This window comes from Drosophila sechellia, chromosome X (assembly GCF_004382195.2).
Source record: "Drosophila sechellia strain sech25 chromosome X, ASM438219v1, whole genome shotgun sequence".
Classification (NCBI taxonomy): domain Eukaryota; kingdom Metazoa; phylum Arthropoda; class Insecta; order Diptera; family Drosophilidae; genus Drosophila; species Drosophila sechellia.
The window spans coordinates 18,749,846-18,869,655 of record NC_045954.1 but is presented as its reverse complement, the minus strand read 5'-3'; the positions used below and the strand labels follow the sequence as shown (position 1 = coordinate 18,869,655).

The window sequence follows — 119,810 nt, the reverse complement described above, 5'->3', positions numbered from 1 at the left end:
AAAGAGGGTGGAATCGACAAACATATTCTACAAAAACCAGGCTCTTATATCCAGAAAAGCGTAATTATTTTAAGTTGCTTACCAATATTGCTCAACTATTGAAAAACGAGCATAAGCACTTTTTCGAATACGTTTTCATTTGAAAACAAATAACTTTATATATTTTTCCCATACATTTCTTGCAATCAGTTTTCCAAGTTTCTCGCTTTGTAATTATGATTACCTAATGATAAATTCGAACGCTTTCGAGCATTCACAAACAATTAAAACCACAAATTGATTATTATTTTACTTATTTTTGAAAATTTCCGCGGTTGTTTGCAACTGTGTTTAAATTTCATTTGTATTATTTGGGGAACGTAATAAATTAGTCACAACGCTGACATGGTCTATCCCCAATTTGTTCCGCTTAATTCCATTTCGAAAAGGTCAGATCTGCCGGAAAAAAGGACCAACTGGCTGCACAGCTCGTCGGAGGAGGATTGCCGCATTCGATGCCGGCTGTTGAAGGCATGCCGGCTGAAATTGGAATCTGAATTAGAATGGCTCCCTCCTGATTTGGAGGGGCGTGCACAAATATTAATCATTCCACCGCAAAAAGCTGGCAAAACAGTAAACACCAAGCGGCGATGGGAAAAACAGAGTGAGGGAGCCGAGTCCGGGACCATGAAATAATAGGATGGACTGAGATGGGCACTGAACTAACATTTACCTTGGCTTGCCAAAAATAAATCCTGAGAAAAAGAAAACGGTTTACAAATAGCGGCCATAGCGCAGGTATTAATACATTTTGCCAACAGGCTGTCCTTATTTTTAGAAAGGAAAGCGTATTTTTTTTGTTTCGATTATTTGTTGCTTTTTTGGGTTCCGTGGACATGGGACCACCGCTGAGCTGGGCACGAGCTCTGATTGACAGTCCGGCTAAGCGATTGGGAATCCTGGACTCCTGGCCTCCTGGACTCCTACATCCCGGATCCTTGGGGCATCCTGATTGCTCAATTAATATCTATCTATGCTCGATTCCATTCGATTTTCCTGGCAGTGCTTGTTTACCAGATGTTTTGAATTATTAAACGGAGGCCGGAAGCCACAGAAGCCAGGAGAAACCTATTCATTGATTGGGTTGTGTGCGGTGCTTACTCCTTTCCGAATGTCCTTTTGGCTCTTTTTGAAGCTGGTATTTGCATAGGAATTTCAGGAAGTTGCACCCCCGTCGGTCGACTGGACGTTGGGTTTCATATTTTGTGGGTTTTATTTTTCGAATCAATCGCCGAGAGACTCAGCTAATTAACTGGCTAAGTGAGTGGATTTTCCTCGGGCGGATTGCAGACAGCCGTTCCCTTTGTTTTCCCTGGAAAAGCTCCACTCGATTTATGTATTTAGCGCCATCGCCCGCAAGAGCAAAGTACAAAAAACGAAATAAAAGAAGCAAAGGCGAGGGCGAAGCTGCGAATAAGCCCCGAGATTGCTCATTTCAACGTAATTCGAGTTTAAAACAACAAAAGGATCGTAAAATATTGCAGCCAGAACAACGGCAGCCAACTTAAATAAAAGTTTTCGGCGTTAAGAAGGAATTTCGAGTCGAGTGAAAGCCAAAAAGGATTTTGGGCCAAGTCAATAAACCAAAGGTCCTGGCAGGCGGGTCGCGGCTGTTCTGTCTGTCGAAGTCCATCCTGGTGGCTGGGACGACTCCCAAGTCCCATTGGACGCTTCTCTCCCTGGAGATCCCTAATTACTTGGCTGCGTAAATATATAAAATTAACTGCCTAATGATATTTATTCGGTGGGGCAAATGAAAATGCCATATCATTAACGTGCAACTCAACCAGTCGGACGACACCTTTAAACCTTCTCCAGTAAACAGTATCCAGTACGCAGTAACCAGTGCACAAAGCCAGATGTGCGCCCCATTAGGCCAGCTTTTAGCCGGCTTTCGTTCGGCCGGCAGCAAAAATTTAATATCCATTTGTGTGCTGTGGAAAATCCAAAGCATTTGCCATAATTATCTCGCTCTTCCCGTCCGATTGCGTGTCCCTAAGCCGCCTGCCAGGACCTGTGTGTGTCCGGCTCCTAATGCTGATTGTGATGCTGAGCATACGCAGAAGTGGGCGTAGCTGTCATGCTCCCGCAGCTGGGACACAACAGAAGACAGCGGCGCAGCACCACGCAGCAATTGAATCCCGTGATGCTCATCCCATGCCCTTCACAGCGCTGAGGACGAGGATGAGGGCCAGTGGTTATGGTGATCCCGCTCCTCGGGCGTGGGATATTCCGACCGACCTGCTGCCTGCTGCCTGCTGGGTCATCTTTAATGCGGCAGGGGTCTAATTATGGTCACGTGCTTGGGCAAGTCCATTTCCACGTTACTGCAACACGACTGAAAACACTTTTCACTTTTCAAAACGCGCGTTGAATTGCCATTGTGGTTCTTGATTTTATTTAATTGAATTCTTTTCCATGCAAACTTTTTAAGCTTACTTATTTGTGGAACAATGATTTTGGATTTTCGGGATTTATTAACGCTCCCTATAAAACGCGAATTCTTTAGCACCTTTCGCAATCAGTCTATTTAAGTAAGCACTTTTGTATCGTTACTACTGAAATTTCTTCTTTATCACTTTACTATTTTTGATTTGGCCAACTAAAACACATTTTAATTTTAGCCTTTTTATGCAATAACGCAAGTTCTTTAGCCAGCGGGCATTACTTTTCTGTTCAAGACTTATCTTTGCAATTGCAATTGCTGTATAATGGACCTCGGAGCGTCCATTTCCACGTAACTGGAATTCGATTAAGGCTCCTTTTCTTTGCCATTTTCTCCCCTCAGTGACCTCTGAACTTTAACCGTTTGTGGATGTGGATGCATTGTCAATCGGACAGAAAATTCAGGTTGGACATGACTCATGAGCAGAACTTTGTGCCAGCGTAGAATCAATTTACAATTGGCAAACTCCGGGTAGCTTGTTTATTACAGTTCTGTCCTCGGACTATCAGAAAGGAATTGAAGGCAGGACAGTATGGCGTTGTGTCCTTGAGTGGGTGGTTGTGGGTGGGTGGTTGGTGAAATGTCTTTGGTAATAAATGGCTTTGGATCGCGGGAACTAGCAGCTGAAATGGACTATTAATTCATTATTCAGGGGCATTCCCCGACCTGCTCATTATGCATTCACAGTGTATCTGTTGCTTCAGCTCTGTTCTTATGGGAATCACTGGCATTACCCATACTATATCTGTATTCGTATCTGTATCTGTATCTGTATCTGTAGCTGTATCTGTGTTCGTAGCTGGCCATTAGCGACGGCAACTGTAATTTTCGGCTGCCTGATTGCATTAACGGCCGGCAATCACTACTCCATAGAGTTTAAAAACAACAACTGAGCCATTGCGAATGCAAATACAATAATTAAAATTAATTAAAGCCCAAAGTAAATAAATAAAATGAAGGCTGGATTGCTGAAGTGCCAACGCAACACGACCGACCGCCAGACAAAAAACAACCGAAACACCCAAAGCCCAAACTCCCCATTTCGATCCGCCCAACGCTTCTGGCCACTTTAATTAATGTTGCAGTATTATTTATGCGCCCGACAAAGTTTGTCTCTCGCGGGAACTTCGCCCAAAGAGTCAAATTGAATTAATCAATTTAGGCAAACGTTAACCCACATTTTTTGGTGGAACACTCGGCAGCGCGGGTGCGAAACTTGCAGATAAAGTGAATCCGTTGGAAAGTTTTCGGGCGCTTGGACGGCCAAAGAATCCGTCTGCAGTTAATTTGGTCCACCAAAGTCGATTACTCGCCTGAACTGGAGCCCAAATAAAGTTTGCAAATTGCAACACAACCTGTTGAGGCCACCAAAGGCGTGGAAGCGGCAAATAAACCACTCGGGTTTCACTTTATGGCTCCTCCAGTGGGGCGAAGTGATTTATAAACTCGGGTCGCAAAGCAAACAAACGGCGACAAAATCTTTAAATAATGAGGCAAAGGTGTAAGCTGGAAGATGGCAGCTGGAGGGCCACGGAATCACCGGAGGTCCGCTAATTAAGTTGACAAATGTGGCCTTTCGTTGCCTCTTCCGCTCTGGCAGGAGCAGCCACTGATTCCGCAGTTCCTCGGGGAGACATGCAAATTACTCACCCAGCCACTCCAGCCACTTCAACCGATTGCCAAACATCGTGCGGACTCAAACATCTCGTTTGCCCCCGAATGTATGCTATGCTATCCGGTGAAAGCGATTTGTCCTGCTCTCAGGCACTTCCGTAGGATTCTAAACGGGTTTGGCTATACCGGGCAGAACTTTAAACAGGGATGTAATGTAATATGATGTACTGAAGTAATGAAGCTATTGGTAATCTTAAGTTCAGATTATGTGCACCGTCTTTTTCGCCAATTCTACTTCTATCACTAAGATTTCAGCCATTGCAATATATTCATTTTCTTTTTTTTTTATTAATCGAAATTATTTTGTTTAATTGACTAGCGTACTATTACCCTTCTTGGGCAACTTAATCTAATCGGCATCACTTTGCACTATAGGCTGAATGCTACCTTTTTGTGGCCAAAATTAATATAATCAAAACGGAGAGAGATATTTCCTTTCCGGTTTTTTGTAGTGGGTTACACTGGGCCATATCTTATAAGATACCAAAAATTGTGTGCGTGGCACCGCCCGTAATATATATTTTATGGTTTGTAACTCCAGAACGGATAAAGATATTCAATCTTCCACTCTATAATTTATCAGACATTGACTGCCAGCCTGTAGATCTTCGATCGTCGATCGATTTAATGCTATAAACGGTCTCCATTTTAAGCCAATCTGTGTAATTTCTTTCATATAGCTTCAGATATCTTTTGCAAGCAGTCCACTTTTGCGACAATCTATAGCACAAGTTTTTGCAATGTTTTTTTAATCTGTCCTGATTATCATCACATACTGAATCAGCTATTGAGATTTTATATTCATTATTATTCTTGCACGTTTACTCGCAGCAGAGCACCAAATTTTAAACATTTCCGCATTTGAGAACCTGAAGTTGCGACCTAAAAACGTTAATTAAAAAAAAGTGCGCAAAAGTGCACTTTAAGATTACATTCATTATAGTTTCAGCTAATGCACCTAAAAGCGCAATTTACAACACTCAACTACAGGGACAGCCACAAGAAATTCAACAATTCAAAATCACAAACACATAGTACAAGCCAGTCCCATTCGATCCCATTATCACTTGTTAAATAAAAACGTTTCTTTGTGTATTTTTTATTAATTTATAAGTGATTGTGTTGTTTGTAAGCAAGGCTCTTAGAATTGCGGTTTTAAACAGCTGATATCTTAACCGTGCGGGATTATTTTTAAATTTCTGGTACGCAACACTAAAGTCTAATCTTATATTAACATAATGGCTTAATCAAAACTTAGTAGTATGTATTGTACAAAAAACCCATCCTGCCAATGAACTGAATTGAGTCGTCAAAACATATATTCCAAATTAATGTCCTTGTAACAACGCTCACTCGATGCCACCACCATCCACCATCACTGAATCGTGGATGACAGCAAATCATCGTAATTGGGTGATTTAGCGACTTTTTTCATATGGTTTTCTCTTAGCAGATTTGTGGGTTGTAATAAATGAAGTTCCTTAAACGTGATCGAAAGGATAACTAGAGCTACTACTAGCCCTTAGGCAGTGAGCACAGCGTGCATATATCAACAAGTTCAGCTGGCAACATGTTGCCGCGCCTGTGGTGAGTTGGGCCTCTGTGTCCTTTGGCAGCATGTTGCGGTCGCTTGGCGCTGGCTGGTGGTCACAAAAAGCGCCGACGTTTGCCGTCAGTGCTTCGCGAAGATTGCGAGGCGCGACACACATCGCGGAACCCGAACTCCATACGGCTGTGCCGACACTCAATCCCGACCTAAGCCCAATTTTTGTTGCGTAAAGTTGACGAAGTGTGTCCACAGTGCAAGTGCAAGTCCCCGATTGCGAGTGCTGTTCCGGGATCACAAACGAGCATCCTTCTTCGGCCTCACGATTGACGCCTTCTACCGCTTCCTGCGCCAGGCGCTGCCGCTGGCCAGGGAGGCCGCGATCCACCTGAATGGCAGCAACGAGATCTCCGCAGTCGGCGCCGGGGTCACCATCACTGGGACACCCGGCGATCTACTCAACTACAGCGGGCTGGAATTGGATCTCGGATTGGATCTGAATCTGGACATGGACCTAGCCACCACTCCCAGCAGCAGCACCTTGGCGCCGGCCGTAACCGGCAGGACAGAGGGAAACAGGAGCGTGGTGCGGGTCAGTGCCGATGTGCCCATCTGGGTGGTGCCCTGCTATTCGGCCATCCTGCTGTGCGCCGTGGTCGGGAACCTGCTGGTGGTGCTAACGCTCGTCCAGAATCGTCGCATGCGCACCATCACCAACGTTTTCCTGCTCAACCTGGCCATCTCGGACATCCTGCTCGGCGTATTCTGCATGCCGGTGACCCTGGTCGGCACTCTGCTGAGGCACTTCATCTTCGGCGAGCTGCTCTGCAAGCTCATCCAGTTTGCTCAGGGTGAGTGGTCCAGGCCAGTAGGCCAGTTCATTTATGTCTTGTCCGTGTCCAAATTTAAAGGTTATCCCAAGCTCCCAACTGTAAATTCCGCAATTATTAGTCCCTATCCCCGTGACCGAGGCCCAGAATCGCTTGTCGAATGGCCACGAACCAGCACGACCTCGAGCGGATTCGGCAGCAGATCGTGTTGGCCAACATCCAGGAGCTGATCCAGAAGATGACGCGTCGCTGCTTCGACGTATGTATCGCTTTGCCGGAAACGGAGTTGCGCTCCACGGAGCACGACTGCCTGGCCAACTGTATGGATCGGTTCATGGACTCGGTTCAAGTGGTGTCGAGCCAGTACTTCCGTCGCCGACGTCGCCATCAGCAAGTTCGTTTGGCCCGCTCGACCACCTCCTCCGCATCACCAACCGCAGCCGCATCCACATCCATGCCCATATCCGCAGCAGCAACCGAATCTGAGTCCGCATCTAGTGCCTCCAATGACGAAAAGGTCAAATAATGGTTAAGTCTAGACAGATAGCCACGTGTGGAGTTTATTCCAAGTCCAAAACGAAGTCTGCTCCGTCGTAGCCCCAGATCCCCAGTGTACCTGGGTGATGGCCACTTGTCTCATTGGTGGTCACACTTTCAGATCTTTGGGAAGGCAAGAAAGTGGATTTTCTGCAGGCGTGGCCATCGATGATTTCTTGCTATTGGTCCCTAACAAAATCCTAGTAGAGGCTTCAGTAAATAACGATTGGCAGAAAATAAAGATCTAGTTTGCTGTACACTCACTGTGCTGTTAGGTTCTCTTTAAAAATCACCCTTTTGAAATCACTTAGCTAAGCTAAATATTATACACAAAGTAGTGTAGTGGGATGAATATTAGTTTTAGATGTCCATACTGTATATTTTAGATTGTGCGCTTGTGCACATCACTTTTCCACTTAGGAAAACTGAGTCTGCCATCGATTTCACGCACAATTTCCGTGCTTATTTATGGCCTAAATCATATTTTGTTGGCAAGAACGCACTATATCTCGTCTCCCAATCTGCATCCGCCTGAGAATGGCCGTATTTTATGATGGCCCGCATCTGCGTAACGACAGTCGGGGTTTCCCCGAGCAGCGAGCACCGGGCTTTGGGTTCCTCAAGGGTTCAAAAGATTAAATAGGCCCACGCACACAACACACACACGCACTCATACACACGCACACTGTAAACATGCGGGGGATGCTCTTTAAAACCATTTTGAACTCAATGAGTGAGCCCAAAACTCAAGTTGGGTCCTTGAAAAGTCCAGTCAGATGGGTAAACATTCTCACCAGACATTAATTTGTGTCTCCAGCTCAGATAAGGGTGATGTGGGTGGTGATACTCATCAGATGAGCCCGGTTCAGCCATCTGTGATATGGTTCGCCTTCGGCGTGATTCCATGTCCTGTCGGCAGTGGCACAGAATGGAGCAGAGAAATGGCCCTGACACCTGTCACAAATGCTCATCAGCATTTCGGTTGAGGCCGTTTTAAGGAGCCGAACGGCATTAATTTGCTTATTTAACCAAAGTGCATGCCATCGGACATTCTAATTATTTGCTCAGCGTTTAGGAGAGGTCCTCAACCTGTTTCACCTCCTCGGACTCCTTGGAGGCGCATCCAAACGGAAGATGAAGCTCAGTCCAGGCCAGCCATCCTCCATTCCCGCAAGATTAATCCAGGCTGATCCGCATTTCCAATGCAAATTGCTCGCCCGCCGGGAGCTCTGCTCCTGCTCAGCATTCTGGTCAATTTCCATGTGTACGCGGAGTCGATCCGGAGCCTTCTGCTCTTTACCCGGCTCCTGTTACCCTCCCCCCTTGTTCCCTTGTTCCCTTGTTCCCTTGCTCCTTTGGCATTGAGGCACTCAAGAATTGCTTTTAACCGTGGCAATATTGCGAAAATCACTCTGCTATGCAGCGTCACGTCGCGATTTTCTTGTAGTGTTCCGTTCCGAAGCCCCTTTCCCCCACCAGCTCCATCCGCTCCGCTAGCTGCTCCACATCCTTAACGTCCCCTCGCTGATCCTTCTGACACCCTGCCTTGCATTTTCATGACTTGTTTCCTGTTTCCTGCGTTTCCGTTTCAGACGTGCTGGTAATGTTGTTTGTCTTGCTGCAAGTTTGTTTTCGGTACTGCCGGAACCGCTGCTCCATCCTGTCCCCCCGTCCACTGCCCCGGCATCCTCACGTATCCTGGCGTACCCTGGCATATCCATCTTGGCCGCCCCCGCACTAACTTATTAACAACATAATAACAATGGCTGGCGAACAAGTTGAGCGCTCAGGCACACACATGCCAATTTGTTCAGCAAGCACTCGGCGCTGTCTCGAGCCCCAGAAAGGCCCAGAAAGAGAGCTGGCATTCAGTTTCCAAGGACTCCTCGCCCTCATCCTCATCCGCATCCGCATCCTTGTTCGCATTCCCATTCCTTTCCATCTGTTGCACGGGGCGTAAATCTGAAAATGTCATCGCTGGCCGGGCTGAGGCACCAATTTATGGCCATCATCACGTCAAGGTGCAGCGATGTCCTGCCACGTCGCCTTCCTGGCTCCCTACTATCCCACCTGCCTCCTTCCGAAGTGGTCGTGACCGCGCCCCTGGATTTATGATCGTAATTATGCAGTAATGTTGTAATGTTAGTAATGTTGGCATTGTCCATTACTTATGCAAATCGAAACCGAAGGATAAACTCCTGTAAGTCCATATTGGTTATAGCTTCTACATATTCGATCTACCAAGAATTTCAACAAATTCACAAGCGAGCCAGCAATAACAAGCTCAAAGTTAGTCGGAATATGGGGAGCTACTAAAAATACATAGTTGTTGACTTTTGGCTCAGCATTAGAGGTAATAAAACTCAAAACGATGGTCTATTCATGGTCCTTTTCTTTTTTGCAAGAAATTCCTCCTTGAAAGCGCACATCTTAGCAACTAATATTAGCAACTAGTATTAGCAACTTTGTACCAAAAAGAGTGTTAGAGGAAAGTGTTCCGTTTGATGAACACTTTAAGGCTAGAACATAATCTCAGATAAAATGTTATCGAATTAACTCCATTTGATATCCAATTAAGATACCTATGTGCTGGTAAGGCAAAGAAAAGGCTTCTCTGTGGCTCTTAAAAAAGGACATTTGTGTGCGGACATGACATCCTTAGACCAAAGTTTATGGCTTCGGGCCTTAGAATTTTCTCTATTCCACTGCTCGACCTGGTTGCACTTTTTGTCCCCAGGCGGCGGGACGTCCTTGACGGCCTTGAACCCTGACCTGTGGATGGGCCACCCATTGGTGGCGCGTCCAACTCGTCCAAGTCGCTGACAGCTCGGCAAATTAATGATTAATTGAATTTTCCTTGCTTCTGTTTTGGGTGCCTTTTTTTTGTTGTTGTCCGTTCTATTATTTCTTGTTTTCTTGGCAACACAAATACAAATCAGCGCCACGCAGACGTAATCATTAATTAGGCGAGCAGGGAGCAAAGTGTCTCAAAAAATGTGGGCGCAGTGCAATTCCAGCTAGTTCTTCAAGGGCCAAAAGCACTCGTAATGAGCAAATTTATGCACAAACACACAGTTTCTACAGTTTCTGGTGGAGCTTGGCAAACATTAAGGGGCCAAATGGCATAAGTAGTAAAACGAATTGAAATAAGAACTAACCACGATGCTCTTCACTGGCAACTCGTTTTTCTTTTTTTCTATCCCCCGCCCCCCCATGTGGGCGGTACATGTTATTGACGCCCAGAGTGCCGCCCCATGCCACATGCCACCCCGTCACGCGCCCACTCAGTTTTTGTTTGGCTCCAAAGTTTGAACGGCATCTGCAGAGAAACGGGCTTATTTGACTGAGGAGGAGGAGGAGGTTGGCGAAGGACGCAATTATTTGAACTTATGTACACAAGTGCACATACATATATATGTATATATATGTATACATACATACTGCGCTGTGTATGCCCGCCATTTTCATGTTCATGTTGTTTTTGCCTTTTAATGAGAGTTAACTGGGCGGGAACTGGAAACTCCACGGCCAGCGATGAATATGAATGCGCCACTCAACTTAATCCCACTCAATCATTATGGGCCAATCGCGTCCAGTTCTTTTTGTCCATGGTTCTGCAATTGTCCTCTCGGCTCGTACACAACCCCAACTTTATTTGCACCGAACCTATCTGTACCGATCTGAATTCGTATTGCATGTCGAACTCGACACTTTATGGCGCACAGAAATTGTTTTGTAAGCGAAATAATAGCAAGTTATGACACCCAGAGTTGCACACAATTGACATGGTTATTGATTTTCAATTATATAAATATTTGCAACTAAGGTTAAAAAGCCTCTGCTACCACTGATGTCCTGTGCAAAAAGCATTTAAATACCGTGTTCATCGGCAATCTGTGTGCTTCTGTGCATTTTCAATTTGCATACACCTGCCCATATAGAGGCGAAAGTGATGTGTTAAATTAAAATATGCTCCTAATAAACGTTTTTCATCGGTTTCCCGTATAATTGTTTCCTGGCTTTCAACAGTACACTGCACGAAATTTGAAGCTAACGCGCGAGTGGAGCGTGTGGCACGAAACCAATTGATTTCGTCGGTTTTAAAGCACCTGCCCCATTGATTTCGAGGCAAAAGCTTATATTTGTCAAGATCATAATCAAAGCTGTCGGCCATTAAATAAAATGCTCGACGAGAGAAAAGAAACCCATTAAAAACTGAGCGAATTAAAGCGATATTAAGCGCCGTTTTTTGCGTGTGAGTATTATTTGCGTGGCGAAATGAAATATACTCCTGAGCTGAATTAATGAGACCCGGGAGGCGGGGAGAAGTGGGTGGGCTTTGCGGACAAGCATCTTAAGGCCGCAAGGACATCGGGCACACGGAGCATGGAGCATGGCACACGGGCACAAAGGGAATACAAATGAATGGTGATTTTTCAGCTCCTTTTGGCCTTTTGTGGATTTCCATGGGGAAACCATAAAGTGCGGTTGACAGGGTCTAATGTGAAATTAAAATGGCTTATATGCAACGCATACTGTTGCATTCATGTCAGCCACACACACCCACACACAAACATCCATGCACCCAAGCATCCACAGCTCAACTGTCCATCTTTTGTAGCGGGTCAAGTTGCCATCAAGAACACGGTTGTGCCACTGCCTCTGCTCATCCTGTTTTCCAGCCAGGTATTGGATCCCGAACACCAGCCACCCGGCCATCCCTACAACTTGCCGCAAATTTCCTTGGACCCAATTTATTTTGCAATTTATCGCTGGATAAAAAGTGACTGCGAAAGGCATTTCAAAGCGGAGGCGCAGGACATTGAAAAAACAGTGCCATGGCAACAATTACGGCGTGTTTAAGTAGCCCGTCGGGTGAAAGTCACGCCGTGAACTGTCACTTTCTCCCCTTCGTTGGATGGCATAAAAGATAGGTTGTTTATAGTTGGCATCAAACGGAAAAAGGCCGGGCAAATGTCGCAGATTGAATGGAGTGCTCTGAAGGGAATCGGGGTCACCAAAAGCTGGCTTTAGAGCCCAGAAAGTCAGCTCAAAGACTACTAGGTATTTTGTGATCAAATGAAAGCGGGAACAACATAAATAAGAAGAAAAGTTAATTGCTATTAGCACATTAAAATGTCCAGGGACACCGAACTACAACTTAAAAGCATCCTGAACTTGTCTCAAATGAATGTTAGTGGAGATCGGGGTCACCAGATATTATATTCCACCTTGTTTTGATAGACAGTTTAGTAGATTGCATCAAAATTAGAAAAGAAGCCAGTCCGCAGGCTGAAAAAGCCCAATTAATAACTTAAATTCTTGGCTGAACGATTAGCATGCATTATTAACTCACAAATATATGGCTTAATATGTACTTTTATGCAGAGCACTCACAAATTGTGTCACATTCAGCACATTTTCAATTCGTCTAATTAAAGTGACCAATAAATTAACGCTCGACAAGAAGGACAAACTTAAATGCACTTCAAATGGCGCCGAACCCATCAAGATTTTCCATCAATTTGCAAAAGTGTTGGCCAAAAGTGAGGCTCCCCCACCTGGGAACTTTGTTTCCGTGAACTTTGCACCGGCACGCGGTGAATGCGAAATGCATTATTCACTTTTATGTCTCTTTCCTGAACTGCTGCCCCGGGCAACAAAAAAAGAAAATAAATCAGTTTGCAACTGTAGAATCTTACCTCGACTTCCTGCAGCTACTCGAACTCCAGTTGCAATGTCCTAGTTGCCCACCTCCCTTGGTGATGCAGTGCAGCGGCAGTTGGGCTGTCCGTAAATCGAGCGACATAAAGCGGTCACCCAACAATGGCCATTCGATGGGAGTGCGACAAAGCTTTCACCTAAACCTCCCCGGCCATGTCATGCATGCGAAATGGAGTTCTCGAGGAGCAGCTAGTGAATCTTTAATGGCTTCATCGATTGCGGGGCGACGGAAGCTGCAAAAACTTTCGGTTTTTAAGCTACACTCGGTTTGGTAGTTGGACACTCGATAAATTTGCCCAATCACCCGAAAAATATGCAACAGCTTTTGGGGTTCAGTCCGCTCTAGTTTTCCAATTAAAATGCAAAGTTCTAGAGTTTCTAAAACTCAATACTCAATGCAGCACGTCCTCTCCGCCGTCGTCATCCTTGGCCAAGGAGATCTCACTCGATTTGGCCATAGAGTGTGTAGGACATTTTAATTTGTTGTGTTTTACAATTTGCCCCCATACAAATTCATGTCGATTGAGGCTTTTTCGCCTGAGTCCGCTCAGTTTATGGCACTTTTATAACTCACATGTATGTATGTAAATACAAACATATGTTTATACAGACAGGCGAGGACCCCCGGGGCGGTAAAAAAGTTGCTCTCTTTTCCGATGGCCTTAACTTGGCGTATCAATATGTGGGGGGAAAACAATGGGAAGCAATTTTTTCAAATAATTTTACGGGCGAAATCAAAAGGAAGTTGCCCGGGATGAACAACAACACGCGGCGCATCGACCATCTGATACCTCTTGTCTATCCTGGTGCAGAATCCTTTGTGGGCGCCACAAGTGGAGGGTAGTGATCTGTTTATACCATCGACATTCATCCGGAAAAAAAAGCATATCCTTGTGCCTTTTCAATCTGGCCATCTTGCCACCCAGCCATCCTGCCATCGAGCGTCGAAAAGGCCAAACTTTTGCACAACCGTTTTTTATTGTTGACTCAAATTTGGAATTATTTTTATTTGAGCACCGTGGAGGGACACACGCACTGAGTCCATAAAAATCCACTTTCAGTTATGTGGCAGTGGGTGTAACTGGAAATGCCGAAAGATGGACTTATTGTCATAGAGTATCGCATCGAATGGGGCGCTAAATCAAAAACAACGACCAGAGGGCAATCCGGAATTGGATTGGTTTCGAAATCTGGAATTCGCGGTGGGGGAAATTGAAAATGGGCCATGTTTTGGCAATCGATTTGCATGCGCCGCTTAAAGTCATTTCCAGTTTGATAATCATAATTCATGAAGCTATTTTGTATTGCAATTTTCGCATATAAATTACATTAAATATTTACGTCAGCCGTGAAAAATACATAAATAGTGCGTCTGCTGAGTGCGCCGAGTCCTTTGTATCCGCATATCCTGTTCAAACAATACTGCGCTATAGTCGAAATACAAATATTTGCGCAGCAAATGAAAAGCATTCAAATCCGGTCGCAGAGGTTAACCGTAGTAGTTTTTAAGCCGCCTGGCCGCCGCACCCGGCAAACTTTTCGATCCACTCTCGCAACTAGCAGCAATTAGCTGCGGTCGCATTTCATTGTGCTCCCCACTATTTGCACTAAACTTTACACTCATTAAACAGGCGAGAAATTATTGCAGCGAAGTGTCCGGGATTAAAGTGTTGCATCTGATCCCTCCGCCAGCCGGATGATGAGGCGATGGCGCGGTGGGTTCCTGGCAGTCGGCCGCACTTTTAATTGGTATTCAACTTTCTCCTTTGACCTCACAACTCACAACTGGCTCGTAATTTACCAACCAAGTAAGCGACTTTCCCAGCTCCGTTCCGACCTGCTTGGTCACCTCAAAAGCTGAAGCCGGGAAGACTGTTCGCTAAGCCGCACTCAAAGGTTGCCTCTGTGTTTGCCTCTGTGTTTGCCTTGCCTTTGCTGATTTGAGATGAAGATAAACAGAAATAAATGAAATGTTACATTTGTGTACCTGGAAAATATTCACAAGCCAAGTTTTGTAAATTAAATTATACATTTATATTTTAGTGCAGTGCTGGGAAAATCCCCAAGACGTTGGTGTTGCATTAAAAATAAAGTGCTTAAAAGTATGCAATACAGAATTGATAATCCTGCATTAGCATGTTGATTCATCTGAATATTGAGTTACATACCACATTGAAGCCTAAAAGTATCTTCATTTTGCACTTATCAGATAAATATTTGATTTACTTGTATATGCTTAAATCATAGCATCTTAATCTATCAATCTTTACCTTCCCTAGCTTCTTTAGATTTATTCAACCCTCAACTATTTCTATCACAAGATATTCTCTCAGTGTACATGCGGTGGGTATTCCCAAAAGTTTAGGCAAATTGCCCGTGGCATTTGGCTTGCCAGAAACGGATGCCTGTCGAAGTGCAGCTAGTTCTTTTGGGCAAAGGCCAGTTATACTTTTGCGGTTGTTAGCTTAATTTAATGTAACTTTCGACATGGCCAGATGGAGTCGAAAGGTGAGAGCGGTGTATCTGGAGAAGATCGAAAATCAAATAACCAGCCGGAAAATGTTTGGCCACAACCCTCTGAGGAGAATCCACTTGGCCTTTCGAGTGGATGGGTGGATAGATGGATGGTTGATGGATGGAAACCGGAGCGGCTGCCCACCTCCAGAGCACACGCACAGCACAATTAGCAGTTATGAAAAGTTGAAAGTTCATTTTGTGCAGCACCAAAACGAAAATGTGATGAAAAGTTCGCACTGACCTTTTGGAATTTTTCATTGTGAACGAAGAGCTGGCCGAAAATGATTTTGACAAAAAGCCGTGGGCGACAATAAACAGATGAAGTCTGAGGCATGTTTGCGGTCCACTTAATTGCAGGCCAAGAAGCTCATGAAATACTCTGGTAGCCACAAACTGGATGCTCCATCCGTAGACCAAGCGAAATGATGGGATTCACTCGCAGAGGGAATGTGCAACAAAGCAACTAAAATGTAGGATTTTCCATTTGAAAGCCCACACTTTCGTTTGATTTGTCACAGTTTGCAGCATGTATGTATAAAGTTATATCCGCACTGCCCGGATATTTCTGCATGGCAGAACCATTTCAAATTTTGTCACTCGAACACGCACCCAAGTGCAGAACGCCAGCATGTGAGAATGCGAAATGCCAGGACACGCGGAGGTGACTGGTGGCTTTTCGATGGCGGAGGATGGTCAAGCCACGAGGGGCACCGAAACGGGAACCCGGCTCATTGTCATTTTCCGACCCGAGTTGGCTTTGAGCACCTGAGAACCAGTCGACCAGTCGGCCAGTCTACCTGTCGACCAAATGTGGACACAGGCTCCATTCGAGATGACTGCTTGTCAACAGAGCCATCAAATTGACATTTTCCGAACAAACGCGTTGGCTTCCACTCGAAATTGGCCGAAAAATAAATGTCCTTATAAATCACTCGTCTTTTATCTTTAAAATATAATTTAAATTCAGTGAATAAAATACGCAATAACCAATTCATTCGCTAACAAAAACTATGTTGGCTTATAATTTATGCCCAATTTATTATGAACTCGAAAAAAAGATATGAAGATTTGATATTTATATGAATAAAAATACCTATATATTACCAGTTTTTATTGATAATTTGCGATTTTGCCACTTGCCATTTGCCACTTTTCACTACCGGCTGCCACGCCCCCGGAACGCCAGGAAAATGGGCGTGCGAGTATTTTGCCTTTCGTTGAATTCATTGTTAGCCCACGTCGCGGTCCGGTTTCTATTTTCAGTATATCCATAAAATTAACATTTTTTTTGCGGACTCTCAAAATCACTGAGCCATGGTCCTCGTGGTCCTCCAGTTTGCATTTCCCAGCCAAAAGGAAGGTGGCAAGGGGTAAAGGGGCAAAGGGGTAGAGGGTGCGTATATGGCGGCGCCACGCGACGGAGCTAAATTTAATTTTGTTAATGAGCTCGGCTCGTTCCGTTTCATCATCCCGCCAGCGAGCCAGGCACACTCTGCCGTCCTACTATTTTGCATTCGCAATTCTAAAAGCCTCAACCCGTTTTTGAGGTGGTCCATGGTTCCAGAATCCACTTGCCAACTGGAGCGAGTGTGTGTGCGTGTGTTTTGGCCTTTATTGCGCTCTTGGTGCCCACCAGGATTAGGCTGTGGATAGGCATTGGGAATGGGGTTGGGGAATGGGAATGGGACTGGGGGATTGCCATTGGGATGGCGATTAGAACGACAATGGACCATTGCCGGAAACACTTGAAAACTGTTCGTGTGTTGGCTGGGGACTTTGATTAAAAGCGGCACCATTGCTATCAAGCGGCAAGCCGAAAAGCAGAAAACAAAAAAAAAAAAAAATTAGGGAAAATAAACAAGTTGGATCTGACAAAGACATTAACATTTTAATTGTTCCGGCAACGCAATGGAGTCGTGGACCAAGCGGAACAATTGCCAATGAGTGAGTTCGAATAAAAGTTTATGGGGTGAAGCGAAGGGCAGTCGGGAAAATGGCCATTAATATTGGAGCCATAAAAGTTAAAACTTTTCGACGGGTGGCAAATGGCAGGCGTGGATTAGCAATATATCCCATGCCGCCGGGAAATTGACCCCAGCCATTATTTGCCACAGAGATGATTATGTTAGGCAATAAACAAATTTAAATTTTGAATCTATCTAATTAAGCTGCTCGATTTGTGAATGAAAATGGCAAAGTTACACTTATACATAGTATAAATATATAATCTAATGTAAATATTGTAGTTACTCTTAGATTTTTGTATCGGTTGGTAACTTCTCTGATTTTCCAATTCATTGCAGCCGCCTCCGTGGCCGTTTCCTCCTGGACACTGGTGGCCATCTCCTGCGAGCGCTACTACGCCATCTGCCATCCGCTGAGGTCGCGCACCTGGCAGACGATCAACCACGCCAACAAGATCATCGCCATCATCTGGCTGGGGAGTCTGGTGTGCATGACGCCCATCGCCGCCTTTAGCCAGCTGATGCCGACCAGTCGACCAGGTGAGTGTGCGTCAGTCTGCGCCAGGACACTAATCCAGGAACTAACCCCCTGTCTGGCCAGGACTTCGCAAGTGCCGCGAGCAGTGGCCTGCGGACAGCCTCAACTACGAGCGGGCCTACAACCTGTTCCTGGACTTGGCCCTGCTGGTCCTCCCGCTGCTGGCTCTGAGCTTCACCTATCTGTTCATCACCCGCACCCTGTACGTAAGCATGCGCAACGAGCGAGCCATGAACTTTGGCAGCAGTGGGCCGGAGGTCACCTCCTCCTCCGCCGCTGTCGCAGGAGCCGGCAGCCAGAGACGCGCCAACGGAAGCCACTGTCAGTCCCTCGACACGATTGTGCCACACCAGCACAATCCCCACCAGCAGCACCACCACCATTCCCAGTACTACTATGGTAAGGGGTTTATGCTTATTTTTTGAGATATTCGTAGATTTTTTGTCAGCCAGCGGGGTCATTCTGGGAATTCTGGGTTCAGAGGGTTCAGTGGCGTAGCATTAATAGTTGCGACTGTTGCCGGGACAGGGGGCGTCATTCGGGATTAGCTCAACTACTGAGCTTATCCGAGGAGCCAAAGCCCCCGAACTGCGTCACACACAATTTGCACGGCAAAGTTTCCCACGCACGAAAAGATTCGAGTGTCGACGACTCCTGCCTAAATCGCGGAAGTGAATTGAATGGCTGGCTGTGGGATGGGGTATGGGGAAAGGGGGCTAAAGCCTGGAGGAGCACTCTGTCCAAGTTTTCCAAGAGTGTGTACAAAGTGACAATAGCAAGCGAAAGCTCCCGGCGTTTTTACTTTCATTTGCATTCCCATCGCCGGCTTTAAGAGCATTCCCCATGGCTAGATGGCCCCTTCCCCCATCCACGGCGCATCCACGGCCCATCCTCTCCAGCTGCGGACGCTGTGAATAATCCCCAGATTATGGGCACAAAAATTCTAGGCAGCCCAAGGCAAAGCCGGCGCAAATCAATTCTGCTAATTCGCCTTTAATGCCGCCTTAAAGCGTGCTCCCAATAAATATATACATATATATATACATATCTATGTAAATTCAGAATATAGTATATGCTCGGCTGGCTGTAAATATAAAACAGTCCCTGTGGAGAGGCCTCCTGAAGAGGAACCTCCGCGGTGCTCCTCGGTGGATGCGAGTTGGTAACGTGACGTGTATGATAAATGCACACCCACAAGGCGAAGTCAACCGTAGAGTCCCCGTGGAAATCACAGTGAGCCTACCGAGCAACGGACTTACTTTAATCTTCAATTAATGTTGGTTCAATTAATGTTGGTTAGAGGAGCTCCTGCCACGAAGCAGGCATGAGGCAGTGAAGCAATAGAGCAGCGGAGCAGTGGGTCCCCGGGCGACTAATTTGCATGAAAGGGTTGGCGCCTCCAGGTGGTAAGTCCTTTATGCGAAATGGAAAGTGTGCATTAGCATAGACCTTCACTTGCCGCACTGAATTATCGCAGCACTCGAGGATTCATCGAGCGATTCATTTCCCTTCCTAGGCAACTGACCCCGCATGACCCATGGACCAGCACGGACATGCCAGTCTGCCCGCTGTTAAAAAGGTCAATTTAAATGCCGTAAATTATGCACGAGACGAGCATTTAAGCGCTCGTTAAAGGCCGTTATCCCATTGCCAGGATTCACCACTGGAGCCCGTGGGACGCGTGGCACTCATTTTCACACATACTCGCACTCCGTCCGCCTTTCTGTGTGACAATAAATTTGATTAAATTTTTAACTTTCTCGTTCCGTTTAAGGCCATAACGTTTGACATTACCCCGTCATAAATTTCCAAGCCAAAGAGCATTTATGTGTGTCGGCCGGGTCGCAAATGTCCCATCGCCGAACAAGCTGAACAATTTCATGGAAATTGCCATATTATTAGCAGCTCCACACGGCCTCCACTATGCGTGCCAAGAATCCGCCTCCTATCATCCGCAAACTGCGCTTTTGATGGCAATTTAAATTATGCTCAGCTGAACTACTCGCCCAACCGCAAACGGGAATAAAATTGCGAGGTTGTATATGGTCTCATTCCGCACTTGAGTATCCATTTCCTTCTTACATGCATCCCAAATGATTACCTTCACAAGCTGATAACTACGAATATAGTATCCTTTCTATGTAACATCTACAATGTAGGTACAACTTTAGCACAGAGTTCGTGATATAGGGATATAATCCCTTAAGTGCATCATTAATATCTACGTGTCCTTCTCTTGAAACGCAGCCAAATGCCTTTTCTGCTGGCGGTGAGGAAGGTGAGCGGAGACACCTCCACCCTGCACTGATCCTCATCCGCCAGCAGGACGCAGTGGTCCTGCAGGAGTGTGGCCAGTGCAGCCTTCGTCTGGAGCAGGCCAAGTCGCATTCCCGGACACATTCGTGGTCCAGCTCCGAAGCCCAGAAACCGACAGCCCACTGGTGGCTGAATCAGAAAGCGTTCTGGACGAAACTGGTTGGGTGCCGGATACACTGCGGGATCTCTGAAAAGGAAAAGTATTGTAGTTCGACAATCTGAGGCTTAGGGGGTGTCACCCACAGATGAATGGCCTGAACGGGCAGCACCAGCACTGTGCCCAATTGCACCTTAAGTGCGCTGCTCGCTGCTGGTTTCTGGTCTGGAAGGGTGAATGACTTGGTGCAGCGCTTCTGCAGAGCCTGCATGGCCGGATGAAGACGCAGTGCCTCCAAGAGTGCAGCTTCGCTATAGCGAAGTTCACCCAGAGCCACTGGGTCAATCAGATTGCCTGCGTGGCGCTGAGCCACTTCATCCAATTCGATGTGTAGCCGTCGCTGTGCATCCTCATTGAGGGCCAATTCGTAGAGGGCAAATGCCAGGAGCATCGCCGAGGTTTCGTAGCCCTCCAGTAGGAGAGTGGTGGCATGTCCTGCAAGCTCCTCCGTTCCCAAGCCCCTTTTGCTCTCCGCCAGCCATTGCAGGAGGTTGTCGCCACCACTTCTAGCCTCCACCAAATCCCTGAACCAGTGCTGCAGCGGCAGGGGTACGTATCTGTAAGGGGATAATGGATCAAAGGTTACACATTAGGGGGTTCTACATTACCAACCGGTGGCCAATGAGTCTACCCAATCGAGGAGAGTGGAGCAGTGACATGGTCTCCAGCAAACTCCAAACACTTGGCTGAAAGAGCGGAGCGAGCCATTCCAGCCAACGACTTGGTGGAGCCATCCTCTTGTGACTCCCCAAGCAATGGGCATCCAGACCGAAGATCGCGGAGGCAACCACTTGCAGCGTATAACGAGTGGCCAAATCCTTGGCCTCGAAGCGTCCAAGGGGCACCTGATCCCGGAGCAACTGACATGCTCTGGCCACATGTGGCAAGGTCTGACGCACTCGACTGGGTGTGAAGAGCGGCACCAGGTCGGCCCGCAAGACTCGCCAGCGGTCCCCGTTGGCGATAAAGGGATTGTGGCTAGCCAGGACATCGCGCTGGTTGTCCACATAAACGGCGTTGTCCGCACAGTCGGCAAAGTTACGGCCCACCAGGATCTGGCGCAGCAACTCCTGGTCACGCACCAAAATGGCGGGTTCGTTAAACAGGCGATAGAAACCCACATATTTCAGGCCCGGATTCCGACTGTCAAAAAAGGTTCATTACACGTGGCCTTAAAGGACTCTTTACGCTAATCTTACGTATAGATTTCCTGGTAAATCTCGCCATATGAGCGGCGGCCCAGGGCAAAGTCCAACATATTCCCAACCAGTGGCCAGCCAAAGGGTGCCACCAGTCCCAGGCGACGCCAGTGATTGCCCTGCCATTTCCAAAACAGAAGCGTGGCGGCCAAAAGGATAAATAGCACCAGTGGCAGCATTATCGATGAGCTTCTGCAAAGCTTGAAAGGCAAAATCCCACTCAACTTGCATTCCCAGTTGAGCTGAATACCTCAAAGCAGCTGAGAGTGAACCACGTTGCGTGATTCCATGATTGCGCTTCATTAGCCTCGTATTGCTGTATATCAATCAACTGACTGGTATGTTTCAATCACGCAAGATTCGAGACAGCTAACATTGGGCATGGCATTAAAAATGTATATTGAATTAATTTATATACCTACTATGCATAGCTATGGTTCAATATGTTTTCGGATAATAATCCTAGTATTTCAACTCTTAAATGCAATGTGCATATCTATTAAGCTGCGAATTCAAGTCGTGCAGTTTCAAATCATTGAGTGCATTTCTTCTGCTCAAAGTTTTTCTTTCTGTGCTTAACATTCAATTTGACAAATCTATCTATTTGCGAGACAAGTCAGATGTGTTTTGTGGATACCCTGTAACTTCCCATTTTGCAGATTACGGCCACTGTGGCAGCAAACGTCGATTGATCGGCGGAGGAGGTCCCTGCGAAGGAAGGAGGCATCTGTACTGCATGCGGAGCGCATCCGTGAAGTCCCTGCGCCATCAGCAGATCAACGGAGGAGGAGGAACCCTAAGCGGAACGGGAGCTGGAAATGGTGAGTGCTGCAGCCGGGTGCACAGAATGCGCCACCAGATGCAGCTTCAGCAGCAGGGATACGTGAGCGACAATGAGTCCCGGCGCAAGTCCTTGTCGCAGCCCAGTCTGCGGATCACGGAGGCGGGACTGCGGAGGTGAGTGCTCCATGGGATTCTTAGCCGCATGACCTACCGATTCGTGTGTCAATTTTCGCTTGCACGGTACCTTGCAGATCCAATGAAACCAAGAGTCTGGAGAGCAAGAAGCGTGTGGTCAAGATGCTGTTCGTCCTGGTCCTGGAGTTCTTCATCTGCTGGACCCCGCTGTACGTGATCAACACAATGACCATGCTGCTGGGGCCGACGGTGTACGAGTACGTAGGCTACACCTCCATCAGTTTCCTCCAGCTGCTGGCCTACTCCTCCAGCTGCTGCAATCCGATCACCTACTGCTTCATGAACGCCAGCTTCCGGCGCGCCTTCGTGGACACCTTCAAGGGGATGCGGGTGTGCGAGCGGCTGTGCGCTCCCTGCTGCTTCTGGCGGCGACGCTCCAAGAACGAGACGAACCTGTCGGTGGCCGGCAACTCGATTGCGCTGGCCAACTCGGTCATGTCCAGCCACACGATCCTGGAGAGTCCGCGACTCTGAGCCAGCCGCCTCCGACGGCAGATGGCCGAGTCGGAGTCACTTTAGGTTACCAATGGGTACGGATCGGGAGCGCCAATATGTGATGATGCAATGTAACTGCAATAGAAACTGTGGTTGTAAACGACATTCCGCCGCGTTCTGAATGTGTGTGGAAGTGGCCAGATGGATAGGTGGGTGGATGGAGGAGGTGCCGTGGCAATTGCCCCTCCAAATTGCTCTTCATCTTACCGATAAGTATTTTAATATATGCGTATGTGTGTTTGCTTAGAGTTGCGCTAAAGCGCTGTATTCCGTGTGAGTTATTCGACTTTGACCTCGCGTTCCATGTGTTTACACCTTAAGGTGGGTGCAACCAGTCATGCCAATCTAAATTGAGATCGCCACACGCTATGGGGAATGGAAAATGCTCAGCTGGATTAAGATTTTTAAACTAACAATAGGCTAAGAAATCAGCGCAATGGTTTCATGACATGGTCGCAGTATTCAAGCCAACAAAATGACTTCCAAGTGAAAGAGCTCCATAAAGTGTTTTAATTTATGGAAAATGTTATATGTATTGTAAGGATTTGTTGGTTCGAAACTGGAGTTACGTCAAAAGTTGGTAAATACTCATTCGTCCCACATGTCGTATGAGTGATATTAACGCAAGTTATCCGACCATTGTGCTGCACTTTATAAATTTATTTCCACACTTTTAACTTCCACAGATCAATCCCAAAAGCAAAAAGGTATTCTGATCACGGTGCAGTGAAATTTTTCAATGAATCAAGAAGCATTTGACAGCAGGCTGATTTTACAGGGTACACAAGGAAGTCCACTCTCAAAAGGATTCCTATCATTCAAAAATGGTTGTCAGACGGAGCTTATGGAGCGGCAGACACTCTGAGGTCCAAAACTAAATTAAGAAGCCCGATCGGGTGCCAAAATCCAATTTTAAGTAGATGAAAGTAGCTGGAAATGCCAATTGGATGGATATATTTGGGCGGGACTAGCATTGTGGACTTTAGGCACACTAAATACGTAAATGGCATATAGTATACAAACAAGCGTTTCATTTTAGCTCTCACCCACTTCAACGAAAACTGGCAATTGCAATTATTAATCTGATATTTGTATATGTTTAGATCTCGGTGTTTTTATGTAAATACGATGAAATCAAATCGAATAAAACGACAACTTACTTCGGGTTCATTCAGCAATGTGTTGTATACTTTCGGGCCGCTGTCTCTCCATTTGGGCAGCTTCAGCTGGCTTATTTGGCCAAGGCGTCCATGTAATCCAGAAAGTAGTCCATGCCGGAGGCTAATTGATTGCCTGCCAGTTCGGCCTCACCTCGCCATTAACTCCGTAGCCCTGCCATTTGGGCCAACAGGGCAACTGGATATTTTGGGGGTCAAAGTGCAGGAGGATGGATGCAAATCGCACACATTGTTGACCAATTCCTGCTAATGACTTGGGCATTAATTTCGCTGCTGCATGCGATGGTAAGTGGAGTGGCATCCAGTTATTGAGCTGTCAGCCACACTGTGTGGCAATCTGTGAATGGGAACGAGGATGAGTTCTATTCCTCGGCCATCATCATCCCAAGTCAAGCCAATTCTAGTAAAGGCGGCACCGCAAATAGCCGTATCCGCACAAAGTTGGAATGAGTCTCAGAATGAATCGATAGACGCACTGGCCATGGGATAAATCAATTGCCACTTTGAGGACAGCAAATGAATTGGTCTGTGGCCAGGCCGAACGCTGATTGATGAACTACAACTACGAGCTCGTCGGGAAAATCCGTAGCAAATTCCAGCACTGTTTCAATCGCAGGTACCCCGAGTCCTTTGGTCCTTTGCGGTCTGCCTGGCAATCACTCATGATTGCCGAATGCCTAATTGCCGCTGCCATTGAAATTCGCCCAACTGCCGTCCGCCGTCCCATCGACTGCAACTGCATGCGTAATCGGCTTGGGTGTAGTCCTCCGGGGTTCCTCCGCTCATTCACTCCGCATCGCACATATCATTCCGTACGGCACATGGGCGAAACGACCTCAACCGACGACCAAGTGTCCTTTGTTGCCCCGCCGTGTGCTACGTGACAATTACCGCAGCTATTACACGTAATAAACGGAGCAGGGAATCTTCTTTGTCCCGGCATCTCTGCCAGCTCCATTCCCCTGCGAGTTTTAACCATATCATGGTCAACTGGGCCATGGGCCATGGGCCGTGAGCTATGGCATCTGGTCCCTCATCATGAGCTATGCCTTTCGGGTCACGTATACCTCGCCACCGGTTGTCCGGACGACCGCCGGTTGGAGGAACTAGTGCAAAGTAGTTGGGAATAGTCTTGCAGGCAATTCCTAATAAACAAGCAGTCCACCGGAATGGCAGGAAATTTATAAAGTATTTATTATGGCGCCAAGTGGCGGAAGGAAGGGGAAACGGGCCAAGGGATTGGGCCCACTGATGGGGAGCTGTAAATCGCAGATGACTACGCCGCTCCTTCCTCCCGCCGACCAGAAATGCCACTGTGGACTATTTTATTGATGTACTCAACTCGGCTGGCAGTTTGCGAAATAAATGCCTTTCGTTGCCGCTGCGTTTCCTAAGCCCTTGTAACAGATTGCCCAACATAATCCGATTTATTAAACGAATAAAAATATTGACAGCAGACACATCCACCGTCCCGTTGCGAAATCAGTTGGGATAATGCGGTAACGCTGTGCGAACGCTTGTGCACATTTCAACCGGATTGATTTATATTTTAAACAGATATTTCGTCTATTTTGATCAGCTAAATATTTACCCAAAGCGAAAATGATAGGCAATTGAAGCAGGCTTTAAATGTATAGGTACCATGATGAAATAGTTTTTGGCCTTAATATACTCGTGGTTATATACATAAATATATGCATATGACTTGATATCAAGTGAGAATTCTAATGTAGTTAATCCTGGCGCAGATCTAATGACTAAATTTACAAGCCAAATGAAACAAAGATAGAAACAAACAAAGATAGCTCGTAATCCTTCACTTAGCAATCAAAGGTATTTAAATTGACAAGTGATTAGCACGTGACATGGTGGCATCCTGGGGGCAAAAGAACACCACATCGTACATAATTAAGTCCCGCAAAACCTTTTACACTCTCATTTCTTTTAATTATGACGGATAAGTTGGTCCTTTTTTGGCCGAACTCTGGCACACCTCCGCACACACAGGCCATGCCACTTGGCCAACTTACCATATCCCATTTTGGCCAACTCCGGAGCCGCGCCACAAGTGTCTGGCCGAAAAATATACATGGAGCCCCAAAAATAAAATGAAATTACGATCACGAAGCCCACGGGCTCGGCGTGGATGTGATTATGCAACCGCATCGCAAAACCCAACGATGGTGGGCAAGCAGATTCAATTTCGAAATTTTTGGAAATTCACGCAGTGCCAGGTCATCGCATGCGATGGCCACCATTACCCTCGCCCAGTCGGCTTATCGGGTGTTATTGATTTGGCTACCAAAGCCATACCAGTTAAGTGGGTCCAGGACATGGGCTGTTCGGCCTTCGTCCTCCGCATTTCGGATGCTCCATGGCGGCTGCTCCATGCAGACACAGAGCGCCAAAGACGACCACAATCGAATTGAAGCTCATTGAGCCGCCTTAGCTTAGAGCTTAGGTGTCTGGCATTTGGAATTTGCCATTTGCTGTATGGCTACCTTTAATACCTGTAATTGGGTGTCTGGTGGTCACATAGGGCTGCTTGAAGGCAGTGCGACCTTGACCAGATTTCGATTGTGTTGCCGACTTTTTTTCGACATTATTTAATTGTATTTTATTTTCTTTAACGGTGAAGGCAACTGCAAAGACCGCACGGAGTCGGGGATTTGCGCAATGCACGCACCACACACACGCCCTTTTTGCCCGAAATTATACAATTGTCGGCGGACGGACCGTTTACTTAACGGACTCCAGTTGAAACGGGTTTCGAATTGTATATTAATTATGCTGTTTATCTGGCTAAATTTCGAAACGTTATCGTATCGTGCCTCTTTTTTTTTTTTTGGCTTACAGGGAGAAGTTTCGCGAGCAGACCAATCGCGTACACCTGACCTTCGAGCGAGTGAAATTATCGACGACGCACTGTACAGTGTACAGGCATATGTACATATGAACAGGTATATTTGCCTTTATTTTTAGTTACTTCGGTACTACACATTATTTGTCGTCTTTGATCCATGAATTCCGAGTGTGCTTGTCACTTGAAAAATTCGGTGAAAGTTTTTAAAGCCTACATGAAGTCGGCCTACAAGTATTCGGGCAGATAAGCAGGCAGGTAGCTGCCAGGTGTGGCATTGCATAAAGGTCCGACAAAAAGTGTTCAGAAGAGTGACGATCGGTTGGGGAAAACATCGGATTTCAGTCCAAGAATCACAGCTATGTCGCCCCCTGGCGGTCGGATGAGGCAACCGCGGGCAATGGCGATCGTGTGCAGCCGAGATCAGAACCGATCTTTACGATTCATCCTATCAAATACCTATACACCTACTATATCTCAGCAATATAATGATTTTGACCATGATTATAGGGTTTTGAGTTCTACTTATATACTACAATAGCTTCAATTTTGCTTATAGTCACTTTTTTAACATTTAACATAGAGCAAGCACTAAAGAGGAATGCTTAAAGCTAAGACTTCTTATAATTTATAGAATAATATTTTATATTACCACGGAAGTCTAAATAAACATAATATAGTCGTATGCTATTTTTGTATTGCCATGATTTTTTTTTAATGAAACATAACATAATAAACACAATACGATATACTCATATACCCATAAACCATAGATTTAAAGGGTGTGCAAAATTCGTAATTACACTTTGAAAACCATTTAAAGCTATGCGATAAAATACCTTGTGCATTTTTAAAGCAACAACATTGTTTTAAGCCCTAGAAAATGTTTTACAGGCTTTAGCTGCTAAAGTTATTACCTCAATGCAAAATATTTACGACGCAAAAAAAAAAAAAAAAAAAAAAAACAGGAGCTTCAGAGCAAGTTTCTGCGAAACCAGAAGCCCCGCAAATCCATTATCGAATCGAATATTTTCTTTCATCTCGCAACGAATTGTTTGTTTTAGTAACAATAGTTGGCCAGAAAATGTACATGAAATTTAAATGCAAGATAAATATGAGATAAAAGTTATTTCAGCTCCAGTCTGCATGATTTACACATGTACAATGCCCCTTTTGCGTTCACAAAAGCCGCCGGAGTGCAGGGATTTGATAAATGTAAGGTCGAATCTGGCAATTCATTTTTCCACCAGCACCAGCACACTTCTGTGTTTTCAGCTGCGCTCTGCTCACCGTTGCGTATGAGTGATGTTGATGGAGAAACCTTTTAGTCCCTTTCTTAACGTATCAGCATCTCGGCCACATTTGGCCAACGAGTAATGCCGGACAGGAAGTGCAGCACTTGAATGGCAATTAAAAGCACACTTCATTTCCATCAGGATCACAAATTATTCGAGCAGTTGCGAGTCCTTGTGTGTCAACTTGGTGGTGGTCCTTCGCCGGTGGTAAAAATGTCTGCAATAGAAATTTAATTTAATTGCCGTCCGCAGACCACTGTGTGCATTGTGTGCAGCCAGGGACGAGTGCACATGTCGATTTAATCTGATTAGTACAACAATATAGGAATGGGATTGTCTGGTCTTAGCCCGCAACTTGGAGCAACTTTCGATGTGAGTCGCTGATAACTTACTTATCTATGCTGGAACTCCAGGGCATGCCGCTTCATTAAAGCTAAAACTGTGGGCATCTTGGAATTTACAACACTCGGTCCAACATATGCACATATGACGCACTTGCCCAGTTGTTTTAGCACTAAACAGATAGTGGCAGCACCCAGATTGCATGTGGGTGCCTCGGATTACCGAGTCCAAGTTCAAAGCTAAAAATACTTGGTCTGCCCACGAACACAACGAGTGCAATCAGACACAAAGTGCTGTGTCCAGCACTTTTTCCCCCAGTGACTAAGGGCCTAGTTTCCAGAAGCAGCAGGCGTGTATGCAACTGCGTCATCCTAGGGCTATGATTCACGTGACTCATCAGCGACTTCCCATTTAATTGGGCTCAGGGCACAAGGTGCTCCTTTCCTACCATTCAAAATTCTAGATCCCCCGATTCCCAGGGCCTCGGCAACCGGGAGATTGAGGCAAATAACAAAACAGGCGGCCAAGGCTAATTTGCATGCCTGTAAAACCAAATAGGTCAATGGACATGAAAACAAGAGTAACCTTGAATGCCGAAAAATTCGACGATCCGAAAACTATCAGAACCAAAACGTAAACAGTAAACACTCCATATAAACGTAAACGTATGCACACCATCATCATCAACGGCGATCGTCGTCCACGCGGTTTCTGTTTTGGTCTCCTCGCAGATTGTTTTTTTTTCTATATTTTTTTTTACAACCCAATACGAGAGGTTTCAATGGAGCACGCACGTCGCCAGCAGATCTAGTTCCATGCCATGGGAGATTTGGGGGTAGACGAGGGGCAGTGCGAGTGCCATTCAAAGAACAGGGCGAAAAAACCCATCGGCCGTTTCAGTCATCTTGGGCATTTTGGCGGGCTCGGCAGATGGCCATTCTAGTAGAATGCTAGACCAGAATGATAGATACCGGTGATAGTGACACCACCTGCCAGGCGACCAGGTCGTAATCCGGAAATCTACGAACAGGCTATCGGAGCTCATTCACAGGTGCTCTTTCAGCCGAAAAGCTTGTTTACTAATGCCGCGATTAATGGGAAACAGGAATGCGCGATGAAATTGGATTGTCATTTGTTTTGGCAACAAAAAAAAAATAAAAAGTTGAATAAACGAAAAGAATTTGCATTATATATTCTCGATTGACCATACAACCCCCGTCATTATCCGATCGCTGCCTTTGATGATATCGGGGTGTTATTCGCATCCATTTACGCAAATCGATCGGATCGGATTGGATCGGCCTACAGTTTCTGCGGAATAACTAAATTTATGCGCGAGGAGGCTGCGTGCTGTCAGGGGGAGGGTTGTTGGCCACCCCAGAGGTGCTTGAACCCCGCCTAGCCAGGGTTCGTAGTCCCAGGCACCACTACCACCTATCCAAAGAGCCACCGAGCCGCCGAGCTACAGAGCCACCACGCGGACCCCCAGATACCCACTCCACCCAGGCCCAGCCCGTTATGGCGCAATAGCGATAGCAATAGCAATGGCAATAGCCAGAACCACGGCAAGAATGCTAAACAAACCGCTTGAGATCGAGATTGAGTCTGAGATTGGGCATTGACGTGTTGCCAACTCTGGCCACCGTAGCACCGCTCAAGCTCATGCTCATGCTCATGCCCATGCTCATGATCGAGCTATAGCTCTGGTGGGGCTATAGCTCAACCACAACCACCACCACCACCGTGGTGATGCCTGCCTGGTCCGGCTCCGTCTGGAGGTGTCAGCGTCCGCGCTCAAGGCCGCGCGTCTATGGAGTCGAGTGGCGCATCGCTCGTCATTATATAATCGGCAGCAGTTCATTTGGTAATTATAATGAGTCTTTCGGGTCGAAAAAGCGCGGGAATGCGCTACGAACCCGTTTGAATAATTGCGCGAACGGCTAGGCGGTTGAGGGGGTGGGACGATCTGTTGATAGGGCCTCCCCCTAACCAGAGTTCATTGCCACCCAGACACGCGCCCCTAGAACCTCAAAGTCATCCGTAGTGGGTCGTTACTACAGAAAATAACCGAGAGCACATGGATTCTGCATGCAGTTGTGGGGGATTCCTTCGCCAGGATATCTCTGGTATATCATATATACATACATACATATATCATTTCATTTCTGAACAGATATTACTATTCTCAACATTTGCAGAAGTGCATGTTCTTTCTTTCATCGAGATATGCACCTATGAATCCAACTTGAAGAAAACCTGATTCTTCCGATAGGAAGAAGAATAGTGTCCTTACTCTTCACATTTTTTACAACCTTGCTGGTTAGGTAATATTTCTTTTTCCCTTTCATTCCATTCCTGATAAGCAGATACATAGATACGCAGAATTTAGAACATAGGTGGAAGATGGGCACAACAACTCTCTCCCAGTAGCACCTTTCACTTTCTTCGCGGGCCTCGCATTCTGTTTCTGAGCCAGGGCGCGCATCTAACAGATACGTAGATACACAGATACCGAGATGCTCAGATACGTGGATATTCAAGGCCATTCGAGGGCTGTGAACGGACGGCTGCCCCGTGACTCATGAGTCAGCCTCGCGGGAGCAACAACAGGTTGGGTGACGTCTAGAGCCATCCAAATACCAAAAATCGCACAGCCTCCAAAAGAGGGGGGTGGTGGGGGGTTTGGTGGGGCCCTTCTACCAATTCTACCAATTCTACCGAACCTACCGATCGATATGTCGCAGTTTTGTTTACGGTCTCGGCCGGGCCCTTAAAGCATATCAACAAGCTACTTAGTTGGCGCTGGCAGTTTAATGAACCGCATATTCTGTGCATATTTACGAGCGGAGCGCTCTGTTTGCTTGCTATTTGTTTGTCGCTTTTTTCCATTTTATTTTCATTTATTTTCGGACCGAGCGAATTGTGGACGACGCAGTGGATCCCACCCCCACCACCAGAAGTTTTGGTTGCATAATGCAGCGCACACAGTTTTTGCTTTTTTTTACCTTCACCATATACGTTTATTTTCCTGCCCCAGACGGGTTCAATGAATTGTGGGCATTTTCACACGTATTCCTAGCTTGTTTTAAAAATAAAAATAAAAATACATATAAAATGCAAAAGGAAAAGGAAAAGGGCAACCATAAAACCAGACCTCTGAAAAAGTGCAAGGGAGCAGCAGGAGCGGATTCCGATGATCGTGCGCTTTTTTTCCGCTTCGGATTCGGATTCAGGTTGGGTTTGGGTTTGGGCTTTGACTTGGGTTCTTTCACGCCGGGCATGAATGACTGGGCTTACGTAAAACAACAACTCTAGTTGGGGCTACTACGAGCAGGCTGCGTTTTGTTTTGGCCATCGAAGGGGGCAGAGTGTCCGATTTCGCTTGGCTTTTTGTCTTGGGTGACAGCTTGGGAAGTGGTAATACAAGACACGGTTTATACATTTTCCAATAATCATTTCCTATTCTGGAAATGCTCCAACTTACAGGCCTAGCAACAGGGGGTTTAGTTAAATGGAATATACCTATGAGAATTCGATCGATAAGTAGCATCATATTCTGAGATGGCATATGTGTAAGTATAGGTAGACTTATAGAAGTATACAATTTGAGTCTATGGATACATCTGAGTAGCCATGGGTAGCATAGAATTCTTAGAGATCAGACCTTATCTAGTAACTCGGATTCTGGCACTCCATTCTTGGAAGGATAAAAGTATCTATTGGCCAAGACATCAATACTATGAAAGGATAATGGATATCTTGTGGCATTGCTATCATCTACCATGCCACAGTGATAACCCTTCGTTTAGCAAACTATCCTGAGGGATACCCATCTTTGAATAATAACAAACCGCTTATCGTGCCATAATTGATAGTATTCTACGCGAGTTGTGGCGATTGCGATTGTATAATCGCCGTTTCGCACCTGACGACATGCCAGCACGAAGCTCTTCACATTTCTTGGCCGCTCAATTGCCGTGAAATTCTCAAGACGTCTCGAGTGGCGGCGATTTTAGAATTCTGCTTCTGGTGCTGATGGTGATGGTGGTGGTGGTAGTGATGGTGATGGTGAATGGGAACTAATAAATGCTCAAGGCCGCAAGGATGAACTGGGCGGTCCGGGGGTGGCAGTCATAGCAAGGGGTGCGATGGGGAATATGTAGATGAGACACCCAAGCCATGGCATACCATACCATTCCATTCGATTCGATTCGATTGGACTGGAGTTTCGATGCGAGCGGACTGCGGACTGATTTATTTTTGTTATTGTCGCGGATTTCATAATATTCCACTCGATTCCCGTTCCGCCGTGTCCAGATCCAGATCAGAAGCGACCGACCTGCGACATCTACATCTTCTGCGTTGTCATGAGGCTCTGGCATTTATTTTTGTATTTATTTGTATTTTTCTCTTCAACGCTGCGTTGTTTATGATTTTGTTGCTTACCGCCTGCCGCTTACCGCTTACCGCATACCGCTTACCAGGAATTCCAGTCGCTTTTCAAGTTCAAGAGCACCGCGATAACGAGGTGCTGCTTAGCATATTTGGTATTAGTATGTGCTGCCAATGGGCCGCCATTAGGACCAACATACATATCTTTCTTCGTCTGCGCAGAACTTTCGGGAAGCACGTAATCATGTCTGTCTGTCTGGGTAATCATGAGCAACAGGCCACTGTGCCAATTAAACATTACCAGTCCTTTGTTATTTTTAAGCACTTTTTTCCTTTCTTCAGTGATAGTTTTATTTTGCCTTTTACTGATACATCTGATTTTAATTACAGATCCATTCTTTGCCATTTTATTGATGCCTAAAGGTGCGTAAATGTAAATTATTCAGATCTGCGCATAAAAAACTACTGCGGAATATTTAGGAGCTTGTGATTAAATTTCCAATTACACGCTATCAGCGTTTTGTTTTTTGCATTTGAAAACACTTCTGTCATACAAATCGAAGAGTACAATAATCACACAATTCAACTAAATTAAATTGAAAGGGCTCTTTTGACTGCATTTTACTGAGACCCAAGCCCTTGAGGTATTTACAATGCGAATGCCCTAAAAGCGTGAAACGGACTGTAAGTGCAAATAGCGCACATGGAAAAAGTTGGTCAACAGCACAACTATCAATCGATGATTGTTTTTTGGCCTTTGTTTATGTTTCCTTGCGGGACTGCACGTATTCGTATTTTTTTGGGAACGTTAAAGGCGTGCAAAACATGAGTTCATTCAATTCAGATCCCCCTCCCCAATTTCATTCCATTCCATGCCATTTCGCTTGGCTCCACGCCAATCGAGTCCATTTGAGAGCATCCCATGCCCATTTCCCATTCCCCATTCTCAACCCCAAACTGCGCTTGTGGTAGTTAATTCCGAGTGTGCTTCAGTCTTACCCATTTGTTTGCTGTTTTTTTTTGGCGGTGGCAAATTTGTTATTTATTGCGATTTGTGCTTAAGTATAGAATGGTGCTTTGTTCGGTTTGCCCAAGGTCGCGCCGCGCATTAAAGCAGCGCCGTCAGCATTAGAAATCAATTCTAAATATTGCATCACGAGCCAAGGAGATGGACAACACCGAAGATGGCATACCCTGCAGGCCAAAGTAGCCAATAATGCCACACTCTGTATTACTGGGTACTGGGAAGATAATACGCATTGGAATAAATTGCTAGAATTGCGTTCGCAATCGTCGGCTGACTTTACTTGCGCATTAATTCAATGTTTCCACATCCACATATGCGAAGTGCGACATCGAAATCACGTTACTTGCAATACTACCTACATATATAGAATACTCAACTATACCACATATGTATACTATATGCCCTATGGTGTGCATACATCGCACCGAGAGATATGCGAGTGGCGAAAACACGTTATCAAATCGGATGTCGCAGTCGCGACGATCGATCGATGGATCGGTCCACAATTGGTGATCTAACACACACACATGGACTTGGCCGAGTGGGGAGTCACCAGAGATTCCTGGAAGCGATCCCGAGCGGAAGCAGCATGCAAAGTGCACTAGCCCACGAGCAGCTAGCACATTCCTGTGATGCCTTCGGTCGTCTGGAGATTTCCTCATCTGATATCCGATGCATGCCTTCCATGTGAGTCATCCAGACGGCGGCATCCTTGAAGGCCCTTCGTGACTGTACGCCCAGAGTAGGGCTCATTCATTGGGAGTAGCGTGCTCAGTGGCCAGTGGTCAGTGGCCAGTGATCAGTGGCCAGTGGCCGGTTCTGGCTCGCATCGCGACTAGCAGTCATTAGCCTTTTGGCAGCAGTTCCTGGAAACTTCTGCGCACACTGACCGCACTCAAGGCCACCCAAGGAAAGGTACAAAAGGAAAAGGGAATGGAAAAGGGGGAGAGAGATGAGTGAAACAGTTTTCCTGTTCACGTTTTTCATTTCCCTGCTTCGTTGATCCTGACTAACTGACAGTGGACGAGACGGAGCGACAGGTCCTGATCTCCGCGAGTCATTGACCCGCAGTCTCTCGCTGTATCTTTTGTGTCGTTTCGTAGGAAACCTGAGTGTCCTGAGCCAGCTGCAGCTGGTGGCTCGATCTCGGGGTTAATGACCACTTACTGTATCTGTATCCCAATAATCCCAAATCGATCTGTACCTGCCTTGCGGGACAACAAGGGCTCTACTGTACAGTAAGATGCAATGCTATGATGACGCCTGGCTCATTCGGTTGGCCTTGGTATTTGCATCTTAACATTTGGCATTTTGCATGCGGAATCGGGATGTCTACCCCAAATCAGCACTTTGGCGCGTGCCATCTTGGATCGGATGAGCAGATCCCAAAGTCCCAGGGACATCCGCACTCGCGGTGCAAATTGGTTCATTGGCCGCTGGACACTGTATAAATTGCTCCAGCCAATTCTCCAATTTGCATAAATATCTGTTAATTGTTTCTGAAAAGCAACCGGATCGTAGCTCCAACTTGGGCGATTCCCAGATTGGCGAAAAACTGGGCCAAAGGCAACGAAATTTCTAGGGTTTTCTATAGGGACGACCTTCGACAAGTCGATGGAAATGCCGCTCCATTTGGTCGGCGATGGGTCTGCTTTTCGATTCCAATGACAATGTTCATGAAATACAAGTCAAAATCACAACATTTTCATATGAATATGAATATTTCGAAATTTCTTGACTGTGCGTATTTTCCGTGTTCGACGTCAGCCAATCCGAGGGTCGAACCTTGTCCTTAAGCCAAAAGAACCGGCACAACAGATAAATATTAAAAGCCAAATCAGCCGAAAAACAAACAAATGACCGACAAAGATACCAAAGATACCGAAGATACAGATACAAAACGAGGCAGAAACTTCTGCAGAATTGATTACAGATGCATCCATTTGAATTTGAATTTGGAATCGAATGCCGAAAATGAGCTCGGATGGGTCGCCGTTGTTATTTGATGGCTCATATTATTGTCGTTATGTTGATTGTTAATATCGATACTGAACTTGAACGCGAGCTGCAGGCCGCTGACGTCACACGCGCCAGTTTGTTGAAATCCAGCAAACCCGTCGAGCGGCCCACTGGAGTAGGAGGATCGGATCGGATCGGACCCGCCCTCCTCGCCACTCCAGCTGGGGGGAAACATGCGATCGCTGCTCTCGAGCCCCCACTCTAGATCGGCGATAACTGGCTGAAGGCTTCGCTATTGACCCAAAATGCAAATTTGCATCGGATTTCGGTCTTTCGATTCCGCTTGGCTCGCGCTGCAGATACAGATACATTTGCCATTTGCGGACGGATGAGGTCTCCAGTGCAGCAGCTTCCGCTTCGCAGCTCTGGGTTGATCTTTATAAAGCCGCCGCTCCTCAACGCGCCATTATCTATTGATACGAATCAATTTCCATATCCTATCACAGTCGATCTCGGTTCCCGCACCTAAAAGGTTTCAAAATTGTTTACAAGAGTTCATGAAATACAAGTGAGAATAAACAAATTAATTGGAATTTATATATTACTATAAGATTATGTTGGGGTTCTTAAGATGGTTTTTGGTTGTTTTTCTTTTTTTAAATATATATTCATACTTTTAAGGTACCTGAAGGAGAAACATTGCAAAAAGATACACACATATTTCGTTAGGTACACAAGAGTTTAAATGTTTTTAAAGAAGTGCATGGTTTACCAGTATAATTAAGCTAAAGAATTAACGGAGATGACAACAGCGGGTATTTATAAATACTATAGCTAGGATAACAATGCAAAAAATTTGATCAAGATTTTATTAATTTTAATTACTGTTTTTATCACACATTTAAGAATATTTCCAAAGAAAACATTAAATTTCCAGTAGAAAAGGAAAGCTGAGGGAAAGAGAGAGAGTGCATAATTATATAAACAATTAAGAACAACAGTTTATAAGTATTAATTAAGAAATTCAGGATTCCAGGACCAATTTTAATGACAAATGTTCTAGTCTAATTCCAATACCAATTTCAGTTAGCCAAATTTAACCGAGCTCGAGAAATTCTACTAAGAATCTTAAAACCCAAATTTGAAGAGCAATCTTTTTCATTCTCTTTCTTTTTTCCGTCTGGTTCGAGTTTGAGCGCTTTCTCGAGTTCCACTCAAACTCAAGCGGCGAACATGTTGCGTGCGATCGCTTCGATGTTGGCTGCCCGCTCGATCGAACCGAGTGATAGTGATCGTCGACGGGGGGGAAGGAGACTTGGCGCTGCTTCGTCTAGAGAGCTGGTGGCCAGGGGAACAGGGAAGGGGGAGTGGGGGGCGCTTACCTCGCCCCTTTAGATTTCATTTGGAAGAGGTTGGAGGAGGGCGCTGGCCGAGGGCAGCAGGTGGGGGAGCGGACCTCTGCCGGCGTCGCGTTGGAGCCAAAAGCCAGCGACCAGAGGCCCCCAAACAGACGGCGTCGGGCGCTTGGAGCAGCTGAAGAGCTAGCTGCAGAGCTGCAGAGCTGAAGAGCTGAGGTTGAAGCTAAAGCTAAAGCTAAAGCTGAGCCACTGGAAGCACTGAGCCACTGAAGCAGTGAAGCTGAAGCTAAAGCCGCCGCCGAGAAGCCGAATCCGAACGATACCGATACCGAAACCGAGACCGAGGCACAGACAGACAGACCAGCACCAGCACAACGACAACGAGACCGAGCGCCCCATCGCCGTCGATCATTCGTTTGGCGCTCTGCTCACTCGCGCGCTCGAAGCGGGCTCGAGTTGTTATAAAAGTGGCAAGGACATACGGTCGAGCCATTAGTCGAAAACTATAAACGCTCGACGCGAAATCGTCTCCGGGTCTCCGTCTCCGTAACCAAAAACCGCCAACTGTGTTTCACACGTTACGTTGCGAGCCGAAACGCACAACAGTTTATTTATTATCAAAAAGTATATGTTGATAAATTTTTTTTTTTGGTTTTTGGTTCAATTTCGGCATCCTAAAGCCTCACAGTTAAAAAAAAAAAAACTGAACACTATTCCTAAGGAATTGCATTTTTTTTCAAGTGCCAGTCGAAAGCGAGTAAAAGCAAAAGTGACCACCAATGGCCGCCAAGCAGTGCAGTAAATAAGCGACCACCGAGCAGCAAAGGGAAATCCGCCCAAGAAAGGCGATATCCACCTAAAACAAGCGCAGAGAAGCGCCAGAGAACCAAGAGCACCAGCAGGAGGAGGATCCACTACCACCTGGGCACAAACAGCGCAGCTACAGCTACACCGCCATGCTAGCCGATTCGTACCTGATCAAGTTTGTGCTGCGCCAGCTGCAGGTGCAGCAGGATGGCGATGCCCAGCACCTGCTGATGGTCTTCCTGGGCCTGCTGGCCCTGGTCAGCCTGCTCCAGTGGCTGGTGAGGAACTACCGGGAGCTGCGCAAGCTGCCGCCGGGTCCCTGGGGCCTGCCCGTCATCGGTTACCTGCTGTTCATGGGCAACGAGAAGCACACGCGCTTCATGGAGCTGGCCAAGCAGTACGGATCGCTCTTCTCCACGCGACTGGGCAGCCAGCTGACCGTCGTGATGAGTGACTACAAGATGATCCGCGAGTGCTTCCGGCGCGAGGAGTTCACCGGACGCCCAGACACTCCCTTCATGCAGACGCTGAACGGATATGGTGAGTTACCAGTTATCTGTTACTAGTTACCAATGCTGTGGTGCAGGAGGAGGAAGCTGGGTGAGATGGGTCCAGCCGATAGGCTGATAAGCCACCTGTTTACGTGAAATTAGTGTTTACTACTCTGTTTACTACGTACTTGTAGTACATATAGTACGTACGATGCATAGGTAAATTAGCTCGGAAATATTTCCCGCAAATCCGCTGCGAAAGCTAAAACTTATCAAGCCATCTGATCGAGCCAAGTACAGATTTATATATAGTATATGAACGCATTTATTTAGTACCTGCGATGTGGGATGTAGTGAGATTGTCGGGAGAAGCAAGGGCGCCTATTAAGTGAAGAAATTCCACTGGGATTTCTTTGTCGGCTCATTTTCATTCCGCTCTCTTTGATTTTCGTTTTTCGAATTAATTTGTATTTTTATTTGCATTTTTTATTTTATTTTGATTTCGATCGCTTCAGCTGCACTCATTTATACATATATGTATGTATGTACGCATTTAACGCAATGATAAGGCATTGCGGCACTTTTTTCATGCCGCAAAATCACGTTTTTGGCTTTTGTTTCGTTTTTGTGGCTTGTGCATTTTTCGCTGGGATTTCTTTTCTGGTATTTCATTTTGACGAAGTAGGGCAAGAGCCTACCTCAATTAAGTGTAAAGATTGCGGTATAAAAAATTAAAAATAAAGATAAGAGCACCAGCACTCCCAATCTCCAACCCGAATCATTCCGAACCATTCCCTACCGTTCCGTTCCGCATCTCAATCGCCTCCATTTCCTTTGCAGGCATTATCAACAGCACTGGCAAACTGTGGAAGGATCAGCGCCGCTTTCTGCACGACAAGCTCCGCCAGTTCGGGATGACCTACATGGGCAACGGCAAGCAGCAGATGCAGAAGCGCATCATGGTGAGTCCCGCTAATCCCGACCAGCTTGCAGGGAGCAGCCACTAACGATCGTATCCTTTTTCGTCCTGCTCCTTCAGACGGAAGTGCACGAGTTCATCGGCCACCTGCATGCCAGCGATGGCCAGCCCGTGGACATGTCACCCGTCATCTCGGTGGCCGTCAGCAATGTCATCTGCAGCCTGATGATGAGCACCCGGTTCAGCATCGACGATCCCAAGTTCCGGCGCTTCAACTTCCTCATCGAGGAGGGCATGCGGCTGTTCGGCGAGATCCACACGGTCGACTACATACCCACCATGCAGTGCTTCCCCAGCATCTCGACGGCCAAGAACAAGATCGCCCAGAATCGCGCCGAGATGCAGCGGTTCTACCAGGACGTGATCGATGACCACAAGCGCAGCTTCGATCCCAACAACATCCGCGACCTGGTCGACTTCTATATCTGCGAGATCGAGAAGGCCAAGTCCGAGGGCACGGATGCCGAGCTCTTCGATGGCAAGAATCACGGTAAGTTGAAGTCCACTCCATCACATCTCCACTAGCTGCACCATAACCCCCCACCAGGAACTTCACTGACCATGAATTCCTTTCGTTCTCCTTGTCATTGCAGAGGAGCAACTGGTACAGGTGATCATCGATCTGTTCTCCGCCGGCATGGAAACCATCAAGACTACACTGCTGTGGATCAACGTGTTTATGCTGCGCAATCCCAAGGAGATGCGCCGCGTCCAGGACGAACTGGACCAGGTTGTCGGTCGCCATCGCCTGCCCACCATTGAGGATCTGCAGTACCTGCCCATCACCGAGTCCACCATTCTGGAGTCGATGCGCCGTTCCAGCATCGTTCCCTTGGCCACCACTCACTCGCCCACAAGGTAAGCTTCCAACGAGATTAGAGATTAGAGATTGGGGATAGTACGAGGTGTGGGGTGTGCGGGGGGATCTCGAGCTGGAGCTGCAACTGGCAGAGCAATCAGCAGATGGAGTGCTTACGCACTGGCGTTTAGAGATCTACGCAAATGCCGCGAGGTCCGTTCATTCACACCAGATCTCGGTGATTGCCATTCATTGTCGTGGCTCTCCATTCAGCTGGCTCGTGCCCCGGATCCCCCGGTGCCCCCCTGCTCCGCCGCAGCCCAAGTGCGTGGCCCACTTTCTGTGTGCATAGGCATCCACAGATGCCAGTTACCAGATTAGTGGCAGTGCGCAGTGGGCCCAGCCCCTGCCGCTTGCTGATAATCGCCGATGCACCGATCACAAACTAATCACAATTTCCTCCGCTCTTGCCTCTCCCCTCTCGTCCGTTGCAGGGATGTGGAACTCAATGGGTACACCATACCGGCCGGCTCGCATGTCATCCCGCTGATCAATAGCGTCCACATGGACCCCAATCTGTGGGAGAAGCCCGAGGAATTCCGCCCCTCGCGATTCATCGACACCGAGGGCAAGGTGCGCAAGCCGGAATACTTCATACCCTTCGGAGTGGGCAGGCGGATGTGTCTGGGCGACGTGCTGGCGCGGATGGAGCTCTTCCTGTTCTTCGCCTCCTTCATGCACTGCTTCGACATCGCCCTGCCCGAGGGTCAGCCGCTGCCCAGTCTCAAGGGCAACGTGGGCGCCACCATCACGCCGGAGTCGTTCAAGGTCTGCCTCAAGCGCCGCCCCCTGGCGCCCACCGCCGCCGATCCGCACCACATGCGCAACGTTGGCGCCAACTGATGTGGACCTGGTCCGCTCTAGAGCACGGTTTTGTTCCTACACAAATGCTAGAAAGCAAAAAAAAAAAACAGAAGAGAAAATCGAATGGTGGTAATGGGAGGTCATTTCAATTTTGGCCTCCCATCGCGAGCTATCCATTTAGCGATAAGTTAATAGTTATCCGCCCGTGGGAGGAGCACATCCGGATCCCGGCTAGAGCCGGGCTGGACAAGGAGCAGAGCAGCCGCAAGCTGTGACCAACACACAGAGGACTGCAACCAATTCTATTCTTTCACCCCCAAGAAGCTGTGTTCAACTAATTGTAATTAAATCCTAGTTAATACGCCCTAGTTAGGTTCGATTATACTGCTAATGTCAATGTTTTTATAGTTATTAAGTAATATTATTACTACCGCTAATGCTAGGATACCGCTATGTCTACAGCCAGCAGGCCGATTAAGTTTAGTTAGCTAACGTTCTTGTTTATCCGTAGTATTAGTGCTAGCTTAATGTCCAAACAACAAAACAAACTGTGGTTTAGTCTTACAAGCACACATCAAAATAGGCAACGATTCGAAAATAAAGAAAAATTTATGAAAAAACCTTGAAAATGAAATGGTCTATATTTTAATTCATAACTTTTTAATACAGGTCGTAAATTGATATTTTCGTCTTTGAAATTTTACTAAGGTATTTTAGCCAAACCACTCACTAAAAACATGTTTAGTCAATTAAAATGATTGAATTATTATTATAATTCGTTATTATAATTAAACTTCACATTTAGAATATATTTGAATTATTTATTAAATATGCAAATGGAAAATCCTTCAAAAGATGCTATGCCCATTAAAAAAACGCATTTACTAAAAAGTAGAATGTGATTGTTAGGGATACAAAAAAAATCGGATACAATAAGATGCACTCAGGCAACCTAGTCCTGCACCACAGCTCCGTCGGGTGCATGACGCATCTCCACCGCCGGCAGCTTGGTGAATCGCAGCCTGTGCGGAGTGGGGGTCAGGGTGATGCCGCTCTCGCCCGCCATGTCCACCTCAGTGCCCGGAGGCAGTTCCACGTGGAAGCGCCTGAGGATGCGACCCGTGAAGAGCGTGAGAATCATGCGAGCCATCTCTTCGCCGGGACACATTCGGTAGCCGGACGAGAATGGGATGAACTGTGGCGGCGCCTGGTAGACTCCATCGGGGGTCAGGAAGCGCTCCGGACGGAACTCCTCCGGTTCCGGGAAGGCCACTGGGTCCATGTGGATGGCCCACTCCGAGCAAACGATCATCGAACCGCCCTTGATGAAATAATCGCCCACGACGAAGTTCTCTTTGCATCCGTGCGGAATGCCCAGCGGGACAACGCTGCGTATGCGCATCGTCTCGGAAATGCAAGCCCTTAGGTAGGCCAGCGGCTCCAGTTCCTCCAAAGTGGGAGACGGACCCAGCGGCAGGAGGAGCTCATGCAGGCGCCGCTGGCAGCGTTGTTCGCGGGCCAAGTAGAGCAGGAACCAGCGCAGGGTGGCCAGAGAGGTGTCCACCCCGGCTCCAAAGAGATCGGCCAGCAGATGGCGCAGCTGGTCGTCGCAGTAGAGCTGCGAGTCCGTGTCGCGAACGGTGAGGAAGTGCTCCAGGATGCACTCTGGCTCGTACGTGTCCTCCTCATCGCTCTCCTCGTCATCCTCGTCCGCTTCACTCTGCTCCTGGTCTGGATCCGCTTCCTTCGATTGCCTGCGCTGCTCCTTCTCCAGCTGTCTTTGCAGCCGCTTCTGCTCCTGGAGCTCCTTAAACACCTTCTGCTTCTCCTTCAGCCGCTGGCCACATGCCTCCACTATACGGTCGTAGATGGCGTGCGTCTTGGCCTTGCCCTCCAGCAGGAAGCGGATGTTGCGCACGTTGGCGGGCAGGTGACGCAGCCAGGGCAGAAAGTTGACCACCCCGGACACGCCAATCAGCTTGACGCCCTCCTCCTGCAGCCGCTGCAGGTACAGCCAGTCGGGGTCGTCCCGCTTGTAGGTGATCCCGAAGACCAGGTCGTTGATTATGTTGCCCAGAGAGTGGTGGAGCGCCGGCAGCGGATTCACTTCCGACGCACAGCTCTTCTTCGCCTCAGTATCGAAAAACTGCAGGGGGAAATGATGAAAGTTGTTACAATTTAATGCAAATATATATAATATTATACTAAGTTTGCGTTTTGTGAATGTGTGCTCTATATATCTCCGTCTATTAATGTAAAACCCATCTAGAACCTGACAATCTAATTTGTCTTAAAATGTTATATACCATACGAAACTAAGCTTATGTAGATTACTGAAATATTAAATTTGAGTGCTTCCAATGAAAAAAAACGTAGATCCTGACACCATACATATTATTCCATGTGCGCATTCAAACGTTCAGTGTAAACTCGCGCCAAAGAAATCTCCAAGGCAAATGCAAAATGTACGCAATGTCGTGCTAATTTTGGCTGCCGACCCACGCGAAGGGTTGGTGGAAGTGGAACACTTACCCGGACGCACTCGTCGACTCCGCGGGCTATGCGCCGCTCCAGCCGGGCGCGCAGTTCCCCCGGCCGACGGGTCATGCCCAACGCCTTCAGCCAATCGATAGTCTCGCGACGCGCATGTCGCCAAATGTCATCCTGGGCGCAAATGATTCCTGTCGTGAAGCAAAGAATATAAAGGCGGTGCATGAAACCACCAGTGAGCCGGAAAAGCCCGGAAGCTTAAGGTATCGCTTACCGAATCCACCCATGATGCCGTGGGTGAGGAAGAGTGGAGCACGGCCAGTCATCACATCGCGGCGAAAGAAATCCCGCACCACGGCGGCATCCGAGAGGACTACGGTCGGCACCCTGCCCATTTTCAGTTCGAAGATGCCGCCATACCGCTTGGCCAGCTTTTGGAGTGACTTGTGCGGCGCACGGGCGTCCAAGAAAGGCAAGTAACCCAGAAAGGGCAGGCCCCAGGGACCCGGCGGTGGGGCACCCATGATGTCATTGCACTGGCGCTCGCACAGGTAGAGAATCACCAGGACGATCGCACCCGGAACCAGCAGAACACTCAGGCTCTGCACCGAGGGCATCCAACCGGTGTGGCCAATATCGACGATGCCCGCCGACATCACTTTCGATTTCCTCCTGCTCTCACTTTTGTTCGCTTCACCCTCGTCTCCTCCTGTTAGGGTGTTCGCGGATTCTTGGATACTAAGTTCCTCGGGTAGTCGTCGGCTTGTCAGCTTCTTGGTTTCCCAGATTCTCGGATCCCGACGTCCAGTCGCCAGCAGAGCTCTGCGATTACTGGAATTTCTTTAGAATTTGAAACGAGTCTCTCGGACAAAAATGCAAACAGGGCAGCGGCGAGCTGTCAACGTGTGTCAACGTCAGCAACGGGAACGGAGGAAGAGCGGCCGCCGAAGGCCGTCCAGACAATGGTAACATCAGTTACCATACCCTATACCCATATACCATACCCATATGCCATATGCCGCACCATATATACCATATACCACCACACACTATAGCATACAGCAGGCTACGGGTTTCGGCATCGAAGAAGGAGAGTGCGAAAGTAAAATTTGAAAATGAAATCGCCCGTTTATCGTATGCACATTCATTACACCCACTCGGCGGCGGACTAAGCTGGCCGAGATCGAGATCCCGATCGAATGGGCGAGCTACGCACCGTAGGAATCGCAAATCGGGGATCAGTTCGAACAGCTCATAGATGGCAGGTCTAATGAAAGGGTATCCAGCTGTCGTGTTGGCCCATCCTGAGTACCTAAATTCGGCGGTCTGCGGACGGACATACATTTTATTCAATCGACCGTCTACCTTTCCATTTCTATTTCTGCCACATTTGCACTTTTCTTGTGTACTCCTTAATTTGGCGGCTGCTGAATTGGTTTCGATTTGGGTTTACCTAACCCACAGGTAAAACAACAGCAGACCCATAAAATATGCCGGGGGTTTTCCCCTGCACGGCGAGAAAACTTGCATATGAACATAAAACTAGCCGTGGCATATTTTCAAGAATGTCAATTTATTATCGATGTGCTTTTTGGCCAGGCATTTTGGCCATACGGGCAATAAAAGCAGCCCTATGTAGAAATACCTGTGCCTGGGGATTTCCAGCTGACGGAGAGCGGTCTGAGTCATGTCGGCACTGCAACTTCTGGAAAGGAATGGCGATTAGCGAGTGGGAAAGGAAGTGGAAATGGAAAGGGCCCGCGAGGCTGGACAAACAAGTTCAGGGCCAATGGCATGCGCTAAAATAGATCCGCCGGCCGTTGACTCCTCGCTCGATCCGTGGACAAAGGAGCAGCGCATCAAGATCTACGATCAGCCTTTCCGTGGCATTAACTTGAAATTTACCTGTACATTTTAATGACCCGCCAGTGGCAACGGGCAAGCTCTGGCTGCGTGCAGCGGTCGCCGAACCTTTCCATTGTCCAGACACATGGGTCCACATCCACATCCACATCCTCAGATCCACCGATCCGCCGATCCACATCCACCTCAACCCATCCACAGCAGCAGCGACAATGTTCTTGAGTGGCAGACGGTTCAACAGACGCCAAGATCATTGGCCTGTCGGGGCAACATCCTATGGCTATGGCTATGGCAAAGGGAAAGGACATGAACCCAACGGCGAGCGGATGCTGCCTGTCAACGCAGCCGGTATTATTTTTAAGCCCTTTCGACTGGCTGGGCTAAGTGTGGATTGGAAAAAAAATAAATAAAAATGCAAAAAACGGGGCACGAAGATAGCAGAAAAAGTAGGGATCGGACTAAAGGGGTCACCAAAACCCTAATTTAGGTATCAGAGTTCGTGCTAACCAAATTTCGCCCAAAAAATACCCATTATACCCATATACCCATTTTGTATATATGTCTGGATTATCGGAGTTTAGTTTATAATTAGTGCATATTTACAAGCTAAGCACAGACCAAAACATAGATTATACACTTTAAAGCTAATTACAAGGCTCCTACTCTTCAATAGATTTATCTTTTCAAATATAACAGCACTGAGGTACTTACAATAAATATTTAAATTATATTAGGTATTAACTACTTATACTTAGAGACTGGCATGCAAGGATAGCCGTCTGAATATCCAAGACTGGGTGGTGGCCACATCGTCGTCTTCGCGGAGATAGCCCCAACATTTTCCATCATTTCCACACACATTTATATTGATATAATGCGTCTAATCAGCGCATTGCGCACGAATTTTCGCTGTGTGCTTTAGTGGAACTGGAACTGGAAATCGAATCGAATCGGGGGCACCTCATCATGGCACCCAGCTCACGTGGCGTATTCGCGTTCTCTTATCATGGAAAGCACACAGAGGCACGGGTTTCGTCAGGCATTAATATTACGGTTGCAACAGCGCGTTGATAGTGGCCTGCTCTCGAAATGGGAGTGGGAATGGGAATGGGAATGGGCATCGGATTGGGACTGCGACTGGGAATGGGAATGGTTGGATCAGACCGCCGAGCAACCTCCCCCGCCGTCGGCTACGTTCTGTGTGTGCTCCACATGGGCGCATCCATGCCATCCCAGCGTCGTGTGTGTGTGTGTTTACCCTTTGCACAGCCAATATTTCATTTTCGAAAGCGAGCACCCGATCTGCTGTTCCAGTGCAGAAAATGTGTCAAGGTAGTTTGCGTGCTTTATTTTTTAACCCAATTCCAATGTTTATGCCCCCATCCAATAAGTGTGTGTGTGGTTTTTTCTTACTCTATGCAACGAAGCTTTATGGCACGCGCCGCGAATGGAATGGTAATTCAAGCCTCTAGCCAAATGTGCTGCGTCCGATTGTTTTGCGACATTAATGGAGCATCTCGCATTTGGTGGCAAAGTCCAAGGTTGAGTAGCAGAACAGTGGGCGCAACGGGCCCAGCTGGCCAGGCCCTCGTCTGCTCTTTCACCCAGAGTCAGCGATTTGACCGGCGTCGCAGGTCGCATTTTGGATACCCCAGCGCTTGGAGTTTGAGGCCACCAGTCGGCGAGTTCGGGGCAGTGCATCCGGCAGTCGGCCGGCTTGCCAACTGATTGTCCAGCAATTAAGCAGTGAGGAATGCGCCGACGAATGGGTTAAGTCACGGCGATCCGTGGCAGAAGACACCCGAGTGAAGTCAGCTGCCTGCGGTCATCCGACCCATCTCGATTTTTACGGGGTAGCCGGTAATGCACATCTGGTGCCTCCCAAAAACTGCGACTTCAGCAATTAGTGGCTTTGTTTTCTGTGATTCGTGTGATTTGTGTGATTTGAGTGATTTGTGTGCATGGTGACTATTTGCACGGGCGGATGGACGGCTGGACGGCTGGATGGACGGACGGAATGGATGTGATTGGCGTACGAAATCGAATACGAATTTTACAGATACCTTGACATCTTTCATAGGCCAAGCCAGCGTTCGTTTAACCCATCCATCCAAGCAACCGACTATAGACATACGACTACGACTACGGCAGCCACCCAAAGAACGTGCCAGTGGATTCCAGTGACTACATTCCGTCGGGTCTTGGAGTCGCCACAGTTGGCGCAGTGCTGGCAATAAAATTAAAAGAATTTACATTCGGTCACATTTTCATTTCAATCTCCGTCTCAATGGCCACAGCTTCGGATGTGAATTCGGATTCGCAATCAGATTCGGATGCGGATCCAGGGCAAAGTCTGAGCTAAGACTGGTACATATGTCGCTATCCATATCCTTGCTCAAGTATAATACCTTCTTCATTCATTTATTGCACATATAAAACAATTTTAAAATCCTTGATCCTTTACCTTTAATAAGTAAAATCATTGACTTGTATCTTAAGTTTTTCACTTTTTCTAATCCACAGCAATTAAATGTTCTTCCTGTAAAATCGGACAGGTAAACTACAATAATAATAAATATTATAGATCCAGGATAGTCCCAGGATATAACTATATAGAAAGTTCAGCTAAAACTTTCCAGATACATAGTATCGCTTATCAAATGCTTAATCAAAGGATCATTGTTAATGCAGGGCATCTGGCATTCGATTCGATTCGATGCGGTCATATATAGTCTAGTATTGCAGAAATTAGCATATTTCTTATGAGAATAAGTTCTCTTCTGTTCTGACCGATCAGATCCGATACGATCCGATCCGATCTGATCGGGTCCAAGTAGAGCCAAGTGAAGTCAAGCCAAGCGGCGGTAAGAGCGACTGCAGCAGTTCAATGGCTTTTGAGCCATTTTGAGGTCAATGCACCCAGTGCATCGAGAGGTGGCAGTGGTGGCAGTAGTGCCACCAGCAGCAGTAGTGGGCTGCCGCTGGGGTGGCGGGTGGCCAAAACCAAAGATCGGGCCCGCAGCCGAAAACCTTGCGCATGAACGGATCCATGGACATGGACACACACTCACTGGCCAACCAGTGAGTAGCGAGTAGTGAACAGTGGACAGTGAGCCACGTTAGCCAAGTTAGCCAAGTTGGCCAGTTTCAGGCTGTCTGGTCTGGCGGATCTGAAGTAAAATCAGAAATCTCGTAAAATCTGAAAATGAGAGCTGCTCGTATCTGTATCTGCATCTTTAACTGCATCTGTATGTCTGGCGTACATATGCAAAAAATGCATTTCGAATGTAAAGCGGCGACTTGCTGCTGCTGCTGGCTGACAAATTGCCGCCTCAACTTGTTCTGACACCTTTATTCGGGCGGGCTCTTGGCTGCCACCGCTGCTGCTACCAATGTGGCAACATTCTAATTAAGCTGCGCGCCACACATTGTTTCGACACCTGCCCGCCCAGCGCACACAAGCAGCGAACAGCAAACGACAAACAAAACACAACTAACAACTAACAAGCAACTAACAACAAACAAATGCAAACGCTTGCACGTGCCGCTTACAAACACACGCCACAAACACAGATAGCCAACACATTGATGAAGTCATCGTGGAAAATAGTTGGGGGTTTTCTGGCCGCGTGCCGGGGAAGCACCATGTATCTTGGCCGGCCGAGCTGCCAACCTGCCAACCTGCGTCCTTCACATGTATCTGTATCTTTACTTTTCGTAATAGACTTGACCGGAAGATACATGTGTTGGTATTGGTAAATATTATTACTGCACTATATTGCAAATTATTTATATAGCTTGGATATTAAAGAAGGTTTCGCCTTCAATTTAATGGCTTTGAATTGAGAAAAGTTCTACTAATCTTATCCAGCTTAAAGTAAGTTTATCTAAAAAGTCGTGCTACTCATACGCTTTCTGCAGTATACAATCAAATATATCTTTCTGTGTGCTTTAATAATAAATGGGATTTTATCCCAGTAATGTTGTGGAAGAAAAGTAAATGCTCCAATCCTATTCATTCATTTTGTGCACTTTTCTAAGCATTTGTACGTATGCACTGATGCACGGATACCTATGCGGAGCTGTATCTGTATGTAAATCCTAGTCCTGGGAACTGGCGCATTAGGCAAAGATGTCGGATAGTCGGATCAGCGTATGTGGAGCACCAGCAGCAGCAGCAGTAGCAGCAATGTCTGATGCTAATTCCAAGGTTCTGCATCCGCGGGGTCAACGAATCGCAGCCAATCTATGCTGAAAGTGAAGCAGTTCCAATTCCAATCCAAATCCGACCAATTCCAAGTCACATCGAATCGAGCTGCTTAATCGCTCATAACCAGCCCACTAATCCGCTAATCATCGCATACATTAGTGGCAGAAACTGATGAAAGAAAACATCGTGAACGGCGACAGAAATCAGTATACTATGATGGAGACAAAGAAAAATGCGACTTGTATTCATTTCGTTTTCAGATTTCGATTTCAATTTCAATTTCCTATTGAAAGCGTTCGTTGATCTCGGCCCGATAGTCGGCTAACCAGATCTTAAAGTTAAGATCTCAGATCGAGACCCTTCGTCTCGCCCAAGGTTGCGTTGGATAGTTGGCTTCTCTGGGCTTTTGTGGGTATATTCCGCAAGGGCAAGGGCTGCAGCTTCTCAGCTGCTGCGAGATCTGGCCAAGATATTGCCCAGACATCCCATCCAGCGCCAGTGATTACGCACGATCGTATAATAATAATATGATAATTTCGAATGGGCCTTGGACTAGGCATTGGATAATGCCAGTGCCAGTGCCACCAGTGCCAGTGCCAGTTCCAGTGCCAGGATCGAACGATCGATCGATCGATCAGCTCGATTGACAAGCTCAATGAAACGCGGCGATCCATTCTGATTGTGCAACGCTCCACGGGCTCGCACACTTACTATATGGCAAATACGCATACCCATGGGGTGGGGGTTGGTTTCTAATCAGGGGGCTAGATTAACACATCTCATCTTGAACGCTTCCATTTCCATTTTCCATTTGCATGAATTGCGCTCTCGGGCAATTACAATGTCAGCGATTGGCAATTCAATTACGGCGACAAAACTCAATGCAAATGCGACACTTGTCAGCCTGATCCACTGCACTGCACTGCATTGCTACCCTGTAACCACATAGAATGCGAGGGTGGCTCGAGGCCGTGAACTAGGGGAAGCACCTGCCGCTGCCTGGGATTATATAAAGTCGAGCCGAAGCCAAGACGGCCTGGGCATGCTAATCCGCATCAGCATGCAATTGCGACTCGCTCCCCGCGATTCATGGGCTGCATGCAAATGCATTGGGCCCCAAAACATGACACCACTAAGCCCACAGCTGGGGCCAAGATGGTGACTCTGCAATGCTTTGCTCATAAATTACCGAAGATCTCGTAATCAGCAAAGTGGGTTCGTTTATGCATATCTTCACACCAGATATTTATAAGATATGGCTTTTGTAATAGACTCGTTCGCAAGTCGATCCTATTATTGTGACCGCCATTGTCCGCTTGGCATTACTTTCGGCCCAAATGGGAAGCCCCAAACACCCCGGACACGTGACTTTCAACTGCACCAGAGCTGCCAACAACTCGTACTTGCGCCAAAAACATGGGGCATCGATCAAGAAGGAAACTCTCTTAAAACAAAGATTTATTATTAAAATCTACAGCCTATGAAGTTCCAACAGTATCAGAAATTGATGTAACCCCAAGTATGGCCAATATATTATTCGTATTCATTTCTGGTTCTAATCGAGTATCTTATGGGTCCATAGATCTTGCAGTTAATATATGCGACATGAAATCAGTAGAAAGAGATATCTATGATATTTATAAGTTGGTTGAGGAAGTGCAAAAAGGGGGCAGACCGACCTCAAGCAAATATCTGCGAGGGAAGGTGCTAGTCTGGGGTGGTAATTGATACATTTCGAAAGCAGTTAGCCTGGGCACTTGATTCGGCAACAATGTTGCACGAAATGAACGCCGCTGACCCCAACGGAAATGCATCGCTGGATGACCCGAACTGGAGATTGTGACTGGGATATTGTGGCTGGCCACTCCCGGTTTTCTCCTCGCTCGGCTGCTGCGTGGCGGCTTTTTTGAGGCCAAATTTAATTGCAACAACTGCAGCAGCATCAGTAACAGCAACAGCAACAGCAGAAACTGCAGCAGCGGGAACAGGAACCCCAACCAGTGCCTCGTGAAACTCTGCGAAATTGGCAGCTGGTCAAGTGAGGCTGCCTCAATAATAAGTAATTGCCAAATTCTGTACCTCTTCATCGGGCTGTTTCTCTCATTATGGTTTTATTATTGCTTCATATCCGCAACAGCTACTTTCGCAAGGTAATTGACATGGATTGGGAGCACGCAGTGCCCACAGAGCCCCCGAGCCCACCAAGTCCGGCACAGAGGGTCCAGTGACCAAGGGATCTACCCCAGGAGGTATGCTACAGGGCACACAGGTAGCGGGCATTGACAAATGGGTGAAATGCAATTAGCCAGCCATTATGGTGTGCGATAATTGCAGCCAGGACATCGCTGCCCTCGCCATCCCCGGACGGAAATTATTTTGGGGGATATGGTGGCTATTGCGGTGCAGCAGCAGCAGCATCATCATCATCAGCAGCAGTAGCAGCGGTAGCAGCAGCAGCGGCAGCAGCTTGGCGACATGGTCAAATGACAAGTTGGTTCAGTGGGTCGTTCAACTGGTTGAGCTGCCGCTGCCGAGCGGCGGCGACTCTGCGGCTGCTTTTTGTCGTCGGTCTGCTGGCGGTCGTTGACCGCTGGCCTACAACCGTAGGCTATGGCTATATGGCTTTAGCTATGGCTATATGGCTTTGGCTTGGTAATATGCCAGCTGAGTACCGCAACTGTGCGGCGACACCCACTCGCACTTGGATCGCACGAAGAGAAGGTGAAAGAGGGGCTTGGCTCGGCAGCTCGGTAGCTTGGCAGCTTGCATTCTAATTGCCAGAGCATTGATTTTGAAAAACGAAAGAGTCAGTCATTAAGCCAGTCCGTTTTCCGGTCACTGTGTCATGCAATACCCCATTATCCACTATCCACCACCATCACTACATCACCACTTCGCATCGCACCGCATCGCATCACCATCACCGTCACCGTCACCATTCCCAAACCAAACACGCACTGCCAAATGGAGCCAAACACTCGCACTCAATGGCGAGATCAATGCACTCTGGCCAAGTGTTGACAGTGAGTCGGTTGCCTAATGCATTGCAAAAAGGTTAGAAACAACAACAAGTGGCTTACCTACATTCCCAACCTGCACATGTCTGCGTGCGAATTCCATGCGACACACTGCACACCACCAGCTGCACCACACATCCACATGGATAGCGCACCACTTTGGCAGCAAGACGCCCCCACTGCTGCACTGCTGCAGCGGGAGTTCATTGACTTTTGCGCAAACGCAAACGCACAAGCCTCCAATTCCCCTCGCATGCCCCAAACCCCTTCCCTGCCATCTCCCCCGAGATCCGAGATCCCCCTCCCCCTGGGAACCCCCAATACCCCGATCCCCCAATCACAATCAATGCAATGCACACTCGCGTAGGCCGTCAACTTGTCCAACAAGTTGGGTAGACGACGCAGAAGCAGCAGCAGCAGCAGCAGCGGCAGCAACAGCGGCAGCAACAGCGGCTAATGTTGTCGTCATCAGAGCCAGAGCCAGAGCCGTACCCATTCCCATAGCCATAGCGATAGCCATAGCCAGCGATCTCTGGGTATCCGCATCTCACTCTGGCCTCTTGGCCGCCAGTTAGATGGCAGGATAACAGCGCCGCAGTTGCCTCAGTTGCCTCAGCTGCCTCAGTTGCCGCAACCACCGCGTCGGCCATGCCAATGGCAGCGGCGTCACTGCGTCTCAGCGCAACGGTCAATGACCGACCGACTAAAAAACAGCATTGCTAGCACCGCCACCGAACCACCAAACCACCGAGCCTCACAAGCACACACACACACACATTCAAATGCCGTGACTTCCGAGGCGAGTGCGCTTTTGGCGGGGCCAAAATCCTTGCTTCAATGTCAAGGAAGTCGAAGCGCCGCGGAGGCAACTTCCTTGTGCAGACGACTGGGCCACGGGGCAGCGGAGGTTGGATGCCCCAAACACTTGGTTATCCTCCTCCCCCTCTTACTCAACAAGTGAGCGGCATTTGAAATGTGCGCTACATAGAAAGAAAACCCTATATGCATTTTTAACTTATTAAGAAATTTATGCTTTATGGAACTATTTAGGTAAACAAACACATCACAACTTATTTATTAAACTAGCAAACATACGTTTTGAGTAAATCTTGTTCTTATTTCCAAATTCTTTAATGTATTATTTTTTGTTAGCTTTCACAATGTTAAATACAAATTATACAAATACAAAAATGTTCTAAATATATAAATGTTAGAAAACAAAACTGCTGATAGTATCAATTATGGTAGCTTTTTAGCACTGACAGCATGCCGAATATAGTATCTCTATACGCAGATGTGTGCTAATGACTAGTTTAAAGTAGTCCCAACTTTATACACATTGTTAATGTCAATCTTATTTTAATAATAACTAAGCAATTTGAAATTCGTTTTATAACTAACTTCATCACCAAACAGTTGAGTAGTTTTTGCCCAATTTCGGTTCTACAGCGAATCCCACATCCATATGAATCTCTGTTTAACTTAATAGGAAAGTAAAATATATATAAATTCGCTACCAATCTGCATTTCTCCCCGTGTACGTTGTCTTCCACGACGTCGACGTCGTCGCCAACGCTGGCGCTGCTGCTGACGAAGCCGGCAGCAGCGTTGACTTGTAAACAGAAAAGTTCGTAAACCTTTAAAAGTGAAAGTAAAATCGGACGTAGACCTACATATACCAATGCAAAGGGGCGACGGCTACGGCGAGCGTGTGTCGGTGTGAGTGTGAGCGTGAGTGTTCCCAAGAAGCAGCTGCCAAACCAGAAAACACGGCAGCACGCTGATACTGGAGCTGGGAGTTGGCCCGAAGGGGGAGTGGGGCAGGGAAGGGAGCCGGGAGTTGGCGGGGAAGCGTTGTTGTGTTGGCAACACGACAGAACACACGGCACGGTCTCTTTCGCTCCGAGCGCTCCAGAATAATTTGCGTTCTCTGGTTGGACATGCAAACGAAAGACTTCAATGGCACGAACTTGGTGGTGGCAAATCGCTTTCGAGCAAGCGCAGCGGTGGGATTTCTTTTATGGCTTGTACCTGTGTGGAGAACTACTTAAATGGGTATCTTTGCTGTTCCGAGGGCTCGTAAACAAAAGACTTCAATGGCACAAACTTGATCAAAAAAATCTATTAACTTGAGCTGAAGGTATTCATCGCACTCCAATCATGACCCCTTAATGTGCACACACCCTTTAGTCAAAATCCACTGCAAATCGAAAGACTTCAATAGGCACGAACTTGCTGCTGCTGCAAGCCCGTGAGGTTGAAGCCCCTGTCATTTTGAAGGGCTTTAGCCAGAGCTCTACCCCCAAACATGCGACTTCCTCGAGTCACTGGCCAACCTTGGGCATCCCGCGCAAGTGCAGCACGTGCTCCAGCCGGCAGTCACAACACTCGCACCAGTCGCAACAGTCACAACAAACAACAAATGCGACGACGACCCCGGCGCGAAACTGGAACCCGCAGCCGGCATTGAATGAACTCCTGCGGCAAATAAACCGCATCCACGTCCACGACTTCCTGTCGATACCGTTACGTGTATGCATTATGAGCAGTCAAAACAACAACGGCAGCGGATTGCGCAAACAGCGGCCAGCAACTGGCGGTAAAAAAAAATGAAAAAATGAAACAAAAACAACCATTACCCACCCCAACAATAATGCGTTGGGATCAAAAGTCAATAAACTTTTGCGAATATTTTTTTTTTCGGCAACCGTTTTGCTGTGTGTTACCTTAACTTTGCTTATTTCGGGCAACTTTCTCGACATCAGGCGCCACCCCCTTTGCCGAAAAACTTTCATCATCGATGCTGCGCAGCATCCCAATAGCATATCCAAAAATTAACCAAAAAAAAAATAATAATAAAAAAAAATGAAATGAATACAACAAAAAACTTATACTGTACAGTCAATAAACTCAAAAATTGCGTTGACTTTTCGTGTTACATAATAAGCGGAGCCACCGCCACTGCCACCGCCACAAAAACACAGCTGATCTTGGCTGGCAGAGCTCAGGCAACACGAAAAGCAGCCGAAAAGTTTGTCAACCCCAAACACCAAAAACGAATACAAATCACTCGATTTTGTGGGTGGCGGGTGGAGATTTCGATTCAGATTCGAATTCCCATACCAATACCAATTCCAATTCCAATTCCGATATGAAAAGGTCGACGACGTCTCTCAAGTCACCGGAAGAAGCGTGCCAAAAATATCTAAGCGCCGTGCTCGAAATAGAAGCCACTTGATTTGCCCCGTTCGTTGATCCGATCCGATCCAATACGATCCGATCCGGAGATGAAGTCCGGTCCGGTCTGCGCGAGAGTTTACTCAACCAACGAACGAACGAAAGAGAAGGCAATGAACGCGGCCAAAAGCGGAAGTTTTTTTCTTCTTTTGGCTAGAACAGCTGGCCGCACAGCTGACCCAGGAGTGTCTGCCGCGTGGGGGTGGGGGGTTCAGATATAAAGATATTATGATATCAAGATATAAAGATACAATTGTATAGTGATAGTGGTGACACCACTCTCAGAGGTTCCTGGTTGCATATTTGGCTCACTGAAAGCGGGGCCAACGGACAGTCAGCGGCGCAGCAATAAACTTCAAAAACTTTGCCGGTCAACGAACCCTCATCTGTATTCAAGCCAAGACAAACCCAGTCCGCTGCCGCTACCGCTGTCGACGACGAAGTTGAAGCTGAAGCTGAAACCGATGGAGCTCTGTCTCGGTCGAAGTCTCTGCTCTGCTCAGCTCTGCTCCGCCTCCGTCGACGTCCAAGTGGTTTTGCCAATCGAATCGCCATGGCCGAGGCTGCGGGAACTTCTAATCAGCTGCTCGGCGACTGAGCTCTCAGCTGGCAAGCAGCAACAACAATTAGAAAGCCACCTCGAGAGCCATAACCATCACCATCACCATTAACATCCAACGTCATCATCATCTGCCAACTCTCGCTTCTTCACTTTTTAGTGGGTCTCGGGTTCGAGTTCGGAGTTTCCAGCCACACCACAGCGATACAAATACAAATACCTCTACCTATACCGATACAGATACAGATACTTTGAATATGAAAGCATTTTGAATGCCCTCAGCTTTGGGTCATTGGAATTGGAGCATATGGAACATAGGACTGGAATATGTGAGGCATATACCATATAAATCAACAGCGGCAGTCCGCTGGTCATTGGCATAGAATCTCCCATCAGCTGGCCGACAAAAACGAAAGCTCTGGAGTTCAAAAACCCCAGAAGCAGCCAAGATTCTTTTTGTAGCACAATAAAGGTTGATGGCCACTCCACTCGGAGGCAGACGCATTTCACTTGGCGAGAGCGAGAAAGTTTCGGCCCGATCGGAATTGGAATCGGAATTGGAATTGGAATCGGACTCGAAGTCGGAATCGGAATCTTAATCAATGACGAGTGTATGTGCACTTGGCCAAGACAAATGGGGTCTCCGTGCGAGCGGAACAACTGAACCACAAGGCTCTGCATTCTGGCAGGAAGTGGGGGTGTTGGTGCTGCTGCTCCTTCTCTCGACTGGCTGGCGAAACGGGAAATCGAGTAATCTTTACCAGGCCTTTTCGGGCACTTTCAAAATCGCAGATCTCAGCTGGGAGTAAGAGGAAGGACTAGGAGTAACTGGCGGCAGTTTCACGAACTGAAGGGGTTCTTATTGAATTGATCAATGTTTTTTGTGTTTATATTCATATTTTCTCTTCACAGTGTTTAAATCCTGCTTACAAATTGAATTTTATTAGGATACATGTATGTTCCTTAATTTATTATTAAAATTGTACTTTCTTTCATTGCAATCATTTTATGTAGTTCCTGATTTTGAGTTCGTAGCTATAAATTTAAAATTGTATAATTCCTGCTAACTTTCTTATTCTGCATACAGAGCCTTACTCCTAATCAAACTTAAAATTATATTAAATTTAGGAATACATATTTATGATGCCACCCAAACGTGTCTCATTTAAATTTTATACATGTAGGCTTTTACCGAGTTTAGGTACGTGTGCACCCAAAATGATATCATATTTAAGTAGTAAATATTAAGGCTTCTTTGCAAGTGGGACTTTTCATTTCGTTTTTGATACGTTTTCGACTATAATCTACGTGTGATCCATGCTCCAGTGCTTCCCTTTGCATATCGCTCATACGCACCGTTGGCCGACTGGGACTTGCGCTTGGATTCTGGTTCGGATCGGATACGTCAGCTATATATTCTGATTCTGTGGCGGTGGTGATGTTGTTGGTGCCGCAGCTTGCTTGACAAGAACTGCATTTCGCTTTACACCTCAACTGCAGCAGCAACAATGTACACATGGTAAACATACTATACATATTACACATACTATACATATCATACACAACGGGCATGTCGCTCTATCTGTTTGTGTGTGTGTGTGTTTACCTGTTTTAAAAGACACTTTTTTAGTTTATTGAACTTTTGTGCACTTTGAGCGTCACCTCGCACCGATCCGCCCCACATTGCCCCACGCCACCCTGTTCCGTCCCGCCCTCCGCCGACTTCCCACTTCCAATTCCACTTCCCAGCCGCTCGGGCGTTGGCGGTACGGGGCGTTCGATGAGCGATGAGCGAGAAGGCTGCTCCGCTCCGCTCCAGCTTCTGGTCTGGCCTGCTCCAGTGGTGGGGAGGATGGGGGCTCTGGGGGCACTGGGGGCTCTCCACTATTGCGCATGCCTAGCCTCGTTCGCCGATCATTTTCATACCGCGATGGCCTTCAAAACGATAATTCAAGCGCTTAATTTTTATCCACGCTCTTTGCAAAGTTTGTTCAACTTGCTGCGCTCCATTGGACGGGCTTCTCGGCTGGGACAGGGATCCGAATCGGAATGGTGATAGGGTGCACGCACATCACTTCCTTTTCCGATTGCATCCATTGGTTTTCTTGGATCATAGACGTATATCGGTACTCATGGGAAATAAAATGTCGGTATCAAAGATATATGAAAAAAAAAAAACTATAAAACTAAGATCTAGATCTAAGATCTAAAAATGTCATATTAATAACTCAAGTCCGTTTCTTATGATAGTTAAGCATTTACCTAATATCTATTCGGCATATTAAACAATTTAATGGTTTTTAAGCTAAAGCTTAAAGTACTTTTGCTATAGTCAAACCTAAACAAAATTTAAGCTTCGTATTTAAATACCAAGTTATTAAGCTAAAAGGGCCGAATGCAGAATTCCTATTAAATATTCCGTGATCATTCAGAGTAAGAGCGCCAAAACTTGAAGCGATTATTTAATTTAATTTTAATTGGAGAAAGTGCAAAGTCCCCCGATACATAAGGAAAATAAAAATAAAATCATAAAAGCACACGCACACAGAAACTAAAATTAAGTCGGCTGAAAAGCGACAAATTAAAAACCCAACCAAATCAAAACAAAGCAAACAAAAAAAAAGGCGCACATAAAGGCAAAAATGCTTAATCACTTCAAATTACAAACGCATTCGATGACAAATTATGAATGTTGACAACGATCCAAGCCCTGAAACAGGCCCAAACTTAAACTTCAACCTAAAACCCAAGCCCACACGAAAAGCCAAAAACGAAAAACCAAAAGGCGAAGTCCATGACAACGGCAAACAACAGCAAACAATCTGTGTGTCCAACCAGTTTTGATTTAAAAACGAAAATAAATAAAATTAATGACCGCAATGGCAACGAAATGCAAATAAAATACAAAGCCAAACCAAACCAATTCAAACTCAAACTTCAAAACCCAAAACCAAAGTCGAACAAAAATTTCTACTTATGCAAAGTAGAAATATTGCCTAAAGAGCCACCGGGGCGACCCTAAAAGCATGTCACAATCCATCCACAGCTGACCACAAGCCTGCTCGAACTGGGAATACCCCGTAAAAATCCGAATATCCCGAAAACATTTCAAAGACGTACCTAAATAGATAAAGTATCTTTCAAAGATAAGTTCGGTAATCAAGCTAACAAAATGGATTTAAACAGTATGCAACATTTTGAAACATGCCAAACTGAGAATACCTCGTAAAAATCCAAATATCCCGAAAATATATTATAGTTATACTTTATTAGATAAAATATTTTTTAAAGACAAGTTCAGTAATCAAGCTAACAAATTGGCCTTAAACTCTATGCAACATTTTGAAACTGCACATCGTCAAGTAAGTATGTGAAATATCTTGTTTAGGGAAAGATTTTTTGCGTTAAACGTGGAGAACTGGCAAGCCCACCGACCAGTCGTAAAGACCCCACTTAGGATAGCAGGCACAGGCACATTCAAGCGCCAGTTATATTAATTTTCGAATGATTTTTTCATCGATCTGTCTGATTTTAATTCGTTTGGTAGGCATTTGTATTATGCAAAACATGGAAAACACTGAATTTTAAATCGACCAACTATAATATAATTTAAGATGCGGCCGTTGATCTGGGCCTCCTCTCGAACTGGGTCTTATACCTTTTAGCCGGCTACTGGGGGTGTGTGTTGGGCGACATTGGACAATATGCGACTAAAGGGCCCGGACTGGTATCGCATGGTATCGTATATGATCGGAACGGATTGGATAGGATTGGAGTGGAGTGGATTGGATTGGATCGACTTGGACTTTACGTAAGGCCCTTGAACGTGCAGCGATCGTAAACTGAAAAAAGCGGTGAAATTTTTCCAGCTCTTCGTGTGTTTCTCTTTATTTTATTTGACTGTAACGACACTTGAGTATGTCCGTCCCACCGTCCGTCCGTCGGTCTATAAGTCACATAACCACTGGTACGGACCGGGCTAAATACTGGAAACGGAAACCCAAGGCGGTTGCAGCATCTCGCCACAATGCTATATGTAAGTGCTGTCCCAACCTAAAGTTAATGCCACTGCTTCTGCTTGGTCATCTTTTTGCTTCTTTCCAATGGCTGGCCATATGATATAAAGCCCTGTTCCGGTGTCATCTTACCCTCCGCCCCTTTTCTTAACATTTTTTTTTTTTTGTGGTTTTGGTCACGTGGGGTCCGCTGCTGTTGTATAACCCGGCAAACCCAGCTTATCGGGCGGGCAAAAGGCTCGAGTCGATCCCCACTCTCAATCTCCACACCTCAAATATTTGCCTGAACATTTTGACCGAGTTTTCGGCCACTGAGATATATAGACAGACTACAGATACAGGCACAGATAACAATCGCCGCAAACATGGTCAGCAAACAAGGCATTCCACAAGGGCGCCAGATGCACTGACTTGCCATACAGCTCCATTCCCAAACCCAATCCCAATCCCATACCCACTCCCACAAATAATAATAATAAATAAATAATGAGATGACACGACGCTGGAGAAAGTCTCGTGCTCCGCGTAGAGCAATAATCACAGCGATGAGAATGAGAATGGTAATGATGAATGGCGCCCAACTGAGAATCCCAACCAAGGGTTCAATAAACTGTGTGTGCCGAAGTTTGCCAAAAAAAAAAAAATAATAAAAATCAGCGTCGACTGCGGCGCCATGAAACTCAAACTTGCAACGTTTTTCGTGAAAGCCATGCAAAACCAGGCGAATAATGAAAAAGCCAACCCGAAACCAAATCGAACCGAAGCAAACCAAACCAAATACCTGGTAAGTGCGTTTGCATTGCACTGGGGCCCATACCAAACCATACCATACCGTACCACACCATATACCATATGACATCGTCCCCATCGTAAGCCACCTCCCCCCATCTGCGGCCACCAGGCCTCCCCAAACCCCCCCCCTCGAAATCCCAGGTCCGCTGCCGCTGTCGACGTCCTCAGTCGGCGTCTGCGCGACTGCGTTCGTTGACTTAACGCACTACTAACTCAGTGCCACAGTCACCGACTTTTGAAATGTGTGTTGTAAACACAGGCAAGAGTCGCAGATACAGATACATTAACAAACACAGATACAGATACAGCGGGCACAGGTAGAGCTACAGATACAGATACAGAGGTACAAACACTGGCGGAACCACGAGTGTGTGTTCATTTTTTTCACCATTATTTATGCTAATGATCATATTCACGTTATTGCCTTCGTTTTGGCCCCGTCTTCCTACTCCTCGTCATCCTCCCCGGTTGCCAACACCATCCGGCCGATCCAGATTCGTGGACATATGGGCACAGGATGTGATCTATGCGATCTATGTGGCCCATGCCCACTTTCGATGCCATGCGAGTGCAGCGAATGCAAATCGCACGCGGAAGAAGTCGCCGCGCATTGGCCAAATTGTTGGCATGGAAGTGAAAGCATCTCTGAAAGTTGTTAAATATGAATATACATATGTCCGTACGCCGCATCGGTATCGGTTGCGATTGGGTCAAGAAGAAAGCTCATCTAGGCGGCCGATTCTGGCAGAGGTCCCCAAGGAAAGACCCGTCCGAAGTGGCCAGATGGTGTGGGAGCTCCCGAGACATAATGCTCGGCTAATGCCTTCTGAAGGTAGGTCATGATGCTGGAGAAGAAGAAGAAGAATACAAAAAAAAGAAAAACACAAGGAAGAGAAATTTCGCAGTTCCAACGCTCTCGTGCTTTTTATCACTCTTTTCTCGCCGTTTCTCTCGACGGCTGCTGCTGCTACCTGTTTGTGTTGGCCAAATAAAAGCTGGCAAACAGAAAATGTTCGATTAAATCAAACAGAGTCTACCGCCCCGCGAGCCACGCCCACCCGCATATTACGGCAAACAATTTGCCGCAGTTTTTGGTGCAAATTGCTGGGAACCAAAAGGCAAACACTGCGCGCATTTTTCAGCATGGCCCAAAGTGACAGAAGAAAGCCAGCGCACATAGGCCTAAACTGGCCAAAAATTTATATTCGTTCGCATACGAAAAGTACACGAAAAAAAAGGCCCCAAGAAGACGACAACGGTACATTTTTGGCCAAAACGCCGTAATACAACAGGCAAACAGACAAAACGGACAACAGACAATCGACAACGCAGCTCGACAACTTTTTAATTGCCCCCAAAAAAAAAAAAAGAGCGACTCTAAAAACTCAAAAAAAAAAGAAAAAAAAAATTGGAAAAAAGCGAGCTACTTTTTGGGGGGGGGGCGTGGGCAGCGGATCGTAGACGGGGTCTCGGCGGCAGCGGCACCACCAAAAACCACCAACCATTAACAACCACAACAACAACGACATCTCTTCAGATAGGCCGTAAAAATTTCTTTCTGCCGTTGCCATAGCGTTGCGGCTGCAGATTCTGCGCGCAGCGGCAGCCAGCATCAGTTCTTGTTTAATTTTAATGTTTTTTATTTCTTTTCACACTTTAGAAAGTTTGGTTATAAATTTGCTTTTAGCCAGCATCACCAGCAGCAGCATCATCAGCATTATCATCAGCAGCTGGCGGGGATCTTGGCCCGTTCCAGTGAGGGTCGCTCCTCCCCTTTTTCACTTCTGCTCCAGAAAAGTGTCCTGAAAGTAAAAGTGCAACACTAGCTGAATGTTTGAACTGCAAGATTTGATTTTCCAAAATCCCCAGCTTGCTATTTTATATTTCTTAAACTATAAGCAACTTAAGTAACTTAACATCATGACTATGAAGTCTAACTGCAACTAATTATCAAAGAGCTTTGCTCTCAAAGATACGAATTTAAAGTAAAAGAACTCATAGTTTAATTATATATAGTTAACATATTAAAATATATCTTATTTAGGTAAAATAATATCATTCTAGTACTAATCAAAATGGTCTGTTCATTACTTAATTCCATTGTATTTGGATAATCACATATCAATTGTTATAAAAGAAAAGCAAAAATTCAATAAATCGTGTATAAAAGCTATGTACTTTTAAGAATAACTAATTAACAGCCTACTTTTCAGCTTGGAAAGTGTTGGCAGTGCCGCCACAGTACTACCAAATTTGAATACAAGTAGGTGAAGTGTCATTGAACTCGCCACCGAAAGCCCAAGTTTCCGCTGCGGAAAAGCTGAGAAAATCCAAAGGACTGACAGCAGGACATGTGGCTCGGAGCTGCGCAGTCGCTGCCGCTGTCTCAGTCGACGTCGCCGTCGCAGCCGCCGTCGCGGCCAGCGTCGGCAGCGACGCTGTGGCCCCGCTCGAGTTCAATGCACTTGATTTGGCATACATTTGGCATTCGGCTTGTTATCAGACATCAGACGCAACTGGCTGCAGTTGTAGTTGCAGTTGCCAGTTGCTCGGCTTCTCAGTTTCTCAGTTTCTTAGTTTCCCAGATGCTCAGTTGTTCAGCTGCTCAGTAATCATATGTTCAGTTGCCCCGTTCCCGCTGCCAAGTTGGCGAGATGATAAGTTGCCGAGCTGCCAGTTGGAGCCGCGTCTTATCAGCGCCGCGACTCGTTGCCGAATGGCTGGCTCCAAACGCGCGCCAAGTGATAGTGATAACAGCGATGGATCGAGCCAGCGGCCGCGGCTCAAACATGTTCGAGCCGTATGGAGTCGTGAAAGCGCTCAAACCGCGGGCCGAAAGAGAAACCTGGCGCCAAAGAGTGGGCCAAAGAGAATGGCGCGGATCGGTGGCGTATGCGCAATGTGTGTGCCACAAAGTGGCCAAAGGCGGCACAAAGTGGCACAAACCCTGGCCTTAAGCCCGCCCAGTTAGATAAGCTGGTCCTGCGCTTTCAATGGCACTATTGTGCATTGTGTGGCATGTGCCACATTTCGGGGATTCGGCACAGGCGGATGTGGTGGATGGCGGCTTCTGCAATTTATGCATATCAAGTTCATTAACATTTGATGATGGCCATATACGCAGCTATATTGCCACTCCAGTGTTCTGCTTTCGCTCCGGCTGAAATAGCTGAGGAGGCGCTATTTCCCTCCGCCCTCCCCGCGCTCAGAATCATCTCAAATTGCACATATTATAATTTCTCTGGGGAGTAGAAAGTTGGTAATCAATCAATTGCAAGATAACTTTCGCTCTGCTTGCAAATTGCTGCAACTTTTCTAGCAAGTTCGTAGCCTAAGTCTTTCGTTTCGCTCGGAAAGTCTTGAAGAGCCGAGAAAAATCTGCGGAATGCGATGATGATAAGGGATGTGGAGTCTTACATTTCGCTCTCGAAACGATTAATTCCAAACATAAAAGTTAGAGATTAAGTGATAACTTAGTTATGAACAATAATTTTCATAATAATTTAAAATAAATATGTATCTGGGTAGAATTTGTTTAACTATCATAGCAGACCACATATTCTGATTTCTTATTATCTGAGCTCTTCATAAGCTGATACTTTGGTAGTCGTAGGCGATAAATAAATCCCTTCATACTTTAAAATCCAATTAAGTTAAGTTGGACTTACGTCATAGGCCGCGATGAGCACGGCCCTTTGGGCCATGATTGAAGTGTGGGGATCCCCGACTAGCCATCAATGCCTCATTAATCAGGCTCCCATCGGGATGACCGAATATGGCCGGCAGATACTTTCGCCCAATGCGTTTTTGGGGCCGCTGTGGCTAACAAAAGCAACGCCAAGGCGAAACACCACAAAAATCCGAATCGAATCCGTTGTCAGTTTCACCAATTAAACTAATGTCGAGTTGGCGATAGAAATTTCTTGGAATCGTCTTGAGAGTCCGTCAATCTGCCAGTGCCAGTCGACCAAATTGTCGCTAACGCAAAATGGGAAGCGATGCAGTCGGAAAAGCACACGAAAAGCCAGCTAAAAGGCGGCATCAGCCTAAAAAAAAAAATGCGCACACCGATAAGCCCACTGAAAAACACCACCAGCCACAAGCTGCAAAATACAAAACAAGGCAGCCAGTCGTGCTTTTTGCCGGCTTTTAGTGGCACTTAGTGGCTCCTACTAGCTTTTAGTGGCTGCCACTACTGACACACTGACGCCGTTGCATGCTTGTTGTTGCTGCACATTTGTGACCATGAACGTGAAAAATCAGCAAAGTGAAAAATAATTGATTCCGGAAGGAAACTGCCGCAACTGGTTTTCAGTTTGGGCCTCAGTTTGGATTTGTTTTGGCAAGCTGTTGCTGCTGTTGCCGCCGCCGCTGCGGTTTTCAATCGATTTTTCTCTCGTTTTTTCTTGCATTTCGGTGCCGTAACAGGGGAAGCTGTGGAAAGCCAATCCGCTTAGCCGACAGGTGAAATCCAAGCGTTGCAGCTCTCGCGCATTTCTGGTCTATTAAGCAGTCCGCCGACGAAGATGAGCACCCTTTTCTTTGCCACTCTTGGAACTCCCCTTTGGGGCTGGGCATAGAATTGGATTCGGATTCGCACCGGCCGAATGCCTCGAGATGACGAGATGACAGTTCTGTGTCAGCAGCGGCCAAAAGGAAGTGGAGAAATCTGATCTCTGGAGAGGAACCGTCTCCTAGCACTTGATGGCTCCGCAAACAAGGCCCGTTTCTGGGCCAGTGGCGCAGAAAGTGACTGCCGCTGGCCAAAAGTGAAAAACAACAAAGGCCAAGAACCCACCCAACAGTCCGACCAAGCAACTAACCCACCATCCAACGATCTAACCAGCCAACCATCCAAGCATCTAACACCCACCGAAAGCCAGCGTTCTCAGCGTGATGCAGGAAGTCAATTACCGCCTGGAGCCAGCGACTCAGAGACTCGGTCTCTGCATCCATGTATCTTTGCATCTGCATCTGCATCTGCGGCACCGCTTGTCTTGTCGCAAATTCACAATCTCTGTCCGCTAAACTTTCTCAATTTAAAATTGCATTTGAAACGATGCTGATGACGCGACTCTTAGCATGCTATTTTGCTAAATGCACTCGAAAAAAACTAGATGGCTTCGTCTATGTTTATTACATAAAGATATTAGTGGTAGATTTTAATGAGAGTATTGTTGTTATATATTTTTACTATATGTTATTCTTTATAATTTTCAAATTTAGAGAATAGAAAAACCTAAGCAGATACACTCAGAATACAAGCTAGTTTAAATATACATGATAAAGTTTTCCCCTGTGTAACTAGCGATTTCCCTCGAATTTTCCGCAGTCGAGCTGGAAGTCGTTGCCATTTGCCGCCGCCAGCCGTTGACCGAAAAAAGTGTGTCAAGTTTTCGACAAAGATCAAGTACATCGCAGATAGTACGTCAAATGTGTTTTGCTGTCGTTGCCCCCGATGCTGCAGTCGTAGTGGTAGTCGGATTCGGATTCGGAGATGAAGTCGGATGATGCTGGGAGTCTTGTGCCCGGAGTTTCTGCATCCGCTACCCATGCTGCTGGCCAGGCATTTCCAGTTGCCATGACCAAAATGTTCTCAAAATCCATTGCAATGTGGCTTAGATTTTGGTGCAATTTCGTAGTGAAAGTGCAGCCGCAGCGAGTAGTAAGTGGCTGTTCCACAACAAGTTAGAAAGAAATGTGTGGCACTCCATCGCCATCCGCTGGTAATTGCTGGCGCTGCACAAGAAAGCCGCTGTGGATCTAGATTGTGGCTCACAGATTGGCCAAAATGGCTGGATGGATGGTGGGCTGCCTGGCTGCCTGGCTGCGTGGTCCCACATCTCGACTTGACGAAATCGTGTTCTGGTGATCTTGTGGGTGCCCACTCGGCGACCCACTTGGAGCCACGGCCAGCGCCACTGCCACTGCCACCGCAGTGACCCACTCAACTGGCGGATAAGCCAAGCCATCCGGGTCTGGGTCAGAGAAAGGGAGAAGATGACCAGATACCTGACAGCGTTCACTTTTGCCACCGACAGATGCCAACTGTCATTGGCCATCAACATCATCAATCGATGGGGGTCAAAGAACTCCTCCCGGCTTTCCATGGTGTCTCTGCCGCTTTTTCTCTCTATCTGTGCGGACGTGAGATCGAGATTGAAATGGAGATCGATTCGAGATAGGAAGACAGGAAGGCACCGCCACTGGGTAATGGTGATGGTACTGGTACTGGCACTGGCCACTGGTACTGGGGAAGAGAGTGTGCTATTTTCATATGCGCACGCCGTTGCCACTGATAACCCAATATCCCAGTTAAATTTGGAACCAAAAGCCGTAAAAGTCGAGGCGAGGGAATTTGAATGCGCGCCGAAAGAGAGAGCCAATAAGTCCGTTAAGTTATGCATAAATCCGAAATCCAGCTGCGTGGGCGTCCGTCATTCAGTCGCCCAGTCAGTCAGACACTCAGTACTCACTCGTACTTTCAATTGGAACTGCGATAGCCATTGTCATTGCCCCGCCCCATTACGCAGTGCCATATAAAAGCGTCAACGCAACATGGCCGGCGTTTCTTTTACCCCAACAATGCCGAGAAGTGCGCTCATCGTTCCCGGTCTGATTTGCTTTTGGTCTGCCCTGGCCTTGGCCCTGGGCGCCACCTTGGAGGCGGATACCCTGGCCACGCGAAAGGCGCTTATTCGCGCGCGACCCGCGGTGCCGCCCGCTGCCAGGTGGGGCGCCAATATGCAGATGCTGCGCCGGCACAACAGTAGGTACCCAACAGTATATCAGACGCTAGTAGTCGATGCACTCAACCATTGGCACATGCAGGTCCTGCCTTCAACTTCTGGACGGAGGACAGCGATACGAACATATGGGAGCATTGCGGCCTCTTCGAGGGCGACATCATGCTGCACCGCGAGCTGCTGAGGAACGGGCTGCTGAACGAGCGGCTCACCTGGCCAGAGGCCGCCGTGCCCTTCTACATAGACCCGCAAGACTTCAGTGAGTAAAGGCCACCAAGCAGCCCAAAGTAGTAATACCCCCCTTTCCAAACAGCCGCCAACCAGACCATGGTCATACTGAAGGCCTTCAAGGAGTACCACGACCGCACCTGCATACGCTTCCGGCCGTACGAGCAAGGCGACAAGCACTGGCTGCTCATCAAGGGCAACTACTCCGGCTGCTGGTCGAGCGTCGGCCGGCGTTCGGGTGGCCAGGTGCTCAACCTGAACACGCCCAAGTGCGTCACACACGGCGTGGTGGTGCACGAGCTGCTGCACGCGCTCGGCTTCTACCACCAGCAGAGCGCCACGGAGCGGGATGAGTACGTCAAGATCAACTGGGAGAACATCCTCGACGGGCACGCGCACAACTTCAACAAGTACGCCCGCACCCATATCACCAACTTCGGCGTGGAGTACGACTACCAGAGCGTCATGCACTACAGCTCGCGGGCCTTCAGCAAGAACGGGAAGGCAACCATAGAGCCGCTGGTGAGTAGGCCAACCCAAATGGTTCCAAAGGTCTCATTACCACCTGTCAAATCCGTTATGCAGTGGCACATTCATGTAATTGAGTATTATCTTACACTGTAAAGGAGTTCAGTTTAACATTCAATAGTAATACTGCGAATTAATGGACTATTGTATGGACATACAGTGAATTCGCTTATCTTAACAATTGCTACACTTAAATGGTTATATTTCGAGATACAAACTGTTATGCTATCAATCAAATTTGCACACACCACACTTGAATATGTGCATTCAAAAACACCTATCAATTATCTTAGATTCCATTAGGAATGCCAAAAATCATGGCTCATAAAATATTTAAATTCGATAGTAATAGTGATTTGATCATATTCAGATTAGGAATTCCCATATTAACACATGGTCCAATGACGTACAACTAAGCTAGGAGTAGACGAAGCATTTTGCTTCCTTGTCCAATTGGATGTATATCGAAAGAGAATGCTTTAGTTAAATGGTTGACTATGCCTTAGCAGTTTTAGTTAAAGCGATGAGATGTTTGTAATGACTTGGGGGGGCTTGCATCTACACTCTCTGACTCCTGTCCTTTGCTTTCAGGATCCGTACGCCTCGCTGGGCCAGAGACGCGGCCTCTCCGACAAGGATGTGTCCAAGCTAAACGAGATGTACGAACAGGACTGCAGCGAGGACTACCTGCTCAACTTCGACCGCTTCGGGAACTACATCGACGAACTGCTCGACTACTTCCAGGGCAACATTCAGGATCTGCTCGGATAGAGACGCCTGAGGCCAATAAAAGAAAGTGCCGGCTAGGTAACGAAAAAAGTGAAGTGGCTGATCTCGTCGAGGGTCTGGGCGGCCTCCCCACGGAGTGCCGGGTACGAGTGGTGCTCAGAGAGTTGCTGCAGCGCAAATCGCAGCTCTCCATTCCAGATGCGCTGCACGCCGCGCAGGCTGAAGCGGGCCAGCAGGCGCAAAAGCTGGCAGGAACGTTGCCGCAACAGGTGGTGTCGGCTCTGCAGGAGCGAGGCGAAGTTTAGCCGCGGATTAAAGACAATCCGCTCTACCAGCTCCGCGTTTTCGGGCAGCTCGCGCAGTACACAGCCCATCAAGGCCAACATGCAGCCAGCCAGGCGAACAGAGGCGGCATCCGAATCCGATTGCCTGAAGTCTGTGGGAGAACGGATACAGGCTAACAGTTTACAGGAGTCGGCTAATGGCATCTAAGGTAATCTTACCGTGTGTGAGAAAGTTGAGGAACAGATCGCTTACTGCCAGAATGGCTACCGCATCGCAGAACTGCGTGAGGAACTGCTGCTGCAGGTGTACCAAGTGGCAGACTAGTTCGTACAGACTGCAAGCCGTCTCCAGCTCCTCGACAGTTAGCTCCGGGATGCTACGCAACGTTCGACTGAGCGAACCCATGGTGAGTGGGGCGGAGGCGGCCGAGTCCGAGAGTTGCTTGTGAGAGAGAAGCAGCTTGCAGGCGTACATGAGATTGGGCACCAGCTTTACGTCCACGTACACGTTGCGGATTTGCTCGAGATCAACCATCAGAACAGGATCCACCAGCACAAAGGGCAACGACAGCAGCTGGGCCACACTCTTGAGCACCCGTGGAATGGCCTTGGAGTTGCGCAGCGGTGCCACAATAATGCTCACCAGGTTGTGCTGTTTCAATGAGTCAAGTTCGCCGTCAAGCAGCTCCTGCACCGATCTGTTCAAGAAGGCTAGCCACTCGTCGTTTTCGATGGGCGGACTTTGGGATTCATCGCAGCTATCCCACCCCGGGAGCAGGCACGGCGGAGTGTTGCTGTTATGGGAAAGGGAAAGTTAGTAAAAGAAAATCTAAAAGGCGCAGTGGCCACTTACTCGCTGCTCAGCTTTTCCTCATTGGTGGAATGCATTGAGTGCTTAAGTTGTTGTGGCTGCTGCTGCGGGGGCTGAGAACTTGCGTAGGAAATGGCTTCAGCGGGAGGCTTATTTTCGTGGTTATGCTTTTCCTGTGTAGCAATCTCCGTGGCCTTGCGTTGCGCCTCATGGTCGACGCTGTGACCCAAGCGAACAGAGAAGTTGTCCAGATTTTGACTAAGCTTACGCTTCTCTAGATCCTTGCTGCGCGACTGCCGTACGGTTGGAGAGACTATTGGCTTAGCGGCCACGCCTCCGCTCCGCAAGGGAGCCTGAAAGTCGAAGTTGTCGTTCATATGGTTGAGGATCATGTTGGAGTTGCCACTGACGAAGCAAGTGTGCGAGTTGATCACCGGCTGGTGTACCACCGGCATTGCTCGAATCCCGGACAGATCCCTGTAGGACAAATCCGCGAACGGAACGACCACACGTTGCATATTGTCCTCCACGTCGGTCTCAAGATGCTCAACATCGCTGGGAGCAATGGCGTTTATGCTGTCGCGGGAGGTGGTCAAGTTTTCCTGTCGCGGCTCGCCAAAGTTCAAAGCGGCCAGGGCCTCGTCCAGATCGCCTACCGCCGGATCGGAATGCTTTGACGACTTGACCTTGGCTTCGGGATTTGTGAAAGGCGATTCCTTGGCCGCCTCTGCCTGCGTTTCTGCGATAAAGATGCGTCCCTCAATGAAGGGGTGACACAACAGCTGCGTCCAGGATATGCGCAGACCGGGGTCCTTCTCAAGCAGGCCCTGTAGGAAGGAGCGACACTCGCTAGTCAGCGTGCTGGGCCACTTGACGTCCTCGTGCTTGATCATCTTCACCAGATGCAGGATGGAGCTGGCGCAGAAGGGCGGCTGACCGGCCATGCTTTCGTAGGCTATGCAGCCCAGTGACCACATGTCCGCATGGTGGTCGTACGGCTGCTCCGCCAGCAGCTCCGGGGCCATGTAGAGGGGCGTTCCCTTGATTGAGGTGAGCACGTGGGTGCCCAGGGTCATGTTGCGGGCCAGTCCAAAGTCGCAAAGTTTTGCGTGCATGTTCTTGTCAAGCAGGACGTTTTGTGGTTTGAGATCCCGGTGGAGGATGCGGTTTGAATGCAGGTAGTACAGAGCGGACACCAGATGCCCAGTCACCCGACGTGCCGGCTCCTCGCCCATGGCTCCATTGTAGGACAGGTAGCGGTGCAGATCCATCAACGCGAACTCAGTGACCACGAAGAGGTCCGTCTTTGACTCAAAGGACTCGATCATCTCGATGACGTGCGGATGCTTCAGCCGGGCCTGAATGTCGCACTCCCTGCGCAAATTCTTCAGCTCTTTAGTGGCTCTTCCGCGCTGCAGAACATAAACATGGTTTTAACTGGTTGGATGGACTTGTTGCTTTATCACCTGGCCCAACCCACTCACCTTGGAGATCACTTTGATGGCCACCACCTTGCTGTCGTCCTTGCGCGTCGCCTTGTAGACGCACCCGAAGGATCCTTGCCCCACCAGCGAGCTTACCGCGTAGCGGTTCATAGTTATTCCTTGTTCTGCTGCGGTTTGGGATGCGATTACCACTGAAGTACGTGCGGTATGACCGTAGCAGGTTGACTCCGAAATACTTCTCAGCTGGGGAGCTCGAAGATCACGGTAAGATCACGAAGCTCGGCTTCGGTACCTAGGTATATGAAAATACTAGATTGCTCATACAGGGTTCCTTTTCTGATAAATGCCACTTTTGCTGAACTGCAATTGTACCTAAATATCTATAGTTATTAATATATAAGACAAGATCATGGTACAACCCAAAACAAATACAAGACTAGTTCACGCTCTTCTGTGGCAGTAGATATTATATATAATATATATATTCAATATTCAATAATCAATATATAATTGATAAAAGTTAGAAATATATGAGCAACGAACTTTAAATTTTTGAATTAACAATATGAAGAATTTTTTCTTAATCTAAAATTTTTACTTAATAAGTGCAATAAATAATATATATAACTAATTAAAACTTCAATATGTACCGTAGATAATATAACTAATTATTGGTATGTACCTATTTATCGTAATGTACCTAAAATGCGGTGTGACCAAAACAACACAAATTGTCCATTGCGTCAGCAACACGGTACGGTCACCATAGACAAGCACGGCCGAAAAACAGCTGATTGCTGGCTGTTTTTTATTGTGTGGAGCCAGCAATAATCGTTGTGAAATAAATAATGATTGCCAATTTGAACACAGCCACCCAGTGAGACGACAGCCGCAATCGCAGCACGATGCGCGAGCCCAACCTGTACGTGATCCTGTCGCACGCGCTGATCGGTGAGTTTCCGCCAACCGGCATACACTTCTGCCACGCCTCTTCCGCTTCCAGGCGGCAGTCCAATTAAGTTGGGGATTCCCATTGCCATTGACCACACTCCCAATTCAAATCCGCATCCCAGGCTGCGGCTTCTTCTTCCTGTACGTGCAGCATGTGCGCGTGATCTTCGAGACGCGCACCAACATCCAGCAGCTCAATCAGCTGGAGCGGGAGGCACTTCTGCGGCGCGAGGATGCCCTTTACTATGCCTTCTACAAGCAGCTGGCCGACGGACCGGACTTCTGGCACGGCTACGAGCAGCTAAAGAACGTCACGGACATCGAGTATCCGCACAGTGTCAATGTGCTGCAGCGATTCTACGTGCTGCCGGAACTTGTCACGGCGTAAGTGACTTCCAGAGGAGTGATTCCCAAAAAGCCTACTTATGCAGATGCACTTTCGCCCCCCAAAGGTACTTCTTTCACGTAGTGCGCTCCGGCTTCAATCCAATGGTGCAGCCGATGCAGTTCTATCTGGAGTTCGTGTGGCTGATGGGCGGAGTAACCCTGCTGGTACTTTACCTGTACGGAACGCTGCTCTGCGAGAACATTTTCGGTGGCATATACGGCGTGATCTCGTACCTGATGTTCCACAGCTTCGTGGCCAAGATCTATGAGCGGCCGCTGGCGCGGGAGAACTTCGCATTTCCGTTCATATTCCTGCAGATGTTCTATCTGTGCATCTGCATTGGAAGGATCATACACCGACAGCAGCACACATCGCGCATGTTCATGGTAATAGGTGTGGTTTATTGCATTAAGCTCAGTAACATCTTTGCCCTTTGAAGATCTTCGCCATGTCGCTGTTCACCGCCTGCGCCCTACTCTCCTGGCAGTTCTCCACCTTCATCTTCACCACCCAGATCCTGATCATGATGACGTCATGGAACGTGAGCTCGTTGTCCACAGCTCTGGTAAACGCCTTCGTGCTGGACTACTCGTTGTCACACCTGCTGGGCCACGCTCTCGCCTTTGTTATGTCGCACGGCAACAGCCAGCTGCTCCTCACCTGGCAGCTGAGCATTTCGCTGTTCCTATTTTTGATCACAGTGGTGCGACAGTTGCGTCACGTGCGCAGCCGGCGGCTGGGACACGCGCAGGATCTGCTAAACGGCGACCTATTCTCGTTGAAGTTCATGATGCTGACACTGCTGCTCGCCAGCAGCATGCAGACCACGCTGATGGAGCTCTTCAACCGGGCGGGCGTGGTCAGTGTGCCGGAAGGCGCGCAGCAGCACTTCTTCGACCTCTGTGCCCACTGGGCTCTGCAGGTCAATGTCGGCTTTGTCGCCCACCTCTCCGCCTGCAATCCGCAGTACGCGCGCGTCTCCTGGTCGGAACTGTGGCAACTGGTCAAGACGATGATTGTCAAGCCGTATTGCATGTACGGCGTGGTCATGCTGGCCATGTTCTTCCGGCGCTGGCGCAAGGGCGGCGCCCCAGTCAGCGACGTCACCAAAGAGCAGCGCGACAGAGCGCGCAACTACGTTCTGGAGGACTTTCTTGAGGAGTACCGCGTTTCCATGAGCGACATGTCCACCAAGGAGACGGAGAAACAGCTGTATAAGTGCTTCAGCCTGCTCGAGAGCTGCGACTTCGACTACGAGCGCTACAAGCGCGCACAGGCCCGCCTGCGTAAGGAGCAGCCGCCTGCCCGCGACGACTTTATGCAGGATATCAAGCGGCTGCGGGCGCAGATTAACCGCAACAGCGACAAGCAGCGCAAGGAGCGGGCACAGGGAACCAAAGAAGCGGCCGCAGACGGGCCCATCACGTCTACTGAGGAGGAGGATAAAGATCCGGACGCAGATTCGGAATCGAAGAAGAAGAATCAGGAACCAGGTAGTGGCGGAACGGAGCCCGATTCTGCAGCAGATCCCACTGAAACGCCGCCGTCCACGTCCGCGGCCGATGAAGCGGAGGAGAGGGAGGAGGAACACTCTGCCACCGCCGCCGGCTGCGGCTCAAACTCGAGTGGCCATCGACGGAGGAAGCGCAGCTCCTCCAGGCGCAGTTCCGTGGTGCCCACAGCCAACGCACAGATCCTCAACATGCACTACGTGTACAGCTTCCTGCAGATGCTAGTCTTCACCTTTATCGGTCTCGCCGTGCGCAAGCTCTTCTTCCTCAGCTTCACGCAGGGCTGCGTCATCGTACCCACCGTCTGCTCCAAACTGTGGTACCACCGCCAGCGCAACATCTTCTGGTCGGTCTCGCTGGCCGTCTTCCTGCTCAGCATGTTCGATCCCGGCATGGTGGTAAGTTGGACACGTCTCTATTGCTCATGGGAATTGTTGTGATTTCACCGTCATTTCAAAAACAGAACATTCACGAAGAGTACTTCCCCACGCGCTACTCCAAGAGCGGTGACGACCTGGAAAGCATGCTCGAGTGGATCAAGCTGAACACGGAGCGAGATGCGGTCTTTGCCGGTCCCGTGGATATAATCGGCACCGTGCACTTGACCACCAAACGGCCCATAGTCAACCATGCGCACCTGGAGATGCGTCAGATGGCGTAAGTACTCCCAATCTGAGCGAGATAGCCTATCGACTGGGCCCCTGCTCTGTCCCGCTCTCATTGGCGTCCATGTCCTGGCCATGCACGTACTGCAACTTCCGTCCTTGCTTTTATTTTTTAAGGGAGCGCACGGAGCACGTGTACTCGGTGTACAGTCGTCAGCAGTCGTCGGATATCTACAACCAGTGCGCCCAGCTGAAGATCCAGTACTTGATCATATCGCTGGACGAGTGCACCAACGAAGTGCGGTGAGTAGACGCAGACGAAACCCTCGAGACGGGCACTTGAACTGGTCACCGCTTAATTGAGATCTTGTACTCTTATCGCAATAACATCCAATTTTGCCTGCTCTTCACAACAGCGACGATTGTGATCTGCTGGCCATTTGGGATGACGAGCAGCCGGCCTACCAAAAATACCCGCAGTTCTGCCACGAGCTGCTCCACAAGAACGTGCCCAGCTTCCTGAAGGTGTTCGCCAACGACCACTACGGCATCATCAAGATGTTCTCGCAGAGCGTCCAGATCAACCTCAAGCACAACAAGATGCCCGAGATGTCCATATAGGGCTGGCCGTCCACGTAAGCGGCGCGATGATGGAATGCTGGGATGGTTGGAATCAATCGACTGTGTTGTGTTGTACGTAGCTGTGTGAGCTGTGTGACTAGGATTTAGCATTTTACGATGTGTGTGTATTATGATTACGTTTAGTATTGCCCCAACCTCGGAAGCCCGAACCCATCTCGCACCCAATTCCAATCCCAATCCCGCTCCACCTGCAGCTACAGATGCAAAGGGAGGGGGAGAGTAGCTGAGTTGAGTAGCAGATTGCGATTAAAAAGAAGCCACTTCCGCTAGATAGTAAACTGAATGCATTTAGCAGCTTGACTTGTTTCCGCGCCGCTGCGTTCAAACCTTGTTTGGATCATTCCCCGCACCCGCGCCCTCGCATTCGAATAAGTTAATCTAGCCGAACGGAGCGACCTAAACTCTAAATACTTTCGTTAAGTTTAAGCTAAGCTTTTTACATTTACGCATGTAGTATACATATGACGATGAGACGCGCGTGACAGCGAAAGTGGCCGCATGTGGACGATGTACATCCGAGAGCCACGATCCCAGACCCAAAAGCAAGCGGGGAAACGCGCATTTGCCAGGCAATAAGTGAAATAAAACGATATACTTGAAACAATCCTATGGGCACCTGTTGTTTGTCTATATCTTTAAAATGCTTACTCCTTATTGTTTACAACTTTTGAACGTTAAAAATGTGTATATATATTTGTTTTGAATTATATTCGCATTTTTAGTTGTATACAATACTGTTTATAATCTGGAAATAAATTGTATCTTTCATTAGGGTTTCCATTTCTACAATTTATTTAAATTTCGAATTTCACCTTACATGGTTTGTGTCGCAGCTACCCAACCCGACTTTGTATCTCGGCTTCGTATCGATTGCGTATTCGTATATCGATATTTTCGAGTACTGAAATCCGTATCTGGGATTAACTTCTTTTCGCCTTCCGGTCACACTCATACCCGCAACAATACACGAATTTTCATTAATAAAAACACAAAGTAGTCAAAATTGTTAATTTACATCGCGGCCCACTCGATTCGCCATCATGCTTTACCTGGAGGACTACCTGGAGATGATCGAGCACCTGCCGCAGGAGCTTCGCGACCGCTTCACCGAGATGCGCGAACTGGATCTCGCCGTCCAGAGTAAGTGCAACCAGAGAATCCGAATCTCAGCTTCTCGCCGGATCACTAATCAAGTACTGTTCCTTGCGGTGCACAGACAACATGGACTCGCTGGACAAGAAGGCCCACATGTTCTTCAAGCAGTGCAAGCGCGACGAACTGCAGCACGAGTCGATGGACACGGAGTTCCACAGCCTGCGCGGCGAGTACTTCAAGGTGATGGAGGACGCCGACGAGAAGGTGGCCATAGCCACGCAGATACACGAGCTGGTGGAGCGCTACCTGCGTCGCCTGGACAGCGAACTCTTCAAGTTCAAGTGCGAGCTGGAGGCTGATAACAACGGCATCACCGAGATCCTCGAGCGCCGCTCCCTTGAGCTGGACGGTAACTCCACTGCAGCCACCGCCCTGCTGCTGAGCATGAACCAGAAGGAAAACCGCTACTACGGCGCCAGTTCGGCCAATACAATGGTGAACAGCTCGGCGGGACACGCATCTGGTGCCGCCACTGGCTCCTCCGGCATTGCACTGGTCAGTGGTGCTGCCGGAACGGGCGGTGCCCTCTCCAGCATCTCCACCGCCCAGCTGGGCTCAAGTCAACGCCACCGCAAGCTGGAGAAGCGGCGGGAAACCATATGCACGGTGCCTGTTCAGGAGAAGCGCGCCAATCTCAATCACTCGCTTCCAGTGGTCGGGTCGGGCTCCACGACTGCCGCGGCGGCCTCATCTTCGTCCGCCACAACGGCCGCAGCAGCCGCCAGCCTGGCCAGTGCCACGACTGCCCAAACTCATGTCTCCAACCACATTGGCAGCATCGCCGCCACTCATCTCACCCTGCCTGTGGCCATGGGCGTGGCCGGCGGCAGTGGCAGTCTGGCTGGCAGCTCGCTCGCCACAGGAACGGGCTCGCTGGTCCGCCAACTGCCCACGAACCTCGCCCACAGCGTGCTGAGCAGCTCGGGTGGAGCGACCGCCGCAGCGGTAGCGGGCGGCAACTCTACGTCCGTGGTCGCTGCTGGTACGGCCCACGGGCACTCCCATGCCAGTGGGCACTCGGCTGGCGGGGCCACAGTCACCTACAACCTGCAGCAACTGGGCGGAGGAGCCGCCGCATCTAGTGCCATTGCGGCGGCAGCCAGCCAGGCGATCGTGGCCACACAGCAGATGCAGCAAGGCCGCCGCACGGCCAGCCTCAAGGCCAGTTACGAGGCCATACACGGAACAGCGGGCGCCACCGCCGACTTCTGGACCCAAGCTGGTCAGGGTGGACTGCAGCAGTCGGCCGCCGGATCGGTGACAGTGACTGCCGGCGCAGCGTTGGCCACCGGCGCAGCTGGCGGTAGTAGCAGCGGCTCGCATCACTCGCACCACTCACAGTCGCACCACGGCGGCCATGGGCACGGACATGGTCATGGCCATGGGCATGGGCATGGGCACGGGCACGGGCACCACAGCAGCAGTGGTCACGGCGGCGGGCACAGCAGCCACCACCAGGAGAAGAAGCAAAAGAAGAAGTTAACCACTGCGCTGACGTTGCCCACAGTGCAGCCGACGGCCGGCTCTTCGTCGGGCAACTCGATTGGCTCGTCGTCGTCAATTAGCCTGGAATCGGTGAACAAGCTCACCACATCGGCGAACCTGGCGGCGGCATCGGCCACGGCGACCTACATGTCTGTGGGTGGACAGGCGCTGCTCGCCATGACTGCCGGAGGTGGAGGCGGAGGCAACTTGGCGGAGAGTTCCGCTGACGGCGTGCCCGCCGGAATGATTGCCATGAACCTGCCCACCGCCACGGTAACGCCCGGCTCCAGCCTGACCATCGGCGAGAACGGACTCGTGGTGGAGCAGTCGAACGAGGGCGAGTGGTCGTACGATCCCAACGAGCCGCGCTACTGCACCTGCAACCAGGTGTCTTACGGCGACATGGTGGCCTGCGACAACGACGCCTGTCCCTACGAGTGGTTCCACTACCCCTGCGTGGGCATCACCCAGCCGCCCAAGGGCAAGTGGTACTGCCCCAAGTGCACCGCCTCCATGCGGCGCCGTGGCAACCGAAAGAACTGAGGCTGACTGCGCCTGCTGGCCCCCCTCTTCCGTGGCGGGGGCGGCGGCGTAGGCACATGGTCGCGTCGCTAGCGGCTCTTATACTTATAGAGAGCTCTTATACTTATAGAGTTTATAATATATACACTCTATATATAAATATATATCTCTATATAAATATATAGAGTGACGAATAAACAAATTAAAAGTATTCAATACAGTTAGATCAGCAAAGGAGCAGCTCTTTATATTCAGTTCGGAACGCAAAGGCGAATGGTGGATTGGTCACTGGTATAACTAAAGCAGTTTAAGCCAGCTTCCAGTTTAGATAAAAAGTTTTAGGTGTCTTCGCTACAATAATAATAAACAATGAAATATAGTTCGCGTAATACATTCGATAGTTTGATTTCAAAATTCGCGCCCTCTTGGCAATCAAACAGCGTGACCAGGCTGCGCTTGCTAAAGCACTCTGGTCACGCTGAACAGAAGAAAAGAAAATTTCCAGCGTCATTTGTGCATTGCAAAGTTAGTAAACAATAAAAGCGCATAAAAAGGGCTAGGAAAAGCGGGAAAGACGACTTGGTAAACATAATTCGACGCAGATCGGTTGGAAAAACGGCCTCAAGATTGGCAAAATACGCAAGAGCAAGAAAATGAGCTACAACGAGAAGTCGGAGGCCATCATCAAGGAGGAGTGGCTGCAGCGCCTGGAGCAGTTTCCCTTCAAGCAGGCGGACATGAATCGCCTGATCATGAACTACTTGGTCACAGGTGAGCCCGGGTCACCAACCCGCAGCCAAAGCGAGCATCTAATCAAGGGCTAATCCACAGAGGGTTTCAAGGAGGCCGCCGAGAAGTTCCAGCACGAGGCGGATCTGGAGCCCAGCGTGGAGCTGAGCAGCCTCGATGGGCGCATACTCATCCGCGAAGCCGTGCAGGCGGGCCGCATCGAGGAGGCCACCCAGCTGGTGAACCAGCTGCATCCTGAGCTGCTCGGCAGCGATCGCTATCTGTTCTTCCACCTGCAGCAGCTGCAGCTCATCGAGCTGATACGCGCCGGCAAGGTGGAAGAGGCCCTGTCCTTCGCCCAGAGCAAGCTGTCCGAGTCCGGCGAGGAGGCCATGTTCGAGCTGGAGCGCACCCTGGCCCTGCTCGCCTTCGAGAAGCCGCAGGAGAGCCCCTTCGCCGACCTGCTGGAGCAGTCGTACCGCCAGAAGATCGCCAGCGAGCTCAACTCGGCTATCCTGCGCTGCGAGCAGAGCGAGGACTCCACGCCCAAAATGATGTTCCTGCTGAAGCTGATCTTGTGGGCCCAGTCCAAGCTGGACAGCCGTTCCATTAGCTATCCCAAGATGAAGAACCTGGAGACGGCGCACCTGGAGCCCAAGTAGAAGGGCAGCGCCACCCCCTTCGACTTCTTTTGCTAATGCTATTGCTATTATATCTCCATTTAATAAGTATGTATATGTATGTATGCTGGATGTAGGCAGTGAATTATTAAATAAGTAGCCGGAAACTCCATCTATCCATCCATCCGACTTGCCATCAACCCTTCTTACCAGCCGAATATCAGGTCCATGGCCCTGTTCACCAGACCGGAGCTCTTCTGCGGCACATCGCTCATCGGCGATATGATGTTATCTTTGCGGGCCAGCTTGTACGACTGCTGGGAAAAGGGTCGAATCACACTCGGACTGGCGGGGGGATCTCCTATCTCTGCATTGGCCGCAAATCCGATGTTCTCCTTATCGAGCACCGAGCGCTCCGTGCAGCGCGACACGCCCACCATCACATTGCCGGCGATGACTTTTTCATTGTAGTTCAGCGCCTTGTCGCTCTCGATGCGCGAGGAGTAGCGCACATACATCCAGTTGCCATTCTGCGGGGCATGCACCACGTCCACAATGGTGCCGCAGACGGTGAAGTGCTGCAGCACCATGGAGCTGGCCCCCGGCGGGAACCCGAAGATGGTAACCCATAAGTCGGATATGCGCGAGCTGCCGCCCGCTGTCATGGATGTACTCAGGCCTCCAGCTGGCGAGGCAGTGGCTCCCAGTGGCGAGCACAGTGCCCGCATCGAGGCATTGGTGGCATTGATGGGTGCGAACGAGTCATTCGTGTGATAGCTGCTTTGGTAGCTCTGGTTCGGCGACTGCAACTGCAGCATGCCAAGATGGTTCTTCTTCTTCGGCGTGACGGACTGTTCGCGCAGCGAGTCGAAGAGTCCCTGGGTGGGCGGCCCCGTCTGGTGGTGTCTGTGCGACTGGCCGTGCGCGGGCGTTGAGCTGTTGGAGCCCACAACCGTGTGCGAGACATTGGGACCCATCGACCCGCCTCCTTGGGCGGCGAACAGAGTACGTGTGCTTAGAGCGGTGCGGTTGAGCTCGTGTGGACTGCTGCCGCCGGGCGAGGTGGCTGCAGGGCATGTGTTAATATAGCCAATGCGAATGAGTTGCTTAATGCCGGCTACTTACCGAAACTGATATTAGAGCGCCCGGTTTTCGGGGACAGCGTGTTCTTGTGCGGCGTGATACCTTGCGGATCGCCGAGCAGGAAAGGTGGCAGATACTGGGTCTGGTTGGAGCCGGGACTGTTGACCGGGCTGCCCAGATTCATTGGCTCCATATCGAATTTGAATATTAATTATAAGATTTGACAAACGCACGAAGAAACAGCAAAAAATGAAAATGTGTGGAATTAACAAGGACGCCACAGCTGTAATCGGTTAGTGCGACCGGACTGGGCTTGTATCGAAATACGACAGATGGATTGATGCCAACATCGATGTTTTAGAAAAATCACAAGCATCGATGTATTTCGAGGAATCATCGATGTTTTTCCATTTCTACTGCGCATCGTAGGACAAAAGTGTCTAATTGTAAGTATAAATTAATTTTCAAAATTTTTCAATACAATTATTAATAGCATATTGCAAATTTATTGTGAATTGTGGTGGTGTTGTCGGGCGTCGTGGAAGAGATGGATAAATATCTGACAAGCTAGTTCCTAACTCCCGTATAAGGCTTTCACGGTTGCACGTATGTATATGCATATATGCAGATACATTTTTTTTGTTTTTTTTTAAAACATCGATGTTTTTCGCCAAAAATATCGATGTTTCTCCACCTCTACGAAATACGCCGTTCTTCGCAGTCGCGCCGCGCAACTTGCACTTTTGCAGCTCCCCGACAGGCACTGGGCACATTTCGTTTCCCCCAAACGGGCACTCTAGCGGCCACCTTCGAAACAACAACATCACGCGTCGCGTCTCCGTCTTTTTTCTTTTTTTTACATTAGACTACACTACGTTCTCCTGGCGTTTCGTTCGTGTCGCGCGTGATTAAATTGGCAACTGAGAACAATAAGAAGAAATCACAGTGTGCGAGCAACAAACACAACAATTAGTGTAAACAAAACACCCCGACAACAACAATCCAAATTGCAAAAAAGGCAACAAAGAAGAAACGAAAGGCAGGACCTTCGCAGCAAGAGCGAGACAGCAAAGGATCGGGTTCGGGAGAGAGCGTGAGAGTGCGAGTTGATCAACGGGATACAGGGTGACATGTGGAGTCCGACGCACTGTAGTGTAACGGGTAAGTGGGGGCGAAAAGCGGGGGACACCCGTTTAAGTATTTGTGTTTTTTTTTTTGATTTTTTTTACGGCGAATAAATCGCATTAAAACTTAAACTCGTTTGTGCCGCGTGTATATGGGTGTGTGGCCTGCGCGGTTGTGTTAGTGTGTGCTTAAAATATTGTCATGACGGTCGTGTTGTTGCTATTGCTTTTTTACTGCAGACGTACCAATTCGAAATTTCACTTTTTGCCCACCGCGCGCTTCCTCCTTTTGCCATTGCCTCTTGCTCTTTCTCTTGTGTTTTCCTGACTCCAGCAATTGCCTTTTTATCAGGCTTTTCTGGCTGATAAGATAATTCCCTTGCTCGAACGCGCACTTACTCATCGCATTGCTAGAAAATTGCTCATGCTAAGTGCTCCGCTTATGTATTTGCACCGCCTTCCCCCGTTGGCATTCCTTAGCTTACGCCCATGGTGGCGCTTGTTTTGGGGCCTCTTGTTTACCTTTGCCATTGTTTTCGTTTTGCGTTTTCTTCAGGGCTAAGTGTCAATGAGAAATCGCGAATTCCAATTCCAAATTCGTGACAAACACAAAGCGCGCTCATTCTGCTGTTCCCAGTTCGGTGATTATGGAAACAAATAACTGAAAGCCAAAGCATAGATATTTTCATATCTCTAGCATTGCCAATAGTGCAATAGTGGCCACTGGCGGCCAAATGAGTAAATGAGTCACGAGTTAAGGTTCAATCTAGAGCTGCGTGGAATTTACTCAAATCAAGATGATAAATACTCTGGGCTCCATTGACATGAACGGATCCAGCTTGTTGTGATCTTGAACTTGCCCCGCTATCAGTTAGTACGTTCTTTGCCTCAATTCGCTCGTTTCATTTATTTTGCATATTTGCGCAGCGCACAGTGTTTTATTCCAGCAATTTGCGATTAAAACCCAGAGCCGTTGACGTCACGGCGAATGAGCAAACAAATCATCGCCGTGTGGCTCTCCCAAATTCGCCGAGTTTCGCCTTGTTTGTTAAGTTTATATGTACATACATACATATGCACACGCACATAAATACACCTGTCAATATTTGCCAATTTCTTGGCGATGAGAATGAGATGAGCGCGCACGCTTTGGAAACAGCTGTTTTCGCTGCTGTTCTCAGGAGCACTCTGTTCCCGCTCCTTTGAAATGACACAGTGTTCCCACACAGAGAGAAATTGTGATTTAAAAGGATTCCTTTATTATTCTCTCTTTTCAAAGCGGAATGTAAAAGTATTAACCCATATTGTAGAATTGGAAATTCTGGACTCAAATATTTAATTAAAAGCCCATTTTTTTTGTAATTAGTGCACTGCTGGAAGATTTGAATTTTACGTACCAGATTTGCTAGTTAAATTAAGAATTCATCTGAGTTTAGCATGTTTACATGCAGGTTTGCATGCCAGCGAATTTCTTTCAGTGTGCTTTTTTCGTTTCCCCTGTTAGATCATCCAGCAAACACCTGGCGGTTCCACCTTCTTATTAATGGCTTGTTGTTAGGGAACCATTTAGTCTGGGAGAGTTCCTTATCGACTGCGAACTCCACCCAATTGGCCCATTGCGTGCCTTATTTTTAGCCGTAAATTCTTGGCCGCCACTTACTCACTAACTCACTCACTCCACTCACTTACTCGGCTACTTACTCCAACTCGCACATCTACGGACACACCTACTGAATAAATGCTTAAAATACCTGAAAATGAAAATTCCTCAGCGGGAAATTGTGCAATGAGCGGCGGGCAGCCAAGCAGACCCAAACAAAACAAACGCCTAATTTTCCTTTTCATTTCCATTTCGGTTTTTTGCAACGCATTTTATGCGGTTGCAGTGAAAATCAGAGCGGACCACACCGCCCTTTTTATCGATAAAGAATGGTGGTGGCACAGTGAATACCCGCTAACAGGGAAACCAGGTACTACTGTGTAAAATAACACAGTAATCTGTTACACTTCTGAACCTTTAAAGTAAGATTTTAAGTCGTTGGACTAAAAGATAGAGCTTCTAATTAAATTGAGAAATGATCTTTATGGCAGCTTCTACTGTATTTCCCCTACTATCACCGAATCGATAAGGAAATCAGTGCGATAAGAGCTGGAGCTGTAGCTAGAACTGTAGTTGAAGTTGGATCACCTCTGGTCACGTCAGCGGGCAGATGGCGTCTTGAGATTGTGTCCACCTCTTCCGCACCCTGTCGTCCGCAATGCCATCGTCCATGTGAGACCGTTTTAATGCGGCTCCATCGATGCACTTATGCGAAACAGTTACGTTCCATTGCCCGACCCATTTAGCCAGAATAGAACCAAACAAACCGAAGCGGATCGGATGAATCGGATGGGATCGGGTTATGAGCAGGGTGGAGGGAGGGTGGATAGTGAAGAAAAACAGGTCTGGCGTTGGATGGGATCGCTGGCCGAAACTCTCTTCGCATCGCGGGTCTGCAATTGATTATTTTCCAGTTCCAGTTCTTGGCCAGTGGCAACATTCCTCCGGCGCTTGCCGAACCCCAGTCAGCAGTCACCAGTCCCCAACCCCCGAGCACATCCTCCCCTGAATATTCATGCTGGGAATCTCGGATTCTTTGAGCCAGCGGGGCATTTATATTCAAAACATGACATGGCAAACAGAAGCCAACTGCAACTGAAATGCTAATCGCCTTTCGTTTGGGAAAACTGTGTTTCATGTCTTCTGCTGTCTGTTTTCCATTTCAAAATCGCACGGCTTCGTGGGTTCAATGCTTGCGAGAAAGAAATTGTTTATGCATAACAATAAAATGATCCGCTGTAAGATGGTGGGATCCCATTGATAGACCGTTTACTTTGATCGCCGCCTCTGCACATTTTCGCATTTTCGCACGATCCGCACACACACACATACGTATGTACATACAACATACTTATGTATGTACATATGTGTGTAATGTTGCATTGCCTGCTCGATGTTGCAGTTGCAACATTAATTGTTGCTAATGCTTTTCATCAAACGGGATCTGTGCTGTAATGCGGGGCCATAAAGGCGAGGAGGATTGGCCCCCAGTTGGGTGAGCTTGTAGCACGTGGTAGATCACAGAGGTGAAACCCATAACCCTGAACTCCGCACCATGAACCCTTCAATCTTTCGATTGGCGCACTCGTTGGGCAAGAGTCGTCCAAAAGTGAGGCTCGAGAAGAACTGTCTTCCGAAATGGGAGCACGAGCAAGTGGCTCATTAGCATGCGGGGTTGGATGCCCATGCCCCAAGGAGCATTGGCCTCGACTAGCAGTTTGCTGTGTATATACTTGGCCACGCCCTCGCACCGCCCCCGAAAAAAAAGAGTGCGAGAGCTGAAAAAAAGTGGAACATGAAAGTGCGTGCTGGGAATTTCACGTTTTTTTTTTATGATTGCGATGCACTGTATCTGTATCTGTAGCTTGGCGGGGATTGGGCCCGCCAATTAGGTTTCACACACACACTCACACACATAATCCCCTGACTTGTGCGATCACTTCATTCCATAGTTTCTCTTTGGGAAATGTTGGGGGGAAATGGATGGAGATGCCAATGGAAATGGAAATGGAAATGGTCACCTGTGGAGCATCAAAGCACTGCACACGGCCGCAGAAACCAGAAAAGCAGCCGGGAAATCAAGCAAACAAGCCAAGGCACACCGAGAAATGATTTCATTGAAATTAATTAACCCGAAAGTTGACCTCTCCCCTTTCCTCCCATTCCCTCCTCGCATTTACACACACACACACATGTAGTGGCGAGTCAGAAAGGTCAACAATATGCGATGGCATATGTTGATTCTATTGTCGGCCGTCTGTCTCTCTGGGGTCGCATAAAACAAAAAACAAAGGTGCAGCCGCCTGTTTGCTTGCCTCGCCACGGAGGCTTTTAGCCATAATTGACTGTAAACTAGGATGGGAGAAACTGAATGGGAGAAACTGAATGGGATTTAATCATCTGTTTCAGTTACTCCCACGTGCACACGTACCAATGTCAGGAATCAAATTCCAGTAGCCCGGAATCGAAATCGAATGAGCATCGATCGGCAAGCAACGAGAGATTTCTCTTTTTTGGCATCGAAGCCAGCCGTTATATTCGGCGGCATATTTGGGCCACGAGCACAGGTGACTCATGTTCCAGAGTTCCAGTGCCATGAGTAAGCCAACCGGTAGATCCTGCCCTGCGCTTCTGCCGGATATCATAGATAACTCGTACACTTCTGACATTCTGCTGATACAAATTGAATTGAATCGAAATGAATTGCGCCGCCCTTTGCACGTGATTAAATCGAAATTGAGCAACTGGGAGGAAAAGTGCTTCTGTTTTGGCACTGCTTCTATTATCGCCTCTCAATCCGATCGAAGCACTCGGGGGCACTTGGTGCTCACATCATGCTGAGCATCGCCAGGCGAAAATCAAATGCGGCACAGTGGGCGCAAATTATGATGTTTTCGAGGCGAAAATGGTACTTCAGAGTGGCCAAAATGAATCACCTTTGGCCCACGGTGCCGGCAGCGTCATTAGTTTCGAGAGGCGTCCATAAAAGCGGACCAACTTAACGGTTTCGCCGTTGGTGGATTGCTATTTGGTTTTTGGTTTTGGTTGTGTTTTTTTTTTTGGCGCTGCCCGCCTTGTTTTTTGCTTTATTTTGCTTTTCGTTTCTTACCATTTTGCCATTTAGCATTTGGCATTTCTATTTTGGGGCGCCCCTCCATGCAAAACACCACCACCACCACCATTACCATTACCATCGTCGCGTTATGAAGGGGAACTGGCTGGGCAGACAGACAGACGGACACGGTGGCAATCAGGCAGAGGAGTCCATCGATCTCTGGGCGGATTTGCATGAACCGCTGCACGAAATTGCCGGGCGGGTTATTGACAGCCATACTCGTGGCCATCCATCTTTCCGTCCATGAGCTCTGTTAGCCATCAGCTATTAGCTCGAGAAGAAAAACCGAGCCCAGAGCGACCTGCAGATGAGCAGGTTGCTCCGCTTTGGTCGCCACTCATTGATCTTCGGAAGCCGTTGGATTATCGATATTAGCCCAGGGGCGCTGCCCCGTCTTTAGCCCCAATGATTGGTACGAAAAGTGGAGGGAAAACGGGAAAAGTCAGCGACGGCACGGCAGAAGAAGCGGAAAACATTTCAAATTGGCTTACAGGCATGCAGACGGCAAAAACTGTTAATGCGATAATAATTATGAGACGCCCACTCGGTGGAAAAGGGGGCGGGAAAAGGCCTAAGATGTGGCACTTGCACCCGAACAGAAACCGAAATCGAAACCCAAGACACCGAAAATGATGCACAAATCTGCAGGCCAGGCCCATTGTTTCTGCGCTTTCCCGCTTTTTTTCTAGTCAATTTTCACCGCCTTTCGTTGACAACGCTTTTCACTTTTTGCCTCGTTGTTTATGCCCGGTAATTGCTTCTTTCCCTTCAACTCTTTTTGCTTTCTGCTCTTCTCTTCACTTTACTTTTCCTTCTTGTTTTTTGGCATTACGAAACGCTGGAGGGGATTTCGAAAAACAGACTTTGTGCAAGTGCCCAATCACATTTGAATAATCGAAATGAATGGCGATTGCCGGGAGAGGAGCAGGAGAGGGAGGTAGTCGGAGTCTCTGTCCCCCGATTTCCACATGTGGGGTGATGAACATCTGGGCAGTGGAATGACCTGTAGCCCGGGCCAAGCCAAAAATAGATGCCTCCGTTGGATCAGCGGGCTTCGGTTCTGTTCCGTTTCGTTCTGGCAATGACTTAATTTCGTCTCCATTTACATTTCGACTCCGATTCCAACTCCAATTTCCACTTCCGGCAGCTGTGCATCCGAAACACAGCAGTGAGCTGGAATCGAAGACGGCGCCGAGGTATACGCGAAAAAAATAGGAGCAGAAAACAAACACCACAGGCAACCAACGCAAAATGCGAATCTGAGCCAGCGATTGTCGCCACTCGCTCGAGTGAATCACTAGCTAAATAATGTTGCCGATGCTCCGTCCAGCGGACCCAAAAGCAAATTTCGAGTTTCACCCGAGCGCCTCGTGACCTCGAGAGCCCGACCAGAGCATCCGGCAGATATGAAAGCCACTGCCACAGCGCCGACACGCCAACCACGCAAACCACACAACCGCGATTCGCATCCCAACCCATCCCATACCATTCCATGCCAACGCCAATCCCAAACTCTCAATCCCAGCATTGTTTCCGGCCGGCTGGGCGGCCGACTCCTCCAGATACATTTATGTATCTGGGCATTTGCTTTCCAGATCATATTCCATGATCCGAACTCTTGTTCCCCACGCTCCCCATTTGTCACATTAAGCTGAGGCCGAAAATATCACACTCATATTTATTTTGGTGAGAATTAATCATTAAGCTTGGCGTAAATTATTTGCGAATGTAAGCGATATATTTGGATAGCCCAACAGAGACCTTCACATACTTCCTGCTGTTGTCGATGCGTTGGAATGTGACTCAAATCCCCCAGCAAGCCGCCTAAACGACGCTCTAATCTCTCCCACATTTCTATCCCATTACAGTGCAGCGAGCGCGTGGGCTGCTCACCAAGGGCAAGAATGGCACCAACAACTGTTTCGTCACCATTGCTCTGGGCAAGGAGAAGTACCAGACGTCCGTCAAGGACAAGGCCGAGACGAGCGTCAACTGGAACGAGGAGTGCGAACTGTAAGTTCAGAGCTAACATCTCCTTCTGCTCTGCATGATGCTCAAGTATTCTTCATTCCTTCGCACAGGAAAATTCCCGATCAGGGTAATCGCGCCGAGCTCACTTTGACTTGCCTGCACAGGAACAATCTGGGCATCGATGAGTTCCTCGGTCAGGCGACGCTGCCGCTCAACGAGATGGATGTGTATGACCGGCCACGTGCCAAGTGGTTCAAGCTGGAGAGCAAGCCCGGCAAGGAGAAGAAGAACAAGGAGCGCGGCGAGCTGGAGGTGCGCATCGCCTTCGTGGTCAAGTCCGGCTCGCTGACCGATCTCAGCAAGAAGGACAAGCACAAGTCTTCCATTGGCCAGCTGGCCAGCTCAGTCGGTGGCAGTTTGTTGTCCATCGGCAACGGCGAGAAGCGGCGCGGCATCAAGAAGCTGGCTGGCTCGCTTAGCTCCAAGCTGCACATTCGCAGCAAGAAGAAGAACCAGGAGGCGGGCGCCGACGATAGCAGCTCCTTCGGTGGCTCCTTCGCCAGCCTGGGCACGCCCAACAGCTCCAACGGCAGGGGCCAGAATGGTGGCAGTGGCCGGCGACGTGGCGGCCAGCGGGCGGGCGAAGCCGATCCCGGCGTGATCAGCGAGGACGAGGACGAGTTCGTGTTCGACAACCTCTCGCACAAGAGCTCCGGCAGCTCACTTAACATCCAACGCAGCGGCCTGCAGCCGCCGTCAGTCGGTACGCCCAACTTTACGCCGCGTCACCCATCGCCCCTGCTGAACAACGGAGTTAGTGGCTTCGGAAGCGGCAGCGCGAAAGGTAAGCAAGCGGTATTGCCAGCGACGCTCGATGAGGATGCGTCCATTGACGCGGAGATGGAACAGCTTGAGCTAGATTTCAGTGTTCGTGCCCACGCCCGCGCCAACGCTAACGCCAGCGCCAGCGGCAATGCCAGCAACCTGCCGCCTCCCTCGAAACCACCGCGCATTCCCCTGTCGCAGGTGGACGAGCAGCCGGCTGCCGGGAGTCAGGAGCGGGAAAAGCCAAAGGAGAAGCCAGCCGAGGTGGAAAGCGACAAGGACGAGTGGGCGTCAAAGTTGTATGGCGGTGGAAAGTACCTGGATATCGGTAGCAGTAACTCATTGAAACGCCGCAGCTGGGAGGACCGAGTTCCACTCCCCGCCAGTGTCGAGGAGCCGCCGTCATTGCACTCGTCCAGTTCGTCGTCCAGTTCGGATAGCGATGACGACGTCGAGAATCCGCCGCAGACAGCTCCCCCACCAGTACCCGTGCCGGCTTCTCTACCAGTTCCATCTGCTGCTGCTGCTGCTGCTGCTACTGTTACTGCTTCTGCTGAGCCAGTGGTGGCTACTTCATCGTCGCTCTTCTCCCCCGACGTGGAGCACCGCAACTTTGATACCTTCAACGCTAGTTTCGCCAAGTACGAGCAGCGAAACAGCACTGCTATTTTTGCAGATGAGCCCGAGCTGGAAGACCTAACAGTGGAGCTTGAGAAGCCGGCGCCCACTCCCACAGCACGCCCCAAACCGCAGCCACGTGCTACGGCCGATCTGAGGGTGGAGGAGGAGAAGGCTAAGGAAGAGGCTGCACGGCAACTGCGTGCCGAGGAGGATGCCCGCTTGGAGGCGGAGCTGCGTCTGAATGAGGAGCGTCTGCGCGAGGAAGAGGAGGCTATGCAGCGAGAGCTGGAGGAAGAGAAGGAGCGCCAAAAGCAGCTGCAGATGGATGAGCAGCAGCGGCGTGAGGCCAAGCGCTGGGAAGAAGACCAACGGCTCTTGAGCTTTGCCAAGCGATCCACATCCCTCGAGGAGCCAGTGCCAGAGAAGCAGGAGCTTAAGCATGCGAGGGAGCTCGTGGCCAAGCAGGAGCCGGAGGAAACGCTGGATACGGCAGAGCCAGAGCCGGAGCACAACTTCCTAACGCCCGAACAGTCGCCCAAGGAGTTCCAGACGAATGGCAGTGGCAGAGGCAGCGGGGATCGCTGGGAGAAACGACTGGGCAAATTCAAATACGGCAACAAGCGAGGTGAGCTGATGTACCCGAACCGAAACAGAAACCGATACCGATACCGAACCAAATCCAGAGCAACCAAACCACTGAATCACTGCAATTCCCCACCACTCCAAAAAAAATCAGGCGGCGGTCGGGGAGTATGGCATAATGGCTGGCGGATCGCGAAGCGCACACGAAACCGAATCCAAAATCAAGCTAACTTCCAGTCTACGCTGTCAACTGCCGCGTCATTCTCCTTCGAGGCGATTCCTATCCCCCTTTAGTCAACCTCTTTTCCCACCTGTCTGAATTTCCTTGTCTGTCCCTTGGCTGTTTTGTGTTATTTCCGTTGTGTTTCTCGCATCCGCCAGTGAATTTGCATCTGAGTTTTAACCACCTTAGCTCCTCCCTCATCCGCGCGCCTCCTCCTTAGTATCTTGACTGACCAATTTTGATTTCCCTGCTTCGCAGATAAATACAACAACGACAACGACAGCAACTCGCCCAGTCCCAAGTCCACGGAGCGCATCATAATTGGTCACGAGAAGTCGGGATCGCATGCGGATCGCCGCTCGGAGATATCCGCCCAGCTGGCCAAGAAATACGAGGGCAAGTCGCGTGAGGTAAGTGGCATTGTCATACATACACCTCGCCTGTGATCAAGTTGTTCATATAATTGCATACCGGCAGGAACTAATGCTAATTGCCAACGGAATGGAGAACGAGGCTCTGCTGCAGCGGCAGCGCGTGAAGGAGCTGGAGGACTATCTGGACAACCTGCTGCTGCGCGTGATGGAGACGCACCCGAAGATCCTGCAGAATCCCTATTCGCGCACCACGTCCGCCAAGAGGTACGGCACCTGCTCGTTCTGGTCGTCCTCTCGTACGAGAGCCACGCCCACCCACTAACCAACTGCATGACCCTGACCGCCGGTAGGATTGTTGATAGCCGATAGCAAACAGCCCCGCCCCCCTGCTGATCAAAATTTAGGGTCCCACTGGATGGGAATTGAATTTGATATATATGCATATATATATATATAATTTTTTTGTTTTGTTCCGTCCACTGCCATTCACCATAAATATGAACAATCCTACTCCGATCTGAATGCCCTTCTCTATTAACCCCGTGTCTTGCCAATTGCAAATTGCCAATCCCAAACTACCTCCACCCACAACCCACCATCACCCACCGCCACCCACACTCGTTATTAAGCCACCCACCGATGTTCTCTGTTTGTTTTTGTTTTTGTTCTCGTTTTTGTTTGGCTCTCCTTTTAACCGAATGCATTTTTGTGATTTCTTTTTATTTAGTTATAAAAATTACATCAATATGAATGACTTTCTAAAGTAAGTGCTGCGCATGCTGCAAGTTGCATTTAAGTAGACACTTAACCAACAATCCCCAACAACAACAACATCACCACCAACAACACAACAGCCCCCAACAACAATAACAACAACGACAACCAGAACTGCGAGACACGAGTAACAAGACCGCCGGCCGAGAAAGAAGTGAAGGAACCACTGAGGCGGGATCGAAGTAAGAAGAAGCACCGATGACCCACTGACTTTTCACCCCATTCTCGCTGTCTCTCAAACAACTCGCTCTGTCTCTATCCAACAGCTCGGCCCCTCTCTTTCCCTTTCGCTTGCCTGCTGCGCCGTTGTGTCGATGGTTTTCAGTACTCCCGCCCCTTAATCCCCTACAGCTTAAGATTCCCGCCACCCGCACCCACCAACCCCACTACCAACTCACCCAACATCCTTGTGCTCACTGTTGGTTATACTTACCGGATGATCTGTTCTGCATTGCAGCGGCTAAACAAACAGCCAAACTGGCCGTCGACAGCAACCGGTTCACTTGTCGCAGAGCAGCTGGTGAAGATCTGCGGAGGCTGCTCCGGAGGCTGTTGAGTCGAAACGAATCGAAACACCACGTTGCCTTTGCCGCGAACAGCAAAATTCAAGTGCTTTCTAAAACGTATTGCTAAGAGGGAAACTAAGTGTACGCGTAAAACAGTTAGGCTTAAGGAGTGCAAAATCTATATTGATATTTTATTGTGTGTAGCATTCGTACTTTTTCATTTAGAAATCCTCCCCCACCCCCCCCCCCCCCGCACACACACACACAAACACACACACACACACTAAACAGAACTAAATTAATTGTACTATATGTTTATCCTGGCAATTGACGCGATTTGCTTGTCAATTGATTGAAATTATCCGAAAGTATTGTGTTTGTTTTTTTTTGTATGACCCACTTATTTTTTTTTTTTGTAGTGTTGTGCGACAAAAGTTTGAGAAGTTTTTGTAAAGTGCTGCCTGGGAAGTGGCCTTAGTGAATTAAGTGAAATAAATTATTTATGTTTTAGCGGTTAAGCGAAAAGTGGGAAAGGGGGACCACCCACTTGTGTCCCCCGCGAAAAAAAACACCACACAGTTTAAATATGTTGATACTACAATGATTTTACTTATTGATATAAACGCAAGCAGAATAAAACATTTTTAACATAAATACCATATCGTTGTCTTTTAAATGGTATCGATATAGATTGAAATTGGTTGAAATATTTGTAATTGGCATGCTTCTATTTTGATTTACACTGATGGTACTCCTATGAAAAAGTTTGTAGTAAAGCGCCACCTATGAGAGACTGTGCAATCCTAGCCACTGCTTTTGCGCCATCTATGCAGGACAGGCGTATGCTTTCGTGCTTTGAGAAAACCTATGACCGCAAAAGTATGCTACAAAATAAAATAAAACACCGATAGTCACGAGATTTTGGTTTTTAAGGACTTTACTTTACAGAGGTTTTTTAAATTAACAGACCGCTAAATTCAAATTCGATTGAGTTAGACCAACTAAAAATATTGGCCAACAAAAAACGCGACTGGAAATCATTTGTTAAATAATAAATAAGTGTTCTTAATAATTAATAAAATTTCAATTGATTTGATTTGACTGTTTGGACTTATAATAGATAGTGATTAATGTTGCCTATGTGTTGCAAATATTAAGTTCATTTTAACTATAAAAAAATAAATTATAAATTATATATTATCATTTATTTGTTTTATATGTACCTTCCATGCTGATATACCCCTTTTTCTAGGACAGAAGTGCGTGACACGCTTGAACTGAAAGTGGAAGTATCGACTGAACGAAAATGTTAAGTCGCATAACAGCGAGCGGCTCTGTAGATACATTTGCTCTCCGGTGCACACTGCGATCAGTCTCTCACAGCCAGCGAATAGCTGCGTATCGCATCGCTGCGATCGAGCGCCGAAGAAAATCGAGCCGAGGAAAACGTATTTCCACTTGCATGACCATAGATATTTTGCTGGCGCAGCTCGCACTCGCGACGGCCAATGAAAAGTGCAGTGAATGTACCATTTGAACGATTTTTTTTCCTGTTGCGCGGTTGCCAGTGCGAAAGAAGAAAAGTAAAGAAAAGTGCTAATTGTGCAATTGCGACTGCAATTGATTGACAGCCCGAACGATCGATTGGTCCGTCCATTCATCCATTTTCATTGTATCGGGGGAGGGCAGTGCGTTGGATCGTTAGATCATTCAAAGTCAAAGATGCAAACATGAAGCCTGCCGCCGCCGTCGCGAATTCGAATTGAAAGGCACTAAATAGAAGGCAGCGAAAGGCAGAGCAGCAGACGCAGATCATCGCAGATCACCGCAGATCGCAAACAACAAACCAACGAGTGGAGAAGCGAAAAAGTGAGTGATTTATTTATTGCACAGTCACAGTCGGAGAACCAGAAACAGAAACAGAAACAGAGGCTCAGGTTATGATTACTGGTGGCCAGCCGGCAGAAGCCTACTTGCATGCGGAGATCTGGATCCCCCGGAGTCCGGATCCTCATCTACGATCTCCCAGCTCCGAGCTCCCATCTCCGATCTCCATCCACTCATGGCTGGTTATGCTATATGCGCTACTATATGTGCTACTATATATGCTACTATATATGCTGCGTTATGCTTTATGGCTTATGGTTATGCCCGTCTGTTCAGCTTCTGCTTCAGTTTCGGAAGCGGCGGCGATGATCTCCGCATCTCGTGGAGCTGGGGGGACTGCGGCTCGTGGGCTGGGGACTGGGGGATGCGGACACGGACACGGACGCAGACACACCGAAATGGAATGGAATTGAATTAAATCAAATGATAAAAAATATAAATCGAGTGTAGAAACAGAACAGAAACAGAAACAGAGGCAGCCCTCTGTGCGGTAGCGAAAAACAAAAAGACACGGAACAACTAAAAAAGAAGCGAAAAATCGGAATCGGATCCGCGCGAAAAAAAATACAAAAAACAAGCGCTCAAAAACAGAGTCCAAAAAAAAAATCCGTATCCGAATCCGAATCAGAGAGACACACAATCATAATCACAGAGCCCCTCGTGCAGGGCGGACAACTGACGAGATGGATGGACAGATTGGCTGTGCCATTGGGGGGACTACAACTACTCCGACATGTATTCGGTTGCAGATACAGATACAGATACATGTACAGATACAGGAACAGAAGCGGAATGAGATACAGATGCAGAAACAGAAACATAAGCAGATTCAGATAGAAATTCAGAAACAGGAAGGAGCAGATGCAGATGCAGATGCATATGGAGCTGGAAATGGAAATGGGATGGCAAAGGGTAAACCGGAGGCGTCGACGGCATCCGCACTTGTTGGCTGCTCCGCGGCTCAGTGTAATAATAATAAATAGGAAATACATTGAACAGCCCGTCTAAACATTGCTTACATAACGCCAGAATGTCAAAATTCCGGTGTAAAAATATACGTACAGATACAGATGCAGACGCAGATACATTTACAGATCCAGATAGCATTGCCCTGGATGCCACATATGTACTGTACTTGCACTCTGGATAGGTGATCGCATCGATCTGTATCTCAGCTTCTGCTCCTAACAACTCACACAACCCCTCTAGATGTTGGCTTTTCAAACTTTGGCAGTGGATTTGCACTTCGGGCTGGTGCTGCTTCACGCCAGATGTCATGTACTTGTTGTTCCAGTTGCGTTCTTCTGGGCAGGAACAACATGGCCAGCACACTTGGGTAAACACCTATTTTTCCGCTCTCTTAACTTGTTGCACTTTACGAACAGGAATGGTGTAAAGAAATAGCTTATAGAATCCATCAGTTGTACTCAGTACTCATGCTGAAACGAGAAGATATTATTGTTCTAAGGTTTTATGAAGTACTTTGGCTTGTTGGCTTTGATCCCGCAGTGATTTATTGGCCCATTGAGCAGATGGGCGAGGAGGAGCGCCTTAGCTGGCTAACTGAAAAACTCTTGGCAATTACAACAATTTCGAGCCCACTAAATGCCAAATGCCGCTTGATCGGGTTGCGTTCCCAGCTCGCAGAAACAGAAACTGATGTTCCTCTTGATCAGCGTTGTTGTCCCATTAAATCCCCTCCTCGTTGCCCCATGAAATGGTTGGTGCTTAATGGTTTTGTCGCGTTTTGGAATTTACACAACACACACACACACACGGGAGACCGAGAGAGAAAACAAACAAGACAAATAAAAAGCGGAAAAAACAAAAAACGTGAAAAAAACGTCCAACAGCAGATTCAGAATCATAAAATTCGTGAGCGTTCAGCTGACAGTTTAATAAATGCCCCTGCCTCTCGCTCTGCCGCACTAGCCATCCATCAGCTTTCATTTGGTGCGATCGCGATTGCTGTTGCGATTGCGACTGGAGAGCTGCAAGTGGACGGGCGGGGAGCACTATGTGGCTCTGTACGAGACCCCAACGAGGAGCATCAGTCGCTGGAATTCGTCGCAAGCCTCGAGAATTCCCCATTTGGCAATCGTTTGATAAGCATGCTGGCTATTCGAAGATCTATGCCGCTCAGTTTGCCAAAAACAAATATTTGAAACAAAAATCTTTACTTAAGCGAGGTTTTTCATATGAAGATCTCTAAGGAACTCCACTGATTTTGCCTTTAGACTCACTGGCTTACTCCACTTGCAAATCCTTAGGATCACTCCGATGTCAAACCTTCTTGTCTATATCAATTCAGCGAGTATAACCCAAAGTCAAGTCCCCTCTCCTTCTTGCCAAGAAAGTGTTCCCTTTGGCAGACCCAAGATCATGACTTCACTTACTGCTGCCACATCTTTGCATTCTGCTGCGGATTCCGTTTGATGTGCATTTTATTTTAGGTCGCGAGTTAAAAATACGCCAATCTCTCTGTGCTGGTGCTTTATTTTCTTTGGCAGCGACAACCGCCAGCTGCTTGGGGATACGGAAAGGGACACCTCCTCCTCCTCCGCCTCCTCCGCCACCTCTTACTGCTGTTGCTTCATTCGGCTCTTTCAGCCAGTCCGCCTCCTTTGGACACTTTGGTAATTGCATTGGAAAGGCGGCAAGCAAATTGCTGCCCCACTTCGTGCCCCACCCACCTTGGTTGGTATTCGGTTGCTTTGGAAGTCGTTCGGCTGACCCATTTCGTTGGGCACCTCCTGCTCCTCCGATGGCCTGTCCGCCTCCTGGGCAGTCGCCTCAGCCTCAATTAGTGCAGCATGAGAGGCAAAAAACGCAACATGATTTAAATTGCTGTCACTGTCAGTTGTCAGACAACGGCCAGAACAGCAGCACGAGCTACAAAAACAACAGACTGAGACGGTGGACGGAGGACGGAGGAGAAGGCAGCAGACAGAAGCCAGAAGAGATCGCAGAATGTATCTTCTAGATACACGTCTGCTGACATAATAATCTCCTTGCCACCCCTTTGGCCGCCTCCAGTTTCGACCATGTGTTGGTGCTGGCTAAAATTGGGCTGCTTCTCTGGGATCCACCATCAGCCACCATTCCGCTGTCACTCAAGCTGTCCGAGGACTGGCTGCTCGTCTTTGGCTGGCAGAGATCAGCGATCGCTTTGCGTGCCGCAGCCATGATCCACATTCGGTTGGGCAATATGAAATATGTAAATGTAGAGTGCTCCTTATGGATTCGCACAGAGAACCTATTCCATGTGGTTGGCAATTCAGAGCACGATCTGGCTACTATTTATGGCTGGATTGGATGGGGCTCGGTCTTGGGCTCTTAGAATCACGATCACGATCACGATCAGTGGGTTGTGGAGAAAGCACCTCGCCGGTGGACTTCCAACTCAACCGGAACCAATGTGTGTGTGTGTGCGTGGACAGGTTTACTTGTCACAGAAATCGCAGGGAAATTAAATCTAATCAGCATAAACAAACGAGCTTTTAATGAACTGGAGGAAGTTCGAGTGCCTTATGAAGAGTTTCCGATACGAAATTGATTTGAAATACATATGAATAAAGTCGTCTGGAACACTTGTCGCTCATGCTAATGAGCTCCACGGCCCACTCATGTTCAATTGTCAATTGATCGCCAATTCCAATTTCACCCGATCGATTCCTCTTCTGGCGGGTAACTCTATCCATCCGCTCAAGCCTGAACCCGAACCCGAACCCGCACCCAGTAGGAGCCTCCGCCTCCGCCGCCTCCTGCTGCCCCTCCATGCGATCCCACACTAGCGTAACCCCACCCGCTGTTATGGTGACGGTGGCCATAATGGTTGATTTTAATTAAATATTTCTTCTTCCTGTTGTTGTTTCCCTCGTTCGCATTTGGGTCTGCTCTATGGAATGGCCATGGCGCAGGCCCATGCCCTGCCCTGCCCGTGTCCCTGCCCCTATCCAAGTGCCCCACCATCCGCTTCCCGGTTCCCGATTACCGATTCCCGCTTCCCAGGGCACGACAAGTGCACGACCCCACCCCAACCCATAGCCCATAGCCCAAAGCCTATACCATCCCATCCAATCCAATCCAATCCCATCCAATCCTATCCTATAGAGTTGGTGAATAGGCTGTGATTGTGGCGAAAGGGAAGCCCAGATTTTCCAGAGAAAAACTCCGAAGCGGCTTCTGGTTTTCTGATTTTCTTGTTTCTGGTTTCTGATTTCTGGTTTCTGGTTTTTCGGGATCGACTAGGGACACCGTGCACTTCTTCGCTGGAACGGAAGTGGGCAGTTGCCTGGCTCTCTGCTCCTCCACTTCCACTTGGCTTGGCCGACGCGTTTGCCGCATAAATAATAATCGCTGTCTATAATAGTTTGTCGTTAATGCGGCACAGGAATCGAATCGAATCCGGGGAGTAAACAAAATGTGCAGACGCACGGGGAGGATGGGGACGAGGATGAGCATGGGGATGGGGATGGGGATGAGCATTGAACCCAAGCTGCCGCCGTTGATAGTTGGAAGTCGGTGGGTTATGGTCGGTGTCCGTGGTGGGGAACTACAGTGCCCAGCACCCGCCATCATTAAAGTTGATTGCAAACTGTACGCATTTATGATCGCCATCACCATATAAGCCTCATCAACCCGATGATGATGATCGTCATGATGATGATGATCGCCATCACGATGATCCTCATGATGATGATGATGGTGATGATGAGGGAGATGGCGTCGCATTATCAACAACAGAATTAGCATGCCTATGACCGTTGGCCGTTTATTAGTTTGCCGTTGCGCGAATTATTTTTATAGAAGATGGCTTCTGGTCTCCAGCTGGCTCCCAAGTGCCTTCCATATCAATAAGTAGTAGTGCTTTTTCCCAGTTTCCCAGCGTTCATTTTTCCCATGGGAAAACTGGGCAGCTGCTTCCCAGCGAAACCATTAAACCATTAAATCTTACAAAATCCATAAAAGTATCGTTTTCTCGCTTCTCTGCTGCAGATGATGCCGCCAAGACTTCCAGGCGGCCATGGAGGAGCCATGCGTAGTCGGAGCAGCAGCAGTGGCCACCACTTAAACACAACGTTTCACAAAGGCCGACGGAGGCGACAGCAGCACCACATCGGTGGCAGCCACATCAGCATCAGCCACGGCAGCTACCTGGCCCTGCTACTGCTGTCCACCACCTGCTCCCTGATGGCCACCAGCGCCTCCTCGTCATCCTCCGCTGCAGACACAGACATTGCGCCACCAGATCCGCCGCCGGTCAGCCAGGTGTCCATCGCCTCCAGCTCACCCTGCGCCCCACAGCATTGGTGGGACTCGCAGCGGGATCGCTGCACACCGTGCACCCGCTGCCAGGGCGAGATGATACCGCTGCGGCCCTGCCAGCTACACACGGACACCATCTGCGGCTCCATATACGACCTCAAGATCGACTGGGTTGTCCTGGCCAAGACCGAACCCAATTGGAAGGAGGTGAGTGCATCTACCGTCGCGGAAAAGGAGCTCGCCATCAGAGATATCAATAACCTTTCCTTGCAGCGCCGAAAGTCCTCCGAGTATGAGCACTTCGAGCCCAATGCCCCACTGCAGCACCTGACCCACGAGCAACTGCAGCAGCTGCACGAGGAGGCGGCCGCCGCCTGGGTCCTCGACTGGCAGACTGGAGTCCTCTACGTGGCCGTGCTCACCTGCCTGGTCTTCTTCTCGGTGGCCGCCTGCATCCTCATCCACCACATGCGCCAGTGGCGTCGCATGGAGCGTCGCCTAGACCAGGGTGAGTACCCCATCCCATCGAGCTCTACTTTCCCAGTTAGCCCAGTGGCTTTGCTTCGCGTTTCACACGCTCCCGGGCACATTTCACCTGCCAAAGCCCTGCAACTGATTGTGAATTCAGAGCGCGTCGCTTGGCCAAGGGCCTCGCGGCAGTCCCAAATCCCAGCAAGAAATGTATGGCCGCCTGCTTGGCATGCTCGGGCCATCGGCCAACTAACGCTTTGATTGGCCGTTCTGGCGTTCAGGGAGAAGGGCATACATATTTATAAGGCGACGGGCCCAGAACACGACACTTTGATGTATGGAGGCCCGCGATTCCGAGTCGCCAGTCGAATCCGAATCCGAATCTCTCGGCGGCATCGCCATTGCTGAGATTTCCAGCGAATTGCTGCACGATCAGCTGGGCAGCGGTGATCCGCAACTCCGTGGCTCCTAAGGAATACTAACGAGGCGGTGGCGACCACTGGACTTGGTCTTCGCCTGCGCCTGCGCCTGCGCCCGCGACAAAGTAGAACGATATGTCCAAATAATTTTGGCGCATGCGAGTGGCGATTCGCATGCCAATGGCGGGCACAATTAGCAGGCACTGTGGGTCTCCGTGGAACAAGCATGTAGAACTTGACCGAAACATGGTCGTGGCGGCAGTACAGTTGCCCTTGGCGGCAGGAGGATCGCCGATCAAATGGAGCCTCTCCACCTGTGGAAAGCGCTTGTGTCGCACAGACGCGGGCCACATGTGGCAGAACCATTCCAATGCTCCACCAACCGCCCGTTTGGAGCAACTCCCTCCCCCGCCCACACAGCACAGAGATCTGTAGATCCACAGAGATTCAGAGATTTATGCCGTGTTTTGATAGCGCTTCTTGTTGATCTCACCCGAGATGTTGTTCTTCGGCGTGTAATCATAATTCAGGGCGTGTCGACACTACGCGTCCCACGCAGCGTGTCCAGCGTGGAAAATTTATGCATTTCCAGCTGCGGGGGGAGGAAGCGAAGGCGGCGGAGGAGGAGGAGGGATTTAAGGGGTTTGGGGCAGGGCACTTGCAGCCGGAAACGAATTCTCGGCGGTCAGGTAAAAATCTCAGGTCTCTAGAACAGAACGCCCCCTCCGCTCAAGGACAAGCGGATGTTTGTCGAAACATTTCCGCGGGCATGTGGAGAAATTCCGAAATCATGTCACACAGGCGACGAGCCGGGGAAAAACATGTTTTCCACACCAATACACACACACACACACACAGGGACAGCAGGCAGGAAACGAAATGAAAATGCCCAGGGAGTACAAACTGCATACATGCATGTTTCGGTGCAACAGAATTTGGTGATCATCGACCGATTTAAAATAGTGTGACAGGCGGTGGTAAAGGGGCTGCCGCACTTGAAGCGGAGTTTCCCCGCTAATGGTGCTGCTGCTCCCCCAGCTCCAGTCGCTTCCGCCTCGAAGGGATCTATAAATAGGCATCCAGTTCCCTTTTCCTTGGCCAAATGATTGAACGGCGACCAGCTGCGTCTGCCGATGCTGCGTCTGCCGATGCTGCCTGCCTCCAGAGCGGAAAAGCAGGAAAGGTGGGAAGGTGTAAGTGCAACACTTTCCGTTCAAGCGCATCATTGACAATTGGGCATCCGCAACCCCATCCCCTTCCATCTGCCTCCTTCATTGGCACGCGCTGTGCAGGAATCTGCATCGCATCTTGGGGGCCAGGCAATAAATATTCGCGCGAGGCAACTGCCACAGAATGTTGCACATTTCCTTCTCCATGTTTTTCGCGCTACGCATCCCATTTCCATAAATAGAAACCAAGATGTGCTGGCTCCAGCTCCCGCTCCCGAAGAACCGGCAAAGGGAAAGGGCCTGCTTTTTGGACACACCATTTGCCATTCATCGATTTTGTCCCACTTTGCGATTCATAAAAGCGTGTTCGCCTTTCGAGTGGAGTTCTCCGATTTGCTTCCTGGACTGTTGCTTTGATTTTCCACCCAGATCCTCCGGCCGCTCCCCCTTCCACCTTTTGTGTTCACTAATCTGTTCGGCGGAAAAACGGAAAAGCGGAAAAGCGGAGCAGTGCTCCAAGCACACACGTATGTGTTTGGCCGCAGCGAAATGGGGAGAAACGTATTCAAATCGAATTGAACTGCGCAAATTTGAAAATTGTTTCGACCTCCTTCGCCGAGTTGTTGTTTCCCTGGCCGGTTGCTGTTTTCTTTTCCATTTTCCAAGAGATTTTATTGTTCGCGCTGCCGCTGGCGGCCGGATTGTTTATAATAAAAGCCGCTGAACGATGGCCCAAAGGCAAGAACGAAGACGCACATCATCATCATCGCATCGTCCGCGGGCGGGCGCTTCTCTTGGGCAACTTGGAACTTAATTTTCGTGCTCGCCGCCCGAGTTTATAAATAAATGATAAATTTTCTGCCGCTGGCCTCGTTCGCCGCCCACTCCCACTGGCCAATGGAGGCAAATTGTTTACAATTCGCCATTCGGTATTGGGATTTCCTGTGTGCCACCCAATAAACATTAAACACTAATCGAACAATGGAGCATATAAACAGCTCTAGCCAATTGCGAATCCAAAATACGGGCTTTCCACTCATCACAGCCATGTTTTTCTTCTTCTGTGCCCATTTTCGCAGATGTGGAGGAGCTGTCGACCAAGCTGATGGCCAAGCTGGCGGAGGTGCAGAGCCTGGACGGAGGCACCTTCTTCATCGGCAACGCGGACGCCTTGCGAGGCCTGCCCGCCTCCGCAGCGACGACGCATCCAGCAACGACGCAGTCGGGGATCTTCCAGCCACAACACGTGCTGCTGCCTGGTAAGTGTCCCAAGTCCCCGATCCCTGCTAGAGCCTAGATCGCAGCTCCCCGACCGAGCTCGGCCACTTGAGTGGCCTGGCAGGAGGCGGGCCAGGCCATGAACTCCCAGCGGGAATCCTTGGTGGGTCATTAGTTGGGTTTTCAAGCCATTTGCATGACACTACTCCAGTGGTGGCTATTCAAATACAACCAAAAAGTGTTGTCTTTGTACCAGAAGCCTCTTCAATATTGTTACCAACTCAAGTTAGTTTTTCAAATTAGTAAATTAAACCAATTAGAAGGTTTTTCGAATATCCAGTCTCCATTTTATTATGTGATTTGCAAATTGTCCTAATCAGATATGGTTTTGTTTCAACTGACAGGCCAAAGATACGATGCTTGTTTAGTTCCAAATGATTTATATCATACAAATGGTATTAATCCGAGTTTGCTGACCCCAAGCCAGTAGTGATCTTCAGGTTTGCAGACCTCCTACGAATCCGAATATTCGAAATGCAAATCAGACCGATATCGGGGGCGTGGGTGGAATTTAAATGACGGCTGTCACTCGGTTTCGACAGCCACGCTTGTGGCCTGCCCAACTCATCCGAACTCTTCTTCCCCCATCCCTCTCGATCTTGCAGAGAAACGCGGCAAGCACCAGGAGCGACGGATCCTGAAGACCCTGCAGCCCGGCAATGTCTACATCGAGGAGAGCAACGCTGGACTGGGCGGCATGGGCGTGGGCCTGGGCGTCCGCGGCTGTTCCGGCCTGAAGGGCTGAGCCGGAGATGTGGTCAGGGGACATACTTAAGGAGTGGCTATGCAGGCGCACGGACGCAGGACGAAGCGAGAATGGATCCGGAACACGATACGCAACCGGAAATGGATTAGAGAAAGAACTTTGTACAAACAGCCGCTTAAAAGGAGGAGGAGGAGGAGGACGGAGACCGAAACTATTATTATTTTTTATATTATTAATCTTATTCTAATTATTACGACTTTTTTTTGTCCTAATATTTAATTGAATCGTTATGTTGACTTGTTTGTAATGCGCGGACAGTTGAGGACGCGGGCTTCCCGTTGTGGGGAATCCCGAGCGATGCGGCAAAATGTTTTGTACATACTCGTAGAGATGAGGCATGTGGCACCGCCCACGTATACCCACGTATATGATAGAAGCGATTTAGATTAACAAATCTCTACTTAATGTAAATATTAAGGCGATCGAACACGCGACCCAAACGCAACGAATCCACATCGTTGCGAAGTGGAACGAAACCAAGTAATATTGGCAACATATCAGCTTCTGTATGCATGGAACGCATATAGACGCACGTATTGTTAACATCACCCATGTCCCATAGCCTAGTACTAGTAACCAGAGTAAACAGTATCCTATAGTCCCACCAGCAACACACACGTACATTTAACCGAGTTAAAATATCCAACGAGAGCATTTTCCGGCTAGCTGCTACCGAGCTTAATCGAATTAACTGTAACAGTAATGTAACAGATATAACTACTTATAATAATGCTAATTAACTGATAACTATATCGATAGGGAGAAATGTCTATGTCCTAAGTGCTATCAGTGTGCAACAGCAATAAAAACCTTTATGATTATACAACATCTGGCTATACCCCTTTATTTCACTACTTTTCTAATCAAGTTCTGAAGACTTTGATCTGGCTTTGGACCCGGCAGTTTCTATCGAATCCACCCAGTGCTTTCTGTGGCCCCAGAATGTCTGCGATCGGCATAATGGAACTGTCGCCTTGAAGCCATCTCCATACGCAATGTGCCTGGGAACACATGTAAATATGTATGTAGGTGCATGCATAATTGCGTGTCTATGGATGCCAGAGATCTTCTCGAGAAGGGAGGAGCGGCACGTGGATGGGGAATCGGATTGGGAATGGGGAATGGGGAATGGGAACGGAGACGGCAAAAGCAAACGCGGGCCAGGAAACGTCTTTCAGTGGAAATGAAAATGAAAATGGAAATAGGCGGTGGCCTCCACCTCCTCCTCCGCCTCCGCCTCCGCCTCCTCTAGCGTTGGGTGCACTTCGCATTTGGCTTTTGCATTTTTACGGAATTGTCTCCAAGTTAACATTGAAAATGGTCATCTGCGACGACAACAACGAATGCCTTTGCATTTATTAATGTTGCTGTGCAGTTACACAATCTTAAACGATGGCTGTCCATACATATTAGTGCCTATAATATTTGTAAATAAAATTCGTTTAGATGGCGACGCGCAAAAAATTTCCAATGAAAAGCCAACAGTGGGCACCCATCCACATCCCTCCTCCCATCGCTCCCAGCTCCAGCATTGCTTCCCTCAATCCATTATTGACCATTCCGCGCACGGAACGCAAGACTTTCTGATGGGAGATTGGCCAGCCATGGGCCTGATGGCCTGGCCAGCAGAAATTAATTAGCCGCGACGTGGAATAAATTAGCAAATGCCAACTGGCGGACCAAAGAGTTCAGAGTCTAGAGTAGAGTATCGAGGGAAATGCTGGCTGGATCCCATCTCATTAGAGATGATCCCTTGGTCCCAATGATCCATCTAGGTGTCCGCTTTCACCCGCAACTCGTTGTGGCGCCTCCAGTTCCGATTTCAGCTTCCCAGTTTGCCAGTTTCCCAGCTGCTGCGGCACATGCCACACTCGTTTGGAGTATTTTTAACATGCAACACAGGGCGCATTGTCGCAGCTGCTCGAGATGCACTTGAGATGCGGATAAGTCGTAAAAGGCAAAAGCGGAAGGAAGTGGGCATTAGCCGGGAAAGCCAGATATTGTGCCCATAAAGCCATTCGGTGTCGGAAATTAATAGCCCATGGCTGCTCCTCACTTTGTTTCATATTTTCTGTTTAGTTTTTTTTTTTGTTTTTTTGGGAACGTGATTGCCAATTGCTCAATGAATCAAAAATAGCGCCACGAGTGCGGCACTTGAATGAAGAATGGAGAATGTCGAATGGGAATGGCAATGGGTAACGCTGGCGGGGATCGGTAATCGGCAATCTGGGGACTGGAGAGTAGAAGCACGGAGCACGGAGCTTTGGAATGCGCACGTCTCTCGCTATTTGGCACTGGGCACTTGGCACTTGGCCATCGGGCGATGGCAATGGCAACCTGTCCAAATGCGGTCAACATGGCATTTGATACGCTTTGCTGGCGCATTTGGACTTCGATTTCGATTTGAATTTGGCCGTAGTGCCGTCGATTGTGCGATTTTTGGCCCGTTTCCGTTGGCCGAGAAACAAGTCGAGTCGTTCCACCGGCGGCGGAAATGCGAAACGAAAATTGCTAAATGATCGAGTGTTGGGGTGGGGCGAAAAGCGACCTAATGGGAAAAACAAACAAGAGAATAACAACGCATATGCGGGAAAACCTCAACGGAAAACCGACAGGAAATGAGTTTTCCCCACCCCGAAATAATTGGTTAGCAGCGGCAGGAAGTGAGTGGGAAATCCAGCAATGATCTGGGCAACCAAAGCTGATGAGGGATCTGGCATTAGATTTGCGAAGCGAAAGGAACTTGAACGTCGTAGAGTTATGGCCTGGCCCTGGTCTGTGTCTCGGCTAAAAGAATCCTGTTAAGAATTAACTAACAGATGGCGCCAGTGTTACTAGAAATCCGTTGCAACAAAGCTACGAATGGGTTATCAATTAAAACCAGTCGCACTGCAATTAGATTTGGAATATAAATTTATGCATTGTATATCTTAAATATAATTCTGCTATTTTGTACACCTAATTCAAGTCACTTCTGACCTTATCCTGTCAAAAAATTACCCATAGATGGCGCCAATTTGCCTGCTGAAATTTTGTGGCTGCTTCATGGTTTGAAACTTCTATTGATAAGTTGGAATTTTGTTACAAATATATAACGAAAAGTAGTTATAGTTTTGTGGTCTGCATTTGATAAGTATCTCCTGACCTTTTCCTCTCAAGAGTTGAACCATAGATGGCGCCAGGTGTACTACAATTTGCCTGCTGAAAGTCTGTGGCTGCTTCATCGTTTTCAAACTGTTTTTTTTTTGTTACCAATATATAATGCACCTTAGTGCATTAAGTCGTTATAATTTTTTTTTGGGTTTGATAAGTCCTGTCCATAACTTACCTATTAAATGCCTACTGCTTCTATATCGTTTACAACCTGTTTTTTAAATGGAACCACTGCTTTACTTATCTTCAACACATTGTGTAGATGAACATAATGGCATCCTCTGTCACGAACCGAAGGACAGTGAGCCACTTCCCCGAGAGGCCTACCTGTAGCCTGCTGTACATCCATTCCTGCTTATCTGACCTCCTACCTATTTGCCTAATGTTTCCTTCTGTATCCTTTGTGTAATTGCACGTTGCGGCACGCGAAATTAAACAGAAAGATAGCTCGAGTGGGTTGGATTGGAGCTGGAGCTGGGGATGGGGATTGGGATGAGCAGATAATGAAGCGGTTGGAGGTTGGAGGACCGAGAAGGCGAAGGCGAAGACCCACAGCTCGAGGGGCTGGCTAAATGGCGAAAGAATGACAAACGCCCAGAAGGACCAAAAGTTCTCGGGGGCTTGGGGCACAAGGAGTGTCATATCTCTGGCGACGTCTATTGTTCCCAAAAGTGTTTTTATTTAGCTCGGCCAGCTCAGCAGCTCCGCATCTCTGTAGCTCCGAGAAGTTTCCAAGGCCTTCTTGGAGCACCACCCCAACCCATCGGTCTACCACCTCCGGGCAGGATGCTCCCCGTCGAGGAGTCCTTGGCATTTGCACAGACTTAACGTTTGTTTTATTATCTTTTATTAATGCCTTTGCTGCTTTTGTCTAATTTCACCGCTGTCTTTTTCTGGCGTCCTCACCTCCTCACCCCCGCCGCCAGGCCACCCAATCCTGCCACACCCGGCCACCTCCATCCCTGCTGCTAAATTGGCCGTTAAGATGCTAAAGATGCGGATTTCGGTGATTTACCAACTTGGTCGCTTCCTTCTTCCGTCTCCACTGTTGTTGTCCTGCATTTGTTGGGTGTGTTATTGTTTTAACCAAGTTAGCGTTGGTGAGGCGAGTGTACTTGCACTGTTGAAGATCCCGATTTGTTTATTGTTTTCAGCCGGAAAAGGGAACGATTTTCACACCAATAAGCAAATAGCCTTGTTTTTTCCTTTTTGAAATATAAAATATAATATGCGCTGAGCAGATTAGTAAAAGTCATTAGAAATACCTAAACAATAAGCAAAGGTTTGTTTTTAAAACGGACTATTTCTTGTATCTTTTGTTTAAAGATATAATTTTAAATATAACTAGTATTTTAAAATATATGTTATTTTCCAAAACGAGCGGGTGCAATCTCAATCTGATTAATAGCATTACACTCCCATTCATATCCCCATTATTACGTTGTCCTTTTTGCATAGTATTCCCTATTGAAGAGATCCTTGCTCAAAGGGTGCTCCATTCATTCCAAGTTCCCCCTTTTTGGCTTTTGTTCCGTTGTATTTGCATTGTTATAGCCGTTACGCGTAGAATAAAAGGGTATGCTAGATTCGGTGGAAAGTATGTAACAGGTAGAAGGAAGCCAAAACTGCCACGCCCACATTTTTGAACAATTTTCGGATATTTTTTCATAATTTTATTATCGATTATCATAATTTTATTCTATCGATAACGCACTAACGCACTAAACCCGCCGAACCGGGCACGCCCACACCTTGGAACAATTTCAAAATTTTTCTCATTTGATTCCGCAATATCTATCGATATCCCAGAAAAACAATGAAATGTCGCTCTGGCATTTAAACTAGCTGAGTAAGGGGTATCTTATAGTCGGGGAACTCGACCATAGCATTCTCTCTTGTTTTATTTGCCTTTGTTTCGGCTCCTTTTGGCCAAGAAGTTGTGGCGGAAATCGCGCTAATTTCGCCGCCTGCCACGCCCCCATAGCCGCCTCTAAGTTTGGCCACATAACGGTAGTTTGCGGCAGGCCGAGGACAGATGGGATCGGATTGATTGCGGCCAGACGCGGAAGTGGATGCGGATACGTACGCGGATAGCGGATTGCGAATTGCGTTCGATGTCCAATGTTTGGGGTTAAGTGGTTGTGGGGTCGCTAGTTGCGTGCGCTGGATGAGGTGGGTCAGGTGTCCTCTGAGCACCACGCACCGCACCCCACACCACCTCCTGTCCCGATTGGCACAGGCTTCATTAGCTGCGTTTTTCTGCGGGCAGCACCCTTTTGACCCTTCTGCGAATGTGGATGCGGATGCGAACGCCATGTGACGGTGTTGATTTTCACACAGCGCAGCGTGAAATTAGAAATCAACAACATGTCCTGTCACAGCCACCGCACAAATGGTAGTCATCGAGGAGGATCGGGATGGGTCGTAATGGGTCGGTTCAGGCCAGGTGCCGCCATTTGGCAAATCAGTTTTGTCTGCCTGCGCTGCAGTTTCACTGCTCCTGCATTTTGCGGTTTTTCGTCGGCCGTCTGCCGCTGACAGACCAAATTAAAATGTCCCCGGCTGCAAGGACCTCTGCCGCGAGGATGCAGGATCCTGGGGGGACAGCACGGGGTGGCCTGTCTGCGTGTCACTTAATGACCAATTTGCCAGGAATCCACGCAGCCAGGCAGTTGCGCATCCAGGCATCCCCAAGCATCCAAGCATCCAGGAGCCCACAGATGTCGCACTTGGGATTCCGCATTTCAGTCTCCATTGACTTTCGCTGCGATAAATCTTCAAGTCACCGAAAATTGGCAGGCAAACAGTGCGACACAGCGAACACAAATCTTGAACGATAAGCACAGGCGACAAGGACAACAATCGCTAAGAGAATTACAACATGTCGCATTTTGTTCCAAATTTGAATAAATTTCAAATTCGTCGGAACACCGCCTGCTCCGCCGCAAAACCAAAAAGAAAAAAAAAACAGGAATGGAACAAGAAACTGACTGCGGCAAAAGTTTGCGCTCGGCTACAATTAACTTTTAAGTATGCCATTTCACAGATACCGCAGATATCGCCGCGATATAAAAAGCTATATGCAAAGTCGTGCATCCCTCGAAATGGAAATGGAGCGGGGTGGAAGTTGCCAGCAGCAGTTGAGAAATAATTTCCAGCAATTTATCATGTCACAGCGAGCACAACAATGGAATAGACTTCTTCCAGGGCGTCAACGGACTGCGAATGCTCTACCTTTTATTAAATAACTGAAAAACACCAAAAAAATAGCATGTTAAAATATGCACTATTTTTATTTTTTATTTTAAGTTTTGGAAAAGCATACTTGATCTCAAAACATACAACGATGTGAGTCAATTATGTAGAGCCTTTTATATGTACATATAGAGTTATATTTAACATTTAACATGAATACTCAATAATATCCTTTAACAATTGCACACCTTTCTTAAGTTTTCAAGCATCTTCTTGTTAGGGTATTAAAGCCAAAGTGCGTGTGATTTCCGCTTCCGCTCCTCTGGCAGCCATAACGAATTTTTGCATAAATACCAAAGGACGAGGGGCAAAGGACTTTGGACAACAGACAGCTTGTTAATCGCCGACCATTTATCTAGCTTAATGAAATTTGCGAGAAATCAAATCGGCTGTACCTATTCCTTGCCCGCTATTAGCCACAAGCTGCAACCGATGATCCCAGTGACTCGCAGCGATATTGCGTCACGTGGCAAGTCCTGGATGAACCCCCCCGCCCCATCAGCCGCGTTCAGGACAACGTGCGCAATTAAACTGACGCCCTCTTGACGGATTCCCTTCGAGCCGCTAAAGACCATCGAGGGATTTGGCCATTGACTACCGGCGTAGTCCGCTACTTAGCCGCACATGGCTCGGCATTCAAGCTAACCAACTAAGTAACCTATATTCGGTTAGTTTGTTATGGAGTCACCTATGATTTTGGTGATCAAGGTGGCCATGAAAAATTTGTTCCTAGACCCAGAACCTTTTCAGTAAGTTTTTCAGTTCTGTTCCAAGTGAGCTAGAGCTAACATCTAAAATATTTTGTGTAAAGAAAAACCAGTGAAAAAAAAGAAAAGTGTTCGTCTTGTGCAATTTTTGTGATTTGTTGAATTCAAGATATAGTTGAACAACCAGGTGAGTGCTCCACACGCAATATTCCAATTGTCTCACCATATTGTCCAATACATTCCCACATTGGTGATGCCCTTATGGCCTGTTCGTATGTTCGCTGGTCCGTTTGTCCGTCCGTAACTAACTAATTTGCATTAAGCGCCGTGCCGCAGAAACCGCTAAAACGGGCTGCTTCCCCCGAAACGAAAACATTTTAAATGACATCACAAGCTGCAACCGATGATTCCAGTTTCTCGCAGCGATATTGCGTCACGTTGCAAGTCCTGGTTGAGCCCCCTTGCCCCATCCCATCCGTCTTGCCCCATCTAAACTGACGCCCATCTTGACGCATTCCAAGTTATTCTAAGTATCCTTTAACGTTAGTTTCAAAGGCGACTAGATCGTTATGGAGTCTCCTATGATTTTGGTGATCAAGTTGGCCATGAAAAATTTGTTTCTAGACTCAGAACCTTTTCAGTAAGTTTCTCAGTTGTGGTGGAAGTCAATTGGAGCTCACATCAAAAATATTTTGTGTAAAGAAAAACAGGGGAAAAAAACGAAAAGTGTTTGTCTTGTGCAATTTTTGTGGCTTGTTGAGATTCAAGATTTGGTTGAACAACCAGGTGAGTGCTCCACACACCATATACACCCATATATTCCAATGCACTTCCACATTGGTGATGCCCTTATGGCCTGTTCGTATATCCGCTTGTATGTCCGTAACCGTAACTAAACATTTGCATTAGGCGCCGTGCCGCAGAAACCGCTAAAACGGGCCGCTGCCCCCGAAACGAAAACATTTGGATTGGGATCGGGTTCTCCGACAAAATCCAGCCGCCTGTCAGTTAAATAAATTTTGTGGCAAATCGCAAAATCGGTAAAAGGCCAAAGGGCCGTGCCGCAATTGGCAATCGACGCCACAAATCGCGTTTTAAGCCCTGCGTGCGATTAGTTTAATTGCCAACGGGAGCGTGGGTTTGGGCAGGAGGCGGGTGCTCCATGGTGTTGGTGCAACAGGACAATGCAACATTTGCATAGCGGTTGCGGTGGTGCTCGCGCTTAATGCGAAAATAAGGATTAACCAATGAAATTTATAAACGCACAGCTATGCGGCTGCTGGCTGCTGGCTCCATCTCCACCCGGCCCACTGCAAATTGAGTGCATAAATTGGCCGCATCGTCCGTTTGTCCAGGCAGCAGGCAGCAGGAAGCAGGGAACTGGGCACTGTGTGCACTGGGTCCTCAGGACAGGCAATCTATTTTGGATTAAATCAAATCGAAATAAACGATTTTTAATGGCCTGCCTAGCTCCCTTGTCCGTGGTGTCTGGTCCGTGTGGCACAGTGGCAAAAACGAGGTCATTAATTATTTCTTCAAAAGCAAAAGATAAGCTCGACCAGGAGCCCCACACCCATACCCACACCCACCACCACTGAACGATCCTGTTCTGACCCCTTCGGGGTTGCGGTTCGCATCCTTTTTGGCGTTTTGTGTCATTAGCTTAAAACCGTAACCAGAAAGGACGCCGGACAATGGTCAGCCGACAAATACACACACACTCGCACACTTGCCACACGCATTATCCTCGACGGCAGCCGCATGTGGCACCAAAAGATTAATTAATCTTTAAGGACTCATTGTGTGCTGTTTTTGCCGGGCGCCCACACCACGCCACTCATTAGGACAGTTGGACAGGACATTTGCATGTGCAGCGAGCCAAAATGAATTTATGGCCTGCTCCAAAACGAGCAGGGATTTGTGCAAAGCTGCCTCCAGATTCGGATGAATCCCCAACCCACAAGCCACAACCAACCATTCCCCACTGCCTGCTAAGCTCGACATTTGTCACGAGCACTTCTTGCGGCGCCATTCCTCTTCGCATTTATTTTGATTAGCCATGTTCATTTCTATTTCTTGCTTTCTTATCGTAAGCCGCTTCCCATCACCATGGTGGTCATCTCGCCGCGGTGGCCAGTAGAGCCCGTATCCATGAGAAGCTGTGCCCGGATTACCGTGGCACGCAACTCGAGCATGCCACACATAGTTTCGCCCGCCGCCGGGAATTTCGTTTGTCAAAGTTGCACGTTGTACATATAAAATATTTACAGCTGATTATTTCGCCAGGTTAATGCTTCTCCGGGCGGGATGGGGTCGTCCTGGCATTAAGTGGAGCGCAAAAGTTATCCTTTGACGCGCATTCCCTCTAATTTATTAGCTGGCACACGTGAATTATTGCTGCGTCTGAGGGTTTTCAACTCTTCGACTTTGACTGGCAACTGGGAATTGTTGTGGCCCAGCCGGGGAGGAGGCGTTACCAAAACTAACTACCAGGAACTGGCATCTGGGAACTGGGAACTGGGATGTGGGTTCACGCATTCCAGGTTAACTGAGCTTTGACAAAATATTCGGGCTTAGATTTTGGAAGGGGAGCAGCTTCTGCAGCCAACTTTTCGCCAAAATGAACCAAAAGCCTTTGACTTTAAATAATTAAATTAATAGTTTATAGATCTAAGAATAGTTTTTCCCATTTGTTCAGTGATATTAGATAAGAAAAATATCAGTTGTTCTGAACTCGTATACAGTGCGAAAAGATTGCCGCCCAAACAAGATTCTAAATGTATACCACGATTTTTATTGGCAGCGAGATCTGTTGCCACTAAGCCAGCGGAAATCCAACTTTTCGCTGGCATAATGCAATTTTGTTTGTCGAATGAGCTACTGCATCGCAGTAAGGCCAAAAGTACACAATACGGAGTCCTAGCGTGTGTTACGTTCCACCGTTGGTTAATGGAAGCCCGGCTTAGTGGCTGAGGCTTTTAATGGCCCAAGTTTGCGGAACGGAAACTAGACAAACACGGGACCAACGGGAAGAACATGACGAGCAGGACGGGCAGGACGAACGGGGGGACGATCACACGTGGAAGTTAAAGGAGTTGCGGGCTGTTAAAATGATTAATGACGTGTGTGTGGCATGCACGTTAACGCCCTCGCGAATGGAGCAAGTTAAAGTAACCGGCACAGATGTTGTCATAAATAAAAAGAAGCTGAAAAGAAGATGAAGACGCCGCCAGCGGGGGTGGCAGACGGGGGTGTGCGGGGTGTGCGCGGTGTGTGTGGTGTGCTTGGGTGGCTTTGTGGGGTGGTGGCAACATGTAAATAAACATACATGTATGCGCAGTTATTTATGCATGTGTGTGGGCGAGTCTGTTTGGGCCACATTAATGTCAAATCAGCCGCATAAATTGCGTAAAACGCTCAATTTATTAAACGAGGCATGCTCGAAAAGGGGGCGTGGCCGTGACAAGTGTATTTGCCAGTTCATAAATGTCGCCATCACTGGGTAGCATTCCGCGAATCCACCTTGCGCAGGCGGAGGCGGAGGCGAAGGCGAAGGACAGCGGACTGATTGCATAGTTAAGTGATGCTTTCGACGCTGAAAGCGTCCTTCAGTCGAGCACGAGGATTTGCGCCCTCGAAAGTGCCCCACGCCCCACGCCCCCCGCCACCCACCGTCGAGTGGCAATTGTTCAATTCAGAAATTGCCATCAATCGATTTGGCTTATTGTGCCGGAATCGTGGTGTGCTCCGCAGCAATACGGGAATAGTGACAAAGGCAATCACAGCAGCGTAGATTCAGATACGCCTGGCCAAAGGGCTCATAAAAATTTTAAATCGCTTTCACCGCCAAATGGCCGGCCACATCGACGCACTGGTCACCCTCCACATCTCTATTTCTCATCCAGAACCACCTCGTTTTGCAGCAATGTTTTGTTTACCAGTAGCCATTTCTTGGTGTGTTCCTCGTTATGTCTGTGTTCCAATCAAAGTCTATAGCAGCTCTTCCAAGGGTATTCGCCAGTCGCATACCTCCTGGTCTTAAGTGGGATTTGCTTGTTTCGCGTTTTGTTTCGCTCTCGTTTTGCAATTGCATGGGGCAAGAAGTACGGAGCACGAAGGACGAAGGACGTGGACCGTGGGACGTGTCGGGCTCTCTGCCTTCGCATATGTGTGTGTTTGTGTGTGTGTGTAGGTGTCAAGGGTGCTGTTGTCCTGGCCGGGAAATCCCCCCACCCTGGACGGGATTGCATATTTTGCTGCCTCACGAACATGAGCGCTCGTTAAACGGATGAGTTAAAAGTCAAAAGCCCTAAAGGATTTTATTTGAATTGCGGTCTGTGCTGCGCCGTTCGACGTCTCTCCTTCGGGAGCCACGCAACCCGCCACCCGCCGCCCGCTTCCTGCCTGCCAAATATCCTGGCAGCCCCTCCCCTTGGGCCCTTTGTGTGCCATGTTTTATTTAAAGTTTATCTTCGCCATCCTTTCGCTTGCTCCTTGCTGCGTCCTCCGTGCTCCGTGCTCCTTGCTCCTTGCCTCACGCTAATTTCGCGCCAAGGCGAGGCAGTAAAAAATATGCGCCAAATAAAATGTGGAAAAATATTTTGGCGCAAGATACGAGAACAAAAGGGTTCCGTCCTGGACGCCAGCTCGTCGGCACGTCGCCGTTTCAAAGCCGTGTTGAAAAATATTTGAAATAATTGCAAAAATGTTTTTACAGCGGCAGCAACAACAGACAGGATCTCCGCGGAAGGGGAAGAGCGGAGGGGGCTGCGCCACAAGTTGCGGGGGCGTTAGAGGCGCGGAAGACACGTCCCCCACTACTTGTCCATTCCAAGCACGTCCTTCATCAGCAGCCTACGCGTCTGCCAGCAAGACAACTCGATCACCCATGATGTATCCTTTGCCCAGCAACTAGAGTAAGCATAGCCTTATTAAATCACACGAACTATGAATCATGACACCTTTCTTTTTTTCAGGGTTGCCCGGATCTCATCCCAGATTCCAGCATGACGGAACCGGCAGTGCCCGGCGAGGAGCTATGCTCCTCAGACTTGGTCAGCCCCATACCGAATGGTGAAAATTCCAACACATCCAGCATGTCCTTGGCTTCCACTGCCCTGGCACTTATCCACAATGGTTTTCCGCTCATCGACCGGAGGAGTGAGGAGGGTTACCATGGATCGGAGGTGGAACCGGTGCTAGAAGCAGACCCAGGACTACAATCCCGACCAGAAACCTCCGCAGTGCACATAACAGAACCTTTAGTTGAGCATCCAGCTCAACACCAAGCAGATCCCACAACAGAACAACTTGAAGATATCCCAGCAGATCTTTCAGGAGATCTCCCAACACATCTCCCAGCAGATCCAACATCAGCTTCACCAGCAGAGCCTCCAGCCGATCCTTCAGCGGATTCATCAGCAGATTCATCAGCGGATCCATCAGCGGATTCATCAGCGGATTCTTCAGCGGATCCGCTGGCAGATTCGTCAGCAGGTTCGTCAGCAGATCCCATAGCAGATATCCCAGCAGATATCCCATCAGCAGTTATGTCACCAGATCCACAAGCAAGTCCCCCAAAAAATCTGCCAACAGAGTTAGCAACGAATCACCCAAAGCAACCCATTGATGAAGAACGACCGGACACACAAAAGCCATCGAGTAAACAGGAAGGTTCCATCAAAGTTAAGATGTCCCCTGACGCACCTGTGTTTTATCCCATGGGTACCAGACTATCCCGCATACAGTCAAACGAAGAGGAGCCCCCACCGAGTGCACCCCACAATTCGGCGCCGAGAAACTCCTTCGAGTTTGGCCTCGCAAACGGAACGGGGCCATACATCGGACCAGGGGGGGGCAATATTCCTCGGAGCTACTACTTCGTCGATCCTACCACCGGCAAGCGCATCAGGAATAACTATAAGGGCGCGAAGACCGAAGTACACCGGATTGAACTAATCCCTAACCGGCGAGAGATCCCACAATCTAAAGCAAGAAATACCTGGATTGCCAACCTAAACAAAAAACCACCACCACCACCGCAACCATCACCACCGCAGTCACCAGCAACACAGACACCACCACCACAACCACCAAGAGATGAAAATGTTACGCAGAAGGCTCCTGGAAGAGCGTCAATACCCAGACCAAACAATTCTCGCCATTTTCTCACAGATCCAACGAAGTTCAAAATATCCCCAGAGTTTCCATCCTTTGAGTCCTTTGCCGGGCAGCTGGACGACATGGGTGTGAAACGGGATGAGTTCATGGCAACGCTGCGAAACCTTTTAATAAGAGCCAATGACCTGATGTTGCCCCTACTTCAGGGTCCCTTTAAGTACATGACGACCTTACAGATGGCCGAGTACACCAGCGCAATTCTGGACACACCTCCGCTACATCCGAGTATCTTCTTGCCAGCGGTAAGGTTGGGAATCTAATAACATGCTAAATTATATTGTGATCCCATCTATAGAATACGCCGCGTCCCTGGACGAACCTCACTGGACTCAATCGGCCCTTCGACATCCATCCGAACAGTCTCACGCCAGAGGATCTGGCCATTGTCCAGGTGAGTGTTGTGCATTTCAAGTTCAGGTAGCATTGGCTCCACCACCGCGGTCTCCCCAGAAAACTCCCAAGCATGTGGAAGCCACCACTCAGACGGAATACCTTTGCATCTGCATGTTCTTCAATCAGGGAAGATCGGCGTCGGCGGCTGTGCCACCACCAGCACCTGTGCCACCACCAGCACCTGTGCCACCACCAGCACCTGTGCCACCACCAGCACCTGTGCCACCCCCTGCACCTGTGCCACCACCAGCATCTGTCCCTCCGCCAACAACTGTCCCGCCGCCAGCAACTGTCCCGCCGCCAGCAAATGTCCCGCCGCCAGCAACTGTCCCGCCGCCAGCAACTGTCCCGCCGCCAGCAAATGTCCCGCCGCCAGCAAATGTCCTGCCGCCAGCAAATGTTCTGCCGCCATCAAATGTCCTGCCGCCAACAACTGTCCCGCCGCCAACAACTGTCCCGCTGCCATCAACTGTTCCGCCGCCAGCAATTGTCCCGCCAGCATTTGTCCCGCCGCCAGCATCTGTCCCGCCGCCAGCACCTGGGCCGCCGCCAGCACCAGGTCCGGGTGCTGCATACTATACAGGAATGCTCAGGGCACCAGGCGGAGGACCCGGTGGACCAAGAATACCGCAGGCGTATCCGACAGTATCCGGGCCAGGAGGCTCACAGAGCGGATCACCACCACAACAGCCGCTTTGCTTCTGGAGTAGGCCTATGCGTAAGTTTTATTTAGCTAACGATTCCCTGGCTGCTCACTTAATACGCATACCTCCATATTGCATTCTAATCAAGTTCCGCATCCTGCGTCACATCGCATGCCCCGGCCACCGCATCCAAAGGCCTTTCAGCATCCGAATCCACCAGCGCATCACCATTCACCAACACCACATCCGCATACCTGTGCCCATTCCCATCCGCATCCACATCCGGGAATGCAGGCGGGTCATCCGATGGCGTCGAGGAATAGCCCACAGCCGCACAGGCTGTGTGGAGCAGCGCGCTTCAAAGATGGGGGGTACCGCGGCTACCGCATGCAAGGTCCCAACAGTCCGCACAACCAGCCGAATCAATGTCGCTTTGGTCCCATCGGTAGTGGTCGTACCAGTGAAAATAGTGGCGGGAACTTCAGCAATACGAACTACAACAACGGAGGAAATCCAGTCTGTGCGGGCACACAAAGTGGCAGCGATAA

General features: G+C 48.3%; 14 protein-coding genes across 22 annotated transcripts in view; 10 read left to right on the top strand and 4 right to left on the bottom strand.

Moving 5' to 3' along the window:
* Window positions 1-5,920: 5,920 nt before the first annotated feature.
* LOC6614900 (cholecystokinin receptor) lies at window positions 5,921-23,065 on the top strand. The gene is made up of 5 exons (XM_032725662.1): window positions 5,921-6,556; window positions 17,617-17,817; window positions 17,879-18,214; window positions 22,147-22,444; window positions 22,522-23,065. The coding sequence occupies exons 1-5, from the start codon at window positions 6,214-6,216 to the stop codon at window positions 22,937-22,939; spliced, it is 1,596 nt and encodes a 531-aa protein (XP_032581553.1). The 5' UTR covers window positions 5,921-6,213; the 3' UTR covers window positions 22,940-23,065.
* LOC116802177 (mitochondrial import inner membrane translocase subunit Tim13) lies at window positions 6,612-7,306 on the top strand. The gene has a single exon (XM_032725660.1). It carries the CDS (start codon window positions 6,696-6,698, stop codon window positions 7,059-7,061), a length of 366 nt encoding a protein of 121 aa, XP_032581551.1. The 5' UTR covers window positions 6,612-6,695; the 3' UTR covers window positions 7,062-7,306.
* Window positions 19,927-21,811, bottom strand: LOC6614897 (probable cytochrome P450 308a1). 2 transcript variants are annotated; one of them, XM_032725658.1, is made up of 4 exons: window positions 21,488-21,803; window positions 20,901-21,431; window positions 20,375-20,845; window positions 19,927-20,318 (listed from the first exon to the last, which is right to left on the bottom strand). In XM_032725658.1, the coding sequence occupies exons 1-4, from the start codon at window positions 21,664-21,666 to the stop codon at window positions 20,030-20,032; spliced, it is 1,470 nt and encodes a 489-aa protein (XP_032581549.1). In that variant the 5' UTR covers window positions 21,667-21,803; the 3' UTR covers window positions 19,927-20,029. The 2 variants fall into 2 exon arrangements, with proteins under 2 accessions (XP_032581549.1, XP_032581550.1); XM_032725659.1 differs by lacking the exon at window positions 19,927-20,318 and having other exon boundaries at window positions 20,753-20,845; window positions 20,897-21,431; window positions 21,488-21,811.
* Window positions 23,066-37,820: 14,755 nt separating the features above from the next.
* Window positions 37,821-41,945, top strand: LOC6614898 (cytochrome P450 18a1). Its single transcript, XM_002039279.2, has 5 exons — window positions 37,821-38,718; window positions 39,510-39,631; window positions 39,709-40,138; window positions 40,242-40,506; window positions 40,942-41,945. The coding sequence occupies exons 1-5, from the start codon at window positions 38,328-38,330 to the stop codon at window positions 41,348-41,350; spliced, it is 1,617 nt and encodes a 538-aa protein (XP_002039315.1). The 5' UTR covers window positions 37,821-38,327; the 3' UTR covers window positions 41,351-41,945.
* Window positions 41,946-42,118: 173 nt separating this feature from the next.
* Window positions 42,119-44,680, bottom strand: LOC116802150 (cytochrome P450 306a1). Its single transcript, XM_032725474.1, has 3 exons — window positions 44,076-44,680; window positions 43,844-43,992; window positions 42,119-43,457 (listed from the first exon to the last, which is right to left on the bottom strand). The coding sequence occupies exons 1-3, from the start codon at window positions 44,455-44,457 to the stop codon at window positions 42,264-42,266; spliced, it is 1,725 nt and encodes a 574-aa protein (XP_032581365.1). The 5' UTR covers window positions 44,458-44,680; the 3' UTR covers window positions 42,119-42,263.
* A 23,389-nt stretch (window positions 44,681-68,069) lies between these two features.
* Window positions 68,070-69,821, top strand: LOC6614894 (zinc metalloproteinase nas-14). The gene is made up of 4 exons (XM_002039275.2): window positions 68,070-68,264; window positions 68,327-68,500; window positions 68,555-68,991; window positions 69,589-69,821. Exons 1-4 carry the CDS (start codon window positions 68,081-68,083, stop codon window positions 69,766-69,768), a joined length of 975 nt encoding a protein of 324 aa, XP_002039311.1. The 5' UTR covers window positions 68,070-68,080; the 3' UTR covers window positions 69,769-69,821.
* LOC6614893 (serine/threonine-protein kinase fused) lies at window positions 69,780-72,483 on the bottom strand. The gene is made up of 4 exons (XM_002039274.2): window positions 72,306-72,483; window positions 70,864-72,233; window positions 70,230-70,804; window positions 69,780-70,162 (listed from the first exon to the last, which is right to left on the bottom strand). Exons 1-4 carry the CDS (start codon window positions 72,414-72,416, stop codon window positions 69,801-69,803), a joined length of 2,418 nt encoding a protein of 805 aa, XP_002039310.1. The 5' UTR covers window positions 72,417-72,483; the 3' UTR covers window positions 69,780-69,800.
* A 547-nt stretch (window positions 72,484-73,030) lies between these two features.
* On the top strand, window positions 73,031-76,972 carry LOC6614892 (C-mannosyltransferase dpy-19 homolog). Its single transcript, XM_002039273.2, has 7 exons — window positions 73,031-73,217; window positions 73,340-73,601; window positions 73,670-73,991; window positions 74,045-75,514; window positions 75,580-75,773; window positions 75,899-76,024; window positions 76,138-76,972. The coding sequence occupies exons 1-7, from the start codon at window positions 73,172-73,174 to the stop codon at window positions 76,340-76,342; spliced, it is 2,625 nt and encodes an 874-aa protein (XP_002039309.1). The 5' UTR covers window positions 73,031-73,171; the 3' UTR covers window positions 76,343-76,972.
* Window positions 76,973-77,281: 309 nt separating this feature from the next.
* On the top strand, window positions 77,282-79,759 carry LOC6614891 (inhibitor of growth protein 3). Its single transcript, XM_002039272.2, has 2 exons — window positions 77,282-77,503; window positions 77,580-79,759. Exons 1-2 carry the CDS (start codon window positions 77,404-77,406, stop codon window positions 79,544-79,546), a joined length of 2,067 nt encoding a protein of 688 aa, XP_002039308.1. The 5' UTR covers window positions 77,282-77,403; the 3' UTR covers window positions 79,547-79,759.
* A 236-nt stretch (window positions 79,760-79,995) lies between these two features.
* Window positions 79,996-81,054, top strand: LOC6614890 (glucose-induced degradation protein 8-B homolog). The gene is made up of 2 exons (XM_002039271.2): window positions 79,996-80,296; window positions 80,357-81,054. The coding sequence occupies exons 1-2, from the start codon at window positions 80,179-80,181 to the stop codon at window positions 80,914-80,916; spliced, it is 678 nt and encodes a 225-aa protein (XP_002039307.1). The 5' UTR covers window positions 79,996-80,178; the 3' UTR covers window positions 80,917-81,054.
* Window positions 80,958-82,283, bottom strand: LOC6614889 (nucleoporin Nup35). The gene is made up of 2 exons (XM_002039270.2): window positions 82,000-82,283; window positions 80,958-81,940 (listed from the first exon to the last, which is right to left on the bottom strand). The coding sequence occupies exons 1-2, from the start codon at window positions 82,148-82,150 to the stop codon at window positions 81,081-81,083; spliced, it is 1,011 nt and encodes a 336-aa protein (XP_002039306.1). The 5' UTR covers window positions 82,151-82,283; the 3' UTR covers window positions 80,958-81,080.
* Window positions 82,284-82,690: 407 nt separating this feature from the next.
* LOC6614888 (mediator of RNA polymerase II transcription subunit 12) lies at window positions 82,691-94,331 on the top strand. 8 transcript variants are annotated; one of them, XR_004362662.1, is made up of 7 exons: window positions 82,691-83,118; window positions 89,665-89,809; window positions 89,878-91,838; window positions 92,277-92,428; window positions 92,496-92,738; window positions 93,120-93,155; window positions 93,624-94,331. XR_004362662.1 is itself a non-coding variant. In XM_032726271.1 (7 exons), exons 1-7 carry the CDS (start codon window positions 83,088-83,090, stop codon window positions 93,628-93,630), a joined length of 2,493 nt encoding a protein of 830 aa, XP_032582162.1. In that variant the 5' UTR covers window positions 82,692-83,087; the 3' UTR covers window positions 93,631-94,331. The 8 variants fall into 8 exon arrangements, 2 of the variants coding, with proteins under 2 accessions (XP_032582162.1, XP_032582163.1); XR_004362660.1 differs by having other exon boundaries at window positions 93,120-93,348; XR_004362661.1 differs by lacking the exon at window positions 93,624-94,331 and adding an exon at window positions 93,433-93,617 and having other exon boundaries at window positions 93,120-93,348.
* A 712-nt stretch (window positions 94,332-95,043) lies between these two features.
* Window positions 95,044-105,758, top strand: LOC6614887 (tumor necrosis factor receptor superfamily member wengen). Its single transcript, XM_002039268.2, has 5 exons — window positions 95,044-95,541; window positions 100,558-101,034; window positions 101,101-101,335; window positions 103,966-104,145; window positions 104,770-105,758. Exons 2-5 carry the CDS (start codon window positions 100,558-100,560, stop codon window positions 104,907-104,909), a joined length of 1,032 nt encoding a protein of 343 aa, XP_002039304.1. The 5' UTR covers window positions 95,044-95,541; the 3' UTR covers window positions 104,910-105,758.
* Window positions 105,759-116,863: 11,105 nt separating this feature from the next.
* The window catches only part of LOC6614886, a 6,555-nt gene continuing 3,608 nt past the window's right edge, over window positions 116,864-119,810 (top strand). Inside the window, exons 1-6 of the mRNA XM_032726138.1 lie at window positions 116,864-116,961; window positions 117,022-118,467; window positions 118,521-118,616; window positions 118,676-118,815; window positions 119,110-119,336; window positions 119,411-119,810. The exon at window positions 119,411-119,810 is cut by the window's right edge and continues 2,386 nt beyond it. Coding sequence (XP_032582029.1) covers window positions 117,052-118,467; window positions 118,521-118,616; window positions 118,676-118,815; window positions 119,110-119,336; window positions 119,411-119,810 — 2,279 coding nt within the window. The 5' untranslated portion in view covers window positions 116,864-116,961; window positions 117,022-117,051. The remainder of the gene's footprint in view (window positions 116,962-117,021; window positions 118,468-118,520; window positions 118,617-118,675; window positions 118,816-119,109; window positions 119,337-119,410) is intronic.

Excerpts from the sequence above, each read along its gene's own strand:
- LOC6614892 (XM_002039273.2), top strand. The coding sequence starts at position 73,172 with ATGCGCGAGCCCAACCTGTACGTGATCCTGTCGCACGCGCTGATCG. Across the intron at positions 73,992-74,044 it reads ACACATCGCGCATGTTCATG|ATCTTCGCCATGTCGCTGTT; the intron begins GTAATAGGTGTG and ends TGCCCTTTGAAG. Across the intron at positions 75,515-75,579 it reads TGTTCGATCCCGGCATGGTG|AACATTCACGAAGAGTACTT; the intron begins GTAAGTTGGACA and ends TTTCAAAAACAG.
- LOC6614891 (XM_002039272.2), top strand. The coding sequence starts at position 77,404 with ATGCTTTACCTGGAGGACTACCTGGAGATGATCGAGCACCTGCCGCAG. Across the intron at positions 77,504-77,579 it reads ACTGGATCTCGCCGTCCAGA|ACAACATGGACTCGCTGGAC; the intron begins GTAAGTGCAACC and ends TGCGGTGCACAG.
- LOC6614893 (XM_002039274.2), bottom strand. The coding sequence starts at position 72,416 with ATGAACCGCTACGCGGTAAGCTCGCTGGTGGGGCAAGGATCCTTCGGG. Across the intron at positions 70,805-70,863 it reads GAGGAAAAGCTGAGCAGCGA|CAACACTCCGCCGTGCCTGC; the intron begins GTAAGTGGCCAC and ends TTCCCATAACAG. Across the intron at positions 70,163-70,229 it reads CCTCAACTTTCTCACACACG|ACTTCAGGCAATCGGATTCG; the intron begins GTAAGATTACCT and ends GTTCTCCCACAG.
- LOC6614900 (XM_032725662.1), top strand. The coding sequence starts at position 6,214 with ATGGACCTAGCCACCACTCCCAGCAGCAGCACCTTGGCGCCGGCCGTA. Across the intron at positions 6,557-17,616 it reads GCTCATCCAGTTTGCTCAGG|CCGCCTCCGTGGCCGTTTCC; the intron begins GTGAGTGGTCCA and ends AATTCATTGCAG. Across the intron at positions 18,215-22,146 it reads CCATTCCCAGTACTACTATG|ATTACGGCCACTGTGGCAGC; the intron begins GTAAGGGGTTTA and ends CCCATTTTGCAG.
- LOC6614889 (XM_002039270.2), bottom strand. The coding sequence starts at position 82,150 with ATGGAGCCAATGAATCTGGGCAGCCCGGTCAACAGTCCCGGCTCCAAC. Across the intron at positions 81,941-81,999 it reads GCGCTCTAATATCAGTTTCG|CCACCTCGCCCGGCGGCAGC; the intron begins GTAAGTAGCCGG and ends CATGCCCTGCAG.
- LOC6614897 (XM_032725658.1), bottom strand. The coding sequence starts at position 21,666 with ATGCTGCCACTGGTGCTATTTATCCTTTTGGCCGCCACGCTTCTGTTT. Across the intron at positions 21,432-21,487 it reads ATTTACCAGGAAATCTATAC|TCGGAATCCGGGCCTGAAAT; the intron begins GTAAGATTAGCG and ends CTTTTTTGACAG. Across the intron at positions 20,319-20,374 it reads CCCGTTCAGGCCATTCATCT|AGATCCCGCAGTGTATCCGG; the intron begins GTGGGTGACACC and ends TTTCCTTTTCAG.
- LOC6614898 (XM_002039279.2), top strand. The coding sequence starts at position 38,328 with ATGCTAGCCGATTCGTACCTGATCAAGTTTGTGCTGCGCCAGCTGCAG. Across the intron at positions 39,632-39,708 it reads AGATGCAGAAGCGCATCATG|ACGGAAGTGCACGAGTTCAT; the intron begins GTGAGTCCCGCT and ends CTGCTCCTTCAG. Across the intron at positions 40,139-40,241 it reads CTTCGATGGCAAGAATCACG|AGGAGCAACTGGTACAGGTG; the intron begins GTAAGTTGAAGT and ends TTGTCATTGCAG.
- LOC6614890 (XM_002039271.2), top strand. The coding sequence starts at position 80,179 with ATGAGCTACAACGAGAAGTCGGAGGCCATCATCAAGGAGGAGTGGCTG. Across the intron at positions 80,297-80,356 it reads CATGAACTACTTGGTCACAG|AGGGTTTCAAGGAGGCCGCC; the intron begins GTGAGCCCGGGT and ends GCTAATCCACAG.
- LOC6614894 (XM_002039275.2), top strand. The coding sequence starts at position 68,081 with ATGCCGAGAAGTGCGCTCATCGTTCCCGGTCTGATTTGCTTTTGGTCT. Across the intron at positions 68,265-68,326 it reads GATGCTGCGCCGGCACAACA|GTCCTGCCTTCAACTTCTGG; the intron begins GTAGGTACCCAA and ends TGGCACATGCAG. Across the intron at positions 68,992-69,588 it reads AGGCAACCATAGAGCCGCTG|GATCCGTACGCCTCGCTGGG; the intron begins GTGAGTAGGCCA and ends CTTTGCTTTCAG.
- LOC116802150 (XM_032725474.1), bottom strand. The coding sequence starts at position 44,457 with ATGTCGGCGGGCATCGTCGATATTGGCCACACCGGTTGGATGCCCTCG. Across the intron at positions 43,993-44,075 it reads CGGCATCATGGGTGGATTCG|GAATCATTTGCGCCCAGGAT; the intron begins GTAAGCGATACC and ends GCTTCACGACAG. Across the intron at positions 43,458-43,843 it reads GAGTCGACGAGTGCGTCCGG|TTTTTCGATACTGAGGCGAA; the intron begins GTAAGTGTTCCA and ends TTCCCCCTGCAG.
- LOC6614888 (XM_032726271.1), top strand. The coding sequence starts at position 83,088 with ATGTGGAGTCCGACGCACTGTAGTGTAACGG. Across the intron at positions 91,839-92,276 it reads CAAATACGGCAACAAGCGAG|ATAAATACAACAACGACAAC; the intron begins GTGAGCTGATGT and ends CCTGCTTCGCAG. Across the intron at positions 92,657-93,119 it reads CGCACCACGTCCGCCAAGAG|TTATAAAAATTACATCAATA; the intron begins GTACGGCACCTG and ends CTTTTTATTTAG.
- LOC116802177 (XM_032725660.1), top strand. The coding sequence starts at position 6,696 with ATGGCCACGAACCAGCACGACCTCGAGCGGATTCGGCAGCAGATCGTG.
- LOC6614887 (XM_002039268.2), top strand. The coding sequence starts at position 100,558 with ATGATGCCGCCAAGACTTCCAGGCGGCCATGGAGGAGCCATGCGTAGT. Across the intron at positions 101,336-103,965 it reads GGAGCGTCGCCTAGACCAGG|ATGTGGAGGAGCTGTCGACC; the intron begins GTGAGTACCCCA and ends CCATTTTCGCAG. Across the intron at positions 104,146-104,769 it reads ACAACACGTGCTGCTGCCTG|AGAAACGCGGCAAGCACCAG; the intron begins GTAAGTGTCCCA and ends TCGATCTTGCAG.